At 39.8% G+C, this 121,896-nt stretch overlaps 1 protein-coding gene across 5 annotated transcripts; it reads left to right on the forward strand.

Annotated features, from left to right (window-relative positions):
* The first annotated feature begins 42,293 nt into the window (after positions 1 to 42,293).
* On the forward strand, positions 42,294 to 121,682 carry SPRY1 (sprouty RTK signaling antagonist 1). Of its 5 annotated transcripts, XM_046656163.1 has the most exons (4): positions 43,787 to 44,001; positions 46,440 to 46,512; positions 46,620 to 47,643; positions 121,523 to 121,682. In XM_046656163.1, the coding sequence occupies exons 1-3, from the start codon at positions 43,920 to 43,922 to the stop codon at positions 47,632 to 47,634; spliced, it is 1,170 nt and encodes a 389-aa protein (XP_046512119.1). In that variant the 5' UTR covers positions 43,787 to 43,919; the 3' UTR covers positions 47,635 to 47,643; positions 121,523 to 121,682. The 5 variants fall into 5 exon arrangements, with proteins under 5 accessions (XP_046512121.1, XP_046512119.1, XP_046512118.1 ...); XM_046656162.1 differs by lacking the exon at positions 121,523 to 121,682 and having other exon boundaries at positions 46,620 to 48,852; XM_046656165.1 differs by lacking the exons at positions 43,787 to 44,001; positions 46,440 to 46,512; positions 121,523 to 121,682 and adding an exon at positions 42,294 to 42,437 and having other exon boundaries at positions 46,620 to 48,852.
* The last annotated feature ends 214 nt before the right edge of the window (positions 121,683 to 121,896 follow it).

Here is a 121,896-nt window from a genome sequence, read left to right on the forward strand (position 1 = left end):
TGCAAGGTCCCCACCTATATAAACAATTTGACTAAAAAATGTACTACAGAATTCATGGTACCATGTGAGGTACAGTGATTTATCAAGAAGATTTACAATAATGGTTAGAGAAGAAGTACTTAAGTGTATGTTTATTGTCCAATCGGTGCACCTGGAGAATCTTAGTACTGTCCAGACACCATCTCTTTTTCTAGGTCCAGGAAATATCTCTTCCTATTCTTTATTGTCAAATGCCTTGTTTCTGGCTAGTTTCACATCTCCCACCATAAGAAAAGAGCAGTGTTACTGTTACTCACAAATTTCCGTGTCTTTTCTGAACCATGAAGCAATGTAACTCTTCTTGCCTGTTCCTAACTCCATTTATTTAATTCTGACTACATCGTTACTTGAGATGCTGCGTCATCCATCATGCCATCCATGAATGCTGGCTTCCAATGATGCTCTCCAAGTTATTGTGTGTTGCTGATAATGTCCACAAATGCAAGTCTTACCCAAAGTATGCAGGAAATTTTAGCATTCATACAGAGCAACACATCTTCCAACTATGCTTTCCTTGAACTCTTTACGGCCATATTCACTGCATTCGTAGAATGTGGACTCCTTCAGTTTGACTGCATCCCTGCCTTGCACACATGCCCACGGGGAGGATAGGTGAAGTGCCTGTGACAAAGAGAAGAATGGTCCCATTCTCAAGACGATGTCTGTGTCTTATCTGGCATACCTTAAGATGGACCCAGAAGAGCATTAATGTCACCACATCAATAAGAGGCAAGAGAGGACATTAATCAGAAAGACCAGTTGGCTTTGTTCTGCAAGGGTGATGAAGCCCCTGAATGAGATGAGTGTTGCTGCCTCTGGAAGAGTGCCCAACACGTGGAGGTGGTGTGGGGATTGCCCTAGCTAACAGAAGAGCACAGGGCAAAGGATGCCTGCCACACCCCTATCGCCTTCGGGGGCTGTAGATCAAAGCAGTACCACAGTTAGAATATGGATGGATGAGAGCCAATGCACAGGCTCACACATACGGCTCAAGTCCAAGGGTCAGTGATGGACCCTCAGAAGCCCAGAGTCCTGAACTTTTCACGTGTCTGACATAAGGGAAGTACATCCAAAATCAGTGTGTCAATACCATTCTTCTGGACCATTCTTGCACAGTTCCATAATAAAATACCATGCCAGCCATGGGGCCCCAGAATGATGCCACTGATGTGATCCCAGAGCTCCTCGAGGCATCTGCTCAACCTCAAGAGCAAGATAGAGGATCGGAGAGTGACTGTAGGGAAGAATGGGACACATGAGGGTCCTGGTCTGAGCTTGGATCTCCCTTCCTGAATGGCTCTGCAGGCCCTGGCTGGTCCCAGGCACCATCGGGAGACTTAGCAGTTTTCAAGGAAGGCACTTCAAAGTGCAGGGCTGAGGCTTGGGGCCCGGCTCTCCTGGGGCTGATGTTGATCAGATTACAAAGGCAGAGTTCAGTCTTCCTGCTCCCAGGGGCTTCCCCTGCACTGCCTATTTCCTAAAAGATCTCCTATGACACCAAGAAGGAAAAAAATGGTGTGCTGTAGTTTTTTTAGTGAGGAAGTATGATACGGTAGAAATTGTCTATGTCCTAAGGTCGGTGTTGGCTATTTGTTAGATGTATGTCTTCATGTATGTTATGAAACCACCATATGACTCCCTTTCCTTTCCACGGCCCCTTCTTTTGTTCCTCTTTATTCTTTTGGACAGACCCTTGACTTTGAGTCCCTGATTCTGGCCTGCCGCAAACACTAACCTATGTGTTATATTTGCCTTCAGGTAGGATGAACACAATATTCTTCCTATTTTTCTAGCCAAAATGTATCATCAGATCTATCAGTCGATTATAAGGCACACTCACTTACATAACCCAGGTAACTATCAAGAAATGAATGATGAATGAAGGCACCCTGGGCACAGCCTTGAATAGCCCTGAGCCTGTGGCAGACAGGTGAGAAGAAGGAGCCCAGAGGGGCAGAGTTTTCAAGTGAAGTGTGGGAGGCAGCCTCTAAGATGGCCAAGAATCCCAGCGCCGGGCGTTCACACCCTTGTTGATTCCCCTCCCCTTGCGCGTGGGCTGGCTTCTAGCACAGTGAATACAGAAAAGGAGATGGGAGGTCGCTTCTGTGATTAGACTATGTGAGATGGTGACTTTCATCCTTCTGGTAGACTCTCTCCCTTTTTGGCTTCGATGAATCAAACAGCCATGTGGGAGAGGCCCATGTGGTGAGGAATTGAGGGCAGTCAACAGTCCACGAAAAACTGAATCCTACCAACAACCGTGTAATCTTGGAAATGGGTCCTTCCCTAGGGAAGTCCTCTGAGGAGATCCCAGCCCTGGCCAACATTTTGACTACAGCCATGTGAGGGACCCTTAAGCAGAAGATCCAGCTATGCAAGTCTGTGAGAAACTGTGAGAAAAAAATGTGTGTCGTTTCAAGGTGCTAATTTTCTGATAATTTGTTATGCAGCAGTAGACAACTAATACATAAAGTAAAAAAAAAATTCTAAGAATTGGTTAAATGTAAAATTTGAAGACAGACCCCTACTCAAGAAGATTAAATCTTTGTTATCTTTAAAACGGTATAGGTTAATTCTGTTAACACTCAACACTGTTATAAATACATTTACAAAGTTACTCCAGAAGGTCATTTAAAAAATATTTCTAAGCTCCAGGAATAATGATTTCATGATCAAATATATCAGCACATCTAACAAGAACCCATTGTCTACCTTCTAAATGAATTCCCCTGCTCAACTCTCCTATTTCTGTCAGAGAAAATATTATTTTGAATTCATGTTAGAGACTACTCATCTGTTGATTTTACAGTTGAAATGAACTGGAATTCCCAAGAGGTTGAGTGACACACCTAAAGCCACACAACTCATTAAGGCAAGGACAGTACACAACTAATTCCAGCTCTTTCCATCATGTCTTCTCCTTCATCTCTCGCAGCCATGAAACATTGCCAGTTCTTCTGTGATCACTTGGTCCCTCTATCTCTGTTCCCACCACCTTTGTCCCAGTCAGGCTCTCCCACTTCACGCTTCCTTCCTGCACTAGTCTTCCAGTTGGTCCTCTGCGTTCCTTCCAATCCATTCTGCCTGCCACTTTCAGACTAATCTTCCTACAGCCTCACTTTCATCCTGGCTCTCCCTTGCTCAAGAGTCACTAAAGGCAACCTATCACTTTCTAAATCAAATCCAAACCCCTCTGCCTAAATTTTCAAATCCCCCTGAACCCCAGCCCCAGCTTACAGACACAACTGTCTTTACTCCTTCCTCCTCCCAGCACACATCCTCAGCGCCATGGCTCACGGCTCCCCTGTCCCTACTGTGATGTTCTTCTCCCCTCTTGGTGCTTTTTAAAAAGAAAAAAGTAGGTTAGTCTCTTCTCTCTCCTAATGCCTTTCCTTGTTCTTTTCTCATTCCTTAAAGAACAATTTCGAAGAACATCTTTAGCTTCATTTTTTCCCCTCAGCACTTCTCATTATCCAATGTACCATTGATTTCACCTCTGTGTCCAGTTTACTGTCTGTCTGCCTGTAGAATGCGAGCTCCATGACAGCAGCGACTTTTTACTATTGGGTTCACTGCTATGGTCCCAGGGTCCAGAACAACATCTGCACAGGCTAAGCACTCAATACATGTTTGAATTAACGAATGAAATTCCACTGCTCTGTGAAGTTCTCCTTTACACTGCTATTTTTTTCTGTGAATACCTAAGCATTTGGTCTGTGCAGCATCTAGTCAGGATTTAATTGTTTCATGTGTACTATTTTGTTTCTCTGAGTTGTAGGCTTATTTGCGTATGTTTGTTTACATATGTCCAGTCCAACCTCCTTTCTTCCCTAATTGTTCTAGAAATATACCTGCCAATCCATTCCTGCTAACTCCGCAGAGGTGGACACGAGATCCAGGCAACAATGGGTATAAGACCCATGCGAGGGAAGTTGGAGGCCTTCCACTACTTCACTCTTCAGGTCCTGGTAGCTTTTCCTTTAGGCAGCCCTGGTGGTCTAGTGGTTAAGATTCAGCGCCCTCACCTCCACAGCCTGGGTTTGGTTCCAGTCAGGGAACCACACCACCGGTCTATCGTTGTCATACTGTGGCAACTTCCTGTTGCTGTGATGCCGAAAGCTATGCTTCTGATGTCTCAAATACCAGCGGGGTCACCCATGTGGACACATTTGAGTGGAACTTCCAGACTAAGGCAGACCAGGAAGAAGCACCTGCCACCTACTTCTGAAAAAATTCGCCACAAAAACCCTATGAATAGCGGTGGAGCATTGTCTGATATAGCACTGGGAGGTGAGAGGATGGGGCAAAAAGACCAGGCAGGTTCTGTCTGCTGTAAACAGGGGCGCTAGGAGTCAGAATTGACTCGATGGTGCTAACGACAACAAGCTTTTCCCTTAATTCCTCAGGCTACCCTTCCAATAAATTGCCTTTTTTACTTAAGTTGGTTTGAGTTAGGTTTGTCGTGTGCAACTTGAAGTCCTTATCTTGTATTTTTTAAAATGTTTTTAAACTCATAGGCCAATACATACATTTGGTTGTATATAGACTTCTATATTCTAAGTTACAGGTAATTCAATATAACGTATTTCCCCCTTGTTATGCAAATAGTGGGTTAACAATGAAAACATGTATCTAATGCGTGATTGTGTGGTGCAGCACAATCTGTATGGAAAACATCAGATGATAGCAATGGCAAAAATGATGGAGGAAAAAATAAATGCAAAAGGCTACCTTTAAGTATACTGTAGACTGTGCTTCTCAAGGTTCCATTTTCCAGATGGAAGAATTTGAACTCAAAGAAAGCAATTATGAGGTCTGGTTTTGTAGGTGCTTGTTACAGCTTTCTGAGTTCTGTCATGGTGATAGACCTGGGTGAATTTTGGCTCAGCTTTTTATTAGCTTGGCTAAGTTATTTACCACCAATATTCTCATTTTTATCATCCTTATAAATTAAGATGACAGCTACTTATTTCTCGGGGTCATTTGCGGATTTTTTTTCGAGGTAATATATATAACTGATTTAACCTAGTTTCCCTAGGAAACTGAACTTGAGGCAAAAGCTTCTGTGCTAACACTTTTCTGGGGGATGCAACCCCAGGGAAGCATGGTGAGGGTCAAAGGGCAGACAGGCCGGGAGGGAAGGAGACGAACCTGCCAGGGTGCATGATCAGGGGCCACAGCTTTGCACCAAGCGCAGCTGATTCCTTATTCTTACGGTTCTTCTTCCAGATAGTCTACAGCTCTCAGCACAGTCTGTTTGGGTAGAGGAAGGGAGTAGAAATTATATCCTGGTTCCCACTCCCATTGGTTACAGTTTGCCCACGGAGTGTCTGCTCCCTGCACTTCCAGGATGCATGACCCATTCTGTCTGGCCCTTCACACAGGAGACCTCATAGTGTGAGCCACACAGTGTCATCAGTACCCCCACTTGCCTGTTGGCATTCTGCAGCCTCATGAGGCAGCTCTTGGGAGCCGTTCCAAGAGCATGGGCATCAAGAGGTCTCACAGAATCTCACACCTCAGTGGCAACAAGAAGTCCCAGAGGCAGAAACAGAGAAGTTCATGCAATGTGCTGCCCAGCCAGTCAAGCAGGTAGAGCACCATGACCACATGATCCCGCCAGAAAGGCAGCAAGAAGCCTCCCTCCTACCAGGGTCAAAACGTTTCCTCTGCAAACTATGAGAACATGGCTGGTGCCAGACCCTCCTGGTTACGAGCAGAGAGCCATGGCTAAGTACCTCAGAGGAGCCTGCTAAGGTGGACGTGTGACTAAGCCTAGCATGGCAGCCTGTACTGGAGTGCGCCCCATAATGCTAGTTTCCATCCTTCCTTAGGAGGCTCAGACATACGCTGAACATCTGGAGCTCTGACATTATTCAAATGAAATTCTGTTAAGAACAAACAATGCAAGATGACCTAAGTTGCCTGCAGTGGGCATTAGTTTTAATACTGTGAAGATCAGTGAAACAACATTAGCAAAGTACTCTTGAGCTCATAGGATAAAAAGACCTCAGCATGTAAATATCAGTGTTATCATTACTCTCCTTATTTTTCCTAGTCAGTGGTAGGTGAGCCATCCCTTTGGGTGATATGCATATTGTTGACAACACATTTACCAAAGTCCCCTTTTCTAAACACCACCAATGGTGTTTAAGATTTTGTGCCTATCTGGGCAAAAAATGTCTCAGTTTCTTAGACATTTGGCTCTTTGGCATGAGTCTCTGAGGCATAAATGCCTTTCTGATTTCTATAAGGACCTGGGGCTTTTTAACGTCTTTTTTCCTATTGAAATCTCTGCCAGAGTTGGCCGCTTTTCAAGAATGGATGCCAGGAAAGTGTGGAAGTGGGAGGCTAGTTAGACTCTGGCTATTAAAACACCTAGAATTTCAAGACCACCTTGCAGACCTGATAAAGGAACAAGGCAGCAACGGTATCTCTAAGTCAGGTGACTCCACAAGATAAGCTACGTGACCCCACAAGACGTCTTGAACATGAAGCTGGCAATTCCTCATGTAGACATTTACTCTCCCAAAAGTCCACACAAGATTTCCCAAATCTGGCCAAGTGGGAACAGTCACTAGCTTTCTCCTTAACTTGGGATCATTTGTAGTAGTTCTAAAGACTGCCTCAATGTGTGGCTCTCCTTAGACTAAGAGAAAAAAATAGTACTTAAAAGTTCCAACTGTCTGAACATTTTCTGCTTAAAAAAAGAATGAATTAGACAGGAAGATAATGATCCAGGACTGGTGGAAAACAAACAGCAAACACGTGTTATCTTAATCATCCTGATCAAAGTCAGTAAATTGTATGAATCTAAAATGGAATTATCTAGAAAGGGAAAATAAAGGGTATTCAGAAGACAAAGCTGAAGGTTTTGTTTTTTTCAAATTGTCGACTTGTATAACTTCAAACAACCACATTGATCAGAATCAATCAGAACATAGATATAAGAACATTTAGGTATCTTGAGATCTACTTATTTCACCAAACTAGGTTTTAGTTAATGAATGTATCTCTTTATGAAAACCTCTGTCAACTTTTTGCAATCCGATCCTATTCTGAATGATCAGGGTCATAACCCATCATACCTATAATAAGCCATATCACTAAAATCCATTGACAGCTAACTGTGTAGCAAGCATTCTGCTGGATGATCTAGCACACAAGATGTGTAAGTTGTCCTTGCATTAATGGGGTTCTCAGTCTAGTTAAATAAGTGGGTATTATGTGAAAACTCCATGTTTCATGAAGCCATAGATTGCTATCTTGGCACAGGGAAGGAATTCTTCTATATAAGGTGATCTGGGGCATCTCCTCTTAGAGACAAGTCATGGTGGCCAAAACGGAATAGTGGCAGAAAGTCACTGAAAACTATAGGAAACTCTCACATAGGATTATTATTTTTGTTAGTATATATCTATATATATTGCCCTCCACAAGAATATAAGTAGCTTACCATGTTGCATAAAATATCAAAAGCACATACATTTAGAGTGAAAGGAGAAAAATAAGATAGACCCAAAGTTAGAACCAGGAATTAAGTGAAAGCAAAAAAGCATATTTAATGATGCTATAGATGGGTGACAAATTTGACCTTAAGCTTTTTATCAGTTATTATGCAAAAGGGAAATCGAGGCAGTTGTGCAATCCACAGTGTGCATGAGCTAAAAACATACCAAGTGCTTAGGAGAACTGATTCAAGAACTGTTCTTGAGAGGAAGAGCAAAGAGGAGCTTCTTCCACGGCCGCTGAGAAAGAAGGCAGCCAGCGAGGTAATGAGCATCGCCCTCCAGAAGACGTTATTCGAGTAGACACAAAGTGAGCTCTACAGCCTGTGTTCTTATAGTGCCCTCTCTTAGTATATGTCAAGGTTATCCCACAAACCTTCAGGAAGCAGTTAGTCCTGCAGGTCTTTGGGTGTCAAGGGCGAGGACAGAGTGGAGAGGTCAGGGCCTCATCCGACGTACATGCACAAGCACTCTGCACACCTGGCTTAGCCTGGCCCGACTTTTAAATAATTTCTAGAGCCATGTTACTCAACATGTGGTCCTCAGACTAGCAGCATTGCGTTACCTGGGACCCTGTTGGAAATGCTGAATCTCAGGTCCCACCCCAAGCCTATTGAATTAGAATCTGCATTTAACAAGGTTCCCAGGTGATTCATTGGCACAATAATGTTTGAAAATCACTGCTCTATTGGATGGAATGCATATGCTCTCAGAATATTGTTTTTCTTAAGCTTTCGATAAATAAAATTTTGATTCGTTCACAATTGCACCTTGTATCTAGTTCACTACCTGGTTTATATCAGGTACTCTCTAAATGTAGGTTGAATTGCTAATTATTTGACCAATATAGTTGTCTTTTGGAAAAGTTTTAAGGCAAATGTAATTAAATACACTTTGTCTTGGTGGTTAAAAATCAATTAGAATCAACGTGGTCCCTACCTCCTAACCCAGGACTATTTGCAAAGATGTCCTTCTTGTCTTCTACCTCAGGATGTCCCCTTTTTGTAACCTGTGTGCTCCTACATGTAAAAGAGGATCAGATGTGTCCCAGGTGCCATCAGTGTATTAGAACACAGCTGACAAAAATCCAGAGTGGGGATGGACCCCAAACTCTCCTTGAGCGCCACTCCCCTCATCCCCACATCCATGGAATTCCTCAACTCTTGACTTAACCCACATTACTTAATAAAATCGAGTGTCTATTTTGAATATGCCCAAGGATGAAATGACCTTTCCTCTCCAAGCCTGTTAAATTCCGGAACTTGGGAGGGACAGAGAGAACCAAAACTCCCAGAGCTCTCCTCCACCCCTCTCCCACCGTGTTCGTGGCTCCGTGGGTGTTCCTCTCTGGGCATCCCTCACACAGCCCCTGAAGCACCAGCTCACTCGTCCATTGTTCCTGTTCACTTGTCCAATGTGAGCTGGAGCGATATTGACTAAGTAACTGACGGACAAATGTGTCTTCACCTTACTCCATAAAACACACCCATCGCATTTTAAATTTCCATAAAGTTAGTTAGAAACTATCTCTCTATTTTATTTTAAATTATACATATAAGGGTTTTTTTAATGTCAATGGACAGGAGACAAGGAGAGGTGGGCTAGAGACTCGATGGCTATTTATCATAAAGAAATTTATCATTACGGATTACACGGGTGAAGCCAGATATTACATTTTCACCATGACCAATGTCTTCACCTTAATAATTACAAGCCAGTTTTTATTTAATATAAATGTTTTGATTATAGCTGAAACTCAGTATAAAATTTAAGCATTTAAACAGAAACTTTCCAACTATCATAAAGGTTATTGTCATAATCTTAAAAGCTAGACTTATGTCTTACTCATCTTTGTATTCCTACACCTCGTACAGTGTTTAGAATATAGTACACCTTCAATTAGCATTGATAGCGTGAGTGGATGAATGAGTAGTCTCCCTCGGTGAAGGGGCTGGGCTAGAAGTCATGCCATCTCCTTATGGACGCTGAGCTCCACAGCCTCTAGCTCCCACCAAAAAGTGTGGTGAAGGGAAATCAAAGAGGCTCAAGAAACCAAGTTATTATAAACCATTTGTAGTGTAACTCGTGTGAGCCTCATCAAACTCCTGATAATCAGAAATCATCAAAAGGTAAATGAAATCTTAGCAAGATACAGTGATTTATGCATTCACAGTCCTGACTATAAGAGATTCTGAAATTGATCTTATATGGCTGCAAAGTGTACACTTGATAACTGCAGTTAGTTGGCGCATGTGTGACTTAGGAATTCTGACTTCTCTCTGCACTTGCTTTTGGAAGAGTTGGGTGCAGGCCTCCAGGACACACAGACCTAAAGGAGGATTTAGAACATGGACTCCACAGGACTGAGAGGTACAAAGCGTCTGATAACTTGGTGTTGCCCACCTTTGTAGCACAACATAAAATTAACTTGGAGAATAACCAGGGTACATGGACAGTTTCTGGAAAATTAAGGGGCATTTTTTGCAAATACGCCACTGAGGGCCATAGTGGAAGGGTTCCAGGGCTGGGATGGATTTTGCGCCTTCTGAGTGTGGGGTTAGGGACAGAGGCAGACAGCTGACAAGAGGACAGTTTCTTTGCATGGAAATCCTGAGGGATGTGATTCTCCAAGGTGGGGAAACCAGAAGGCACAAAAATGGAGAGTTGCAAAAAGCAGAGAAGATGGACTCGAAAAGAGGCCCTGTTTTGTCAGCATCTTGTAAAGAAAACAGCTTTGGTAAATGTTAGGGAAAGAGGTGGGGGAGCTTTTGTTAAGGGGTATACTCTCCACCCAGCCACATAGCTCAGGAAGAACTCCCCAGGCTTCCTACAAAACGCCAAACCAAGGAAGGCATCTGGAAGCAGCAAAAGTGGACCAAAATGCTGTAAGAGCTGAGGGTGAACCTCGAGGCCACAGAGAAACACAGCAGAAGACTGGGACAGAGCCTGCCTCACCCCGGCAGACAGTCCAGTCTACTTGGGTGCAGCAGCTCCTCCACCTCAGGGCTGAAAGTTCACGAAGCGCCTGTTTGAACTAAGAATTTCCCCCAGCCCGCGAGAGCATTTGGAGCACAAAGCAACTTTGCTGTTATTTGTCTGATGCACAAAATCAAAGATAGTGAGTTTTCTTCTCTTTTAATAAAACCACCCTTTGCCCCATTATAAATATTATGCTTGCAAGTGGGGACTTAGTGCCAGGTACTTACTGTGATCTTCAGGGAGATAATATCACAGGTTGCTCACCAAGGGCTGGAGCCAACAAATTGCCCCATTCTCTTAATAAGACCTGGACCCACAGAGGCATTTTTGTGCAATATTCTTAGTAATGGGATCAATGTCTTTGAAATTGCTAGCATGACTGCATATACTGATCTAACCCCATCTCTTTCTCTGTGTGTCTAGGTCACCCACAGGTGGCCTATGGGTCAAACTGTCATGTTTGGCCTGCACGGTATTTTGAAAAATGCAATGAATCTTCAACATTGAAAAATCAAGGACTTCATGTTGAGAACCTTGATTTACATTTTTTTCTGCAAAACTTGGAAGAGATGCCCATCCTGGGCCCAGATTCCCACATGGTGGCCTTCGGCTGGAGCTGAGTGGCAGCAGCCTCCTTTGGAAGGGGCATGTCCATTTCAATTCATCACAAGCCCCATTACTGCAGATTAGGTAACTGACCTTGAGGCCTAGTGGGGCTGCCATTTATCAGGATGTTTTCTCAGAGTAGAAAAAGTTCTTGGTACTCATACCTCTATGAAAAGAGAGGAAGTGAAAGTAGACTGGGAGGGCCATGTATTTCTTACACCAGGCGCCCTTCATCCATGTACACAACTTGCCTGGGCCCTGCAGCCTAAGATGTCCTCATGACATTTTCCCCGTTCAATATTTTTATTGTTAGTACCAGCCTTCTCTAGTTTCTTGTTCTTGCACCTGCCTCCTCCACTCTGGAAGAATGCGTAATTATTAGAAAAATGTATTTTGCTTATCAACTAACATATTCTGTGGTTCCTGCACATCAAAAGTCCTGCCTGAATGGGACAGATTATTTTCTCCAGTTGGTAAATCTGAAATATGAGAGTAGGAAGCATATTTGAATTATAAAAGTTTGGCACCTTCAGGTTAGCTCAGTGAAAAGTGAGTTGGCAAAAGTAGAGTCCCCAGGGTGTGGTGTGGGAGCAGGAATGGGGGACTGCAGCACCCAATTGTCTCGTTTGCCATAATCTGTGGCATAATATTCATATTCATGATTTGCTAGTCACAATTTTCAATGTTTTCATGTCTTAGGGATCTTTTTTATTGCTTGAGTTTATTATGGCAAAGAAATTAAAACCAAGAAAGAAACCTGGATCCATCTATGGCTTTACCAGGCTCCAAAGTTTATCTTTGAGGATGAACTGGTGATAAAAATGTCACCTTTCTTTCCATTCAACCTTAAAAATTTTTTTTTCTCTGAATACCTGTCTATTTGTGATCGCAGTAGGAGAAAGGTAGTGGCTGGAAATTAGGCACAGGATAAATATTTGTTAATTGAATGAATGAGTGAACATCAGAGGTAATATCTGGGAAGATTGACTCAAAGCCTGGAGCATATTGGCAGTCAAGGCTGAGTGGCAGAGGATGGTGTTATGAAAGGCACACAGGTGTTATGATAGCCCAGGGGGAACTATGCAAATCCGGTGGCATCAGTTACCAACCAAAGCCAGAAGAGGAGGGGACTGAGAGGACAGAAAAGAAACGGGAGAAAGAGGTCCAAGTGACAGACTTTGTGCTGGTGACCATTTTTCCTGGATATTTTGCAGAATTGCAATCACAGAGCAATAGCGGTAGTGTTCCATCACAAACATCCCAACTGTTGAAACAAGAAAGATAGGAAGAGGAAGTAATTATCAGTCCTACTCACTTAAAAAGAGAAGGCCTGACAAGATTCTGCAAACACAAAACTATAAAAATTTTCAAACATCTAATCCCACTAGTCAAGTTACAGTCTGTGGGCGTTTCAAATTCTGCTGGTAGCCTGCCACGACAAAGAAGTGCTGCTCAAGAAGGTGTGGAGAGTGCTGTGTGAACACAGCTGCCTACATCAGCATTTGCTCCTTTGCCTCCTGGGAATCATCCAAAGACAATAAGGAGAATGAAAAAAATGCACACATCAGTTTTGGTGAAGTTAGGAGACAGGTATATCCTCTAGATTCCAAAATATGTAAAAGGCTACCAAATGCAGCTGAGTTAGTTGGAGGAAGAGGGGAAAATGCAGAGTGAGGCCTTCTTGGGTAAGAAGACTCAGGGTGGAAGGTCTGGGTGAAAGCCAGCACGAATACACTCACTGGGGGTGAGAGGCACGTCTCAAGGGTAAAAGCTTTCCCCTGCGTGATAGATTGTATTATTTGTTCAAAATATTTTCTGACCTTCCCTACCAGTCTCTTTCCTACCACCCTGGACCTTCTGGTCCCTTCCTAAACAGGCCTGTCCCTGCTAAGGATTGAACTATCCCACCCCGCTGGCATCAGGCTTGGCTATGAGACTTGTTTTGGCTAATGAAATGTGAGTGGAGCGACAGGTACCACTTTTGAGCAGAAGCTTTAAAGAGCCACCGTATGTGGTTCTGCCACCTCCCTTCTCCCTCTGACACAGACCAGCAATGTGCCACTTAGGGGTACGTGGACGAAGAGGCTGCGTTGCAGAACCACAGTCAACCTGCAGGTCAACAGGCTGTAGAATGAGTGAGAAAAAAAGCTTTGTTGTAAGTCGCTAAGATTTTGGGGTCGTTTGTTACCACAACATAACTTAGCCTAAGCTAACTGATACAAACATTTTCAGCAGGAAGTGCAGCAATTGTGATGAGCTGGGCTTGTAGCAGAAGCCTCCTTGGATCTGGGTTGGTTCAGAGCAGAAGAGATGGGTCTACTCAAAGAGTCACACAAAGGGCTGTATGTGCGGAGGAAGTCTGTCTCTGCAGCAGCAACCTGAAAACTATGGGGAAATACACTAATTTTATCATTGCTCATAGCAAGGCACTAGCAGCTATTATATAAAGAAATAGAGGACTAAGGTTAGTAAATAAGGCTATAATTATGAAGAGCAAAATAGAACAAAAACAAAAACCTTCCTCAATATTAGAACAACATGTGAGAAAACAAAGAAGAGTCTACATCATGGAAGGCTTTTCAAAACTCTATGAAAATGACAAACACCATGTCATATAGGATGAAGTGTGACTATACCCATAAATCGGCTAAAATCACAAACAAAAGAAAAAGACTTTCAGATTTGATCACTGTGTTGGCAGACTCTGAGGTGGCCCCCATGATTTCTGCCTCCTGGTGTTCACACCTTTTGTGTAGTGCCACCACTTGAGTGTGGGAGGGAGAGGGGACCTGTGGCTTGCTTCTAACCAACAGAATCTGGCAAAAGTGACAGAATGTAACTCGCATGATTATGTTATGTTATATAAGACTCCATCTTGCTAGCCAACTCCCCCTAGAGATCTTGCCTACTGGCTTGATGAATTAAGCAACCATGTTGGAAAGCCCATGTGGCAAGGACCACAGGTGGCCTCTAAGAACTGCAGGCAGCCTCTAGGAACTGTGGTTGGCCTCTGGGAGCTGAGGGTGGCCTCCAGGCTCCAGCCAGCAAGAAGCTGGAACCTTCAGTCCTATAATAAGAAGGACATGAATTCTGTCAACAACCTAAGTGAGGTTGGAAGACTGTTCTTCCCCAGTCAAGCCTCCAGCTTCGCTAACAACTTGACTACAGCCTTGTGAGTCCCTAAGCATGGGACCCAGCTGATGCATGCTTGGACTCGTGACCCATGTAAGTGGTCAAATAATAAATGTATATTATCTTAACCTGTAATTTGCTACACAGCAATAAAAAAACTTACATAGTCACAATGCAAAATTCAACTTAACTCTGTATACACGAGATGTATGTAAAAGAAAACTACCCAAAAACGTTGAAAATAAAGGACGAGGAAACGTATGTTTGGCAAATGCAAGTGAAAGATAAGCAGATTGCAATCATCAGACAAGGTGGAATTCAGGACAAAAACATTATTTCAGGCAGAGGAAAATTTTAAAGAGTACAATTTAAAGATTTTATTTTTCCTTTTTCTCCTCAAAGCCCCCCTGTACATAGTTGTGTATTTTTAGTTGTGGGTCATTCTAGTTGTGGCATGTGGGACGCTGCCTCAGCATGGCTTGATGAGTAGTGACATGTCCGCGCCCAGGATTCGAACTGGCGAAACCCTGGGCCGCCGAAGCGGAGTGGGTGAACTTAACCACTCAGCAACAGGGCCGGCCCCCTAAAGAGTACAATTTAAAATAAAGCCATAGAAGTAATGATTTCTGTACACCAAACAACGTAGTGGCAACATTCGTAAAGCAGAAATAATAAAAAAGCACGGGAAAACTGATGGAGAAATACTAGTAGTAGATTTGTTTTTTTTTCAGTTCATAAGAGTTCAAAAAATATGAAAATATATAGAAGATAAATAATATTATTGATAAGTAAATAGTTCTATACTATACAGCAAGTTTTCTCTCCTAGTAATAGAGAACATATCTTCATTTTAAGCATCCCTAAACTGGTACCTTACATTAGTTGTCACAAAAAACCTCAACAAATTCCCAAAAGTTAAAATAGTATTGACAATATTTTGATTACAATGAAAACAATCCAGAAGTTAATAACAATAAAAGCCCCTACTCCCTGGAAATGAAAGCAGAAAACAAACCAACCAATAAAATCTGCAACTCTTGGCTCAAAGGGGAAATACAAACTGAAATATACAGGGAAAATATATAGAAAACCTACGTATCAGAACATATGGGTTCCAGCTAAAGCAATTTTTAGAGGGAAATTTCATAGCCTTATGTGCTTACCTCAATAGACAAAGAGTGAAAACAAATTGAGCATCTTAAGAACAACATAATATACTGAGAGATGCAAAAGGAAGGAGCATAAATATAAAAGTGGAAATTAATAAACTGGAAAACAGAAAAACAGGAGCAAATATAAATACATTCAAAACAAGTCTTTGAAAATACAATAAAACAGATGAATTGATAACTGAACAATTAATTCACAGGAAAGGAAATATACATAGTCTTTAATGGACTCTGAAAAGATGCTCAACCCTCCTACTACTATAAGAGAAATGTAAAATAAAACTACACATAGGCACCATTTTTTACTCATCTGATTGGCAAACATTCAAGCACTTGATGACACACTGTGTTGGTGAGGCCTTGAGGAAATAAACACCCTTTAACAAGTCTAACGGGTGTGAAAAATTGTACCACCTCTATGTAGGGGAATTTGGAAATATCTAGCAAAACAATTCCATAAGTCTGGCCAACCCACTTCCAGATTTTATCCTGCAGTTACATTCAGACACGGATGAACAAGTTTATTCATAGAGGCATTGCTTGTCATAGCAAAATATTAGGAAAAAACCTAAATGCCCATGGTTTGGTAAACTATAATCATCTATGTAACAGAATGCTATGCAGCTGCAAACAAGAGGGAGGATGTTATTTATATACTGATATGAAAAGAGATCCAAACTATAATGTGAAGTGAAAATGGCAAGGTAAAGACAGTGTGTAGCATATTTTACCATTTATATAAAAATGGTGGACTAAATGGACAAATACATATATTCATAATTCTTGTGTGAGCATTAAAAAATTCTGAAAAGGATACCCAAGAACCTAATAGCTGTGGTTAGTTGTTTGGGAGGGTTAGAAACTAGGTAGATGGGGAATATACACATTTTTACACTTTTTTGGTTTGAATCATGTGAAAATATTATCTAGTCAAAAAATTTTAAATAATTTAATATAAACTGTAAAGTTTTACAATTTGATATGTGATGCTAGATTGAAGTACAGATTAATAATATTTTTTATGGCAAAGGAAATCTCCATAGCAAATCATTTTGTAATTTATTTCTTCCATGATAAGAGTCTCTATGACTCAGAGGTACTATTTCTTAGTCATAATTTAAATAACTGGAAGTTTAACTATAGCGATGGACCCCTTGATGGAATGTGAGGATTAAAAATTATCTTAAGATAATTTTGAATAAACAAACATTATGTGAAATCCATTATGTATACCTATATTCATATATATTTTAATAAATTGATATCCACCCCCACAGTTTGTTTATAAACAAATAGATAAAACAGGTGCTCAGCACCAGGGTCTGCAGTAGATCAACTAAATCAATAGGATGAGTCTCAAATTAAACAGGAGTGGAGTGTGGGTACCGTCGAGTGAGTTGTGTTTTTAGCCTTTGTGGCTAGAAAGTGGTGAATGGGAGGCTTCCATAAAGCAGCTGTCCTCCGGAGCAGGCCAGGCCCCACAGCGTGAGACGGTGGAGGAGGACCATCTTTAAAATACGCTTGGCTCTCATTTCAGCGAGTGGGTTAGAGACCACTTGCATCCAAGTTCTAGAAGGCGCGTATAGAAATGCAGATTTCTGTGTCTCACCCATCATTAGGATCTCCGGGAGTGGCATCTGTGAATCTTTAACATTCTGATCATCTCTGACCTATGGAAGCTGGAGAAAATGAATTTAATACTAACCTTTTTGGGAAGGATAATAGTGACTCTCAGTTAAAAGTGACTGAGAGCTCAGATTATGCCAGGCCTTGTCACACGCATGGAGCTCCTGTATTTTTCTAAAGGAGCTTTAGATAAATAAGCACACTTTTTTTAATATTGAAACTTGCATTTAAAAGGAGGCAAGGACCAACTAAATGTAAGTGCTTGCATGTTTTTGAGCAACAGAAACAAAAATATACATGAAACCTTAGGTAATTTAGTTTAAGTTTAGTTAAGCATATGTTTTAAATGTCTTAACTTTTGGCAAAAGCAAGATGCAAATTCCAAAAATAATGAGTGTTTGTAAATGTGACATTATTAAATACTGCTTTAAATAAACTCACTGAAGAATGAAGACCTGTGAAAGATAGTTGATTAAGGTTAGAAAATGAGAATATGAAAGCACCCTTTGTCTTTGCATCCAATGAGCAAAAGGAACTGGAAACTATTAACAAATCTCTTTTTTGCCCCTCTTGGATACAATGAACTATTCCATTCCAATGAGCAAAGGTTTATTTCATCCATCACTCTATCGGTCACACAAGACTCCTATCCCATATTTAAGAAGCAGAAAGGGAGCCCTTCTGTTTAAGTCTAAAGAAAAGACATAGCATATATATATCAATAATTTAGTCTTCTAATTTCCACAAATAATGCCCGAAAGTATTAATGAGTTAGTGAACATCGAAAAATTACTAGGTAATTATGTCTCATGGATTAGCAGGGCAGTATACGTTAACGTATTCTATGTATTATGATTTCTGATGTAACTTTTTGTTTCCTGCCTAAAATTTGGGAATTTTGGGTTGGAAGACGGGAAAGACCACAGCACTGGCAGTTAGGAACTTGAGGTCTCATCACAGCTCTGGTACTGATTAGCTGAATGATTTGGGGAAAGCTTTTTGGTTTTTTGCTGAGGAGAGAAAAGAGAACTTACTAAACACCTGTAATATTTCAGGCAACTCACAGATATATCTCATTTTAATTCTGAGAACAACACAGTGACGTAATTCCTCTTTCAATTTTATCAACCAAGCCACCAAGGCTCAGAGAGATGCGTCATTGCCAAGGTTACTCATGTAGTGGATGCCGGAACTGGTTTCCAATCCTGCTCTGATCTATCTGACCCTAAAGATATCCCATGTGGACTCCCAGGGATTGTGTATTCTTACCTGTAAGAATCAGGAGGTCAATGAACTCTGACATCCCTTCAAACTGATTCTGAATACAGACTCTCCTCCCCTTTTCTCTCAGCATCATTCCCTTCTCAAGTGGCTGCGTGTATCAAGAGCTTGTTCCTTTTTATTGCCAAGTAGTATTCCATGCTGAATATGTACCACAAGTTGTTTAACCATTCACTTTTGAAGTACATCTGACTTGTTTCCAGTTAAAGCTTCACTGAACATTCTTGCACAGATTTTGGTGTGAACATGTCTTCATTTCTCTGGGATAAATGCCCAAGATGGCAATTCCTGGGTCGTGTGGTAGTTGCATGTTTAGTTTTATAAGAAACTGCCAAACGGTTTGCCAGAGTGGTTGTATCATTTCACATTCTCACTGGCAACATATGAGTGATCCAGTTGGCTTGTGTCCTTGTCAGCTTTCGGTGTTGTCACTGTGTTTTATCTTAGCTATTTTGATAAGTGTGTAGTGATAATCTCACTGTGGTTTTAATTTGCAAATCCCTGATAGTTAACGACCCTCAACAGTTTTTCACGTGTTTATTTGCCATCTGTATATCCTCTTTAGTGAAATGACTGCTTGTGTTTTTTGCCCATTTTCTAATTGGATTGTTTGGTTTTTTGCTGTTGATATTTGAGAGTCCTTTATGCACTCTAGATACTAGTCTTTGTCAGAGATGTGGTTTGCAACTACCTTCTCCCAGTCTGTAGCTTGTCTTTTATCCTCTTATCAGAAACTTGGGACAAAATAAGTTTTAAATTTTGAGGAGATGGCAATCTATCAATTTCTCCTTTTATGAATCATGCTTTTGGTATTAAGTCCAAGAACTCGTTCCCCAGCCATAGATCCCAAAGATTTTCTCCTATGTTTTTTCCTATAAGCTTTATAGTTTTATGTTTTACATTTTAAGTCCATGATCCATATTGAGCTAATTTTTGTATAAGGTGTGAGGTTTTGGTTGAGGTTTATTTTTTGCCTCTGAATGACCAATTGCTTCAGCATCATTTGTTTAAAAGGTTATTTTTCCTACATTGGATTGCTTTTGCACCTTTTCAAGTTGGACGTATTTATAGGGGTCTGCTTCTGGCATCTCTATTCTTTTCTATTGACCTAGCCGTCCATCTCTCCACCAGCATCACACTGTCTTGATTACTATCACTTTATGGTAGACCTTAACATCAGCCAGAGTTATTCCTCCCTCTTTGATATTCTTTTTCAAGATTGTTTAATCTTGATATAAATTTTAGGACCTGTGCCTTTTCATATATTTTTTAGAATAAATTTGTTTATATCTACAAAACACCTCATTGGGAATTTGTTAGGAATTGTATTAAACCTATAGATCAATTTGGAGAGAATTTTCATCTTTACTATGTTGAGTCTTTCAATCTATGAACATGGTATGTCTCTTCATTTACTTAGATCTTACATGACATCTTTCATCAGTATTATGTAATTTTCAACAGACAGATTTTACATATATTTTAACTTTATACCTAACTCTTTCATTTTCTTTGCAGTAATCCTAAATGGTATTGTGCTTTTAATTTTGCTTTGCACATCTTATTACTAGTATACAAAAGTACAACTGATTTTGTGTGTCCATCTCATGTCTTGTTCTGCAACCCTACTAAACTCATTTATTAGTTCTAGGAGTTTATTTGTAGATCCTTTGGGATTTTCTATGTAGGTAATCATGTTATCTCAAATAGGGACAGTTTCTTCTCTTCCTTTTCAATCTGTATGCTTTTTATTTCTTTTTCTTGCTTTTTGTAGTAGCTAGAACTTTCAGTATGATGTTGAATAAGAGTAGCGAGTGGACATCCTTGCTTGTTCCCAGTTGTGAAGGAAAAGGTCAGTTTCCACCACTAAGGATGGTGTTAATTGTAGGTTTTTTGTGAATGTTCTTTACTAAATTGAGTTAGTTCTTCTCATTCCTAACTTGCTGAGTTTTATCATGAATGGGTGTTGGGTTTTGTCAAATGATTTTTCTGCGTCAATTGATGTGATGATGTGTTTTTCTTCTTTAACCTGGATTATATCGATTGATTTTCAAATGTTAAATCAGTCTTGCAAATGTGGAACAAATCCCACTTGGTCATGGTGTATAAATCTTTTTATACATTGCTGGATTGAATTTGCTAATCTTTTTAGAGGATTTCTGCACAAGAGTTTATGAGAGATATTGGTCAGCAGTTTTCTTTCTTGTCCTATTTTAGTTTTAGTCTGAGAGTAATATTAGCCTCATAAAATGAGTTGGAAAGTATTCTCTCTTTCTATTTTCTGGAAGAGATAGTATAAAATTCGTGTTAATTCTTCTTTAAATGTTGCATAGAATTCTCCAGTGGGGACATCTGAACATGGAGATTTTTTCTCTGGAGCTTTTCATTATAAATTCAGTTTTTTAATGGTATAAGATAATTCAGGTTATTTATTCAACTTGGTTGAATTTTATTAGTTTCCCTTTTCGAGACACTGAACTGTTTCTTCTAAGTTGTCTAGATTATAAACATGAAGTTGTTCACAGTATTCCCTTATTTTTTTTAATGGCTGTAGGACCTATAATGATATCTTCTGTTTAATTTCTAATATTGGTGATTTATACCTTTCCTTTTTATCTTCATTTTCTGAATACCTCGTTTAATTTTAATTCTATCATCTGTAGAACAAGATGATTGTATCACTTTCCAATTGCTGCTATAGCAAATCAACACACATTTAGTGGCTTAAAACAACACAAATATATTATTTTACAGTTCTGGAGGCCAGAAGTCCAAAATAGATCTCACTGGATTAAAATCAAGGTGTCGGCAGGACTGTGTTCATTTCTGGAGGCTCCGAGGAGAATCTGTTTTCTTGCCTTTTCCAGCTTTTAGAATCTTCCCACATTCCTTGGCTCACGGCTCTTTCTGTGTTCAAAGCCAGCAATGGCTGGTTGAGTGTTTCCCACATTGCATCACTCTGACCTCCTCTGCTGCTTCCCTGTTCCACATTTAAGGATGCTTGTGGTCAGACTGGGCTCATCCTGATAATCCAGAAAATATCCCTATTTAAGATCAACTGATTAACAGGCTTGATTCCATCTGCAAGCCTAATTCCCCCTTGCCACCTAACATAGCGTATTCACAGGTTCCAGGAATCAGGACGTGGACATCTTTGGGGGGACATTTATCTGCCTACCACCATGATGTATGTAAGAGTGTTTTGCAAATTTTATTGCACTCATTTAATATTTATTAAGCATCAACTATATGCCAGATCCTGTACAACATGCTAACCTCAGCTAAATTTTCTCTCCTGCAAATAAGCATTTGGCTCCACCCCATGAGCTTTTTCGTTCTTGACAATAAATCTCACACTTCCTTTCATAAGCAGCACTGAGCCATTACAGTCCTACAAATCCATCAGGCTTTTCCAAACTTGCATGACTTGGAACATGTTTGTTTTTCCTAGATTGTCACTTCTCCTCCTTCTGCTTAATCAGGAAAGGCTGCCTCTCCCTCCCTCTTTCCTCCTCCAGCTCCCTAGCCCAATGACTCTGGCTGCAGATGCCCCTATCACCTTCAGTACCCTTCAGACTCTGCTAACTTAACATTTCCCCACTGTGCTGTAATCCTTGCAGTTTATTGTCTAACATCTCCACTAGACCTATAAGGCATATGAAAGCCAGGACTGAGTGTTTATTTGCTTTATATCCCCAGCGCCTAGCACAAGGCCTGGAACAAAGTGGGCGCTGTAATAACGCAATAATTTTTTTGCTGAATGTATGAACAATCTCTAAATCCTAAAATTTTGTATTCCACCTTTTCTGTTCTTTTCTTTGTTGTCTCCCTTAAGGATTCTCTGCATATAGTCAACTATCTGCTCTGTGCCTGAAGCTCAAATATCTAGGTTCACACCTTACTGCTCCCCTGAGTTTTGGGTGTCTGCTGGATGGACCTCCACCCTCATGGATTTCGCCATATAATTTCAAACTCACCATGTTCAAAATATAATTTATTATTTTCCTGCCAAGTAAGCTCTGTTTAAAATTTAGTTGAATGCCACTTCTACCTCCTGTTAGCTCAAACCTTTCATGTTGCCTTTCTCTCTCTCTCAAATCACATGTCCAAGCTGTTGCCAAGCCTCCTGGACCACCCCTCTCCACGTCCCTCTGCTTTTGGTCTTCTGGAGGATCAGGCTTCACCACCTCACACGTGGCTGTTCCAACAGCCTCCTAATAGTCTGCTCTGGTCGTTCCCCCCTTTAATCCAGCCTTCACTACCTACATCCTTCCTAAATCACAACAACACACCACTATCTTGCTAATAAAACATCCGATGCCTCCCTATTGACTTTTGCCACATTGGCCTAGGCTCTTCAAAAAGTATAACCCTCCTTAGTCTACTTTGCTACTGTATTTATATGCTCCTGCCCTCCACCTAGACAGGACTACTGTGATAGGCAGAATCCTGCCCCTCACCCTGCCCCCCTGCAGATGTCCGTGTGCTAATCCCTGGAACCCATACATAGGTTACCTTATGTGGCAAAAAGGATTTTGCAGATGTGATTCAATTAAGGAATTTGAGGAGATTATCCTGGATTATCCAAATGAGCCCAATGGGACCACAAGGGTCCTTATAAGAGGGAGGTGAAAGGGTCAGAGACGGAGAAGGAGATGTTACGATGGAAACAGAAGTTGGGGTGGTGTTGGGCCATGAATCAAGGAATGCAGGCAGCCTCTAGAAGCTGGAAAAGGCAACGAATGCAGAGTGGCCAGAGGAATGCAGCCCTGCTGACCCATTTCAGGCTTCCGACCTCCTGAACTGTAAGATAATAAATCTGTGTTGTTTTTAGCCACTGAGTTTGTGGTAAACTGTTACAGCAGCAATGGGAAAGAAATACAACTACTTATCTGCTTTCCTCATTCAGCGATATTGTTCAGGTTATTTAGTTTGTATGCTCCTTCTCATTTCCCCAAACTGGTGAGTCTGTCCACCTCAAGGTTCATGTCAAATGCCACCGCTTCTTCCCTGAAGCCTTCTTGGAACCTTATCTGGGGACGCATCATTCAGGGACACACCCTCGTTTACCCCACCAACTACAATAACCTCCAGTTAGTCACCTCCATCCCAGCCTTCATACTACTGCCTAAGATGTGGCTCTAAGCTGCTCATCTACCCGGAGTCAGGCCAATCTTGAAGTTCATGGCACAGTCTTCAAGACAACCAAGTTTACCTGAAACTTCCAACACCAGTCACAAGTTCAGGGACCCCACAGCACCCTCACTTCAGACCTGCTGGCTACAAATCCAGGGGTCCCCATAGCCTCCCTCAGGTTCAATGATTTGCTAGAATGATTCACAGAACTCATGAAAGTGCTACACTTACGATTATAGTTTTACAGCAAAAGGATACAAATCAGAATTAGACAGAGAAAGAGATGCATAGGGTGGATTCTCGGACTAGGAAGATTCCACATGTGAAGCTTCCATCTCCTCAGGGACTCCTCACCCTCCTGGCGTCAATGTGCGGCAATACATACACGGAGTATTGCCAACCCAGGAAGCTTACCTGAGCTTTGGTGTTCAGAGCTTTTATTGATGGGCTTCATTAAGTAGGTGTGATTGATTGAATCATTGCCCCTGTCTGCAGTGGAGCTCAATTCCTAGCCTCCCTCCCTTCTCCGAGGTTGGGCTGATGCCACATGGCTCAAAATCCAACTCTCTCAACACATAATTGGTCTTTCTGGCATGGCCCACCCTCTGCCCTAAGATTGGGTGTGGCTGGCTCTATCCTTTGTCATTTAGTTAGCATAAACTATCAAGTGTCCACTATGAGCCACCTCATTAGCATAAACTATCAGACACAGGTGTGGTCAGAGGCGCTCACCATGAATAATAAAGACACTCCTATCACTTAGGAAATTGCAAGAATTTAGAGGTTACCTCCCAGGAACTGGCAAGGAAGGTCTGCCAGACTCTTTATTACACATCCCCTGATTAGAATCCTTCATTGGCTCCCTTACTTTGCAAATGAAACGCATACTACTTAATAGGATATTCCAGGACCTTCATGAGAAGCAGCCTGATAAATGGCCATAAAAACACTTCTTTGTAAAGAATGGAGGAGCTAATGCTCACTACCTGGCACACAGTAAACACTCGGTAAATTCCCTTTAAATTAATTATTGACTGACTGATGAGAAGACAGAAGGAAAAATATAAAACAAAAAAAAAAGATAAATGGTTTAGTCTAGAAAGCTATTTACCAGGGTACTGAGAAAATATGGATTTTGCAGATGACGTATTGGGGAGAGAAAAATAAAAATAAAATTTATAAACTAAAAAAGGAAGAAGAACTTTCCAAGAAAAGGGAGGAAAAATAATAAAACTTAAGTGTCTTTTCCATGGCTCTTAGAAATTGAATGTTTAATTAATAGTTTTTCATTCTGGCTTCTGGGTTTAGCTTAGACTCTAAACATTTTGTCTCCTCATCTCTAGACCAACACCAGTCAGTCTTTCTTTTTTTGTCTTTTTATGAAGTTACTATATTTAAATAGTGTGAAGTAATAACACCATAAAATATTAAAATAGAAACTGATTCTTGGAATAGACGTTATGCAGTGTATACAACAGAGACAGGAATTGGAAATGTGCTTTCATGAATACAATGCTACTTCGACATTCTAGGCCCCGTACTGAGACCTAAGGCTAATGCACGTAATGCACATCAAAAGACTTTCAGACGATACTGTCTTTGCAAAAGAATTTTTGATGCAATTTGCATTTCTTTTTCCTAGTATTTCAAACACAAACAGGAAAGTGTCAGCTTGTTAGTTCCACTGCAATCTTACAGTTATATTGTCTGAGTCTATACCTTTGTGTAGAATAAAAAGATACAACCATGGAATACATGGGCAGTAAGAGAAGATATATGCGTGCTTACGTGACTTTGATTTAGAGAAAACCAAGTCAGGAAGAACAGTTTCAGAATTTTCTTTTTTGGAAATAACCTAAGATACTTGACAAAAGGAAATTATATGGCATAGATGTTATAACACGAAGAACACAGTCTATTATTTTCTCCTGTCTTACTCAGAGTTAAGATATTTCTATTTTAAAGTAAATATTTCTAATGTATAATTAATAGTTTAAAGAAAATATTTTTCTGTATAGTTAATAGATTTAAAATATTTTAACGAAGAATTTAAGAAATTCACTTATCACTCGGACCTAGCTAGGATAACTACAAATACACCATGCACAGATTTGGCAAAATGACCTCTTGCTGTCTTAATCCCGGGAGAAGAGGCGAGATACGGAACCAGCCTTGTTGGTAGATGAAAATGGAGTTGGGACAGACTCCTTCTATGTGTCATACCAGTTTCCCCCCATCAGAGCCCCATACATCTCCTTCCAAAACATGTAAACCTGATGTCAAAATAATATAATATGAACTGATCTGTGCAAACGATTGCAACTACTTTATAATTAAACATCTAGGGAATTATTTTTGTGAAATAGATATCTCTGTACATACCAGGGATTTAATTACATCCTGGATTAAAAGAAATTTTGACCCAAGATTGAAAACAGATGGTCAATCACCTCATGTCCCAAGGGTTGCTTTGTAAGCAAGTGACACTGGATTCTGTGCCTTCAAGTACATTTTCCCCCACCTCATTGTTTTTGCCAAATACTCATTAAAGAAGAAACACAAAGGACTCCACTGTTAGATTTCTCCTGGGTTTCTTGAATGTTAGAAATCAACGGGATTAGTGACGTTTGATTGGAAAATTGTCTTCAGCATTTACCCTCGTGATTTGTGTCTAATCTGGAAGGAAACAGCTGACTTATTTAATCACCATGTTACGTCTTGTTCTTTCTACTTGTGAAAATTCAAAATCTGGAATTTAGACTGTAGTTAGTTTCGTTTTCTACCTTGATGTTTTTAACTTTATGTAAATGAGCAAAGAATGTGAGATGGAGGAAATGGTAGCTATTCTTCTCCCTGTTTTGTTGATGAGACAATGAGCTCCCTCCCCCCAAGACACAAAACTATGTTTGAATAGAGAAATGTACAAACAATTCTTGTGAACAGTTTGTTGAGTTGATTGTTATAGAAAACAGAAGCAATTTAAATTCCCCCCCCTCAGTCAAAGAATCAAGTTTTTCTAATCTAATGTAAGAGGGAGATCTTTTGGTTAATAGCACAATTTACATGGATTAAACCGCAGGCATCACAGGGTGCTGGGGATATAATGGTGAACACAAGAGACACATCGTGGAGCCTCACAGTCTAGAAGAAAAGACAGATTTTAAAAGAATTATTCAAAATAAATAATTACAATTGTGCAAAGAAATACAATGTGTTGGAGCTTTATATAACTGAGCGAGAAATAATATGCGAAGCTACTGACGTCAGAAAACCTTGGCACGTGCGAGGAACTGAGAGCGTTCCAATGTGGCTGCAGCGTAGAAGACCCGGATGTGGTTGAAGACAGAGGCAGCGGACAGGTCACAGAGTGACATGAGGCCGTATAAGTTGGGGATCGGGCCTGGGGACAATGGGAAGCAACCGAAGAGTTTTTAGGTAAAAAAAGTGATCAGATATCTGTTTTAGGAAGATCACACCGGCAGCAGTATGGAAGCTAGGCGGGTAAGAGTTGATATGACTTGTCCCGGGGCAGCCCTGGTGCCGCTGGAGGGAAGTAGGCGGCTGAAGGAAGGTACGGGAAGCAGAACTGCCAGAACTTGGTGATTCATTGGATGTGATGGGGGAGGAAAAGGCTTTGATTCGAGCAAGTGGATGGATGGAACTGCCTTCTACAGAGATAGGAAGTGCTAGTCGAGGAGTAAATTTGAGTGTGAGAGAGAAGAGAGGATATGGTGTGTTCTCTTTTGGAGTTAGAGTTCTAGGTGCCTGTAAGACATCCAAGTGGAATAAGCCTATATGGGTCCAGGGCTGCAAAGGGAGGTCCAGACTGGAGATGCTTGGCTGTCATTTGGATAAATATGATAAAGAAGCCGCAGGAGTGGATGAGGTCACTTAGGGAGAAAGTGTGGAGTGAGAAAAGCAGACAGCCCAAGAACAGGACGACCATAAATCCCAGTGTGCCCGGCGTAGTGCCAGTTATCACCCATTGCCCCAGTATAATTATTAATTGCATCCCTTTCCCTCTTGAAAGTGACCCAGTTTGGAAAATAAATATATAGTCATCCTACTTAAGGAAGAACAAGAGGAATGCCAACATTTAAGGCTTGAGTGCAAAGCCACAAAAGGAGCCCAAAGGGAAGTAAAAGAGGAGAAAGTGATGCTGCTGAAGCCAAGGGAAGACAACGTCTCAAAAATTTTTGCACGTGGAATTGCACAGGCTTTGCTCTTGGGTTCCACCGTAATGATGAAATAGTATGACAGCCAAAATAGCTCAGTTAGGATAGTAGAGTGGAACAAAGGTTAGTTCAGGAATTCAGGCAGAGCTGGGGGCAGTGCTGATCAGTTCTGGAGCAAGATAAGTGCCATTGGTACTGAAAGAAGTAACGCAGAGCTTAGACACTAAAAAACAAATAATTTTCTTGTCTTGGCAAATATATTGGGGAGACTGTTAGGAATGTTAACATCAGCTAACTGGAATAGTACTTAACTAGTTCTAGTGCCTCGCTCACGCCATGCCATTTCTTGTCTGCTTAACTTTGTTTTGATTTCCCCCCCGTCTGAAAATATCTTTCCCTCCATCTTCTTCTTTACTCTCAAGATAAGGTTCTGGTGTCCCCTTCTCCGGGGACCTTCCTTCTCTAGGCACTCTGAAACTAGGTTCCCTCCTCTGGCCTACCTCTGGCCCCACAGCTCTAGGAAGGCTTCTGTCATTTTACAGTGAAACGCGTCTTTTCTTCACCAGACTGTGAATCCTCCTTCTTAGACTTTAGATTCCTTAAAATCAGGGAGAGTGGCTTATTCTTATTTATCTTTGTAGCTTTTGCCACTACACAGGGTTTTGTATGTAGTAGAAACTTAATAAATGTTGAATTGAACTAAGTAAAAATGTAGGAGTGAATTCAGAATCATTTTCTTTTTATTGAGGTAAGATTTATATAAAGTGAAATGCATGGATTGTTAATGTTCAGTTATTGAGAAATGTAATTCAATGTAACCACTGTCCTAATAAATAGACCCTTTCTATCATCCCAGAAGGTTTCTTCATGCCCCTTTCCACTTAACCCCTAACCCCTATCATAGGCAATCACTATTCTGATTTCTGTTCTTAAACATTAGTTTTTGCCTATTCTAGAACTTCATAAAAATGGAACCATAAGGTATGTGCTCTTTTGTGTCTGGTTTATTTCATTCTGCATTATGTTTGTGAAATGGATCCATTTTGATGTGTGTATCAATAGTCCATCCCATTTTATTGTTGTGTAGCAGTTCACTGTGTGAATATGCACAATTTGTTTATACATTCTCCTGTTGATGGACATTTGGGTGGTTTCCCGTCTGGGGCTATTATGAATAAAGTTGTTATGAATTATCATGAATAAATCTTTTTGTGGACATATGTTTTCGTTCTTCTTAGGAAAATACCTAGAAGTAGATTTTTTGGGTCATAGGATATATATGTGTGTATATGTGTATATATATGTATATAGTGTGTATGTGTGTGCACAACTGTGTAAGAAACTGCCAAGCTGTTTTACAAAGTGGTTGTATCACTTTTACATTTCTCCTGGCCAGACATGAGCGTTCTAGCTGCGTCACTTCATTACCACCATTTGTACTCTTAATCTTATAAGTTTAGCCATTCTAGTAGGTGAGAAATGGTATCTCTTTATAGTTTTATCTCCATTTTCCTAGTGAGTTAATGATGTCGAGCAGCTTTTTTGTGAGCTTATTGGGCATTCATATATATTCTTTTGCCTGTTTAAAAATGTGGTTATTTGTCTTTTTGTTATAGGATTATAGTTCTTCATATGTTCTGAATATAAGTCCTTTATCAGATATATACATTTCAAATATTTTCTCCCAGTCTGTGTCTTGCCTTTTTATTTTCTTCGTAGGATCTTTTGATGAGAAGTCCTTAACTTTGGGATGAAGCCCAATCTACTTTTTTATGTATAGTACTTTTTGTGTCCTCTCTACAAAACCATTGCTTTCCTCAAGATCATAAAGACACTCTGTTTTATTCTAGAAGCTGTATCGTGTTAGTTTTTATATTTAGGTCTATGATCCATCTTGATAAAATCGGAGTTGGGGACATTTTTAACAATTTAGCAAGTGGAGTGGAGTCATACTCCACTTGGTTGACCTTAGGAAAAAAGATAGGCTAGCCTCTTGTAAAGAGACTTTGGTCATCATTTTGAGTATTGTGTGGGCCTTATAGTGATAAAATATGATTTATCTACTTTGAAAGAACATTAATATGCCCGGCCAGAAGAGCAACAGACTGGAAGCTCAAGCACTGTGTTTTTCCTGAACATTTATATTAGTAAGACTCACTGAATTCACCTTGATTTTTATGTCTCAGTTTTTAAGTAAAACGCGATGGTATAATCAGCTTACTTCATCGCATTGGAATGAGCATATTAAATGACCATAAAGCCTCTCTGAAATATCAAATTATTAGTCTGCAACAGGTAACAATGATAATAAGTTGCGAACTGTGTAACAGTTGCTTATTAAGTTACAGACTCTGTCCGTAAATGAAAAAAAGAGTTTTGTGCTGGATATCTCCAATGTAGATGAAACTAATATCTTTTAAACCAGCACAACTGCACAAACTTTCTATGGTTTTGCCACATAATGAACAGTTTCACCCCAGAGTCTCCTCTAACGAATAAGGATTGCGGCAGTGATGTATGCTCACGATCTCTACTGTCACAGGGAACTGAGAGGGAGCCCGCTTGGTGATGTTTGCACAGGGCCTTAGGAAAATACACCCATCAAATGGCACATTGTCGTTGAGTGCAGGGCCACTCATTAATAAAACTCCTACCCCAGGATCAAATTCCCTGTATAGTGTAAAAAAAAACTCATTAATCTCATTAATTCAGAACCACTTTGGAACTTGTAATCATTCAGACCTGGCATATGCGATTCTTATTCAGTTCAAAGTTCACAGTTGAAGATAGAAAGTGGGACTCAGAATGACTGTATTAAGTAATTATGGGACAGTAAGTGCTGTGAGTTTAATTTTACTCTTTTTGGATCTTTAGTTTTTAATACGTAGTGTACAAGGCATAAGTCTACATTTAGTTTTAAATATAAATTACTCTCCAGAGTTTTACCAGTTAGACACCCCTCTCCGTCTTCCTGCATTTCTTTTGCCCTCTCCCTTCCCTCCCTCACTTCCTTCACCCCCAGACTCAAAGCCCAGGGTGCTTGTGACCACACAGACTCACCTGTGCCCAGAGGGGAAGGAAATTACCGTGGCTCGGAGCCTACTACACACTGTATTAATGGAGTTTTCTGTATAAAATTAAAGGTAAAACTGGAATAAGATGCAAATGCATGTTCAAAAGGAGAACCACACACTCATTAAAAAACATCTGCTGACATTTGCTTTTTCCTCATTTTCAGTAAACATTTTACTTGGTATACAGTCTTTATTATTGAACATAAATCCCTTAGAGGCAGGAAATGCTTCTGGCTTGACAAATCATATAATATAAAACATTTCAAGGCCAAAACAGTGGTTCTGAATGCTTAATGATTTTGCTTTGGTGAGAATGTCGGCAATTAAAGATGAGAGAGGAAAGGTCTGTATTACAAGGGGTGCTGAATATTTCATTTCTTTTGTCACATCTTCATAAAGACACCACTTGTGGCATGGTGCAAGAGTGTACTTTTAGTCAGAAAACACACCTATTTAGGATGCACTTTAGTGCCACATGGAAAAAATTTTAAAGTGGCTCATAACGATCATGTTTGTGTACATTTCATGCATTCCTGGTTATAGTTGTTAAATGGAGAGAGGGCAAACAAATTATTTACCAGAGGGAAGAAATCACTCCAGGAGTTGCGTCCCATACTCAGGTAAATTTCGCTTATTTCTCATTTAGGTTTCATATCATCTATCCAGGAACTATATTTCCTGTATCTGATTGTCAAGCTCTCCTGTTTTTCACACTCAACCTTTGTGCGTGTGTGTGTGTGTGTGGAGGATGGGAGGTTAAAAGGGAAAGAACTTCTTTCTTTTTACTTCCACATGTCTTTTGATTGAAACCTCATGATTGTTTCCTGTGTTAGGTCTCACAAGAATAGTACTGAACTCAAAGGTAAATCTGGGATCTTAAGAACAGAACTTCACCCACTAACCTGCACTTGCATGTGGTGGGCCCGGAACGGGAATAAGGTGTCTTCAGAAGCATGAGTTGTACTTGGGATCTGCCTCACGAGTATATTGCATATGAAATTTCCTGAAAATTCCCTGTGATGGGCAGGGTGGAAGGAAGAGGGATGGAGGAAAACCCAGCAGAGCCAAAGCCCCAGATGCACGGTCGTCGATGTGAGAAATTTCCTGTTCCTGATGACATCCTTGGTTCCACTGCATGTGGCTTAGCAAGCAGGGTTGGGGGGTGGCACCCAGCAAGACAGTGAAAATCAGTCTCATGAAATCTTGATATCAGAGTTGAGACCTAGGACCAAGGAAATTTGTGCTTTTTCTTCTTAAAATTTGGAACTGGAATATTTAAGTAAATTGTAATATATTCTTTCAGTGGAATATCAGCATTTATTTCAACGATGTTTTCAGAGGTTTTTAAAAAACTAATAGAGTCAAGAGCTGCTGTCCTAGAGTCATACGAATCTGTTTTCAAATCTTAGCATTGTCACTTGCAAATTGTGTAGCTTGGGTACATTATTTAATCTCTCAGAACATCAGTATCTTCCTCTATAATCGTAATACTTAACTAATATGATTTTTGTATGGATTAAAAGAGATGATGCTTATAAAATTCTTAGCAGAGGGACTGCACACAATAAACATCTATCTCTATAAAATCTATAAGGTATTATAGATTATCATTATTTTGTAACATTTATATGGCAGGAAACAAACATATCCGTTATTGTCTTATTATGTAAACACATCAGAAAACACGCACAGAAAAAAAAAGACATCTATCATTCACTCTGTGTTTTCCCAGTTCCTCTTTGTGCATAACTAATTGTACTTCGTTTTCTGACCTCAGAGATTTGTGAGGTTGTCTGCTGTGTGTGTATAAGAAATCCCTCGTCACTTAAACCTGCCCGGCAGTCCAGTCCTGAGGAAGACTGGGCATCGCTCATTGCTTAGTCTCCGCGCTGGATGGTCGCAGTGGCTTCCCAGGCCTGAGAGCAGTGACCAGCTCTGCCCCTCCGTCCTCCTTCCTACTGCCAGGATGATCGTCTCCTGTTACTCTGGGCGTGGCTTTGAGTTCTAGAAATGGATTTAAAGCTGGGCCGTGTGGGGCTGCCTTTGGAGAGTCCCCTCCCCCCACCCTATCCTTGCTTCTTTGGTGCAGTGTCACTTGATCTCTTAGATATTTTAGAGTTTCATATAGCGTTTTTTTTTTTTTCTGCAAAAAATGGGTTACTGCTAAAATGAGTTTGAGAACCACTTTTCGACAGGAGAGGATATAATGTCTTTAATGGCATAGAGTCCTTGTGTGTTCTGATCCGCGCTTTCCTCCCCAGCCTTCTCTTTCTCTCCTCCCCTTCCTTACCCTCTGCTTCGACAGCTGTGACTTCCTTAAGATATTCCCCAGACACGCCATCATTGTGCTGCCCTTTGTACCTTTGCACACATATTTAGCTCTTCGAGAATGTCCTCCCTCTGTCTCCCCACATGGCCCCAATTTCGTGTGCCATCCAACAAATCTAAGCCCAGTGTGCTCTTCTGTGTGCAAGATTCCCAATTCTACCAGGTGGACTTCTATGCTTATATTTATCAGGATTATTGGTTGTAAAGAGCAGGAACTGAGTCAGGCCATCCCGAGCAAAGATGGTAAAAAGGGAGATAGGAATCTCATGGGAATCCATGAAAAGAAACTATGGCATGGCCGAGTTACCCCAAGAACCAAGGAGCTTTGGGGACATCAACAGTAGGTTGGTGGCAGATCTTCAGTGAAAAGCCCTGTTATCACAGCAATTCAGCTATCCTTTTCTGTCTACTTTTCCTTCTAACAACTAACTTCCTCACTCTCTACTCTGTGTACCTGGGTTCAAATCCTGTTTCACCACTTGCCAGTGATACAATCTTGGACAAATTACTAAACCTCTTTGAACATCACATATATGAAAGTTAGATAAGGAAAGCATAAGATTGTTGTAAGGATGAAATATTAACCACTAATGCTAACCATGTGTTTCATCAATTCCAAGATGCACATTTTTTTTTTCTTTTTGCTGAGGAAGATTTGCCCTGAGATAACCTCTCTTGCCAGTCTTCCTCTTTTTTTTTGGCTTGAGGAGGATTCACCCTGAGCCAACACCTGTGCCAATCTCCCTCTTATTTTGTGTGTGGGTGACCACCACAACATGGCTGCTGAGGAGTGGTATAGGTCCACCCCCAGGACTGAACCTGGGCTGCTGAAACAGAAGACGATGAACTTAACCACTAGGCCACGGGGCCAGCCCCAAGATGCACACTTTCATCCACATTTTAGTACCTCTGAACTTGGGTTGCATCTTACAATTACTGTCTGCCAGACAGGAGTTAAGCCGTGAGGGAGTTATTGCCTGCTCCTGTACAAACATGGTTATTCCCAGATGCGTGATTGGACAACAGCAACATCTCCATGTTTGACTTGGGAAACTCTTCAGGGACTGATTGATGTAGGACTTTGAGTCCCAGCTGTTGTCTGAAAACCTTCTATTGGCACTTCTTGATAAGATAAAAAAATGCTCCAGTATCAAAACTTGCAGCAGAGTGTTAGTGGCTTGGAAGAAATACTGAAAACAGCGGTGGAGCACTCTTAGAACTGCTGCATCTTTTGAGAACTGCAGCCCAGGACTCTTGATGGCCAGAGAATTCTGTTGTATGGAAAAACACTAGCATTGCTGACTGAGTCCAACAGTGATTCAGAAGAATTCAACTCTATGGAGAAGTTTTAGGAACCCTAATTAATTTACTTTGCTTATATTTTCCTTTTCATGTGTGCACAAGAATGATATATGATAAAATCTATGTATAAATCATCTTAAAATCCTTTTCAAGAAGTATAAAGCTCTAAGTGGTAAGAAAGCATTGGGTTACAGATTAATTAGCAGCATTTTTTTCTTTCATAGTAGTCCATAAAATAAAAGTGTATTGTACAATAATGACATCTTAGACTTGATGAAATGTGGTATTTTCGTTATTATTACCTAATATTTATTTGCTCATAAATTTTATTCACTCATGGTCCCTCATTGCCTTTTCCTTCATGACTTTGCAGCTGTATTTCATAAAATAATCACCTTATTCTCTCCATAATTACCAGACTGGCCCAGCTCATTCTTTTTTCTTTTTTTTTTTTGAGGAACATTAGCCCTGAGCTAACATCTGCTGCCAACCTTCCTCTTTTTGCTGAGGAAGACTGGCCCTGAGCTAACAGCCGTGCCCATCTTCCTGTACTTTATATGTGGGACACCTGCCACAGCATGGCTTGCCAAGTGGTGCCATGTCCACACCCAGGATCCGAACCAGGGAACCCCAGGCTGCCGAAGCAGAATGTGCGAACTTAATCGCTGCACGACTAGGCCGGCCCCATCTTTTTTCTTTTTTTCAACCAGGACATCTTTTAGGCCACAGCTGTGTTTAGGTCCTGAGCCCCTAATGTAATCCCACTGTGGGAGTTGGGGGAGAGTTATGTGGTAGAGAACATGACTGCCAGGACTTCCCCAGGAATTTCTTGTCATCTTTGTCTCCCCAGTACTTAGCACAGGGCCAAGTGTAGTACTAATACATATTTGTTGAATGAATGTATGAACCAAAGTGATCTTGCAAGAGAGGGAAGTCCATGTCTCATTTATCACACACAGTTTGACAATGAATTGTAAAGTTTAATAATGTTTTAAAAAAATCATAGTAGCATCTCTAAGTTACTTGCTATTATAAATATTTGGTCTCAATTTTCTTCAAATGTAGTATTTGAGATCTTTCATGGATTAGGTTTTTCTAATTGTCCTGACTTGGGGGAATTTTTCAGTAATCATTTCTATGCCCTAATTGATTAATTCTTTTTTTCTTTTCTTAAGATTGGCACCTGAGCTAACAACTGTTGCCAATCTTTTTTTTTTTTTTTCTGCTTTATCTTCCCAACCCCCCGTACATAGTTGTATATCCTAGTTGCAGGTCCTTCTAGTTGTGGGATGTGGGACGCCGCCTCAACGTGGGCTGACAAGCGGTGCCATGTCCGCGCCCAGGATCCAAATCCTGGGCTGCCGCAGTGGAGCGCGTGAACTTAACCACTCGGCCACGGAGCCAGCCCCTGATTAATTCTTTAATGGAGTATACATAGTGTTTGATATCTCTGTGATATAACAGCATAATATAATCACATTCTATTCGTTGGGTTGGCCAGATATAGTTATAAATATCAGTCATCTCTTATGAACACTTTTCTCCATGAAATTTTTTTTTTCTCCTCCTATTTCTTTCAAAATTGAGTGGAAGAAAATGGAAGAGAAGAGTGATCCCTCTCTATCTTCTCTGATGACTTATGGATTCCTCCCCTTCACTCTGAAGGTCCTTAACATTGGGCAGATTCTGTAAACTTTATGTGCTCACATCTCCTTATATGACTGGTTTATTCCCAAAGTAAGTGTCTTTAGTATGACTGACCAGATTAGGTACATTTTACCATTCTTTAAGGTTTTGTTATAGCCCTGTGGGCAACACTTCATTCTCTCGTTATCACATCATTTAACAAAAGGCATGCAATGAATGTTCATTATGTTAGATCTGGCCCTTTCCCTCTTTTTCCACTGCCACTCTGATCCGAGGTCTCCCTACCACTCACTGGACGGCCATACTCCTCTGTAACGCCGTTCTCTGATACCAGCCTCTCCCTTGCTGAAAGCCACATGGTCAGAGGAACCTTCTAGGAAGAGCCTCTTTGATCAGGTAACTTCTTTGCTCTAACATTTCATTTTCCTTGGGATCAAGCCCAAATCCTCGTGTTGGCATTAAAGTCCCTCAGTAATTTGTCCTTACCTTACTTATCCAATTGTGACAGCTACGATTTTACAGAAGACGCCTTCCCTTCCAGTCACGCCAGTCTTGTAGCCAAGCTGTGACCATGCCGTGCCTGTTGCCTCCTCCCTCCTTCTGTGTTTCCTGGTGCCAGGCCCCAGGGTAGGTTGTGTTTTTCTTCTCCTCACCCATGAATCTGGTTTATTCTAGAATGAGATTCAAGTTCTTCCTCCTAAAATAATTAACGCCTTATATTTTATAGCCATACTTGCTTTAAGCTATGTGTCAACAAAAATAATTACTTCCTTTCACTGTTAAATCTGCCCACAGCAGTCAGGGATCTTTTAGCATTTTTGAACAGTTTTGTTATTTTTATATTGACACCTTGTTTTTCTTCCCAGACTTTTATTCAGCTTGAGCACTCATCTTACTCAATGCACATGGCTCCTACTGATGTATGGGTTAACAAAATCCAAATCCATCTTCAGAAGGGAAGTATTTTTCTAATATTGATTTATTTATAACATATACTCTACACCACATACAATATTGATATACAAGGTTGATATTGTTCAAAAGAATATGTTGTTTAGGCCTAGATGATATTTACAATTGAGGATTTTAAAGAAAGATTTCTCCAACTATGGCGTTCTTGGAATAAGTGTATACCTTTCCCAAGTAACTGCTTTGAGAGGGAAGACTCCTTTTTGGATATATTAGTTCTAATGTGTCGTTAAAATAAAATATCACTACCTTATTATCTTCTCCACTGATATTGTAACTTCAGATGGGCACGGTGTTTTTATGTCTTTTAGATTCCTCAAAAAGCTATCCAATGTATATAATGCATTTTTGTTGAAAACAAACACCCTAAATCCTATTGCAAAACTGAAACTTAAGAAAAAAAAAAGAATGTAAAACACTGATCAAGATGAATACCCCAGTTCCTAGGATCAAGCGCAGTTTTCAAGTTTCGATTGAAATTTGAAATGACTTATTTTCAACAATAGGTGGCGCTTCACAGGTTTTTGCTGTTAGTTGAAATGCATTGGCTGTATGAAATCTCTCTCTGCTATCAATTTTAAAAATTAATAGAAACGTTAACATTCATCTAGCACTTTGGTAACTGACAGAAACTGTATGTACTACTATATCTTCCACATTTATTATAAAAATTAACATTTTAAAGATTATCCAAAAGAACCTGTCAATATACTTTTTGAAAATATATAGAAGGATCACCTGTGTTTTACTTTTCTACTTATCTTCAACTTTTTAAATATTATTTACTGTTTTAAAACGTTATGTGCTTTATTTACTCTTAATGATCACAAAGAGTTTATGAATTTTATAGAAGGGCTTTTTAATATGGCAACGACCTTTACTTTAACCAGAAGTAAAATGTAAATGAATAAAAATTCCAGATAAATCTTAAGGTCATCAGGGCTCATTAAGTTCCTTAACCTGAAATTATTAGCGGATAACTGCTCCAAATTCCCAGTTAAAACATACACACACACACACACACACACAGAGCAATACAATTACTTAAACCTAAGAGTTCAACCTTAGAAAAACAAAAGTAAAACTGTATTAACTTGAAACACTTACAAGACAAATAAATTCATTATTTGGGGATGAAGCACCTAGAAAGAGGGGACCTGAGACATTTCCTCATCATACAGTATGTCTGAGGCAATGATAACTTGTGAGAATTTATATAGAGCTTTAATGCTTACAAAATACTGCATACAGATTCCGTCCACAGTAGCACTATGATTAGGGAAGGCGAATTATTGTTATTAACTTGAGGTTTTCGATGAGAAAGCAAGCTAAGAACGATTAGGTGAGGGTCATCAAGCAAGAAAGTAGCAAAGCTGAGACTTGAATTTCATATCATCTGACCCTACGACAGGTACTCTTTTCTCAATACCATGCCATTTTCATACTTGTAATATTGGACAGGGGGAGATTATGGGCGAATATGGTATATTAACTAAAGTTATAGACCATTATATAGAAGAATGACATAGTCAAAACTCACATTTTCAATATATGTGTCCTACCAATTATTATGGGCCGTGTGAAATGTTTTTTGGAAATGGAATTATTTAAAATTCTCCATGAGAATTGCAAATCAAAGAAGACTCTAAATATAAATTCTTTTTCTAAAAAGCCTCTTGTAAGTTTTTTGTGTTTTCTTGTTTCAATATTAGGCGTTCTTAAAGAAGGCATGCCTTCAGTCATTTCATCAAATAAATATTCTATTTTTATTTTCCCAAATAAAGGATAAACGATAGCCTTTGGAATAGGTTATTTCAATAGGAAATATAGATTAAAGTGGGCAAGCCCCAGGAGAGGTTTTAAATTGTTTTTGTCTTAATGAAAACATGATTTTGTTTTCTTACTGGTTTATCTTTGGGGGCAGTTACAGGTTTAAATTAAGCTAGGTTCTTAGTGCTTATCTCTTAAGATGAAGATAGCAGTAGACAGTTAAGGAAATGAGAGATTAATAACTTTTGCTGGCCAGAATCAAAGATGATACCAGGTGATCATTATAAGGGCCATTCCACTCGTGGTTTCAGGAATCAAATCAGCAGCAGAGATGGCTACTCTTGTTTTCTGGTGAAAATGAAGAAGAAGTGAAGGCTCTAAAGGAAACATTTAATATTACGGAACAGGAAAGAGGACAGGATGTATTCTTCAGTGGCTAGATAAGAAATGAAGACTGTTTTGTAGTCGGGGAAAGATGTTTCCTTCGACAACCTTACCATGTGGATTTCATTAGTCCAATCTTTGATATACAGTAGTGATGCAGTTTGTCTGAACTCGTCACTTTGATGCTCTGTAAAAGAATATGACACTTCAGGAATGAAGGGCACCAATTCAGAGCCCTTCCATGTACATTTCTTTCACTTCTTACAACTTGTAGAGAAACAGAATCACTTGTGACAAAGTGCACAAATGGTTAGTTGTGGAATTACAGAGCTGACAGCAACTACAAATCATTCAGTCTGATTTACCAAATGTATTGTTTGATTTGCCCACTTCCAGAATTTGAAACCAATACAGAACACCAGTATTTCAAATAGGGCAGAAGGATGAGAATTATGCCTATGAAAATGAAGAGAATGTTTATGGAAAATTTGCAGAATAGGTTGGTCTATTTTTGTCAACTACAAAGATTGTTTACAAAAGGAAACTGAAAATAAAATGGCCTATCCTTGCCAGCTTTTCTTGGGAAGTATAGTAATATAATGACTGTTGCCCTAAAAGGAAAGTAGGGACTTCGTTTCCATTCCTGATTCTGCATTAATTTATTAGATGCTTATAGGCTAACTCACCAACTTCTGTGATTATTTTGTTTGTTTCTCAAGAAGATAAAAGATTATATTTATTGTCATGACTTCACAGAAACATTGGCAGAATCAATAAGGTATTATTTTTTCAAGAGCTTGGAACACATTATGGTTCTGCTATTTTGGCAAATAAAGTAGATAAATGAATAAGTTAAGCCTCTCAGTACTACACTTGTGGAAAAAAATCACTAGCAGTTGTGAGGAGTTACCAGATTTTTTTCATTTGAGTTTATCTTTTTTTCAAAAATCAAATCAGCAGAAGAGATGGCAAACCTTGTTTTCACATGAAAATGAAGAACAGTCAGGGCTCACTTTCCATTCCACTATATTCTTTTAGACATATCTTAATATAGTAAACTGAAAATTATTGTAAGATTTTCCCATGGATATTTACATTGTTTTTCCTTTTCAGGAAAATTTCAAACTCCAGCTATCCATTTCTAGCCAAGGCACACTGTAATTAAACTTACTAAGTAAAGAACAATGTCTATTTTAAGCTAAAAATTTAGAATTTGTACAAAGTCTTACAGTTGCAGGCAATCAAAAGGAGAGGGAAGTTTTATGAAGTCTGTCTAGATCCAGGGTGGCAAGGCTATAACTATATTTATTTGTAATGTAACATTTAGAGGAAAACGTACTGATGTATTTTAGTCCTAAATGGTGTTAAAGGGTCATTGGTCAACTTGGTGCAGCATAATATTTGATTTCTAAATAGAACATGACCCATGATGATGGTGTTATAGGTAAAATTTCACGGGTTTTATTTATTGTTGTAATTTAAAAATAATCTCATGCAAATTATAATTTAATATATCTGTGATTGAAATAGTTTGATGTTTATTTGTGATAGAAATCTTTCAAATATATTTTTGTAAGATTTACGGGAGTGGAATGTTCAGTGCTCCCTCTCCTGGTTTTATCACATTGGTGATCTGACCTCTCATCCCCAAATTGTGATAGCTGAGAAGACAATTTTGAAGAACCAAATAAGAGACTCTGATGTGATCTTCCGTTTCTGATTTGACTATTCCAAATCCATTAATAATGGTCAAAAAACCGATCCATCATTGGCTAAAGTTCATTACATCCCCAAATATAAAGAGATCTATGGAAAAACCAGAAAATATGTACCATAAAGTTGAGTATATGGTTTTAAACAGCCTGTTTTAATACAATTTATAATATTGAGTGATATGTAGCTTCCTGTCTTCATTCCTGTTCTATGTTATTTTCTAGGGATGCTTTCTTCTTGTTGTGATGGTCTTAATGCCCTAGGCTCCTCAGATCTAATTCCAAATACGACTTAAAATTTCTAAAGTGCTCAACCATTTGAAAGCCTAGTATAGAAAAAAAGTTTCAACAGAATCACTTGCACATGTAAAGAAGGAGATTAAAAATAATTACTTTGAACTGAAAATTTCCATACTCAAATTTATATTTGACTTAGATTCTGGAGTTTTGTTTGCTTTATTGTGCAAAAGACTATAAGCTACTTCTGCTAGTACCCGGAAAAAATGTTTCCTTTCCATTTACCATGTTTTTGGGTTTTAGGTATCTTTTAAAAGTCTCTGTGGAAACTTAAAGTTCGCATAGAATTATCCTCATTGCAGGATGAAGTACAAGATTTTGATAATAAACGTCTAAAATCCCATAGTTTGCAAGGACACAAAAAGCCAGCTTCCTACTGATTAAAATGCTTTTCTTTTTCAGCGATGCATTATATATCACTTAAGAATTACGAGACTTCTTGGTAAATTATTTCCATTTTAATTAATTGCCTTTTAGATGATTTAAAAAATAAACTGGTTGGGTGCTTTTTTGCAAAATTATACAAATACATTACAAAATTGCAGGAACTTGGGATTTTTTTCATTTTATTTTGGGGAAATTATATCACAAACCTAGATAGAGCAATTATTTAAATATCTACAGCAGGAAATTTCACCTTTACGACACGATGTTACACGACATTTGCAATAAAGGTGCCACCTTTTGAACTTTCAGATTTCGCATTTTCTGAACTTGCTTTAAATAGGAACTGTAATGTTCTGTCATCATGTTTTTTACATGAATATGCATTTCCTCTCTAGCTGATCATGTGATAGCTTGGCATACCACTTTTTAAAAATCTTCTTTTATTCTTTAAAATTATTTTCTAATTCAACTTTAAGAGCTGAGTCCACCAGCTCTTGTACTGAAATGGATAACTAAAGATTGATAGCTCAACTTAAAGCTATTCTTCAGCTGCATTTGCAGGGTTTCTAGAGCAATCTCAAATTTTTGGAGGATGTTTATTACAAAGAGTGTACACGGCAACATTTCCAAGTTGGTACACATAAACGAAAGAGGAAACGACTGTTGGGGAAATCCTGTTCCAGGTTTTCAGGCAGTCCATGTGATTGACACATGATATCACTGGAGGCGTGTCCCTGAGTGGAGGTGGAGGTGGAGGCTAGGAGCAGAAATTCTGCGGAGACAGAGTGGGATCGCTCTGTAAGGCACGCAGTGGTTTGCAGAGTGATAGCAGCAGACAGAGCTCCCTGCCTTGGATAAGGAACAGCTACAGTCGCTGTAAATGTGCCTGAAAAGCAATTTCCAATCTTTGCGTTAGGTAAGAACCGTTTCCTTCCTTTCCTTCCATAGACATTTTAGGAAAGATTAGGTGAGAAATGTTGGCTTGTGCAAGGAACTGAACATTCCTTTGAACTCGCTTTAGAACTAAGATTACTGGTTGCATTTCAAATTACCAGGAGCATTCCCACTGCTAAAACGAATGCTTTTAAAGTAAATGCTACCGCTAAAAGAAAAAGCAGGTTCCTTTCCTTTTTTTTTTTTTTCACTTTTCCGAACAGTAACAAGTTTAAAATCTGAAACGGTCGGATGTGTGAAAAACAGGGTGGTTTATGCCGAAGAGGGGCTCGGTGTGTGGACCAAATGAATGTTTGTTTAGGCATTGTTGGCGACCGAGTCCCGAGCGAAGCAATTGTTTAAAACCTGAATTTCCCGTCTCTGTGTATTGATTTCCAATGTGCAGAGGCGTTGCTTGAACGTTGTTTGAACTCCTAGGCATTCCAAGGGGGCAAAAGCACTTCGGCAAAAACGTGCAAGACTGCATGTTACTTTGGTTCGCTGCTGACACGCCGACTGTGCGCTGGCCTGTCAATCACGGGGAGCAGCAACAGCCAGCACATGGCAGCGGGCTGCGGGCAGCGGGCGAGCTGGCGAGTGGCCCGCCCTGCTCCCCTCTTCGCCGGCGCGAGCGAGCGCGCTACGCGTCCAAGCGCCCGGAGAGAAAGGGAAATGAACGTGTTTTTCTCTCTAACCGTCTGTAGCAGCCACTTCGGCCGTGGACCCGGAGGGTCGGAGCCCTGGGAGCGCGCGCTGCCCAGGAGGGGCTGACCGCCAGGACCAGAGTTCCCGGGGACGCCGCGCCCCCAACCGGCCCAGCGTGCGGGATCGGGAAGGTGCCTCGACCTGCGCGGGGGCCCAGCGACGACGCCCCGCCTCTGCCTCTGAGACGCACCCCCAAACCTCGCTCCTTTCACCACCACCCCTAAAACAGCGGGTCAAAAATCCCACCCCCCACCCCGGGGGAGCGGCGGCCTCGGCCTCGCAGGCGTGAGCTCCCGGCCCGCCGGGGCCTGCGCCGCTCCGGGACCCGCCCCCGGACACGGGTTCGAGCCCCGGCCCGGGCGCCGCGAGTCTCGAACGGCCGCGCCGTGGATTTTTCGCGGGGCAGGCGGCCGCCCTCCGTCCTTGCCCGCGACGAGCGAGCGGCCCCCGGGACGCCTCCCGTCCGAGCCCAGCGCGCCCGCCGGCGGCCGTCAGCACTCCTCTCGCCGCCGCGCCCCGCTCGCTTTCCCGAGAGGCTCGGAGGGCCCTCCCGAGGGGGCTTCTGTGTCCTGGTCCTCGGACGGGCTGCGGGAGGAAGGCCCGGCGGTGGAGCAGCCCGAGCCGCGCGGCCCCCGCGAGCCGTGAGCGGGCTGCGGAGCAGCGGCCGCCGCCGCCGGAAGGGGGCCGTGCCGAGCGCCCCTGCCCGCGGGCCGACTCGCCGCAGCTCGGCGATGCCTCCTCGTCCTCCCCGCCGCGGTTGATGCGGCTCGTGCACGCCGCCGCCCGCACCGGCACCTGGGCCGGGTGGCACGGCTCGGCCCCGCGCCCCCGCTTCGGCCTAGGTGAGTGTCGGGGCCGCCCGGGCCCGCCGGGGGGGGGCGGCAGGTGCGGGGAGGGGAGGGAGGGGGCGACCCCCTCGGCCCGGGGCGCTCGGGGCTGGGGCCGCGGCGAGGCAGGGTCCTCAGCTGCCCGGAGCGGGGGATCCGGGGCGCAGGTTGTCCTCCCGGAGGACCCCTCCACGCGAAAGGTAGACCAGGGAGGTTTGGGGGTGTTTCCGGGAGGGTCCCGAGGAGCTTGTCGGCTGGTGCCAAAAGCGGGCTCTTAGTGGAGGAGTCTCCCGCGGCCGGGGGCTGGGAGGGGCCTTGTGCGCGCGCGTGTGCACGTGTGTGTGTGTGCGGGGCGCCCCAGGACGAGTGGGCGCCCCAGCGGCTGCAGCGCTCTCCCCGTTGGAGAGCGGCGGCCCGGCCAGCGGCGAGGCACTGCCGCTTTAACGGGGAAGTCCGCCCTCCTGAGGTCATGGTAACCTCAGCCTCCTCCCCTCCGCCCGCCCGCCCGCGAGAGGCAGAGCGGGCGAGCTTGTTTTCATTCATAACTTTTTCCTTTTCCTTCCTCTCCGTCACTCTTTATTCCCCGCCGCTCCCCGCGCGGCTCGCAGAGGGCGCAGCGCCGCCGTCGGAGCGGGCGATGTGGCGGCGCGGCTCGGCGCCCCGGCCCGGCCCGCCGCCCCCCGCGCTCCAGGGACCGGCCTCTTTAGAGTAGAGACAGATAGTTACTCATCACCTTCCCTGCCCGGGGCTTCCTTTGGCGCCTGCGTTAGCTCCGAGGGCTCTTCACGGTTGTAGGAAACCTTGGTGGGATACTCACAAATGTTCTGGAAGTCCTCGTTGGTCCTTAGGATGTGATGGGATTGTCCGAAAAGGTATTGGATTCGTGTTTTCTGGGGGAAGAGAGTTTGTCGAGAGCGGGTGAGCGTGTCTGGGGAGAGCTCGAGGACTGTCACTGCGTGAAAAGGGGCTTTGCTTCGGATCAGAGGTGGCTCATTTTCTTTGCTTTTTCTTTTGATCTGGTCATCGAGTTTACCAGCCAGCATGCACTTTGTTACAGCTCTCATTTCCAACTCCGATTAAAGTTGTGCCTGCTGTTTTTGCTACACCCTGCGAATCCTTCTCCACGGTTTTTTCTTTCGGGTGGAATCTTTAGGACTTACAGATCCTCTTTGCGGGGGGTGGCGCGGGGGTGATACTGTGCAGAGTAACGATGGAATATTTTTAACAGTCCTTAGGACTCCAGGGCTAAACCCAGCAGGTTATGAATGTGTTTCCCCTCATCCTGTGCAGAGAAGGTAGAATACAGTAGAAATTTGGGAGATCTGAGTTGGGAGAATGAGGGAGGGGAACTCCAAGAAGTTGACATATAAGACACTAGGGACTTTCAGTGTAGTTAATAGAGGAAACGGTCTTCTTTCTGCTTTATTCCTTAAGCTGGCGTTTTTTAGCTCAAGGTGGTAGTGGAGGATTGGCGTTTTTTTCTTTTCATTCTTGAACTGGATCTAATCTTTGGAAGGAATTTGTGTGAAAAATATTCCAGTTTACCATTGACTGAAAACGGGAACTTGTTTGGTATTTTGTTTTACGAAGAATACATTATGTTAGAAATAATTTACTGTTGGTATGGAAAGACAAATGCTTCTTTTTATCAGGATATTACTGTACTTATTTTATTACAAGAAGCACATTGATTCAGAGTTGGCAGTACTTTTGAAAATCAAGATGTGTCATGTAAATGCAGATTTTTAAATTCGAGGAAATAGAGATAATTGAAATGGCCAGAATTTCCCCCCACTGATTTAAAGGCCAACACTTATTTGTCCGTGAATGTCATCTCGTTATGTGATTGAACCCTTATTTAAACTTTAAAAAACCCTTTCATGATTTCCAATGTGAATACTCTCACATTCACAGAACTGTGCATTGAGTTTTGTTCTTGTGCTTTACTGGCTATTAGATACCAGGAACGGTTGTATTTGTCTGTATTCATTTCTGCATCTTGTAGATTGATAATGAGCTATCTTTAAAATCCTAGTTTCTACTGAAAATGACCGGTTTTGAGATTCCACTTTACTTTGGAATATCGTGGAATTTTTTTTTTAATGCATGAAGTATACCGTGACTTATTTCCTCATCATTAATCTAATTCTTATAACAGCAAACAGATAACACAAAGGCAACAGCACCAAAACCATTCTTAACTTTTTAAAAGTGGATCTTTTCCTTTATGGACAACACCGATGAACTGATACTGAGCTCTCTTTAGATGAGAGCTATTCCAGTACTCATGCTCAATGTGCCCTACCAGGGCATACTCCATTTTAATTGTTCGTTAGATTCACAAACAGGAAAGAATTACTTCTTGATTCTGCTTTTTAGAAGTTGAAAAAACTCCTAATTTTTATGGCATGGGGTCTCTTGCTTACATTCTTCTTCTGTGATGTGGTCCTCAGCCTCTCTTGGAATTGGACTCTGGCCAGGAGCCCGGCATCATTGTAATCCGCTGATGAAGGAGATCATTACCAGGTGGTTTAGGCAATTTGTGACTTGACAGGATTTTTCCCCCAAAAACGTGCTTCCTGTCATTTATTTTGTCTCTCTTTCTGTTTTTTTCATCTTTGATTTCCTTTTAGGATTTCAGATGCATGCCAGGTTTCCACTGATTGCCAGAATTCGAGATCACTACACATGGATCCCCCAAATCAACATGGCAGTGGCAGTTCATTAGCTGTGATCCAGCAGCCTGCTTTGGATAGCCGGCAGAGGTTAGACTATGAGAGAGAGATTCAGCCTGCTGCTATTTTGTCCTTAGACCAGATCAAGGCCATCAGAGGCAGCAATGAATACACAGAAGGGCCGTCAGTGGTGAAAAGACCCGCTCCTCGAACAGCACCACGGCAAGAAAAGCATGAAAGGACTCATGAAATCATACCAATTAATGTGAATAATAACTATGAGCATAGACCTACAAGCCACCTGGGACATGCAGGACTGTCGAGTAATGCCAGAGGCCCCATTTTGAGCAGATCCACCAGCACTGGAAGTGCCGCCAGTTCTGGGAGCAACAGCAGTGCCTCTTCTGAGCAGGGGCTGTTAGGAAGGTCACCACCAACCAGACCAGTCCCCAGTCACAGGTCTGAAAGGGCAATCCGGACCCAGCCCAAGCAACTGATTGTGGATGACTTGAAGGGTTCTTTGAAAGAGGACCTGACCCAGCACAAGTTCATTTGTGAACAGTGTGGGAAGTGCAAGTGTGGAGAATGCACAGCTCCCAGGACCCTGCCATCCTGTTTGGCCTGTAACCGGCAGTGCCTTTGCTCTGCTGAGAGCATGGTGGAATATGGAACCTGCATGTGCCTGGTCAAGGGCATCTTCTACCACTGCTCCAATGACGATGAAGGGGATTCTTACTCGGATAATCCTTGCTCCTGTTCACAGTCACACTGCTGCTCTAGGTACCTATGTATGGGAGCCATGTCTCTCTTTTTACCTTGCTTACTCTGTTATCCTCCTGCCAAGGGATGCCTGAAGCTGTGCAGGGGGTGTTACGACTGGATCCATCGCCCAGGGTGCAGATGTAAGAACTCCAACACTGTCTATTGTAAGCTGGAGAGCTGCCCCTCCCGGGGTCAGGGTAAACCATCATGATTTTTGGAGGTGGGTTGGACCTCCTGAACTTCTAGCTTTCAAGCTGTGGCTGTTAACAAAGATTCTATTAGATACTGATTTTATTTTCTTTACAATTTTCCCCTGTTTCCTGCCTTCTCTTCCCTGTTCCCAAGGTTTGACTCAATGGATTTTGCTCTTCTCTAATGGATGATCTTCAGTAATAGCGGACTGTGAAACTGCACCTGGCTCCCACTTATGACAAGAGCCTCTGCCATCCACTCGAGAGGGTATTGAGTGAGAGCCAGTGGGCTTTTGTGTAACCTTTTTGTTCTGCAAGCAACTTTCCAAAGTTGTACACATGAACACACCCACACACACACACCCAGACCACAGTGATTTAGAGCTGTGTTTGATTGGGAGCTCTGGGAGCAGGGAAATTGGGTTTAAAAGAAGCCACCGTTTAATTGCTTAAATAAGCTGTGTATTAAGTCTGTCTCCAACTAGGGCTATCTTCATAGCATTGGACCCTTAAGTAGCATGGGGGGATATATTTTTGTTATAACATAAAAACTTTCCTTTAACCACTGCCCTCTCCTTTTACCCCTCAAAACTCTCTCTCCTCTGTTTTGGCATTATCTTATTCTAGAGATGCCAGGTATTTTTGTTTTTCTATGTAATTTTAGGTTTGCTTTACATTGTAAATCTTCACATTGGAGATATATTGGTTGTATCTTGCTCATCCTTATTCTAGCTTTCATATTTGTGAAGGATTCAACTACCTTCCTTCCACACCCCACGCTTTTCACCAAATTTCTCTTGTCAGTGAGGGCACTTGGCTAACTGAAGTTGATATTTATAGCTGATCAATCTATAGGTGTCACAGAACTATGCTGCCTCAAGTGATCTTGGCTCCTTAATGGTCCTTTTGGTCCCTTGGTTAGTTAACAGCTGAGTAGTTCTAATCTTTTCTGTGTTTTCATTGCCTTAACCACAAATTGTGGTGCTTTTTGTATGTTTTATGTATAAATCACAAAGTTGAATTCTGACTATTTTTAAGACAAAAGTCTGTTAAACTTTTTTATTGTAAAGAATATTTATTATGCGAATCTCTATTATTTTATGATATTTATTGCAAAAGACTGTTGAAATGTACTCATGTCTGAATATAACAAAATATCAATACGTAACGGAAAATAAGGTGACACAAAGAAAGTACATATGTTAACTATAATGCAGAAAATATATTAATTAATGAAACTGTCTCTTGATTTCTTCATTTATTAGCCTGTATCATATGGTGATTTTTGTCATTTGATTTGACTCTTTCTTCATGCACATGCATTTTACTTCTTTCCTTTAACATACCGAATCTAGACACAGGTGGGCTCAAATTTTGAACTAGATATTTCCTGGAAAATGTATTAATAAAAATTTTGTAATTCAAATTCTGTTTCAGCAAATGCCCAAGTGAATCACTTTAGGGAGTGGAAATCTTTTGTAACTAATATTAGCAATCACTCCCTACTTTGGATATTTTGTAAGCAATAGGTTTTGTGTCTATCATAGTTTCTTGGAATGGGATGTATCTGTAAATTTTTAAAAATGTTTATCTTAACTCTCTTGGGTGAATCAGAAATTAGTCTTCATCAGCAAAACTTGAAGAACTTAGTTCTCTAGGCTTGCTAGGAGTCTCTGGCACTGTCACTTTCATAAAACCTTCTAGAAGTTAGAGTGCACCAAGGGAAGAGTTCACATCATCAAAACGTTTACAAACATTTCTGTCCCTACCTTTCCATTTCCTTTAATAAGTCTTTAATGTGGCCTGATCAAATTACATTTCTCTATGTCCTTTGGAATAAGAAATCTGAGGGCCTGAAACTTTATACTGTAGAAAGAGTAAATTATGTCTTAGTCTGCTGAGACTGCTACATAGCTGGAATCCTTGGGTCTGATAAAATTTTGTTCATGTGAACGCTCAGACTCGGTGTCACTAACTCCCTCTGCCTAAGCGATGTGTCAGACCTGAATAATTCTCTGCATTTGAGAATAATATGTTGACAATTTGGACCCAGGATTTAGGCTATCAGAACTCTTAGCCAGCTGTTTTGTTTGGGTCTTTTGCTCTTAGGTGATTTGGCTACAAGTTTTGGGAGTATTTGTTCTTTGTGAATAGAGTTTGATTTTCTTTTAATCAGACAAGGCATAAGTGATAGAAACTTGTTTTAATGCTGTCCCATCGAGCCACTAAACCTATTAGTTGGTGCTGTGACATTTGATATAATCAAATATTTTCTCTATGCCCTGAAAGCAGAAGTGTTTTTTAAAATGAATATTTGCGTTCTGGAGACTACTTCGCAATCTATAGTATTTCAAAATGTGAACTTATTTCCTCTCTATGCAAGTTATGTTTTGACTAGTCCCGTAACATTGGGTATTTTGTTGAGATTTGGCTCCTTAATGAAGTGTATAAACAGACTCCCTTAAAATACTAGTTTTTTTCTGTTATTCAGACCCTTGGTATCATTAGGAGTTGGTATAAGAGCTGTCTGAAGCTATAATAACCAGACTAAGAAGCTGCAGCTTTTATTGAAAGAAATTTATAACTTTTGTGCGAATGAGGTATGCTGTGGAGTTTTAACTTCTGGCTATGTGCAGAATGCGTTAAAATGACAATATAAAGCTGGTGGCCTGCTGCTCTGGGGCTCTATGTATTCTGGTGGAATGGCAGGCCAATATTTGGAAATAACAATAGGTTAGAGGTTCAGACTTCTAACAGCCTTGTCAGGTGGCAAAGCATAAACTCTGATTCAAAACTTCCTCCTTTGTGATGGTTTAAACCTAGAAGGAAGGAATATTAGGGTGTGTCCTCAGAAGTGCTTATGAATCCTGGGCTTTTGAATAATACTGATCGTCACTTTTAAGTGCTGAGGCTTTGAAAGCATTAACAAAACTGAAATTTCTTACAATGCCACTGCCATTTATTTGCTACTGCTAAGTGAAAAATGACATACCAAATAGATGGGCTAACCTCCTTTCCTTTTTATTCCACAATTTTGTCGCTCTTCCTCTACAGCTACAGCTTGACAGAATGACTATTTTTGTTAAATAGTTCCTTTCCAGCATATTATTTGACTGCCAATTTTTTCGTTTGAGAGAAGTTTTAGATAATGTAATTGGGAATAAAAACCAATACAAGATTTCTGTAATTGAGTAGTTTCCTGTCAACAGAGCTTATAAAATGTAACCTAGCAGAAAAATGAAATGTGAAAAAGTAGATATGCTTCTATTTGTGAAGGCCTAAGGTGAATCCTTAAATTATAGTCTGTTATAATTATGATATGGTATTCAAAATCCAAACCATAGAACATTCCCGTTATTACTAAGAAAAATAAAATTAAAAAACAGGGGTCTTTAAGGCGAAAGGAACTGAGCTGAAAACTAGTCATGTTTTTGCCCTAAAATTTAGACTGGAACCACACTCGGAGGGTTCGTTTCCAGAAGATTGATTTAATTTTTGAAATTGTCTCCTTTTCCTAAATCTGCATTTTTTAAAAATAGTGTGATGTATTTCATGGCAGTTTTTATGTATAGCTCTTTAGCAAAAAAGTACACTGCCTTTTGGAAACATTTGAAATATTGTTGAAACAAGGAGAATAAAGGTATCTAGACAGTTCTCATCTTAAACTCTATCCTACCTCCTACTATATATATATATATATGAATATATATATATAATTTAATTGCAAGAGAGAGTTTGGTGTCTTTAAACATCTTAAAAACAAACTTTAAATCCTCCTTTTGGTCAGTTGCCAGTTGAAGACTGTTTTTTCCATTATTTCGCTGATTAGATAGAATCCAAATAGCCATGTACTTAATTGACATGTTGTTAACTCTTCTAATATTCTCTCAGACTATTACCAGGCCATTTTGCTCCATTTATTGAATACCTACTATGTACATTATTCTGTATGCAGAATGCTAGAGCCAGATCTCAGAGTATATCTTGCTTAACGTTTTTCAACCATATATGAAAAAAACAAGGTCACTAGTTAGGTTAAAAACTCAGAAGTCTGTGTCATAGCTCAGACCTATTATATCAGAAGGATCTCCAGGGGAGGAGCTTGGTATTCTGTATTTTTAAAAGGCTTCTTGGGCGATGTTATCAGGCAATTTTGGAACTGCTTTTTTAGCTCGATGTCTTCATTTTGAGCATGTAGAAACAAAGACATAGTTTGAGAAGGGGAAGTGTCCGAGAGAGCTAGAGTAGAGCCAGGACTCTTCGCTCCCACAGGATTTTCCGGCAGCGAGCCCAGTAGCTTTATGCTGCACATTTGCCTTTCCATTCCATTCTCTTCACCAGAAAGTTTTTCCTTTATAATTAATACATTTGACCATAATTTAGGAAATGGACTGTTTTTCGGCATACATTATTTGCACTTGGCTATCAGGAATAAGTTGCAAATGACTTCATTGCCATGATTATTTTTCATATGCTAATATTAAAGTTAACTTCATTTGAAAACTGAGCATGTGTGCTTCCTCTGGTCAGGTTTCTGTGTTAATAATAGAGCAAATTGATTGAATCAATTTGTAAAAGGTAATAGTAACTTGGCATCTAGATTTAAGAACTTGTGTGATGGTCCTTCTTAACATTATTCTGGTTGCATTAGAAGTACAGTGATTAAAAAGCAGATTTAAATATTCTATTTTGAACTATTAAACAAGATTGGTGTTATCTGTCAGATAGTTGAATCATGTTAGATGTGGTAATAATTGTAATTGCAAAAACCATCAGAGAACCTAGAACTGTTCTGAACTAGGTAATTTGAGAATTTATACTAGAAGCTTCCATCATTAACCAGTAGTCTGAGAGCATGTTTTGATAAAATAATCATAGAATCATAATTTTGGTGCTAGAAAGAAACTTAAGAGGTCACTCATCCATCTTCTTTAATTTAGAGATGAGAAAGCCAGGTTCAGAGAGTGAGTTACCGGAAGTCATGATCCATTTGCCAAAATAAACTTTATAAAAAACAACTCGCTGTATATGTACATGTAGTAAATGGTTGGAAGGAAGAGAGGTTGGTTGTGGGGGGAGGATGGTTTGAAAGAAAGTTTTAGGTTAGGAGCAAATTTGTTAAAGTACAGCGGACTAATGGTAGTCCCGGGTGGAGAAATAAGTGCCAGAAGAAGGGAGTCAAACAAAACTAGCTGAATAAACTTGATGTAAGAAAACAAGGTTTGTGTTTGAGAACACTGAGTTCAGTTTGGCTAGCAGTGGTTCTCAATGTTAGCTGTACATTAAGATCACCTGAGAGTAAACAACAACAACAAACTAGCCTGTGTGTAGACCCCGCCCAGGCCAGTAAGATCAGAAACTCTAGGGGTGGGGCTTTGGCTTTGGTTTGTCTTAAAAGCACCCCAGATGATTCTAAGGCACAAGCACAGTCAGGAGCCTTTGAGTTGGACTGTAGGTATGTGTAGGGGAACTGTGGGAGGTTAAAATGGCAGATAGTAAGGTACAGAGGAGGCCAATTTGGGAAAAGAAAGCCGGAGGTATTAAGGTTTGGAACTAGCTTGGAGGTTAGTAGGAATGGAGAGAAGGGGGTGATGTGAGAAATACTGCAAATGGGCAATCTATAGGACTTTGCAGTTTTCGTATGTGGGTTTGAGATGGAAAGAACTAAAAATGGTACTGAGGTTTTGGACCAACGTGAACAGGCAAATGGTAGTTCTGTTAAAAGAAATGGGTGGAATTAGTTTAGGAGGTATGTGGGATGGGAAGAGTTAGGAGTTCTACGGGGAAAATATCTTGAAGTGCAGGTGAGTGGCAGGCAGGTCATTGAGAAAAAAGTGTAGAGTTTAAGAGAGGTAAGTGAAGCCCTGTCGTCCACGTGGAGGTGACAGGGAATCTGTAGCATAGATGCCTAAGGGCAAGAATGGGATTACAAGCAGGCTAAGGACAAAACCGTGAACACATGTACCTGCATTTAGAGGGCCGAGGGAGGATACAGAGCAAATAGATAAGAGAGGTGGTCAAAGAAGCATAGGCACCAAGAGATTGGTCTGGTTTCGAAGCTAGAGGAGACATTCAAGATGGAAATCAGTAATTAAATGTCAAAAGCTGTGGAGACTCCCGACTAAATTTGGTGGGTGGTATTTAGGTTAAAGTGTGGTAATAAAAACCAGATTGCATGGGATTAGGAAATGGGTGGGTGGGGAGTACATGAAGGTAACAGCTTTAAACTATGTATTCTAGAAACTTTGAGATGATAGGAAAGTAACTAGAGGCAGGCAACAGCTGAGGAGGATTTTTATGATAACAGAAACGTGACCACTTTTGTGGGAAGAGAGCAAGGGCAGTTAAGAAAGAGAGATGGGGCAGAGGAAAAGCTACAGGAACACGATTCCAGAGGAGGGAAGAGGGAGATAGTAGAGAGAGCGCTAAATGGGGCATGTAGACCTTGGCAAGAAGGGTTCTTCTCCCAGAATAAAGAATAAAAGAGGAGAAGGAAGAAAAAGATATAATGGAATTTTAAGAAGGAGAAGAGAGAAGTTGTACAAATGCGCCCTGATTTTGGTAAGCAGAGGGTGGCATTCTGTTGATGGATCGCTGTTGATGGTTTAGGAACTGAACCTGGTTCTGGAGTGCAGAAGTCTGGAATGGCTAGATATGGGGATGCTAACCTGTAGTCGAGAGCTGATGACGTGAAGAGCAGTGCAGGGAGCTCAGCTCACGTTGAACGGGGAATTTTTTTTGTGGACCATTCAACAATTTTCAGATTTTATCTAGACATTCCTTGCAGCAGGCCAGAAGGACAGTGAAGGCAGAGAATAAGCGTTACCTGGGACCAATAACAAATGGTGAATTTCAGAAAGGTCAGACGTTTTAGGGCAGTAGTCTGAGTATTTGTTGAAATGACAGGCCAGAAGAATTGGATCAAGGTTCCAGTGAGGGTGAAATGCAGGTTTGCGGAGTGTACAGAAATAGGAAAGGGAGACAGCTAGAAGACAGGAGAATTTTCAAGTCCTGATCTTAGAAGCCGGGCCATTTTTAAATGCTGAAGAAATCTGGGGTTTCTCTGTGTGGAGGGGTAGCTGAGGTAGAGAGGAGATTTTTGGAGCTAAGGATGAAGAGAAGGAGAAAAGTAGAGGCCAATGTGTTTGAAGAGTTGTTAATTTAGATAGTAAAGTGCCAGAGGGAGAGGTGGAGAGGAAAATTTAGAGGCTGGTGTTTATATTTGGAAAGGATGTTTTTAGACACTTTAACTTGTTTTTAAGCTAATGGATTATAAATTAAGTAATTAAGATCTGGTAGAAATGTAAGATTTCTTAATAAGGAATGAACTAGTGGAGGAGAATTTATTTCGAATGGGATGTGCTCCATTTATAGCACAAAATGGTCTGTTAACAAAATCTGTTATTGAATAAAGAAAGTATCTTCATGAAAATTGATTGACCAGTCAATTCAATCAAAATAATACACAGTGCCAGAGACCTTTCTGCTTGTCACATTCCCTTCTTTAAGCTTTTGTGCACATGAGGCTCTTCAGAAAGCAAAAGGATTGGGTCCAAGATCTTAGTGCTGTCTGTTTCACAGAGTTTGCATGTTGCCGATTTGCAGTAGAAGCTATGAGTAAATTTGATTCCTTAACAGAAGTACATTTTATTCTTCTGGGCCACCCAGAATCTGCCTTCTACTCCAAATGTAGAGAGGTCTATCTTTATAAAGAGAGCTTCTGGTGTCGGAGTTATTTACAGAGTCTGTGGAGTTCTAACTGGTTACTTTGTGGTTTACAAATCTGCTCTTGGAATTACTTATAATTTCCTCTTTGCATCTGCCTTTGGTCATTTTTGGCTTTTGCGCTGTAGTACCAGAAACACAATTCAGTTAGGGAAGATAACAGAAAATGAAGATGAAACCAAAATTTATCAGTTTAACTTCTTGCTCTCTGATACCTAGAACAGTGCTTGTTCCACCAGAGTAGGACCTCAATAAATATTTCTTGTTGATTGCCTTGCTAGATTTATTCTTACATGATTCAGAGTAAGGAAAGATACTGAGGTTAGTGACCAAACTGAACTTTTGTTTTTGCAGGGTTTTTGATACTGTTTCTAAAGTCAACAATACTGGAAATTTTGAGAGAAAATAAGAATTGCTTGGCTCTGTCAACCATTTAATCATGTATTCAATGACAATATCTTAGGTGCTAAGGATGCCAGTCTTTGACTAGTAATTCAAAAGTTTTTAGCACTGTGATTGGTGCTATTATGTGAGTTGGTAACTGGGGGCTGTGGAAACACTCTGGTAGGAGGCAACCACATCTGTCTTTGCAAGTCAGGGAAGGCTCCACAGAGAAGACATGAAAGATGAGTAGTAGTTTATCAGGTAGACAAGGGAGAAAAAAGCATTTCAGACAAGCACAAAGGCATATTAGTGGGAAGGATCATGGCATGATGGGAAAATTGCAAGTAATTTAGTATGTTTGGAATGTAAGGGGCCTGTGGGAAGGATAGGAGCCAGTGATGGAAAGTGTGAATGTCATGAAAAAAAGTTGGAGCTCTATCCTGTGGGTGATAGTCGAAAACAGAGCAGATTATAAACAGGAGAGTGACGTGACCAGAGCTTCAGAAACACTCTTCAGGCAGCACTGGAGGGTAGACGAGTGGAAGAAGTAGACCAGCTAGATAGTTAATACGGTGGCCAAAGTGGTTAGTGTACGTTGGGCAATGGAGACTGAGAGAAAGGGATGGGTGTGAGATGGTTGGTTGGCAAGATGAGGGGGGAGGAATCTAGGTGTCCCAGTGCTGGATCAGCTCATCTTTGGTGATACAAGGCAAAGAGAACATTTGTATAAATCAAGTGTATAAGGAGACCAAAATTTTCCACACTGAACATTCTACTAATTGTGCAGATTTAGACTCTTTTTTCCCCCTAGACCACATATCTCCCAGAACAGTTAATGAGTAATGAAGTGGACCGAAGGCAGGAAGCAAGAAGGCAGAGGAGAGAATCAAAGCCTTTGAAAATCAAACAGAAACTAAATTATTAATTCTTTCTTCCACCCCAGTTCCCCAGACAGAGTTCATTGTATATCACTCAGAAAAGTGAATTATGTATCTGAACTGATACATACCAAATTCCAGCACTAGGAAATTCAGCAAGCCAACCATTTTCTCCTGATTGGCTCAAAACAATCTCCCTACTCTTCCTATGTACCCTGTTCCCCACCCCCACCCCCTGGCCCAGGCATGACATTTCAAATCAGTGGAGTATCTAAAACACGTTTGCGACTTCAGTATCATGGTTTTCCTTATTCTCTGTATTTTTCTCTGTCTGTCTGTTTGTCAAAGTGAGAAATGGTAGTGATGATGGAGAAAGGAAAGAGGGTGGGTGGGGAATGTGTATATTAGGTGACTGAGAACGAGGATTATAGAATAGTTTGAAGCCACTCAAAATCAAACTGAGAAGGACCTTAGACAATGCTTGGTTCCTTTCCTTCATTTTAAAGTAAAGAAAGTTGAACCCCAGAGAGATGAAATGATTTGCTGAAGGATAAACAGCTAATAGGAAAGAGAACCAGCTGAAGGAGAAAAAGATAAGAAAACTCCTTGTAAAAGGCCTGGACTATTCCATTATGGAGACCTTGTCTATACGTGAAGACTGAGAGGAGTTTAATTTACATTTCCTAGTTAGAGTTCATCATAATAATAGGCGGACGCAGTAAAATCCAGATTCTTGCAGAAGCCATACAAAATGAAGGACAAAAGGATTTGGGGATTGGAATTGGTCGTTTTTTTTCTTGTGGTTTGAAATGCTTGTAAATGATAGTATTGGAGTTACAATTTTTATCCATTTTATAGGTGGTATGTGGCACATGTAGAGACTTGGAAATACTTTTTTGAGAAGTGATTGTTATAAAGCAGAATTACTTGAATTTAAGGGAAGCTAGCATTGCTTGATTTCAAAAGTTTAGTAAAAGAAAATGTCATGTGAAAGTCCACATTTCTCCGAGTCCTATGTAGATAATGGGACTTTTTTTTTCTCCTCAGCCCTGAAATAGGTACTATGTAGTCCCTTAATTTCTCAGGTAAAAATTTTAATGGGGGGGGGGGGGAGTTTCTTAATCCTTAGGGGAAATATGCTTTGTATGGATTGTAAAATCTTGCAAATTTTGGAAAGAAGAAAAGCAGGCAGTATTCTTGAAAAAAAAAAAGGTCTGCTTGAACTTACCTTTCTTGAAAAAAACAAAACCCAACATTCTTTCATAAAGCATTTTTTTCAAAAGTATTTGCCCTTGAGCATTTTTTCCTACTTACCCATGCTTATCTTTCAAAACAAACATTTATTCCTTTCTACTATAGAGTGTGAGGAAGTCCCTTTGAGGTTATGCCCTACAAACGTATCTAGGCAGTAACTGTCACCTCCTTCCTATGGCACAACAAATGACTAACCCAGCCGCAGCCTGCACGGAGCAGAGGGCGGTGATTTCACGATGGGGGCCATTCAAATGTTACCTATGGGACAGTTTCTCAAGGGGAAAAAACACAGGACTGTATTTTTGTGTGCAAATAAAATTTTGGGTCCTTTTGACCCAATGGAAAATGTGTGTCTGCTGGTGGCTGCCTAGCTGGAATATGATGATTTACACTTGGAAACATTTGTGTCATTTATCATATGATGTTACTGGCCTACAGCATGACTGCATAACAAATAACTATATTAAAAATTAATCTTTTCCAGTTGATCAGACCGTATGTCTTTTTGAAGCCTCAAGTTTTCTCTCTCCCTCTTGCCCTGTCTTCTTTTCCTGCAGTCACTCTTTACATGAACTATGGGATTAAGTTAAAACTCAGCACTAGGTATGCATGGCTGTGCTTTCAGACTCCCAGCCTGCCCTTTCACCCTTCTCTCCTGCTTTTCTGCTACATAAATCTTCTATCCAGTGGGATTGGTTCACTCTCTGTTCCCTGAAATATACCTTCAAATCCTGACCTCGGGGACTGCCTTTCCTTTTTAATCCTATTCTTTTATGGCTAGGTTTAAATCCACCTTCTCTGATTGGATCAGGCCAAAATAATCTTTCCTAGAAATTCCTCAGTAAGAGCATTGTGTAAACTGCTCATTAATTTTAATGTTTACCCTTTAATGTTGTAGAGGAGGCAAAACTTTACCCTCTTCAGGTCTCCAGCTGGGCCTGAGAATTAAATGGGCATAAAACAGATTAACAGGAGAAGAGCATGCAGATTTTTACAGGTGCCTGGGAGCCCCTCTAGGAAAGTGAACACCCAAAGAAGTGGCTAGGCCTGTGTTTATATACTAGGTTGAACAAAGAGAGACAACTGTGGAAAAGAAGGTAAAATATATGGAGAGACTAAAGGAAGTTAGGAGTTACTTTAACAAGGTTGGTTTGTACAGATTTCTCTTGGCCTCCACTAGCCATCTCTGGTATTAAGAATTTTCCTTTCCTTCTGGTACTAGGAGAGCATCTTTCACATAAGAGTTTTATCTCCTGCTTTCAGGAAGAAGAAGAGAGATCAGAGTGCCCTTCTTTCACCTGCTGTTTTTTTACGCCTTTACCCCCAAATAATCTTTATGCTGAAGTGGAATATTTTGGGGTGACATTTAATGCCACTCTTCAAAGTTTATGTCTTGTCTCTCCTTTTATATTGTACTTCTTTGAGATTGAGATTATGTTGTAGACTTACCTGTACCCAAAGGTGCTTTGCCCATAGTAGGCACCGATAAATATTTATTGATTTTTTTCCTGCATTTTACAGTTGAGTCGTAAAAACCCATATTTGGCTCTTGTTTTTTCCTCACCAGGATGGCATTTACTATATTAATAAAATACATATTCTGGTATGATCTGTAACCTGCTTTAAATCATTTTAGTCTTGTCTATACTAGTCAATAGAGTTCCAAAAAAATTATGTAATTATTTGCTGTAGACAATTCTGGTAATGTCATTGATCATGTTAAAGTTTCCAGAAGAGAATAGTTTTAAGAATCGGGGCAGTGAAATTTTGGCACAAGAAGAGACAGGCATTATAGGTCATTTAATGGTCTTACCTTTCATTCACCATAGTAATGGATCCTCTCTATAACATCCCAAATAGGCCTGACATGGAAGTGCCTGGAATTATCTACCACTTCATTTTACTAATCAGTTCTTAGTTATTCATAATGCAAACCCCTTGGTCTTTTCCATTAAGAGTCAAAAGTATCCTTAAGAGCAACTAATATTGAGTTGACTTGAGAATCTTGGAGAATGCCACAGCCCTTCTCAGCTTCTTAGGTGCTAATGCTCTTTCTCCTGGATACCAAACTATTGTTTACTCTTCTTGCTGAACTTGGCATAGGTGTGAAACTCTTCAAAATGTCCTTTTTTTCAAATGTACAATGGCCATAAATGCTTTTGAATGTTCTTTGGATAGATCTATGATAATATTATGTAATATAAGTTGTCATTCAAATCAAAGCATTATTGTTAGTAAATACAGTAATATCTCAACTTGTATATTGCCCAAAACATGATTGTAAGTACCTAGGTTTATACAATTTTGGTATTTCAACAAACTTGTGAGTTCAGGAGAGGCCAAATTTTTAGTCTAATTTTATAGATAAGGAAGTTTGACCCAGTGAGAAAATACGATTTTCCCATTTATTAATAAAGTTGAGACTAGAATCTAACTTCCCTGACTCTGTCAGTTCATTCTGCTGTCTTTTCGATGCTCACTACGTAAGAACAAGTGGGTATGTCCCACCAGCGGATGAGGCGTCAGTGTTTTGCCCATGACTTTTGCTACGATGGAGGATCCAATTGAAAAAATCATCTCTATTTTCATACTTGAATTTTATAGGAAGTTTCATTTTAAATCGTGCTGTTCTGTGTCAAAGATAATCTAGCCAATTTCTTAATTGCATTCCATTCCTAGGGTTTAGAAACAACGTTGTTGCATTTAGGCTAAATACACAAAAGCAAATTTAAATTACCTTGGATTTTTAGGATTTTAGTACACGAGTTTATCATAACTCAGCTTTCTGTAGGAACAGTTGCCCTCTTACTATATCGTCCCCTCCAAGCCCGTCCCTGCTCAAATTATTAAGTGGAAGGATTCTAATTATATAGTCTCATTTTGAGGAAAATTGGGAAGACTAGGTAGAAATCTAAATGATGCATGTTACTCTCAGAGCTAGGAAACTAGAGCCAGGTCTCATGGCACTCTAATTAAAACTTTTATTTCTGCAGATTTATTCTGCGGTCCTTACTGAACAGATCTGCCTTGGGTTTCTACTGGTGAGTTTTTCAGCAGGAATGCGGGCTTTGTTTCCTTGAATAGTTGAGTGCAGATTAGTGGTATGCCAATTTCCTGTGGCCTTTCAGAGCTGCAATTTGAGCCCTGTTTGCTCCTGGCCCTTGCACAATTGAAAACAATGGGTGACTTCTTTTAGAGGTTTCACTTCAGGGCTCTTAGAAACAGGGGAAGTGGCTAAAGCCCTACTTTACAGGTAATTAACAATAGATAATGTTTGCTTTGCATTTTTTAGAGCCGATAAAAGGTAGAAGAACATATTCAGCTCCTGATTTAGACACTGTGCAGTGGTTTTACGGATACAATAGCTGTCTTAGCATTAGCAAGGTGGTGTTGAATATCTGGGTCACATATATGACTGAGCACAAAACTTTTAAAAAGTAGGAGAAAAAAGAATATTGTTAAAACACTGAAGAGTAACCAAGAAATGCTGGAGAAACTGTCACTTTAAGGTGCATTTACTTTATCTATGTCTGTTTTACGGGGTGGATAATTTTCGTAACTTGTTGATAGTTACTCAAGACAATTTTTTATGTTCTAGAAATTCAATGCTAGAATCCACCTGTGGGTTAAAATAATGCCAGCTTAAGAAATTTTTGTTTGACATCACATGTAGTCATTAGCCACAAATATCCTTATGAAATGGTCTTAGATACCTAATGCGTAGAAAACAGTGCATTCTTGCCCTCTTAGTGTATAGTGATGGGGTTTTTATTTCAATACTCTACTCTGAATAAATAATATTTTTTAGACAACCCTTCTCCCTGAAACATATTATGTCCACTTCATGACGAAGTGGGTTTGTAGCTGTGCTGACAGACTAATTGATGTATTCAATCTTCAACAGCTATAAAGGACCTACCTTGCCCCACATACTGGCCAAAGACCAAGCAGAGAAAGATGGTGGAGGCTTTGTCCTCAAGGAGATTATGGCAGTCTCTCTCCCAGCACTGTAGCCAGAAGAGGTGGAGGGTTCTTTTCTGAAAAAAAGTAATCTCAATTTTAGTACTTAAACTTCACATCTACCCTTGTAATGTGTAGTCCGCTCTCTCGATAAAAAAATCTAAAGACTAGGTCATGTCTGAGATCCCCTGGTAACTTATTTTTAGAGTGAACATAACTCTAAACCAAAAGTTAGCAGCTTTTTGTTCCAAGCCACTTCTAACTAGCAACATGAAAATGTCACCTTACTCATCTGCTCTTAAGAGATGATGAATCTAGAGCAGTTGCTTTAGTAGAGAATTTATATATCATTTAAAACCAGAGCAGCTCTTTCTAAGTGTGTTTAGACACCCTCGAGAACAGCGTTTTAAGTACAGAGGTGTACAAAGGTGAAAGAGCCCTACATCAATTAATTCGTCAGCCCAGACTTGCTGAACGGCCAGAACGTGTTGCGCGCCGTGCCAGCTGTGTGGGTTTAAGGAACAAGCATAAGCCCTTGATCTCCACTAAGAGCTGGATCAGGAGGCTGACCTGGCCACCGGAAGTAAGAAAGCGCTTAAATCCTCTTTTCTGCTGATAAAAGTAACGTGTTTATTGTAACATTGTTTTTGAAAATTTAGGAAAGTATAAGGAAGAAAATAAAAATCACACATCTCTCTGCTACCCATTTTTTAGTCAGAGGGATACTTTCTTTACCTAGCTCCTGGTTTCTTTACCTTCTAAAATAAAAATTTAGAAGTAGAAACCCTGCTCTGCTTTTATTCTCCCTCTATTACCTTCTATTACTCACCGAATCTTTTAGAAAAGAGATATGGGTTCCAAAATATGGTCCAGACCAGATTGATCATGCAGAAAACAGTCACTCTCAAAAGAACCAGAATTTGTATTTTATTTCATTTACTTCCCTCCTTTCTGTCTTCTTAATAAAATGGAGCTCTTTTCAGAAAGTTGAGAAGGAGAAGACCTCAGCTTGTCCTAATCAGCTTTCCAGGACTTACCCTGCTGAACACATTTATGGGAGGAAAATTCAGACACTTGATCAGCAAATGAGAACTAAGAAAATTGGGATCGCCAGTGAAAGCATGAAGGCTCAGTGGCAAGAATATATGATTTTTATTGACACTGTAATTATTTGATATTGGCAATAATTACAGCAAAATAATCTTGTAAAGAAAAGACATTAAAAAAATGTCAACCTGGCTTTTGCTGTGAGAGCCAGGTGGTTATTCCTTCTATCCACGCCCCCTCCCCTACTTTTTTATGTTAACCACATTAATAGTGCTCATAATTTCCCTTAAGAAACTTTGTCTCTGAAAACTAATGCTCATCATTTTCCCCACGGTGACTGGCTTGGAATCACATAACCGACTTTATTATCACTGTCATTAAAATCAGTGTATATTTCATTCCAGTTGTACAGGAAGTGATTACTTAAAGTATCCATTTAAAATATGACTTAATGTTTAGATAGCGAACTTGTATGTTTATCATGCCAAAGCCTTAGAGAAATATTTTGTTTTTCTTAAGTGCTCTCCATGGCTGCTCAGTTGCATGCAGTCGTGATAGCTACGTGTCCATCCACAGCTACCGATATTGAAATAGTGCTGTTACAATGATATGATTAGAATGCTCAAATTCTGTTTTTCTTTTGTTCCACGGATTAAAGGAACTGTTTGAGTTGTAAGCAAAGTTACTTCTTCAGTGTCCATCAGTCTTATGCTAGGACGCTGACATCTTTCATCTTTTCCGATGAAAGAACTCATTTGCTAAAACAACCGATGCACTTAGGAACAAGTGACGACCCTATTTTGATTTTATTTAATTAACCTTTTACAATGACTCCTAGATAGGTAAGTGTTCTGCCAAAAATTAAGGTATTTGAAAGCAGCAATGAGCTCACTTAATTTCTCTGTTTTAAACAGAGTGCTTTTGATGGTTTGCTAGACACGACATCACAGTTTCCTGTTTCATATTTGAGTTAAGCAGGGTTGGAGAAAACCATTTGCCCTAAGTTTTGAAACTCTAGGGACAAAAAGACCCTGACCAGAAGTTTCAGAAGCACAGTAGCTTTTTCAAGTTGTAAAAGAGAATTAAAACCACAATACTGATGAACCAAATAAATAGACAACCTTCCTGCACCCCCTCAAAAGAGGGATGAAGTAGGAGATTGAAAGGTGGAAATGATTATTTAAGCCTTTTCCTTTTAAGGGCTCACAGGTTTTTAAATTTCCTACCTCCTAATCACAACTAGCCAGGCACTCTGTATGTTGGCAAAATTGTTTTGTGTTCTCAACTGAGAAAGGGAAATTTAAGGTAGAGTTGAGCTTTTAGGCTCAGTAAATCACTTGGAGTTAGAATTTACTGCTGATGGTGGCTGCAGGACTGAGATGTTTAATCGTGTGGTAAATAAGGAAGAAATATTGAAATCTCTTCTGCAATCCTTGGGGAATAAAAGACATTTGGCATTATGTGTCCTTCTTGTGCATGCTTCCTTATTTTATTACTTTTAAAAAAGGCAACAAAATAACAAGTTGCTCCACAGAAAACAAGACACTTCTGAAAACCTTGTAAACCACTGATTACTTAAAATTCCTACAGAGGATGTTATAATATGTGACAAGTTAAAGTTATAAAGTATGATAATTTTTAAAGATGTAATATAATAATTTTTTTCCTTTTTTTCTTTTTGGTGGGGAAGATTGGCCCTGAGCTACCATTTGTGCCAATCTTCCTCTATTTTGTATGTGGGATGCCACCACAGCTTGGCCTGATGAGCGGTTTGTAGGTTGGTGCCTGGGATCCAAACCCGTGAACCCTGGGCCACCAAAGCAGAGCATGTGAACTTAACCACTGTGCCACTGGGCCAACCCCTAATAATTTTAAATAATTGAGCAGTTCAACAAAAATGTTTTGTAAGCCCTACCTCTACACACCATAATAAGGAATTAGAATGCACTGAATTCTCTTAGAGAAGCAAACAGAAATACTGAGCCTCTGGAGAAACAAATGATTATTTCCTGAGGTAGGGGTGAGAGAGCAAACAGGGGCCAGGAGAGAGGCAATGAGAGAGGTTCTGAGGTTGAGGTGGTGAACAAGACAGACACATTGCTTCCAGTTTGGTCTCTTCATTTTTCCTCTTGATTACAGGAGCAAAAAGATTTTTTTTGAAGCCTTCATAATTTCAGTACTAGTACCCTCTTAGTTATCTATTCCAGATATTGGCACCCCTAAGAGATGAAAGTTCTCTTTCTCTTCTAAGGAGATTTGTTTTTTTCTGTGAAGTTCAAAAAGGTTAGCCATTTCCCCCCTTTTCCATACGGGAACCCAGGTCACAAGGTAGTGGAGCTGTCAGCTGAGGTCCCCATCATTTTGGTTCTTATTACCAAATATGGCATTTGAACTCTTTGCTTATTTTGTGATTTACTCTTTCTCAACAAAAGGCTACTAGCATTGCTCCTGTAATCTCCATTTCCTGAATTTTTAGTTCGGAAGCTGTATATTTATTCGTATGTGTATTAATACTCATTTCCGGATAGTTTACTTATGGTTTGTTTTTCTCACTCTATTGTAAGTTCCTCCCAAGGATAGAGCTCTCTTTTTATGCCCTTTTATTGTATTTATAACTCAAATTTATTGAGTGCTTGGTATGCCCTGGGGTAGCTAGGTATTGTTCTAAGAACTTTATATGAATTATTTTATTTGATCTTCTCAAAAATTGTAGGAGGTGGGTACCGTTATTATCCCCTTTTATAGATGAGGAAACCAAGCCACAGGGAGGTGAAGTAACTAGTCCAGGTTCCCCCAGCTAAAACTGGGGCAATATCAGGATTTGAACTCTGGTTATCTGACTCCAAAGCCTGTGCATAATATGTGAGTTTAGTTAAGATCGACTTTGATTGTTTTAGCCACAGATTTCTAGGAGAGGCACCCTCGATGCCTTTACTTGGAAATAGAAACCAAGTGCCACAGACTGAATGTTTGTGTTCCCCCAAAATTCATATGTTGAGGCCTAATCCTCAATGTGATAATAATTGGAAGTAGGGCCTTTGGGAAGTGATTAGGTCATGAAGGTGGAGTCCTCATGAATGAGATTAGAGCCCTTGTAATAGAGTCTTCAGAGAGATCCCTTGCCATCTACCCTATATGAAGACACAATGAGAAGATAGCCAGCTATGAACTAGGAAGTGGGTCCTCACCAGACACTGAATCTGCTGGTGCCATGATCTTGGACTTCTCAGCCTCCAGAACTGTGAGAAATCAATTTCTGTTGTTTATAAGCCATGCAGTCTGTGGTATTTTGTTATACCAGCCTAAATAGACTAAGACACCAAGAAACCAAGATCAACTCTTAAGGAAGAAGAGGAGAATTGTATATTTATTTAAGAATGGATTAACTTTTTTTTTAACTATTTTTTTTTTCTTTTTCTCAACCTTAAAACAATATAGATGTGTTTTGTACTTTGTCCTGTACCTCCTTGGTTTGAGGGTGAAGATGGGTGAGAGGGAAGGTATGATTTTGAAAGTCTTTTTCTTTAGCACAAGTAAATAATATACTAACTTCATTGACACAAAACCATACTATAGTTAATAAGATTGTAAAATTGAGTTGAGAATTAGATCCATCCTTGATGAGAGATGGGGGAATAGGGAGGCCAGTGCCTGGTCTTTCTAGCCTAGCAATGGCCACGAAAGGGCTTATTCTGACTCATAATTTGAATTTGTAGTGTACTCTATTGTATGGTCCTTCTGTGGGTCAGTTGCCTTTGTTTTATTCATTGCTAACCCAACTCCAGGCAGGTACCTAAGATCACGCTAATGGTTGACCAGTCAGTAAATAGCAAATTCATTCTTTCATATGTTGAACACTATACAAGGGAACTGTGGAAAATCAGCAATTAGATGACAAACTTTATGTGAGTAGGGATCTTCCTCATTCACTTTTGAATCTCTAACACCTAGAACTGTGCTGGCATTTAGCATTGCTGGCCCTCAAAGTATTATCGACTAAATGAACAGACACTGCTGTAAAGGAGCCTTCAATCTAATTGAGTGAGATAAGACCAATATACAGAAAACAGCCAATAAATGCTATGGTATAACATCAATGAAGTGTTGTTTTAAAACAAAGCTCCCCAGGTAATTCTTGTGATGAGCCAGGTTTAGATTCCCTGGTCTAGTTCAGAGGTTCTCAAGTGTATCTTCTAGTGGAACCTTTTTTGTTCAAATGTTACCTAAAAGTCAGTACATAAAAGAGATTAATATGTAGCCACTCCACTGGAAGAGAGAGGGGTGGTGGGGAGGCTTTCTTCCTCCCCATCTCCTCAGCCTTTCCTTTCCTCTTCTCCCAGAACCCACTAGAATAGTTTTTAAACCATGGATTTAATGACCAGATAAACAGTCATTCATGGAGAGCCTTCAAGGGACCTATAATCTCTTGAAATGATGTGCGAAATTGTGTGTGTGTGTGTGTGTGTGTTCTGATTTGGGAGCCACTCTTTCAGGTATGGCACTTCCCTCATCACTTCAGTTGGAATTGAGTCATTCAGCTCAACAAATTTATAAAGTTTTTGCTACAGTTCTGGTGATAGAGCACTGAACAGGATGGCTATCGTCCTTTCCCTCGCACAGCTGACGCTCTAACGAGAGACAATTGTAAGTAGGCAATGCTAGTATACGTGCCATTGTGCAGTGGAAGTAGTGTGGGATGTGGGCATGCTAAACAGCGAACAGCAGCTTTTTTCTGTGATTCTTGGCTTTCCTGTCATAGCATATGGAAAAATAAATTTATATATTGTCATAGTCCATTTGGGCTGGCATAACAAAACACCACGGACTGGGTGGCTTATAAACAACAGAAATTTATTTCTCATAGTTCTGGAGGCTGGGGAATCCAAGATCAAGGTGCTGGTAGATTTAATGTCTGACGAAGACCTTCTTCCTGGTTCCTAGAAGGGCTGTCTTCTCACTGTGTCCTCACTTCACGTGGGGGGAGGGGTGAGGGATCTCTTTGAAGTCTCTTTTATAAGGGCACTAATCCCATTCATGAGGACTCCATCCTCATGACCTAATCACCTCCCAAAGGCCTTTCCTCTGATTATCATCACATTGGAGATTAAGCTTCGACATATGACTTTTGGGGGCACCCAAACATTCGGTCCGTTGCAGTAAGTGTATATTTAACTTTGTGAGGAACTGTCAGACTTTTCCCAAGTTCTGTATCATTTTTGCATTCCCACCAGCAATAAATGAGAATTTCTATTGCTCCACGTCCTCGCCAACATTTGGTATTCTGCTAATTGTACTATTTCTTGATTTCTAACATGCTGCAGGATTTATTCTCTCACGTGCTATCTTTCCTATTCCTTCAGAGGGTTTCCATAGGGAAGGTAGACACTTGTGCAGTCTCCATCTTGAACTAATTTTCCATATGGGGTTTAACCTAATCTTTCTCACCTATTTTGTGAAAACTTATTTTTCCAGAGGCCTCCGATCACTCCTCTATCAGAATATAAATTGCTTTAATTAATTTTTTTTCTCATTTATGTGAGACGATAATACAAGAGAGTTTTTATGGAAGTTTGTCATATTTGTGAAGAATTTCAGGAAGACCTTACCCAGTTTTGTCCTTTGTTCGGCAGATCTAACAGCATAATTGTTTTCTGACATCCGTATGTGATTGATAGGTTTTAAATATTATCTTAACATATGTTGCTGATATTTTGTAACTGCATCCTCTGGACTTTTACACAACATGTGTAAAACATTTGCACAACATAGTGCAACATATTATTCCAATGCACTATTTTTGTACCGTAATAAAAGAACTAAATATTTTTGCTTCTGATTTCGTTGACCTTTCCTTTCACAAACTCCCTTTCCAGAAACTACAGTTTCTTTCTACAACGTAAAAAGCTCAGCTTTTCCTTAGGCGTTAATCTTATCAGTGAGGGGCCTTGAAGTCACATCCTAGCACATGTGCAGACTCAGAAGGGGCGTCTGTCCTTTTCCTGCTGGATGCCCTGCTGCTTCCTCTGATTAACCTTTAAACTGTGCTGTCCAGTCGTGTACCACCTCTGATAGAGATCCAGTGCAGAAAACAGTGGGCTCACAGCAGCGACTCATTTCCTAGCAGCTGTTACTAGCTAAGGTGATGGTTCACTTTAAAAACTAGCACCTGGTGTGAAAGTTAATTTACATATAAGGCTCAAAATGATCCATTTTCTCTGTTGGAAGCTTTTGTCTGCCACCTTTAAATAGGCTCTTCTATTTTTATAGTTGTATTTCCAGATTCATTGCCAGGTATTCACTTTCCTGGGTATTGTGAGTGAAAAGTTAAGGGGCAATTAGGATTCTCTCTTTTGATGGCAACTTTTTAAACATTTTCTAGATATTTTTTTCACAGAAGTTAGTAGCTGCCATCTGATTTTTAAAAATCTAGTTTAATCTTATGAAGATACTTGTAGTTTCAGGGATGTACTTTAATTTGTTTAAACACTATTTTTTTCAAGAAAAGGTGTTTTTGAGCCAGCTGAAAAGCATATTAAGAGAATTATTACTAAAAAAGAAATAAGATAGCCTGAAAAACAAAAAAAGTCAGAGGATGGTCGGAAATATAAACAGTTAATAAATTTGCTATGTTTGAGCTTCTAATGTGATCTAAAATTTCTGCCAGACTAGAAGAAAAAATGAAAATATAGTAGTATGAGGTTCTTGGCATTTTTGGGAATTATGGGACGTTCTCATGGAAGACAGTTTTTGCCCCTGGCACTGAATACTAAAAGACACTTCTCACACAGAGCTTACGTACGTATTGGGAATGGACAGTATCCTCAAAAAAGGTAGAGATAGTTCACAGAGTTATTTCTTGCAGCAAACCTCAATAAAAGACAGAGATATAAAACTAAAGCATATTTCTATGAAGAGGATCACTTTTTTCCAAGGCAATTTACAAGGAGCTAAACTTTGTGGCTCAAGTGTCATAATCTTCTGGTGGTCTAAGTTTTCCATAACTCTGTCAACTTAAGGTATGTGTTATGGACTGAATTGCATTTCCCCAAAATTCGTATTTGAAGCCCTAAACCCCAATATGACTGTATTTGGAGACAAGGCCTATACGGAGGCAGTAAAGGTTAAGTGAAGTCATAAGGGTAGGCCTTAAATCCAGCAGGGCCGGGGTCCTTCTAGGAAGAGGAAGAGACACGAGAGAGCTCTCTCTCTCCCTCTCAGCCAGCACAGGGGAAAGGCCACGTGGGGACAGAGTGAGAAGTGGCCATCTACAAACCAGGAAGAGAGGCCTCCTTGGAAACCAACTGTGCCAGCACCTTGATCCAGGACTTCTCACCTCCAAAACTAGGAATATAAATTTCTGTTGTTCAAGTCACCCCCTCTGTGGCATTTCGTTATGGCAGGCCTAGGCAACTAATACTCTATGGCTTCTAGACAGAAGATAATCCTGCAAACATTACGATAAGGACTCCTTGGCCTGCAGGTACTTCAGTGACTTACCTGCGTGCAGAGGTGGGCAATGGCTTTATATCGAACACCCCTTAGGCAGCTCTGCAATCTTCATACAAGGTTGTAGCCCTACCAATGCGCCTGACTTCCAGAGTGAAGGGGTTGCCTTCAGCTGGCAGTGTAATGTTTACCGCAGGTTAGTTCTCACCTTCCAACTAGTTGATAAGCTCCTCACCAGTGGCTTTGGACCTTATGGAACTAATCTCCACCTCGACTAAACCTTCTTCTTCACTATTTAGTGGGAGAAAGATTGTCGAGCAGCGTGTTTTCTGTATTGCTGAAGTACTAGGATGGTGAATAATGTATTTTTTCTCCCGTGTGTTCATCATTGTAAGTACTTACAGAGAGGAGAGAGATGAAGGCAAGAAAAAGAAGTCTGTGGGCAAGAAGTTGTGGCTTCAGTTTTCCCAATTCTCCTCTAATCTTGTGAATAATAGATTCAAGGAAATAAGAATCATGTACAATAAATCTCTCATACAAAGTTTTTTTAATCTTATAATTTTCTGTGGCCTTTACTGTTTTACATTGCAAATGTTGGCAGTGGGGTAAATTTTCCCAAGTTTACCAAAAATAGAAGAATTTGAGTCCAAATAGATACAAAGCTGAAACTTGAGTTGTGTTAAATCTAGCAAAATTTAGACACATTCAAAAATGCCGAGGGAAAAACATTCATGAAGTGGAGCTGTTTTGACACGTTATTAACTTTATGAAGTTTGTGAATGTCAGATATGCTCTTTCCATATAATTTCTATTTTAAATGTGCAGGTTATAAGTATTTGGTCTGATGGGTAAAGATGGAAGATTTAAAGGTGAAAGATTATACCCAAATCTCATGGTGGCCAAAGGCACTTTGATCAGCTCTCTCTCTCTCTCTCACTTGTTTGTGTTTTTATCTGCAAAATTCTTGTTCCTCACTGTGAGAGGTTTGGGTTTAAGTATTTGTGCCGTAGTAAATTATCTGAAAACTTCAGCATTGAAAGTAGTGTCAACTGAATATACAGAAAACACAGCAAAAGTCCTTCAAACTCTCTGTATGAGAAGCCAGTCATTAGGGAGACAGACCCAGAGAAGGAAAAGAAAAGGAGCTTAGGTAAACCCCTAAAACGAAGTACCAGGCCTTCACTGATTGCTGAGATGTTTTGCACATTATAGCGAAACACCGTTTTTTTTAGGCTGTTGTAAGGTATTCGGCTGCCCCGTGTTGACGTGGCTTAGTGTGATTTAACAGGTTTGTCAATGCCTCACGAGGTGGATTCAAGCAGATAAAACGTAAACCAGAAAATAACGATATGCTTGCCTTCTCTTATGGAATGAGAGGAACAGGACTGGGCCGTGCCAAAACCAGGCCTCTTTTTCTAGACTCATTTTAAGTGGTGAAGTGGCGTGATGCAATGTGAATGTCTGGACAAGTATCCCCTTTGTTGTTCTCAAGGGGGTTATGTCCTGGATTTGTTCCTTTGCAAACTCTTTGCAGTTTACATAGCTGGAGAGACTTAATGCCTTGGCAGGGGCATGGGTTTTATTTGTGGCTTTACCCTCCTAGAATGGCAGGCAGTTAGAAGATGTAGGAACAGCATTCTTTTTGCCTCTGATTAATCTTGACGTTTTATCACTGATTTCTTTTTTTCTTTTTTGGCACCTGAGCTAACATCTGTTGCCAATCTTTCTTTTATTTTTTATTCTTCTCCCCAAAGCCCCCCAGTACATAGTTGCATATTCTAGTTGTGAGTGCCTCTGGTTGTGCTGTGTGGGACGCTGCCTCAGCATGGCCTGAGGAGCGGTGCCATGTACACGCCCAGGATCCGAAGCGGCGAAACCCTGGGCTGCCCAAGCGGAGCGTGTGAACTTAACCACTCAGCCACAGGGCTGACCCCCACTGATTTCTTTTTTTAATCACATGAGAAAATAATGTGTTGTATGCCCACTAGGCTTTCTGAAAGGAAACGAGGAAGAGAGCTCTCCTGCATTTCTCCTGTGCCCCCTGACCTTCCCATCAGCACATAGTTCCTCTTTTAAGAATGTACAATCACTGACTTGATGAAATTCTTGACGTATTTGAGCATTTGCAAGTGAAAATACTAGGCCATGTAGTTTATGCTTATGAGTGAGGGATAATAACACCACAATCTTTCTGAAGATTTTGAGACAAGTAGCGAGAGCACACACGTTCTCCAGGCTCCTTCTGGGTCATTTCCCCCTAGACACGTTGTTGCCACGACTATCTGTACTTTGAGCAACAGCAGAATTAAAGTCACCTTGAAGAAAAATTATGGAAATCATTAAGTATCAGTAACGATTACTGTATTGACTATGAGAGATTTCTCTATTTTAGTAGCTACTTTGTCAGTCACTTTAATGATCTTAGAGTCAGGATTGTCTTAAATTGGTTGATATTCCTCAGAAAATCTAGTGGAGACATTGAATAACTGATGGATCCTGGGCCAAAAAAGTTTGCTCTGCAAATATTCTAACATTTTCTTCTGAATTCCTATTATATATCCAAACCTCACAGTTTAAATTTTGATATTCTCTCTATAGTTAATTTTCATAAAATGTGTTTCACTCACTAGGTTAGAAACTTTCAATGCCTCAGCCATCTTTGATTACACCATAAGGTTTGATAACTCTTAACTCAATATTCGGAAGTAACTAAATTTCAGGCAGAGATTGGCTTCCAACTCTCCGAAACATTTTGTGATCCTGAAGAACGCATCTTTGAACATCTATAATAATTTTTCGGATCAAAGCCAATCCACTTTTTTTCCTATAAAATACACCTTGAAAGTCTTATTTTCCTCACACTCACTAAGTTTCTGGATGTTCAATACTCAGCAGTTAGTAGCAGGATAAAGGCTGATAGGAAGATAGAGATTTTTTGAAGGAGAAAAATGAGAATAGTAGGAAGTAACAACCGTTGATCTAAAGATGTCCTCTGGGCCTTGGGGTGAAGGATTTGAGCAGTTCTAAGCACAAAATCATTCCCGAAAGTATTGGTGTATTACAACAAAGTATGATATTTTATTTTCATAATAAATGATCGTGAATTTACAAAAAGAAAATTTGTTTTTATATTGTCATAAAAAGAATATATTTTAGATAAAATTCAAAATAAAAATGTTAATACTTGAAGGAGTAAATTTCAGTTATTCAGAAAATTATCCTACATGTAGTAACTTATCTCAGGCAGTGTTAATAAATGAGTGATTTAATCGCTTAATTCAAAATAACATTATATGCATATTGTTAGATAAAATGATCTTTTCTCTGCTCAGATATCGAAGGTGGCTTTTATCTTTCCTTTTTGAGGAAGATTAGCCCCGAGCCAACATCTGCCACCAATCCTCCTCTTTTTGCTGAGGAAGACCAGCCCTGAGCCAACATCTGTGCCCATCCTCCTCCATTCTATATGTGGGATGCCTGCCACAGCATGGCTTGACAAGTGGTGCATAGGTCCACACCCGGGATCTGAACTGGCAAACCCTGGGCCACCGAAGCAGAACCGCACACTCAACCGCTGCACCACTGCCTGCCCGGCTTTTGTTTATCTTGTGTATAAAATCTGACTTACCATTTCCTGAATCGGCTATAATAGTCACCCAATAAGATGCCTACTTGGTTCACATCTACTCTCCCAGTACCTATCTCCATCCTCTCTTTAACTTGTGCTTTTTTTTTTTAAAGATTGGCTTCTGAGCTAACATCTGTTGCCAATCTTTTCTTCTTCTTCTCCCCTCCCCCCTTCTTCTTCTTCCCCACTCCCAAGCCCCCCAATATGTAGTTGTATATTCTAGTTGTGGGTTCTTCTGGTTGTGCTATTTGGGACGTCTTCTCAGCATGATGAGCAGTGCTAATTTGGCACCCAGGATCCCAGCCATGAAACCCAAGCGGAACAGGCTAACTTAACCACTCAGCCACTGGCTGGCCCCCTAACTTGTGCTTTTATTGGGGATTTTATCACTTTCCTGGCTTAGCCACAGTGATTGGCCCAGGGCATGGGCATGTGACCAAGGATAGTGCAATCAGAGTATTTTCCCAGGATGTTTTCAAACAGGACCAAAGGAAGAGCTCTTTTTCTGTCCAGTTGTGAAGGTACAAGAATATGTGCCTGGAATTTCATTAGTCATATGCTCTAGCAGTCAGGGCTGCCATGCAGAAATGACAGATCAGAGTAAAAGAACCTGATAGCGCTGGCTAGCAACTTAGTTCCAGTTCTTCCCAGGGCCAGCCTCCAGCCTTGACCCTCTCGTAGTTTGCTTCAATCAGCCAATAAATTCCCTAAGCTACTTCATTTCAAGGAATAGTCCTAGTTAATTCATATTCTAAGTGTTAGGCACCTTACATTATTTCTTGTATTGATTAACCTGGATTATGGGTGTCATTATCCGTATCGTGTAATTGAGGAATTTGGGCCTCAAAGAGTGAGTACCTTGCCTGTGGTCACATGGCTGTTAAATGGCAGAGATGGTTGTTAAAGGCGGCCTATTGACTTTGAAGCTCATCTTTTAAAATTTATTTTAGTGCATTTTTTAAATTGTGGTAAAATACACATAACATAAAATTTACCATTATAGCAATTTTTAAGTGTACAGTCCAGTGGCTTTAAGTACAGATAGATTGTTGTGCAATCATCACCACTATCCCATTTCCAGAAACTTTTCATCATTTCAAACTGGAACTCTATACCCGTTAAATAATAACACCCCAGTACCCTCTTCCCCAGCCCCTAGCAACCATTCTTCTACTTTCCGTCTATGAATTTGACTACTCCAGCTATCTAATACAAGTGGAATCATACAGCATATGTCCTTTTGTGTCTGGCTTATTTCACTTAGCATAATGTCTTCAAAGTTCATCCATGTTGTAGCATGTGTCAGAATTTCCTTCCCTTTTAAAACTGAATAATGTTCTGTTGTATGTATATACCACATTTTGTTTATCCATTTATCTGTCGATGGATGTTTGGGTTGTTTTCTACCTTTTGGCTATTGTGAATAACCCTGCTACAAACATGGATGTACAATGTTCTATTTGAGTCCTTGCTTTCAGTTTCTTTGGGTATATACCCAGAAGTGGAAGAGCTGGATCATATGGTAATTCTATGTTTAATTTTTTGAGGACCCACCATACTTTTTGCTATATTGGCTGCACTATTTTACATTCCCTCCAACAGTACACAAGGGTTCCAATTCTCCACATCCTCACTAACATTTGTTATTTTCTGTTAAAAATTTTTTTTTGTGTAATATCTATCTTAATGGTTGTGTTGTGGTTTTGATTTGCATTTGAGGCTCATGATTTTTAAACTACCACAGTTTTGCGTGCCCTCCTCTCCTGCAGGCCCTCGCTTCTTGAACTGTCCTCATCTATTGTATCTCTTAGTTCACAGCATCAAATCCAGTTGACCAGACTCAGATTTTGTGATTCCACTTTTAAACTTCCTGGCTAGAAAAGACCAATGTCTTCTTTACTCTGCCAAAGCATATATCTATTCTTCTTTAAGATTCTGTTTGAAATTTATCTTACCACGAAAGTCTTCCCTAAAGGAACCCAACCAAATGCAGAGCTCATTTTCTTCCAGTGTGCCTTAAGCATTAAGGAACAATTGGTATTGGGCTTGTCTATATATTTGTTTGCATGTTTTCCAAGTGGCTTTATCCCACCCACTTTTAGATTATAAGCTCCTTGAGGAAATGGATCCTGGGTACCTTTCTGTGGCAATCCACTTATACCTACTGTTCAGTGATCAATGTGCAGTGGGCATTTCATAGAAGTTGTTGACTAGGGGCTGGCCTGGTATCGCAGCAGTTAAGTTTGCACGTTCCGCTTCTCAGCGGCCCGGGGTTTGCAAGTTCGGATCCTGGGCGTGGACATGGCACTGCTTGGCAAAAGCCATGCTGTGGTAGGCGTCTCACGTATAAAGTACAGGAAGATGGGCATGGATCTTAGCTCAGGGCCAGTCTTCCTCAGCAAAAAAGAGGAGGATTGGCAGCAGTTAGCTCAGGGCTAATCTTCCTCAAAAACAAAAAAAGTTGTTGACCATGCCCACCATTACTTAAGTATTATTACTTATTTACACACAATATAGCATTTAAAATTTTCCTATAGTATTCTTCTTGAGAGGAAATTTTAAATATATCTTTTGTGTTATAATTTTTTATAATGTGGTTTCAATATTTTTCTCTTATAATATTTTTCTTGGGCTTATGAGGATGTTAAAAAGCAAGCTCCAATTTTCTTATCTACATTTCTGTTTCCCACTTACATGAAATTTCCTCTGTGGAACAGTTTCTGAATGTGCTCTATTGGGACAAAGGTTTAGTTGTCCTAGGAGAAGTAGACATTCAATTGCTCTATTTCCTTTCTAGCAGTACTGCTGGAGTGGTTGGCAGACATTTATTCCAAATCCCCGTTTTTGAACACAGCCATTTTTGAAAGATGTTCATCTTTAGAAACATGAATATCATACTGTGGCCCACCCTGAACTGTCTCAGATCAGCTGGTTTGTTAGCCATGCTGCACCCCTCAAAAAAAAAAAAAAAAAGATCTGAAAATGATTAGGCTTCCTGTCCTGTGGAGTTTGAATTACTGTAATTAGGATCTCGAGTTTGCTGCTGCACAGCCGGCAGCGGTGCCTTGGCCTGGGCACTTTCTATTTCAGTTGGTAATTACTCAGTGGTAAAAAAAAAAAAAAAAAAAATCACAGATGAGGGAACCGAGGGCATCATTTACTTGGTACTGACCCTTTGGTGGGGGGTGGGAGGGTAGGGGGGCGGGGTGGGGATAAGGTACACTATCTGTAATTCTAGCTTTCCCCAGACCAGGGCATCTAGGCTGCACATGATAGGGTCCTTGACTTTCTCACATCCCTTTCAAGGTGCTTCAGGAAGAACAAGTGAGAAGACTATAGAAGGGAGAGAATTGGGGAAGTAGGGGAGGGGTGAAGCAGAGGAACGACAGAGGAAGAAATTAGTACAACTGTATCATTAAAAAAGGATTTCACAGTCTTTTAAGAATTATGTGTGTCTCTGTGTATGTTTTAACTTAAGGTTAACTTCAAATAATTAAGCACCAGTTGCTCAGTCATCTACTTAGTACTTATCAGGAGAGGTTATTAACTGATCTCATGAGTAGAAAAGCAATGCATCCTCTAGTTAGCATTTGCTAAGATATCTCCTTCTATTGGGAAAAAAAGATCTCTTTCCCACTTCCCTCCTTCTCTCTCTCTCTGGTTTTTCTACGCCTGGGAAAGCTGGCTTTATATTATTAAAAAGTTTGAATCGCGCAGCCCAGAGTCACTGGCCCCTTTAAAGGGGGCTTTCTCTCTTGTCTTAAGAACAGACCTCGCTTGGAGCCAGATGGTTCCCGTCTGCTGCCTTGAGTCAATGCACTTCCTCCCACAGACGGAGCCCCTTTGCCCTCCTTCCTCCCCAGCTCCTCCCCACCTTCTACCCCCACCTCTGGGCCTCTCTGTTTTGTCGCAAGAAATAATCTTTTATTGCCCAGTTGTTCGGAAGTGACCTTTTGCCCTTGATTAGATAGCACCAGGCTCTATCACCGGATTGCTTTTGAGCTGGCAGTTGCTTTTTTGTGTCGGCTGATCCGGTGTCAGGGAGAACAATGCAAGGCTTTGCAAAATTTTAGTATAGCTCAGTCCTCATGTGGAATAAGTGGGGATGGGGAGATGGGGGTTATAGGAAGCGGCCCAGTGGATCCTGGTTGCAAAAATATCTTTTCTTCGGTAAACTGAAAAACAAATGGTATATTTTAAAATTCATTTGTGCATATTTAGCTCACTTCAGTTTAATAACCATGCATTTCAGAGGAATAGGAGATTACTTCAGGATTTCAGGATATAGTATTTAAGTATATTAATATACTAATAAACTGACTCGAGTGTATAGTCTTACATTCAAATACTGATCAAACGGACTATTGAATTTCTCAGAGGGCAATTTTCTGGAAGGTCCCAATTATTCTAAGTAACAAGTGTAATAAACCGTATAATAGGAATGTGCTTAATCACTGAAAGCTAACTCTATTTTTATTTTAAAAATTAGGGAAAATGTCCATGCTTTACCTACTTCCTGGATTAAATGAAGGAATTTGTGATTTTGTATCTTTCATAATAGTTCTCAAATTCTTTTAATTTCAAGTTCCCTGGGATATCTGCAGAACTAGCAGAGCTGGTGAGTTTGAAATCTTTGTTTTAAAACTTTCAATTTCACTCTAGAGGTGAATATTCTGCTATACAGGTATAGAAAAATTTGGGGATCCTTTTTGAAGTTTTTACATATTATTGACATCTAAAACTTGAAATTTGAAATTTCCTGGCTCACACCCTGAGGGGGAGAAATGTCTTCTCTTCCCCAACTCCTCCCTTCCTACCACTCATACAACCCTAAATTTTTATTGTCGGTGATTCTTAATGCTACTGGCCATACTGTTTCTTAACTCTTTGCCTGCCAGTTGTGGTGGCTTAAGATGAATGCCACCTTCTGCTTTTTCAGGTGGTCTGGTCTGTTTCTTGTTTCAGAGGTTTGTAGTGGTGGCCATACCTGAGAAGTCATTTCGACTGTTTTCCAGTGTCACATATGGGGACTGTCTTTGCTACACAGAGTGGAAATATGTACAGCTGCCTTCACCACAAAGGAAGTTAAAGATGTAAAGTGCAGAGTGAGGAAGTATTGCCAGTTCCATTTTATAGACAAAGCGGCAGGAACTCACAGTCATGCAAATGTTCTGGAAGGACCCAGACCAATTCTATGATTCCTAATTGCCTTGTTTCCATGCTGTAAGAATGGGTGTTTTCATAGATACTGTGCATATGGATGTCACAAAGAAAAATGATGGGTGTGTTCCACCTTTTTCATTTTTTGTTATTGTGCTTTCCTGGTTAAATATATTTCTCTCAAAAAAATCAACATGAAACATGCAAAAATTTACCAATGAGTAATTTTGAGAATATGTGTGTATACATATGTGTGTATATATGTATCTGTGTTTTTAAAAGAGCAATGGATATTGTTGATCAATTTTATTAGCAGGCAGGATAAACAGTTTACCAGATAACTTGCTATTTGCTGGGTTTCCTGGTTGAGCCTAGGAAAGTGGGAAATGACCAAGGGAAGATGGATGTTGAGACATCACTGGGTGAAATGAAAACGTGCCATTCATGTGTTTATAGACTTCTTTTGGTTTCAATCATCTGCCTGTTAGCTGAGGCAGACCTCTGTATGTCTCTAGAGGTGGGATGGTAAGTTTGAGTGGTAGCATTTGAGTTTTTAAAAAGGACCAAGAAATAGGTCTGAGTTTTTCCACTGTTTTTTCTTTTTTCTTTTTTTCCCAAAGAAGGGGGTCTTCAGCTCTGGTATTGTTGTGAGAATTGGTCAGTCTCCACGGATGATGAGAGAATATTGGAAAGTTTCTTTGGGTGGGTAGCAAGGGAAATGCTTGTGGCTTACAGACAATGGCAGACTGGGTCATAGTAGTGCTTATTGCATTTTATTTTCTTTCAACTCCTCCTGTCTGAAGTAAGGATACTTCTCTTTTTATTTCATGGGATGTCGTGGAAACTAATAGTTTCATAAGTAGAATATTAAATTCTTTTTGAGAGTAATTTGGTTTATGTATGAACTTGAAAAAGAGTAGAAAGACTAGGATTCTGGAGACCAAAATTCTTCTGTTGATCATCTTTAGAAAGACTAAAAGCTTTCCCCTAATTTACACTATTATTAAAGTAGTGAGCAAGACGTATATGATGTTCCTGACAACCTGCATCACAGCAACAAAAAGACACAAATAAACAAGCAAACAAAAACTATGTAGTCATAGTGTTCAAGTCAACAAACATTTGTTAATTATCTCAATATTAGCATATTTGTATAACAATACTATGAAAAGTTTAAATATATTTTAAAGCTGTAAACTATATTCTCTTGTTGCCATGCCCAGAAAGCTGATTTTCTGCCTGTTTAACATAACAGTGTCTAATTTTGACTTTTATAGAGAATGACACGTAAATACAAAGATAAAATTATACTTTCATCGGAAAAAGTAATGTACTAACCAGTTATTGATGAGGTTAACCTTAAGGAGGGCAAGGAGGCTTAGTTATAAAGACCATAGAGCTGATTTGCTGATTATCATGTATATAATCACAAAAAGTCATTAAAGTAAGCCAAAGTAGATTCTTTTGATTAAGAAGAAAATTTAAATCCATTCCTAAAAATAGATTGAGAGTAAAAGGATGAATTAAAAATAAAGTCATGGTAAAATATTTATGGAAATGGCTGCCTTCAGCCAATTAACTGGATATTAGTTTTGTCATGAAATAAACAAAATGTTTGTTGAATTATTATAATTGCCCATATTTACTAATATTTAATTTCACCCATGCCACTCTACGACTTGACTTTTATTGCCTTCACTTAACTGGGTCTCTGAAGATCTTGGAAATCCTTTTGCTGGTGCAATTCCAGATCTCTCTGTCTTCACCCTTTTGACCTTGGTTTTAGGAATACTGGGATCTCTGCCGCTTTGTGTAACTCAGCCCACACATTCACAGGGGTCTCTCTTCAGTATTGTACTTTCTATCAGCCATTAATGCTAATGACTTCCAAAGCCCCAATCTTTGTCTTCTTTCTTCTTCCTCTGCTATCCCTCCTTTGTGGTATTCAGAAATAAAGTTCATTACCATCCTAATTTAAATGACTCCAAACTTTCCTTCACTGCCTTGCCCTTCCAAGTGTCTCACTCTGCAGGGTAGCACTGCTCAGATACTCTATTGATGACCAAAACAAAACATATTTAAAATGAAACTTATACTTCTCACGAGAACCTATTCTTACCACCATAATTGTTTACTGGGTGACTTTGCAAAGGGTGTTAAATAACTTGCTGGGTGGAGGTGAAAACAACAACAACAACAACACAAACTTATAGGCTCATAGATGAAGTAGTGTCAAAAGATTGCAGAGGACTTTGTAGGTGATAAAACCCAGAGATAGTGAGGGAGCTGTAGCTCCTGTGTGGAGCTTGTTTCAAGCGATGTCCTCTCATCTAATGGGAAGAACACAAGGTGGGAGTGGAGGGTGACAGACTTCCTTTGTTGGAGCATTGACCATGTAAACTCTCTGAACCTCAGTTTTTACTTTGTCAGAGGGCTTTACTCCCAAACTTTTGTGGCTAACATGAAATAAAATACATGAAAATGCCATGAAGTACTAAGCAATATAAATAGAAGGTAATTATAGTATAATGATCATGTTGGGGATCTGCGGTTGCTACAGTGGCAATGAGAACACTCATACCATGGTTGTAGTTAAGTGTTTATTTGCCTGTTCACTTGTTTATTGCCTTTCTCCCCCACTAAAGTGTAAACTCCATTAGGGCAGGGACCATTTTGCTTTATTAACCTCTGTAATCCTCTTATGTAGTATAGTTTCTGGCTCTGGGAGGCACTTAACAAATATTTGTTGGATGGATGAATGGCATATGATTTAACAGCACTGAGAACATTAACGTTGTGAAGCCTAAAAGGATATCAGAAAATCCAAGCACCAAAGCTTATGAACATTAATATTTGTAGAAATTCTCAAAGCTTCACTCCAACTCAAAGTTTATTTCAGAGACAGTTTTTAACAAAGCTGGCTATCAAGTTTCCCAAGTTATATAAAATTAGAAGGTGACAATCAGGAGTTGCTAAGGAGGAATTTGAAGGACATACTCTGTTATCAACAAGAAGTGACCGCCAACGACTTGAGAGTGAGCTAAGAAGCAGAAAAACTGCTATAGGAACCCAAACCATGGGGCAGTCTGGGACCACTCACTATATATCCAACAGAATGTTGTGTTCATGAAAGCTTCGTGAGCCATACACCATCACACAGGTGCCTGGTGTTATGTCAGGGGAAAGTGGCCTATCTGTTCCAGTGCATGGTGATGGCTGCTCGTAAGGATACCCCTGAGCCATCAGGAAAATTGAATTATGTTTACTTTCCTTAACAAGGGAGAGAAGTATGTAGGTTACTTTAGATTTAGGAAGATTTCTCTCAAAAATGGCCAAAGTAAATAAACTTGAAATGCCTTATTTCTGATAGTACTACATAAACGAGATATTCTTTTATTCACTAAACCAATGTTCTTATCTAGATATATCCAAATCAAGCAAGTTCTAAAAGTTAGGAACTTACATTTTCTATCTATTAAAACATCCTTAAGGCCAGCAGATATACATGCAGAATAAATTAGAACTACTGTATTAAAAGAATTGGTGATTTTACTAAGTCAAGCTGGTCAGCAACTTAATTGGTCTAAATTAGTGAGGCTTTATTTTTGCCACACATTATATTCCCTTGGTATGTGAGTTATGCTTTAATAATAAGTTAGGCATTTAAGATGTTAAATATACTCTGGTGTGCTAGGTAGCTAGATTTACGTAGTCATAGGGAAAATGGAGTTTTATTTTTGTTTCTTTAGTCTGATATTCACAAGTGGTAAATTTTGAGAGCTTAAAGTCAATTTTAAATTTCATTGATTTCAAAAAAATTCTTATTGACCATCCACAAAAACCAGGTGACCCTAGAGACAGATGACGAGGAATACAGTATTCTCTCTCTCAGATTTTGATATTCTCAAATGGAATAAAACCTTGTCTTAATCCATGAACTTTAAACTCTAATGACGTTTGGGGAAGAAAATGACAGTCATTACTATTAGTAAGAATGAGCAAAGAATTTTAAAAGATTTAAAATCTTCAGCGTAATATAAATGAGTTTGAATTGTAAAATATGTCACATTAACTGTTAAACATATTAGAGAAATAACGTTGATCTTGAAGAAAATATTTCAATTTCATTGATTTTTTTTCTGATTATTTTGGATTGTAATGACTTTTTTTCAAAAAAGGAAGGAAAAACCCTCAAGTTTATAATTACTAAACTCTCTAAAGTTAAAATGATTTATTAAGGAATCCATGTATAGTTAGGTGGAAAAAATTCAGATGAAAGTAGTTACAGAAGTGATATTTTCATCAAAACAATTCCTATTATACATTTACTTGTAAACTCAATTTTCACCTTTCTTTGTTTTAAATCTTCAAAGTAGGTAAATTCTAAGTGAAACCTTTGAAGAGCTTTAAGGTAAGTAATTCTAAATCTTTCCATGGGTTAGGTTTTTGATGTCCTGGGTTACTCAAATCCATAAGTCAACCCAAGAACAAAATAAAACCTTCCAGAATGGAACAAACTGTGTCTGATTAAATGATAGTTTCCTAAAGTGAAAAAAAGTTTCACTACATCAGATAGTAGGCGATATCCACTGCTCACGATCAGATAGAGGAACCCACACATGTGCCATTCCGGGAGAGCTGCCAATAGCGCTGTCATCACTGGTCGCTAGGAAAAGGCATGATTAAAAGATTTGCTTGTGGTGTTGCTCATCATTAGTAATTTGCATATCCAGTAAGTAGACATACACGAAAGCAACTCTCACATTGATGTTTTTGCCCTCCTCCGTTCTCTCTGAGCCTCTTAACCTCTCTTTGGATCTCCTCAAAGATGTGCTGGTCTGTTGGAGCTGGCATTTAGTCTTTGTAGGTATTTTTGGCTGCTTGATTTAAGCATACTTACCCTGAGCTCATTTACTCCTCCTGACCATTTAAGCTAAAACAAACAAACACCTAACTCGAGCTTCTATCACAGTCTTCAGTTGTCTCCAGCTAAAATTTATAACGTAGTACTTTATGTGTCATAAAGTGTTTTTCAGTCATAACGTAGGTGGAGTGGAAAAGATGACCACAATGAAAAGGTCACTCAACTGATAGTGGCCAACATTGCCCTCATAGAAGTTAGCAGAAGAGAGGAAGATTTTATGAATAAAATGAGAGGAAAGACCCACAAAAAGGAAAATGGCTGTGTTAAACAATGAGAATGAAGAAATTATCGTGACTTTAGAATGGCAAAAATACATGACTTTTTTTTTCAAAGACATCTGAATGAAAATGAAAGAGAAAAATGAGTTGTTGAAGAAAAGAGGGAAAAAGTTAAATGAACACAGGCTGAAGAGGGAATCCAGTTTAGACACGGCTTTGAGGATGAGGAATGAGCTAATGAAACATTCATCGTGACATGTAAAATGCTGTGTGACGCAGCAGGCAACTGCTGGTAGTCACAAAAGAGAAATTATGATACATCTCTCAGGTTCTGAAGGTTTTTGCCGGAGCCCGTTAGCTCTGTGCCAGGCTCCCTTGTGAGAGGGAATAGGCAAACCTACTTAGAATCATTTTTTTCCTGTGAGAAATTGGCCCTGTGGGACAAGGAATTCCTGCTCCCCCCAGGCACCCTGGAGATTTCCCGGGAAGCCTTGCCCGGCACCCTTATGTTTCTATTTCCAGTCATGTTTTGACACAAAACGTAATGGGGAGACTTCTGAGTCCACCTAAAAATCACTGTTCCTATGGGGACATCCGAACGGGGTTAAATAAGTCTAATAAAAGTAGGTTCAGTAGCTTGGTTTTCTTACTCAGCAAAATAATGCAACCATTCTGAGGAGAAGTTTTCTATACTTTAACTTCTGCTGTTTTAACTTCAAGAAACTCAAAGTCCTTTCCAGAGCACCATAGCCCATCCTTTGAAAACACTGTACCTTTATAATGCACACAAGTTAAAGATAGGTGACAAAGGTGGAAAGCATGATCTTAGAATTGGACAAGTATAGGTTCAAGGCTGGTCTCTGCCGCTTTTAGAGGGCAATATCTACTTCTAATAGCACCCATAGACCTGGACACCCAGACCTTATCCCGGCACACTGCCCTGCCCCACCTTCGAGGACCCTCCTCTGCCCTGTCTCTGACCTCATGTTTCCACGTGTCTGGGAATCTCTGGGTCCAAGGGGACATGGCCACTTCCCCAGGGCCTATGCCGCCCCGTATTCTGGGTACCCTGGACCTCAGAATTCTGGACCTGCAAACAGCAGGGCCTACTTTCAGGCAAATACAAGGCTCTTTCTCAGGTCTGTCTTCAGAGGGTAGACAATGGTGCCATAATGCTGCCATGAAGGGAAGAGGTGAGCAGAGAGGGGCGGTGGAGATAGATAGAGTTGGGACGTGGGGGGTGCAGTGTCCACACACATGTGTGAGATGCCTATGGCATGGGACAGAGCTGGGTGTGGGAAAGAAAGACCCCTCCATTTGTACTCTGCACCCCACCTGCAGATGTTGGATGTGGGCCCGTCCATCTCATAAAGTTATGATGATGTTCAAATGAGCTAATATATGCAAAGTGCTCAGCACAGAGATTGGTAGACTATGAGCATTCAGTATGTTTTTGTTCTGGGATGGTTTCTGTTTTAAATTAAACCTGACTTAGCCTCTTCTAAATTCCCATGAAAACATGTATCCAGAGAGCCAAAATAAAATGAAATGAAACCTCTATAGCAACACTGAGAGATAAGACTAATAGCCATCCTATTTTCAGAATCTGGGGGGAATTTACAAACACCACAACACCTATGGAGCAGAATAAAGAATCAAAATGGGTGTTCTGAGTCATTTTACATTGATAAAAAGCACAACCCACACTATGGAAAAAGAAGTAATAAACCTGCATAAACTGAATTATATAGGTATTATAATAGGAATCAAAATCAGTGTATAAAGTAAAAAACACTAGAAATACATAGAACAGTGGACACAAATACAATTATTGTGGAAGGTAATACACTTTTTTTCAGCTTTTGACAAATCAAGTAGGTAATATATAAACATAGACAATTTGAATAGGAAAGTTGAATTTACAGCTAATTATTGGACTTTGTATAATTTAAACAGAGACTATACTTCTTTTTAAATGTATGTAAGATATTTTCAGAAGTTGATTACATTGTGCCATAAAGAAAATCTCAAATTCTTCCCAAGTAAAAAGTGAATGGGCCATATTGTCTGATCTTAATGCCATAAAACTAAAAACTAATAACAAAAGATTAAACAAAATGATTAACTGTCCTGGAAATTTAATGCCACATTTTTGTGAAATTGAGACACCTTTGATTGTTAGACACATTTCAACCTGAGAGTTTTAAAATTTGCAAAAAAAGTGTGTTTTACAATTAATCAAATGCTTTACCTTTTAGATCAAAGAGAAAATGGAAGATTTACTAAAAACATGAATATGACTATGGTATATGACCAAAGCTATACCATGAGGCATATTCATATTCTTAAAATGCTTTTGTTACAAAGAAGAAAGAAAATAAAGGAACTAAATATTTTATTCAAGAATAGTTTCATTTTGTGGTGGAACCACCATTCTCTTTCCTCAGAGACTGTTATGAAATCTAGCCACCATGTCAGACTTTCTCTCTCTTAATCTTAGGAGCCCTGCTGTCTCTCCTTGAAATTGGATTTCTGTTGTTTAACTTTTCTTCCTTCTAGTCTTTTCCTTCAGGCATGTTTTACATGGTAAGCCTCAATTACATAAAAGATTTAGATTTTTTTAAATGAGGCATCTAGGCCTGATAAAAATCGATGGTGTGGTTAGATACCATCATGGAGTAAATGTTGCTTAACATTATGTGCTGACTTACCTGAATTTTAGTCCTAACTCCATACAAACCCTAAATGACAAAGAATGTTCACCCCAAACCAAAAGTCAAGGTAAAATTTAATGATAGAACACTAGAGGAAAAATCAAGAATAAGACAAGGATGCTTCTATAACTCATTATTTATTATTACTCTGTCTGAAGTAGAAATGGGAAGTATAACTTGCAGAAAAGGAGGAGGCCAAGTTATTGTTATGTAAGATCATGTATATCTAGAAAAATATAAGGGAATCAACTTTGAAACGATATAGGAAATTTCCATAAAATGGCCAGTAATGGATCAATAATGAATAATTTGCAAGATAAAAGTCTCCAAACCAATAGTTTTCCTATTTGGCAGCAAAAAACAAACAAACATACCTAAAAAAGGATATAATGGGGAGGGGGAGATTTAATCAATAATAGTAATAAAAAATCTTTACTAGAACATTAGGAATATGTAAAAATTTACTTTGCTTCTGGATGGAAAGACTGAATATGATAAAGGTGACAGTTATTGCCAAATTAACTTATAGATCTAATGCATTCCTAATCATAAGACCAACACAGTTTCCTTTAGGAACTTGAACAAATTATTCTAAAGTGTATCTAGAAGACTAAACGTGAAAATGTCCATGACTTATTTTTTTGAAAAGAGTGATTATCATTAAGAAAAGTGACAAAAATGAAATAGCATGGGACCAAAACAAGAATAGACAAACAAGCCAGAAGTAGAATAAAAAGCTCTGGAAAAGTTCCTTATAATTATAATGACAGTTCATGATTTAGAAGTAAAGTCGCGGGTAAACGGACAAGATGTCTGGGAGACCAGACCAAGAATTTGGAGAAAAAATAAAGTTATAGTTTCACCTTTTACTATACAGTATAATAAATATTTATTAATTAATTGATTAAAACTACAAAAATCCTAGAGGAAAATGTATGTATTTAACTAGTTTTGAGATGAGGATGGACTTTCTAAGCGTAAAACAACATATAGGAAATGCAGTGGAATAAATTGTAAAAGAAAATTTGTTTAAAAAGCATAAGTAAAATGATGGAATGGAAAAAATTTCTGTGGAAAGCATTACCATCACAGGTTAGTTAAAAACATAAAAAAAATTTTCAATGAGAAATCAATGAGAAAACCATATATTATAAATCAATGAGAAAGCCATGACTATTCTACCAACAAAGAATTTAAACCTCACTAATAATCAAAAAATACAGATTAAAATGATAATACTATGTTCTAAAAATATAAATGTATATAATATCTTTATATTATATATACCTAAATATGTATAAAATATCTAACATTTGATATTAGCAAGATAAATACATTGCTTATAGCAGTATACATAAATAATCCTTTTGGAAAGCAATTATGCTTTATGTAGCAAGATACTACAAATGTTTATATGTTTTAACTCGGTAATTTCTTCTCTAAAAATGGATCCCAAGGAAATAACTAGAGATGGACTGGAAAGCGCAAGGGTTAGATGAACAGTATAATTCCCTTTTAATAGAAATACTTAATATTTACTTATACATGTACACATATGCGTAGTAAAAGCCCTGAAACAGCGGTTATTTATGGATGTTAAGATTTTAATGTTTGTATATTTCAAGTTTTACATCATCAGCGTGTGTTGCTTTTGTAATTAGGAAAACAGTTGAACATTATATTTAAAAGTTAAAAATTTTCTCTTCCGTTTCTTGTAATCCCAGAGCTATGAATAAGTGTTTTGATCTCTTTTTCTTTGGTCTCTCACCTTATCTCCCAAGACACATTTTACATTTTCCTATGAAGTCCTATAGCTCTTTAGTAAAGAAAAATAAATTATATTCTTGTAATTATGAATTTTTACTTTAACTGCTTTATATAAGATGATCGTCAATTCACATTTCAGTTTAATATTGCATCTTCAACTAAAAACTTATCTGATCCCAGTGGTAACAGCCACGTAAATACTTAGGTGAGATTATTTTGGCAAACATCCAAAGGTAAAATTAGATGTTGCTATTAGAATATTTTTAAAGGCAATTTACACAAATTCTTTCTCTTGACTGGTAAATCCCGGCAATTACAGCAAAGAAGAAGCTTTCCAAAATTCAGCCTAATCTAACGTGTTTCTCACGTTCTTCATAGTCTTCATTACAGTTAATATCCGTAGATTCTGAATATCATATGTGGTTTAAAAAATAATCTTGATTGTAACTGTGACCTTAGAACTGATCTTTAATAAAAATATTTTCCTCTACGACAGGTTCTTGGATTTCATTAAGGATAAAGGGGCAATTTAGATGATTACACTTAACTTGTGAGACGTGAACGTGGTGAGGCATGTTCCAGGCTAACTTCAGTCAAACTTCGTGGGTGCCGCTTCACTTCTTGAAGCTCTCAGCTTGAGATATGGGGTCCCTAGATCCCATAGGAGCTAACTTAGGTATTCATGAGAGTCTTTGAATTTATTTTTATAATTTCAAACAACTTAATGGAATCATACGTTTTTCCCATGGGAGGGTTGCTTTCTCTCTTTCTTTCTTTTTTTTCTGCTTTTGCTTTTGGTTGAAACTCAATTTTTTAACCCGAGTAGTCCTATACCAGTTAGATACTGCAGCGCTCTATATAACTTTGACTAATAAAAGACTGCAAATGACACAATTTCAGTTTGATAGACAATTTCAAAACCTGTGGGCACTGGTTTAGAGTAGAGTTTGGACCTACTGACTTACCCCTTCCCCTGTCTCACCATACCATGTCAACACTTCTTCACTTAAAGGGTGTTAGTTTCTCTGTGGTAGACTTAACTTATACATTTTTCATAGTCAAATGTTTAAGAACCTTAACAAACAATTTGAGTATAGATAAACCTCTCTTTATATATATCTAATATGTTAAAACCTGAATCTACACAGCAGATACATTTTTCTTGGACTGCCTTGGGTGACTGCATGCATGTACGCCCCTAGAATTTGCTTATCTTTCAAGAATTTTTTTATATTCGGAATAAACCTATGTTGGTCTGGCTTACTCTGGGGACATTGTTAGTGGGCGTGCATGTCTCAGTTGTACCAATGAAGGCATACATTTTAGGAGTTGGAAAGTTCATGAGTTCTCTGAATCATGCAATGAGTTCAATGGGCAATTTCCTTATTTGTGGTAATCTTTGGAAAAAAATGTGGAAATCTTCAATAGGTCTTGGTGGATCTTGAAGCAGCTTGAGACAGATTTTTCTCCTCTAGCTGCCTCCAAATTTTACTTTAAGTAAAAGAGAAAAAAATTATCAAGTGTGCTTTTAGACTCATGTTTGCTGTTATTTTTGGGCCCTGTTTCCAATAGCTGCTTTTTTATTATTTATTTAGGGAATTATTTAGAGAAATCATTCATTGAAATATATCATTTTTCTCTTGAATTTATCTAAAATTGTGTGTGTGTGTGTGTATGCATGTGTGTGTGAAAAATGTTCCTAGGATCAGCTCTATTTGCATTGGTATTTCCAGTGGAAATGTCAAGTGTGACCTTTTTCTTGTTTGGGTGTCTAATCCTATTTTAAAGCCCTGTCACGCCCCTGCTGAGGGTCAGTGCCCTCGTGAATAGAACTTCTGCACCTGCTCCCCCTTTCTTCTGTTCTTCTTCCCCTCTGCGTGGAACTGGAGGATGTTCCGGATGGCAAACAAAACAGTACTATGCTTCAATGACTGCAGGGGCAGAAAATAATTCCAGACTTGGGAATTTGGGAAAGTTTTGAAACCATGAGAAAATAAACACAAAAATAAGCAAACCTGAATCAGGGCTAACATACCCTTGAACTTTTCAACCGATAACAAAGAGGCTCGGATGAAAGATTAGCTCTTGCATATATAGGATGCTAAAATCAGTGTCATTGACATTTCACCTGTAGGGAAAAAAAATTATTAACATGGAAGAACTGTGGGAAATACAACCGGGGAAGTCCACATTACCATAGTGACTGGATTTGGTTGGCCTGTTTCCCAAAGTAGAATTTTCAATAATTATGCTTAGTGGAGTTGAATTAAGCAGTAAGTGAATGTAGATGATTTGAATAGTAAAAGGATTGTATCTTCAGGCTTATTATTTTTTAAAGATAATGTTCTGTAAAATTCAGCTCTGTTTGCCAGGGCTTGGGTTGGATCATAATTTCCCATCACAGGAATTAGTAGGGAATTAACAAAGAAGTTCTTGTTGAATTCTTAACCAAATTTAAATATATAATTTGTCATTATACTATATATATTTTAAAGCTAACCATGTGGGAAAAAATTGAATTCACACTGAAACTCTGCTAAAACATAAAGTTCAGTATCAATAGTTTTACCTGGCATTACCTTCACTGCAAAATCCCTAAGTGAGCCATACTAATGTTCTCACTATTTTTCCTAAAATCATGCTAATTTCTACTTTTTCTTGTGAAATAAAGCCTTACTAGTGTTCTCCAAGTTTGTAATATGAATGCGTTTTATCTTTCCCTTGTACCATGCTCCCAAATCCAGATTAGGATGCAGCTCTTGGTAACTCTCTCTCTACTCTTCCTTCCTCACCTTATATCTTGACCCGGGGATAGTTTAGTAACCAATTTCCTCGCCTGCAGACTCCATCTCCACCCAGTCCACCCGGCAAACCACCCCAGGAATAATCTTCCTGAGATAACGTGACACTCTTCCTTAGATACCTCCACACCCCAGAGTAAATAAAAAAATGTGATCGATTTCACAAGGAGGAACCAAACTAGTTAGGAGGTAAGTGATAGAGATGGCGAGTCCTAGGGTTCAGAATGCTTCAGGGATCACTGGAAGTGGGAATAATCCTAGAACTGGGAGGAGCTGGGGCTTTAAACAAGCCTTGAAGAACTGGGGAGTATTTGGCAGGAAGAGAAGTGGCTAGAAGGGAGCATGTGTCTTCAGTGACCAAAGACACAAAAGTGTTTTGGAGTGTGGCTGGTATAGCCATTTGACTGGCAAGGAGGGCTGTAGAAGATGAATCTGAAAAGTAGGTTAGGCCCTGATTATCAGCTGATAGATATTTGTCCTTTAGGTTTCGGGAAGCCATGGAAGATGTTTGAGCAGAGTAGTGATATTATCATCTAGGAAGACTCATTTACTGGAAATGTACAGGACAGACTGGGCGGGGTGCAATGTTTGAGGCAGAGAAGCTGGTTAGTGGGCAGAGGCTGTAATCTAGATGTGTGTAAAGGCCTCGATTAGGTGAAGGAAATGAGAAGAGAAGAGTGGAGACAGATATCAGAGACACAGGAAAGGAAGTACTTATGGGATTTAGAAATTAAATAGGTATGAGGGAGCAGATTAAAAAGTGACTCTAAGATTTTGAGTTTGAGGACTAGGAGAAACAGAGCAGCTGGGAGAAGAATCTGGGGTTTTGTGTGTGTGTAATAAGCTTTTACATGTGATGTTTGAAATGACTGCAATTCATTTCATTGACAATGTCATGTAGGTAGTTTGGGACGCAGGATTTGGGTTCCAGAGAGAGTCCTGGCTAGAAATGCACATTTGGGAAGCATGTTAATTGAGTGCTAGTTGAAGCCTTGGAAATGAATATCACTCAACAATGACTAGATTTTGGAAAGTGCTCATATTTCTGAGATGGGGAAGAAAAGCAGAAAGCAAGGAAAGAGATTAGAGGCAGGTGGGACCCAGTGAGCATTGTCTTATAAAGGAAAAAGAGGAGACATTGGCAGAAAGGAGGATGGCACAAGCAAACACAGAAAAAAACCTGCGGAGAGTTTCACTGCAAAGAAAATGAAGGCTTAGAAGAGGGCACTGCATTTGTCAACTGGAAGACCCTAGTGGGCTTTTGAAACCGTAGGGCCAGAAGCCACTGCGAATGATTTAGGAGAGAATGTGTTGTGTGAAAGCAGAGGCAGGAACTTTGATGATAAATGGAAAGAGAAAAAAGGGGGTGGACAGAGCCCCCAGCTCATGTGAAGGACATTAGATGGGACAGTCATGTTGCTGTTGGAAGTCAGAGAATGCAAGGCCAGGAGAAGTGAAGGACTGAAGGGTCAGAGAAAGCAGCATGGGGTTGAGAAAGCAGGTATGAATGAATGACTTTCCTGCATTTGAGCAACTGAATGAATGTGATGTATGAGGTGACTAGTGAAGTTTGTCCCGGCACATGTGTGTCTTCTATGAGTGAGGTACAGAGTAGACACTTTGCATACACTTCCTTTTAAACTCCACAACAACACTATAAAGTCATTATTATTCCCATTTTGCTGATAAGGAAATTGAGGCTTAAACTGTAATACACTTACTTGCAAGCTCATATTAAAACCCAAGTCTCTTGATTGCAAAAACCTATATTGCCTTCCATATGCCGCGTTATTGGAGCAGTTGTAGGAAGTGTGTAAAGGATTCAGGAGATGAAGAAAGACATTGAGCAGCAGCAAGGGTCTAGGAAGGGTGAGTAAACTTGAGCTCGCTTAAAGTCAAGGCAGTAAATTCCATGACTGAGAAAAATGGAGGAAGCAAAAAGCTGTGGCAATCCTGACTTTGTAGCTGGCATGGCAGAGGAAGTTTAAGGGACGAGGAGATGACCAAGGAGAGTGTGGAATGGGCTTTCATTAATCATTGCAGGTCGTTACATCTAGTCTCTTTAACAAGACTAGGAGAGTCTGCAACGTTTCCTCATTGTGCCTTGCAAAGTATGAAGGGCTGATTCAACACTCAATAACTGCTGTGAACTGATGGACATAAAACAATAGGAAAACTGAGATGAAAACGGAGAGGTGTACTAACTAAATCCTGCATTCTTTTGGAGTTGTGTACTTTGCTTATTAAGATGCTATTAAGCCAAACAGTGATGGATAAATAATAATCCTAAAGTTCTTCACGAAGGTAAATCTGGCTGACTAGACATGCCTGGATCAGATTCACTGCAAGCCAATAGCCAATCTTTGGTGAAACAAGACTGGAAACTATGTTCCCTTATATCGTGTTGCTCTAGGAAAGAAGACAATAATGAGTATTTTTGAGTACTTATTTGTACTTATTTGTTCAAGGCAGTGTCTGAGTATTTCACATGCACTAGTTCATTAATCCTTGTCATGACCCGAGAGGTAAGTGTTATGATTCCCATTGTACAGACAAGGAAACTTGGGCCAAAAAAAGTTAAGTATCCAAGACTGCATTGCAAATTAATGGCAAATTTAGAATTTAAACTTGATGGTCAGCTCCTAAGTGCACATTGCTAACTACTTTGCCATTCTCTGAATTCTGACATTTTCTATTTTATGGTACAAGCAGCTTCTTTGTGTTTGATGAGAAATATGAGTAACCTTTAACAAATCTGAAGTGCATCCTTCCTTGGCGGTTGGATACATTCCCTTTTATCTAGCACCTGTTCTATCAATTGTGTTCGGAAGGAAATCCGCTTTCTTACTCATCTGTGTGACATTTGTATCTCAGTGGTTCTTTGGCAAAAAATGTTTAAAACCTAAAGAAACCTACTATGACAAAGGATGCCATCATATGTCTTTCCTTAAATAACAGCAGGCTGAGTCTGCGAGTTGTCAGATTTCTCCTTCCTTTCAGTTTTGACCAGTTTCCACTCATTTGGCTTTAGAAATGGTATTTGAGAAATCTTTAAAACAGGCATTTAATCTGATGACCATTATAAACTTTCTTTCTTTCCCTCTTTCGTTCTTTCTCTCTCTCTTTCTTTTTCTCTCTCTCTCTATTTCCATCTTTCTGTTTTCATTTGTTTGTCCAGCTTTATCAAGAGGTAAGTGACATACAACATTGTGTACATTTAAGATGTACACTGTGATAATTTGATACATGTATATATTACAAAATGATTCCCACAGTAAGGTTAGATAACACATCCTTCTCTTCACATAATTGCAATTTTTGTGTGTGGTGAGAATATTTAAGATCTACTCTCTTAGCAACTTTCAAGTACATAATACATTTTGTTAATTATAGTCACCATGCTGAATATTAGATCCCAGAACTTATTCCATTTGTAACTGGAAGTTTGTATCCTTTGACCAAAAAGTAATTCTTTATTAAAAGAAGAATGAAGCCTGCCGTGTTTATCTAGGAATTCAATTGTGAGGATCATACAGTTGGATTATCTTTACATTTATATGCCAAAAGACAGAAGACATGCTGGAGGAGTTCTGAAGGAGAACTTCTATCATACGTTTATTTTCTTACAACAATAGGTAGAGACCAAGAAATTGCTCTTGTGGCTTCTTTTCATCTTAACTGTATGATTCAGAGATGACTAAGAGAAAATTAGATTCAATTTTGGACATTAATGTGAAGTTTGCATTTTTGTCATTGTAGTCTGTCAAAGTTTATTTTTGTGGACTGGACTGTAGGAGGCATAATATTAATAAAAATTTATGTTAAAGAATAATTCTCTAGAGCTTTTTAAAGGTATAGTCTAAATTCTTATCAAATGCTCTTAAATATCTCATCCTGTGTTAAAAATTCGGTTCCTTCTAATTTAAGGAAACTGTGATTTCAACTGTTCACACTTCCTTGCAGAACGACTAAGACGTATAACAAACTTACTTCCAATTGATATTTGCTTGTTGAGTTTGCAAAGCAGAGCATTATCTGACATAAAGATTTAGTCAACTCTGATCTACTAAAGAATTTATAGTACACAGAAAATTAAATCTTGTTGGCCAGATCCCTGTCCAACAGAAAAGTATCTTTTATTTTTAAGACCTTTTAAAATTTCTTGTTTGTTTGTTTTGTATTGCTAAGTTTGTAGCCTTCTAGAAGAATAGTATAAGACAGATCCTCTTAACAATACAAACACCCTCATACCCAATATGCCCACATGCACAAGTGTGCTGCTCTGCTTCCAATAGGTCCATGTGCACAAGCATAATTCTCTCATTCTATGTCATTAACATATATATTTTTCATTTCTATTTGCCCATGTACTTGCAATCTTAAATTATGATCAATAAATAACATCTACATATAAAGTTTTATAATGAGCATTGTCAAGTTTAACATGTATTAAAAAATTTTTCTTTTTGCTAAGGAAGATTAGCCCTGAGCTAATATCTGTGCCAGTCTTTCTCTATTTTGTATGTGGTTCGCCACCACAGTATGGCTTGAGGAGTGGTGTAGGTCTGTGCCTGGGATCTGAACATGCAAACCCAGGTTGCCGAAGCGGAGCATCCAGAACTTTAACCACTCGGCCATGGAGCCTGCCCCTAAATTTTTTTTTTTTGAGGAAGATTAGCCCTGAGCTAACATCTGCCGCCAATCCTCCTCTTTTTGCTGAGGAAGACTGGCCCTGAGGTAATATCCATGCCCATCTTCCTCTATTTTATATGTGGGATGCCTGCGACAGCATGGCTTGCCAAGCAGTGCATAGGTCTGCACCCGGGATCCAAATCGGCAAACCCTGGGCTGCCAAGTGGAATGTGCGAACTTAACTGCTGCGCCACCGGGCCTAAAATTTTTTTTATAAAATTTCTAAAACACAAATGTTTGACAAATAGTGCTAAGTAGTAGATAGATAAAATAAACATTGAGTTGCCTGACAAGCGGGATTCCCCCACCCCAAGTTTCTGAATTTTATACTAGACTGATTTTAAACATATGTGATTATAAGATTATCAGATTTCCAAAAATGAATCTTCTATAAAAATCACACAGGGCCCCTCAGCTGTGTTTTCTTCCATTATTTATAGACAAATTGAAAGCAAATGTTCTTTAAGAAAAAGTACAATGAACTGAAACCAGCTGTCAAGATGCACTTTTTCTCTGGAATTCATCTGTAGTACAGACGTGTGGTAAACCAGAGCCTAACTCTCGTGAACTCAGGCCATATTGAACGGTACTTTTCGTGTCAATTCAGAGAGAGAAGTGTTAATGTCTGTTGTAACAAGACCTAAATGCCTCATTAATTCAGTGAAGGTTATGATTAAATAAGCAAGTGACATGGGCCAAATGCAAATAGTGTCATTTTGAAGCTCTTAATTGCAAATATGTTTTAAAAAGAAGACACTTTTTGAAAACTCATTTGAAGTGATTTAGCGGCTGTTGTAGGGATGGTTCTGGATGTCTCCCTCCTCCAGCTATTGTTGACTCATTGCATACCTACGGCTGTTGAATGCTTGACCATGAAACAAGGTCACAGGAGAGGTAACGAACAGAAAAGCTCAGAAAATACATGCAGAAAGTGTTGGGTGACTTTCTTGTTGTAAACCTAAAAATTTCTTATATGTAATAAAAACATTTCACTTAATTTAGAAAAAGCATATTAAGTTAACAGGAGCTTATTTTTTACATTGAACGTTGAGTCTTTTTTTATTTATTTATTTTTTATTTTTTAAATTTTTTAAAATTTTTTCCTTTTTCTCCCCAAAGCCCCCCGGTACATAGTTGTATATTCTTCGTTGTGGGTCCTTCTAGTTGTGGTATGTAGGACGCTGCCTCAGCGTGGTTTGATGAGCAGTGCCATGTCCGCGCCCAAGATTCCGAACCAACGAAACACTGGGCCGCCTGCAGCGGAGCGTGCGAACTTAACCACTCGGCCACAGGGCCAGCCTCTGAACATTGAGTCTTTTAAGACACTATGAATTTTTTTTTTTTTTTAGATAGAAACCATCATCCTTTCTGGATGTGATACCTTGAGAAGAACATAGCATCACTTATATACTATTCCTGCCAGGAATCCATAATCTGAGTTTAATCATGAGGAAACAGCAGACAACTCTAAATGAGGAACATCCTACTGAAAAAGTGAGAGAAAGAATTATTCAAAGATATCAATGTCATGAAAGACAAAGAAAGGCTAAGGAAATTTTCAAGGTTAAAGGACATTAGAAGAACGTGACAATTAAATGCAATACCTTAGACTGGATTCAGTTCTGAAGGAAAAAATGTTATAAAAGACCTTATTGGAGCAAGTGACAAATTTGGAATACAGATCGTAGGTTAGCTAGAAGTATTGCATTGACGTTAAATTTAAGGAAATTGATAACTGCACTGTGGTTATGTAAGAGTCTATCTTATTCTTAGGAAATACACACTGAGGAATCTAGGGTAAAGGGCCACGATGTATGCAACTTAGTCTCAAATGGTTCAGGATGATAAAGAAAATGGGGCAAAACGGTAACAATAGGAAAATCTGGGTAAAGGGCATATGGGTGCTCTTTGTACTATTGCAGCTTGTCTGTAAGTCTGAATTTGTTTCCAAATAAAAGTTAAAAATTAAAAAATCACATTACTCGAAAAAGAATGATTTCTGGGGAACATGAACTCTTGAGATAAATGCTGAAACCACTATGTATTATCAAACATTCGTTGAACGAATCCATGACTGAAGGAAAGAATACAATTGGCATCGTTGAATTACTTTAGATTTTGGTTCAAATCCCATGGTAACTGACATGAAAAAACAAGCAGAGTCCATTGACTCAGTCTTTTAGTGACCAAAGAGCTTACTGTACTGTACAACTCATTTTGTTGTGCTGTAAGTTTCAAAGGATCTTTCTTTTGTAGTTTCGCTCAGCTGGTCATCAAGTTTGAAGGAGTCTCGTAGTCCTCAAATTTCTCTCCGGAAGATGTGTATAGATTCTTCTGTGTATGGTCATATCTTCTTTACAATTTTATCCAAAAGTGTTTGCCTATGACATATTTTATGAGAGTAAACTTTAAGTATGTTTTAATTTCATTGGATTTGCCACCTGAGAAGCCCAAAGTCCTTCACATAACTCTCTGGTCCTGGGCAATATAGTGACAGCGCATCCCCTTTACAAGGTACAGGGAGTAAAGGGCCACTCCACCAGCTTCCTGCTTTATTTTTGTTTCACCAATTGCTGCATGCTCAGCTGTCTCCTCCCACTACTTTCCTATTTTTTTCTTGTTTGTGGTAAAATCACTTTAAAGATTCAAATACACTTACAAATATATTTTATGCATTCTGTAAAATCAGCCAGTAATGAATGATGAAAGGGCTGCGGAGTGGGACAACATTGTTGAGTTCGACTGTGTGCTTTAATTTCTTTATGAGATTGGATGGGCAGACCATATGACATGGTCTCTTCTAAAACTTGCTACACAAAATGTGGTCTACAGATTAGCAGCGTCAGCATCACCTGGGACCTTTTCGGAAATTCAGAGTCTCAGGCCCCAGCCTAGATGTGTTAAATACAAATCTGCAATTTGACAAGAGCCCCAGGTCTTCCGTATGCACATAAAGGTGGAGGAACACTGATAAAACTTCAAAGATACTCTAAAACAGATGTTCCTGAAGAATCTAGAGAATCCAGTGACCTACACTGCTTTCAGCTGTCTCACTACTAGGACCACTTTGACGAGAATAAAAATAATGGTCGTTGTAGCTCCTTCGTAAAGCCTCCCTTTCTGATTGTTTACTATCTCTTTTTTTTTTCCTTTCTAATACTCCCCAGTTTTTTAGTTCTTTTCTTTTTCCTCATGAATTATTTTTATTGCTCATCCTAACCTTGATGGTGTTTTTCCTAGATACAATCATCTTGAATGTTTTTGTATTACCTGCCTACATGATGACTCAATGTTATTTCTTTTCCACTGTGGTCAGAAAACATAAGCTGTAAGATTTAAACCCTTTGAAATTCATTGAACTATATATTGTGGCTCAGCATATAGTCTAGTCGGGTGAACATTCTACGTGCTCTGGAAAACAAATGTGTATTCAGCAGTTGTTGAGGATACTGTTCAGTAAATGTTAATTAGGTTAATTTGATGGATTGTGTTATTTAGGTAATCTATATCTATCACGTTTTTTTTAAAAATACTTGTTCTATCAAGTACACTGAAAGAAAGTATTAAAATCTCTCACTATGTGGATTGGTCTAATTTCTCCCTTTGAGTCTGTCAGTTTTTGCTTCATGAATTTGATGTTGTTATTAAATACATATATATTTAGGATCATTATGTCTTTTTGACAAACTTCTTTTATTATTATATAATGTCCTGTATTTCTTATAATATTCTTTTTCTTGAAGTCTACTGTGTCTGATATTAATACAGCCACTCTAGCTTTTTTACACTCACTATTTGCATGGCATGTTTTTCATCTCCTTTTATGTGCAAGTTATCTATTTATATTAAAATGTGTCTTTTGTAGATAGCATATAGTTGGATTTTACATTTTTATCTGGCCTGACAATATTTGCTTTTAAACTGGGGTGTGTGTCTAGTCCATATACATTTACTATCATTATTGACATGATTATAAAGACTCTGGATTCTGTTATCTTCCTGTAAAGAATGTTAATTTTTCTATTAGCAGGCAGTTCAGTTTTGGCCAATTGCCTTGAACTTGTATCTTTGGCAAGCTTAAGGTATAAGCTCCTCTAATTTGGTGAAACTTAAATCTCTAAGCTCTGTCTTCCCTACAAATCTTGTATGGGCGAGATTTTTGGTTTGTTAAAGCAGGTTTATGGTAGGTCTTACTAAGACATGGACTTCCAGTGTCTCAGATGAATTCCCAGGGTGTGAATGGGATGTTAATTAGATCTCTCCACTCTGGCAGGGCTGGAGCTTTAACATCTCCCACCGGTTTTCAACGTCTAGGGTCTCTGTTCTGTTCTCAACTCTTTAGCAGCTGCTATCTGGTAAACCTCGAGTGGTCTCATCCCGTGTGTGTGCAACACAATCTTTCACCATGTCTTCATGTAGAGACGCCCACACAGACTCCCAGGGCCCTTTTTCTGCTTAGCTCCCTCCTCTCTGGTTGCCTTGCCTGAGAATTCCAGCCATTCTAGCTGTCCTGAATTCTGATCGCTGCCTGTTCAGTTTAGCTAAAGTACCATGCTCTCCTTGGACTCCTTTTCTCTTCATCTTGGTCAAGAAAATCCCCAGGCAGAGAACTGGGTGATACCAGGACTTGCATTGTGAGTTTTTATTCCCTTAAGGATTACTGCCTTGCAGTGCCTGTTAATGATTTCCTGAAAACATTTATTTTGTTGAATTTTATAATTGTTTCGGAGGGAGAGAAGACTATTTTGGTTCCAGTGACTCCGTCATGGCTGGAAGCTCCTATGATTTTTATATTGAGGAGCAGAGAGAGAGGCTCCTTACCTTGATGCTTCCTTAAGGATGAGTGACCAAAAAATGGCAGAACTTTGTTCGTTAAAGCTCATGTTGGTGTCTAGAGTTTCATAATAATAATATAATACTAATAATACTTTCCTATTATCAAACATTGGTACTCCATTTAGGATTTGAACTTTTCAAAATCAGTTTTTTAATGTGTTGTTCTAATATAAGGAAGGTTCTATCTAGGTTATGATTGCTGGTGTCCTCATTAATTGTCTTAGAAATATTATTTAATAAAGTAAAAGTAATTAAATATTTTTGATTAAACATGAGTGTTTTGATTTACTGATACCAAGGAAAAATACACCACTTTTATGAACTCTGACAGAGTATTGCTAGAGGATAAAGAGAATGGTTTGTAATTTGCATGTGTGTTTCTTTGGGATGCTGTCAGTGGCTCTACAAAGGCTAAGCTCATTCTTTTATGACTAAAAGCATGCTGTAATTGAATATATATATATATAGCATAATGTTTGCAGTTGGGTAAGATACAGGACTTTTGATGCCTAAGTACCCTAAAAACCTCTCAACAAATTATTTTCCCATTGTTTCAGGGAAAACTTGCAGCTTCACTGTGAAAATGGGTCTGTTTAGGAAGCCAGCTCTTCCTTCCTCCCCTCCCAGGATTTTCCTGTTTCTGAGGAGAACTGACAAACCTGGTACAAGTAACTCGTATGGACCTAGTATGAGGAGTTTTTTAATCTTAGTAAGTTATTGCCTGCCTTTGGTTTCTGACAACTAGGTTTGAATTAGGACTGTTGCCCATTGCTTACAAGTCTGCAGAGACAGATGGATAGAGGGGATTCTTTAGAAGATGGCTTTCTTTTTTGGGTGTGAGGAAGATTGTCCCTGAGCTATCATCTGTGCCAATCTTCCTCTATTCTGTGTGTGGGACACTGCCACAGCATGGCTCGATGATCGGTGTGTAGGTCTGCACCTGGGATCTGAGCCCGTGAGCTCATTCTTTTATGGGATGGGTCCTTCAAAGAGAAGGTATCTGTACCGGGTACAGGCCCTGTAGCCTGTACCTTAAGAAGAATTAGGAACCTGCAGCAAAAAGAAATTCGTATATTTGTCATGAACCCCTTTTGCTTCTTACTCCTTCACATTATGTCCTGCCTTTGCTGCAACATTGAAGACCTTAAGGGGATTCCATAAAGAAGACTTTATGAGGCTGCTGAAGCAGAGTGTGTGAACTTAACCACTATGCCACAAGGCCTGCCCCCCAGAAGAATGGCTTTTATAGGAGCGTTTCCCGGGCAAACCAGGTGTCGTGAATGGACTTATTAAAAAAGTCTTTTGCCTCACTGGTAATCAAAGATATGCATATTAAAATAACAACGGGATACTATTTCCCTGCTAAACATAAGTGCAAGGAGGTTTTAAATGCTAATCTCAGAGCAACTGACGGTGAAGGAAAGTTTGCTCTGGTTGGAGTATAATTTGGTACTTATTTTCTGGAGGGCAATAGATGAAGAGTTTCAAAAGTGTTTATGTTCAAGGATGTTCGGCACACGGTTGTTAATAGTAAAGAAAAATCCGAAACAACCAAATAATGAGGAAATATTATAGTTGCAGAGAGTATTAAATAACATGGGAAAATGTTTTTGATACAATATTGAGCAAAAAAAAGGTAAGATCTAAAAACTGTATATTTAGAATTAGAATTTGATAAAAATTCAAAGTAACATTTTAGAATTTTCTGTCATATGCAGATATTCAAGTGCAATGCAAGTTTATATATATGGATATTTTAATCATAGAATTTTAAAAGGGTCTGTTTGTTTATTTAGCAAGGAATACTCCAAAATATCTGGGACAAATAATCCATTTGAAGATCTCCAGGGATGGAAATTCCACAGCTATTTGTAGCATTTTTCAACTCTGACGGTCAAAAATTTTTTTTCTTAAGTTTAACTGAAATCTCCCTCATTTAATTTAAATCCGCATCCTCTTGTTCTGGACTTCAAAATTGTGAGAACATTTTTCAACATTCTCCTCCTTAAAGGAAAATGTAAAGACACTAATAAAACCACATTGGCCATCTCTTTTATCAGATTCAATATCTTTATTGTAATCTTTTTCTCACTATTTAGCATTTTAACCATTTTTTCAATGTTCCTTTCTCCCTTGAATTTGCTTCGATGCTGTAAATTTGTTGGGAGCCTGTACCTTAAGAAGGGTTAGGAACCTGTAGCAAAAAGAATTTCATATATTTGTTGTGAACCCCTTTTCCTTTTTACTCCTTCACATTTATGTCGTGCCTTTGCTGGGACATTGAAGACTTTAAGGGGATCCCAGGAATCATTGCAGTCACAACAAAGGGGTTTCTCTTAAATTTCTGGTTGATCTTGGATAATTTAACTGCCAGAGGGTGGAAGGGATGGATTCATACACGCTGAAACATGCCAGTGGCAGCGCTGTGCAAGGCGCCTTACATGTATGACGTCCGACAGTTCTACAAAACCCCTGCTGGGGAATGGTCACTGTCCTCATATTAAGAAAAGGACCTGGAGACAAACAGGTTAGGTGATTGCCAGGGGCAAACAGCGTGTCTGCATCAGACTGGATTCGACCCCAGGTCTGTCTGAGCTCTTGCTGCTACACAAGGCAGTTTTGTTTTGTTCTTTTAAAGAATGAAAGCTTGATTGGTTCTTTCTTAGCTTGATCTGGCATATTAGAATGAGCATGCTTAGTATATCATTAAAGCTTTCAATTAGGCAGAATTTATTTTTTGTTGACTTGGTTTACAGTGAGTAAAACCATTAGGGCAATGACGGTTTCTGCTTTATTTCGCTGTATTCCTGTCCTGGTGGTTACATAGAACTCTGAGGTTCACATAGTTAGCGACAGCCGCCCTCTGTGGCAAATGGCAAACTACTGACCAACTAGAAGGATTTGAAATGTGACTTTGAGAACAGCCTGGCTGTGGATCCATCAGGAGGGTCTGGGTGAAGTTCAAGGTCAGGGATGTCACAGGTATCAGAGCTACAGCATCCTCCTAACTGTGCAGAAGGGGGGTGTGGGGTGGGGATGGCAGTGAACAGTGGGGCCCCTCCTGAGCCACAGGACTTCTTCCTTCTCTATCTTTAATAGCTAAGGATGACACTAAAACTACAGAAGAGGTACTTTAAAAATTATTTTATGAAACTTGTTATTATGAAGTAATTAGGCATATAGAAAAACACAGATAATAATACAATATTTGCTTGCATTCTAGCATTCTGCTTAAGAAATAAAGCATTACAAATATGATTGAAACTCTTTCTGTATCCACCCCAATCCTATCCCCATCTTCCCTCTTTCCCCAGGGGTAATATGTGTTTGAGATTTATACGTGTTAATAATTACAGCTTTAATTCATTACTTTCACTGATGTGTAGTATTCCACTATATGAATATACTGTCATTTATTTACCTACTTTCAAATTGATGGACATTCAGGAGACAGGGGTGAGCTTGGTGGGGAATGTGTGATTAGATCTGAGTTATTTTCCAGTCTTATTTTTGTTTTGAGAAATGGGTTCAACAGATGCTTATTACATTATTAAAAATAAGTAAATAACTAAAAATAAGCTGAACGTTTATAGCCCAATGATGATAATGTGTCCTGATTAATCCAATTGACGCATACCAGCCTACTAATAAAAACGGCAATTGTACTAGTGTGTTAAGGCTACCATATAAAGGGCCGTGGGCTGAGGGGCTTAAGCAACAGAAATTTATTTCTTCACAGCTGTAGGGCTAGAAATCCAAGAGGAAGGTGTTGGCAGGTTTGGCTCTTCTGGGGCGTCTCTCCTTGGCTTGTAGGTGGCTGTCTTCTTCTCCCTTTGTCCTCCCATGGTCTCCCCTCTTTGTGTGTTTGGTTCCTCATCATCTTATAAGGACACCAGTCATAGGATTAGGGCCCACACTAATGACCTCATTTTAACTGAATTACCTCTTTAAAGACCCCATCTCCAAATACAGGCACATTCTGAGGTATTGGGGGTTAGGACTTGTGAATATGTGAATTTGGGGGGCACGCAATTCAACCCCTAACAATTATTACAGACAATGCTTCAAAGACATTCCTGTAAAGGTCTCCTTGTACAAAGAAGTTCAGGTTTTCCTGGGGACCCCACTTAAATGTGGAATGGCCAGGTCATGTGACAGAGTACTATTCAATGAATGATTATGATAATGTTTGCACAGTGATAGTTTGAAAAAATAGCAATAACAGTAGCTAGTATTTTTCAAGTAAAAGCTCTATATTATACAAAATTATGTTTAATGTTTACAACATCTATTTGAGGTAGGTATTATCATTTTTTTTCCATTTTACTCATCAGGAAACTGAGGCTTGAGGAAATTAAGTAATCTTTCTAAGGGCCCAGAGGAGCCAGTGATAAAGCGGGAACTCTAACCCACGTCTGTTTGATTGCAAAGCTTGCACTTTTATAAACTGTAGCAGCCTCTGTCATAGCTTCATCTGGAGAAGACACACACACACACACACACACTGCCTACACACTGCCTACACACTGCCTACACACTGCCTACACACTGCCTACCTTCATGAAGTGCTGCCCTGGAGCACAGTCAGCCACTAGTTCAAAAATCCCTTCATCGAGCTGCATAGATGTGGCTGGGAAATGAATGACAACAGTAGACGAGAACAGCCCAGGAAAAGAAAGGAGGTACCGATTCCCTGAAAAACAACTCCCAGAAAGGCACATCTGTGTTGATTTATAAAAATAGAAAAGTGTAGAAACCCTGTGCTGTGAAGTCTTTGCTTTAGGAGCAGAGGCACGACATCCTGTGACGCCAAGAAGTGGTGGTGGAAGTCCCTGCAAACAATGGCCACAGATGCCAGCCGAGGAGAGAACGCTGCTCAGGGGAAGAACTGTGTGTCACCCCCCAGCTGTGGGATGTGCACAGGAAGGAAGTCCAGGACCAGCTACAGCACCGGCCTCTGCGGGTTGCTGTGAGCGTTGAGCGACTTCACAAATGCAAGGCTCTTTGAGTGGCACCTGGCACACAGCGAGCGCTCAGTACAGGTGGCTTATTATCATTGTTATTATTCACGTGGCCCATTTCCCCCAGACACACAAGACAGAAACAGTAGCCTCTTTGAAGGAGGAGCTAAAAATTAGATTAATAAACCCTGCATTAACATCCGTTGGTGGAGCTGTCTGCTCCATTAACCTGATTAACCCAACCTTTGTGTAACACTTATGCAAATAGATCCTGGACAACACTTGGGAGGGAAATGTGGTGTTCTTTTTGACTTTTATAACATGAAAAATCAGAATATGTTTGTCTTATGATACTAAAACCAGCCAGAAAGGGAAACTTGGATTTCACGTGAAGTGTAAGCCATAGTAATTTTCAGAAAAGGAAGGTCCAGTTCTTAGGACGGGGATACTAAATATACAAGGTCAAGTGATTTGAAAAGAGTTTTACTGCTTTTCTCTCTCACTCCTGCCATCTCTGTAGCCCAACTGGAATTTCTTCCCTTGGAAAGTCCTAAAGGATCCTAGAATTGGAGGTAGGAATGGTCAGGTCATTGAAGCCATCTTTCTGCTGACGGGGAGAGATTCCTATGGTACTCATCTATAATGCTTTCCTAGGGTGGCTTTGAACAATGTGGCTTTCATCAGATGAGCGGTTGTGGAGATGGAGGCCTCTCTTCACGTCCAGAACAGGTATGGCCCAGAGAGGCGCGAGGAAGAAACTCTCAGAGGCACACATCCCGGCCCCGGGCCTGACCTGCTGGCGGAGGAACTCAGGAGGGCCAAAGTGTAGCCAGGACTCCGCTTTGATGTGCTTCGCTTTCAGCCCAACTGCTGTGTGGCTGTGTGGCCGTGTGGCTGTGTGTGTGCCGGGGGCAGTGCGAGGCTAATGAACACCAGGGAGAGTTTTGCAACGCTGCCTATCAGCTGAGCGCTGCACAAACATTTTCACCGCCGGCTCTTTCCCCGAGGCTTCTGACAGTTTGTGCAACTTGTGTAAGACATTCCGGAAAGAGAGGAGCATTTGTTCAACTTATATAACTTCTTTTTGTATCTTAAGACTAAAGCAGTCCTTCCGGGCTCATGTCCTGTTGAACGCAGTCCAACTGAAACTTCTTTCCTTTCCATACTAGAAACCTGACTACCTGTTTGAATTCCGCCTGATAGCATAGCTTGCTGTTTGCCCTCGGTCCTTCTCTGGCCCTCCCATACACCCAGCTTTCATAATGACATTCCTTCTTCCTCTTGTGATTCTATTTAATTATTTAAAAAAGATGTGATAGCTTGTGATTGAACAATTTCTACAGTGTTCTTAAATTGTATGTGTGCACATAAAATGTGTATACTTTTAAAGCATAAGGGATACTGTGTGATTCTGGAATTGCATGGTAGGAGTTCAGCTCCTGGAGTTTGGGGGGATATGATGATGTGTGCAAAGCTGGGGACACTGCTGTTCAGGAATATGGGGAATTTGCATTCACTCGCTTCCTGCCCCTGGAAAAGGAGTTTAATAAAGCATGTGCAACTTCTTATAGTTGTTATAGCTTTAGTTTCTTGCCATTTTCTTTTTGACAAAAAGTGCTGATAGGTTATGCTTGGCGGGTAAGGGGGTGCCTTGCATAGGCTCCATTTTGTTTAGGGGTTTGCACTTTACAGCGTGCCTTCCCATAGATATTCCCATATTGCCTTTTACAGGGTTACTAGATTCACATGACAGATGACAGCCCTGTGGCCATAGGGCTCAGGGAGGTGAAGGGCCTTGGCTCAAGTCACACAGCTAGTAAGTGGCATAGCCAGGCTCCTTTGCCTAAAAGTGTTTATTGCTCAGTCAGTGCTAGTTTCTGCTAGTGTGCTTGTTACCACGTGCCAGTCATTGTTCTGAGTGCTTCATGTGCCTTATTTCAGTCAATACTCATGACTACTGTAAGAGTTGGCATTAATACGACAGAAAAGGAATCTGAGACTCAAGTCACCCACAGAGTCTTCCCATTTGGAATCAGGTCACTCAATGCACTTCTGATGCTCTTTAAACCACAGCACACTCGAGAACATCAACCTGTCTCTCACTAAATGTTAGCTCCCTTCCTGCATTACCTGTTGGGGCTGGGTGCGCCTTGCTTTAGGATAGTGAGGAAGGAAGAATGTGAACCATGTGGCAGGGCACATCCGTGGTGGAGATTTGGCTGTCACAGGGATGCTCAGTGAGAGTCACTGAACTGTGTATGTACATGGAAACCAAGCACGGTAGACATTGGTGCCACCTGGGATGAGAGGTGGGGAAGACATGAGCCCACTGTCATCAGTACAGCAGCTCCCAGCGGAAGACACCAGTGTGAACTCCACACAGGCAATCTCTCAGCACCACACTGCTCTGTGTTTTTAACGCCCTGGTGTTCTCAACACCCTGACTCCAGAAGCCTGTTCCATAAGTCCCCGGAGGGAAGGGCCACTCGGCTCTCAACTTGGGGTAATCTTTCTTTTTAAAAAATTGTTGCTACTGCTGCACTCTTGGCATGATCTGTGAGCAATCTTAGTGGATTTGGCAGACACTGGGACCAACTTGCATTGGGAAATGCCAGAAGTGGAAAATTTGAGTAAAAATCTTCAGGGAAATACAATAAAATGTTCCTGAGAGTTAAAATTAATTACTTGAATATGTGTGGCTTGTACTTTTAGGTTTAAAGTTAAGTTTCAAGATGTGGCCCCTTATAAGATTCATGAAGCTGGATATAAAAAAAAATTGCCATTATTTCTGAAACTTTCTATTTCAAATGATATTGGGTTTTAAACATTATTTCAAAGGAAGAAACATGATATATCAGGCAGAGCTACTCCTGGCTCTTACATGTCTCAGCTTTTCCACCTATAAATGGGAATAAAAACATATCTGAGAGGAGGTATGGATTCATTTTAAGTTATTGGAGATGCACAATGAAACTATCATCATGAAATTAAAATGCTTTATTATCAAGCAGAATCAACTTGATATCTGAAGGAATAGTTGACTGAAAATCAGTTGCCTTACGTGAAAAGGGAAAGTCTCTTCTTTATGTGGACTGGTCTCCTTTGGTACAGAAGGGAAGCTAATCTGAAGATCCTGAGATGGAATGTCCCAGCGCTAACACTGTTCACGTGAGAGTGGTGGTATGTAGGAGCAGGGTGAACTCACGCTCCCTAACTGAGTGGACAGGTCAGGGTTTGGTCAGGAAAATAGAAACCACCCTTTGTGTTCTACATATAATTAGTTTCATTCAGAGTTAGGAACTTACACAACTTTTGGAAGAGCTGGGTCAGAGGAGGACGCACCAGTGCAGAGGTCATAAAGCTGCCCCCAAAGGCCAGAGGAGTCGACCCGTGAAACCCACAGCCCAAAACACTTGGAGTGGTTTTCAGAAGCTTGTCTGCAGGCAGCTGCACTTCTTGAGGATTTCCAAGAAGCTCTCGCTAACTGTCTCGGTCTGCAGGGCCATGTGGGTGGTTGTCACAGACTTGCCTGTGCCTCTGTGTGCAAATGCCTCCCGAGAATCAGAGACCTGGCTTCACCTTCCACATCCATCCCCAGTCCTCTCCAGTAACTCTGCGAGAAGATTCCGGGGCAGGCCTCAGGCTTAGAAGGGGTGGGTGGTGATGCTGACTTGGCAGTAGCCCATTCCGTGCAGAAGGCCTACTTCTCCAAACTCTTGGAGGAAAATAGGTTTTGATAGAATCACAGAACGAAAGTAGACTGTGGCCTGAGCTCATTTCTTCTTTCCTTCATTCATTTAACAAAGTGTGCTTTGAATAGCCAGGTTACGTGATGTGTGCTGAGAAAACTGTCGTATAGAGAGAGACCCATCCCTGCTTATGCTAGTCGAGGAGACCAGTAACATACAAGTAACCCCCACAAAAAAATACTATGGACACAGGCACTGTAGGGGGTGGCATTGTAGACGGAGTGGCGCCTCTCTGGGAGCACTTCCACACAGTGCTTTATTAGACTGCTCTGGATACATTTCTTACCTTCTCTGTGCGGTTTAAGCTCTTGGAGGACAGGCAAGGGAGCCAACTTATACTTTTATTCCTTACAAGTCTTGTATAGGAGAGTAGGCACCAAGTAAATATTAGCTGGACAAATGTGGGCCCCAGTTCAGAATTCCATAGAGTCAGGTGGTTCCAGGTGAATCAGATGGATGAAATGTTTTATTTTTATTTTTATTTTTTTTGAGGAAGATTATCCCTGAGCTAACATCTGTGCCCATCTTCCTCTATTTTATATGTGGAACACCTGCCAGCATGGCTTGATGAGCAGTGTGTAGGTAGGTCCGTACCTGGGATCTGAACTGGCAAAACCCAAGCCACCAGAGCACGGGAACTTAAGCACTATGGCCCTGGGCTGGCCCCTGAAACATTTTCGCTTTGCATGTGATTCACATACTTATGTAGAGAATACTACATGGTAGGGACTGGTCATATATTCCTCTGATTCTTTTGTTGAATACCTGGGATCTGAGCCTTGACACTGGTTCTCAGAGTTCTGACAAACAATTCTCCTTGAAGGAGTGGGTTCCAGTCTAACTGCCTAAAGCGGGCAGGGTCAAAGGCAACAGAAACTTTCAGAAGATAAAACACGTCAATTAATATGTTAGACTAGTAGTCCATTACACCTGGCTTCCTTCCGATCTCTACTTAAAAGTGTTCTTCTCAGAGAGGTTTGCACTGAGCAGCCTGATGATTTCCAAAAAAATGAAAGTGCAAAATTCAAGTTCATCGCAAATTCAGGAGAATAAACATTTTAGTTTTCATTATTCAGATTAAACATCTATATCGATTGCAGTAATTGATGTTAGTGGAGTAATTGTTTGCCTCTCAGGAGAATGACGGTGGGGTGAAACTTACAAATAGCACAAATGTAGGTTTGTTCAAGGTTACCCTTCCGGGGTGATGTCGAAAGGCCACATTTTCCTGAAAAGCAAGTCATATAAGGAATTATGCCAATCATTTCTTCTTACCTGTTGTTGGTAAATGTAAAGGAGATTTACAGTCTCTTACTCTTCTTTTGTGTCTCATCAAAATTGAAATAATCAGAAGGAGAAATATGCCAAGTTAAGTTTCTCATCTTTTTGGGTAGCTCTCCACAGAAGCATATCCCAAATCATCTCTACCTCTAGTGTTTGAGTCTCCCTGGCAAGAAACAGCCCTGGTACCTGGGATCGGCTGGGAAGATGAGGTGGCAAGCTTTGCTGCTGTCTGTAAACACATCGTTACGTACGGCTAGTTAGAAGGCAGTAATTCTAGAGACCTTGCTGTGGCTCACCATTTCCCTCCCTGGTTTCCAACCTCCCTCAAACTATTCATTGCACATTTTGCCTCCCTCCATGTTGCATCCAATGATAAACAGATGGATCCCAGCCACAGCATGAAGATGGGAAATTTGCGTACAATATGTTTCATATTCCTACCCCGCTGCTTCCTGCTTCCGTCTTCATAAAGTCTGCTAAATATTCAGACTTTTATCATCATAATCTATGAAGGAGTGTTCTTTTTTCCCTCCCTTCCCTCCTCTGTGGCTGTGAATTATTTCTCCAGTAGTGATTTACATAGTGTCCTTAAGGAAGAAAGTCTGTCACGGCAGCACGAAGAGAAAGATTCTCCGAGAGAGAGCCTCAAGAGCTCCCCGAGGACACCGCCAGGGTAGTGTTGTGGAGCATTAAACCATAGTTTTCTTTGATTTTTTGACTGTGAAAGAAACAAAGGACTTAGTCCCTCTTCCACATCCTTCTCTCCACTTCAGACCAAATTGCATTTAATTACCACTCAGTGTCATGTTAAGATGTGCTGATAATTTTTCTGAAAAAGATCGGTTTAGACACGAGAGCCGTGTTACTTGAGTCGGTCCTTGTATTACAGAGCTGCATGTCTCATTCAACCATGTTGAACCATTTAACCTATTAATTTGGCTTGGTTTAATTTGTCTCTACTAGGCATATGATGGGAGTAATACGGTAAAGAAACATTTCTGGGGAATTTTAATACCCAAAAATTATGGATTGCTCTGTTGGTTTTATTTTATTTGCTGTGACAACCAATTAATCAAAATATTTATTGGGTGCCACTCTAGGCAAAGCACAGTGCCATATGCTCTTGTGAAACCTACATCGTACCCTGAAATGGCAATGATCCCTTAGTAATCTGGTAGATTCTTTTTTTTTTTTGGTGAGGAGGATTGGCCCTGAGCTAGCATCTGTTGCCAATCTTCCTCTTTTTTTTTTTTTTGCTTGAGGAAGATTCTCCCTGAGCTCACATCCGTGCCAATCTCCCTCTATTTTGTATAAGGGATGCCACTGCAGCATGGCTTGATGAACGGTGTGTAGGTCCATGCTCTGGATCAAACCTGCAAACCCTGGGCCACTGAAGCAGAGTGTGTGAACTTAACCACTACACCATCAGGCCAGCCTCTAGTAGATTCGTTTCTCTGTAATGTTTGTAAAGACTCTCCCCTCTTTCCCCTTTAGAGCAGTGTCTAGCACATCGTAAGCAACTTTGATTGGAGAAGGCCATATAGGATGGAGAAATAATCTTGCTTTATGAAGATTAATATGAAAAGCTGAATTTCAAGTCAGAACGTTAGTGAATAAACATGGAATTGGCACAAAGGGAATTAGTTTCAAATCTAGGGCTTCAAATGTGGCAAAATACAAGAGCTGCTACCTGAAAGTCAGATGGTTGTCTATCAGATGGTCTCACAAGATGGCATTTACTTTCATGAATTCATAGTGATCTGAACTGGTAGGATCAGAAACTTGACTTTGTCACTGTGCTGACAATGGGTCCTTCTATAGGAGCTGACTCGTATTAGTCAAGCTCATAGAGACTGCTGTATAATCACAATGTCAGTTTATTAATTTGGATTAGGAAACAACTGGCAGAGAGATTCAGATTCAAATACCTTGTTTAGGATATTTTCATTTTTTCTCTTTATAAGTAGATATACTTTTGTTATGTGATACAGATAACATCCAATTAATTTAAGCCACTGTAGATAATTTTTTTTGTCCTTTACAACCAGATGTAGTCTTGATATTTCTTATTCTTTGACTCAAAAAATGTTTCTCTTGGGGCCAGCCCTGTGACATAGTGGTTAAGCTCGGTGTGCTCTGCTTCGGTGTCCTGGGTTCATGGGTTTGGATCCCAGGCACAGACATACACCTCTCATCAGCTATGCTGTGGTGGCGACCCACATATAAAGTAGGGAAAGACTGGCACAGATGTTAACTCAGGGCTAATCTTTGCCAGAAAAAGAAAAAAAAATGTTTCATTTGGAACTTTCCTCTTCCATATGAATTTTAGGATCAGTTTGATAAGTTAAACACATGTACATCAAGGAAAAAAAGAAAGAAAAGAAGAATCTATTCTGATTTTTATTTGAATTACATGGACTTTAGAGATTAGTCTGGGGAAAATGAATATATTTCTGATGTTGGGTATTCCCATCTGTGGACATTTTATATATAGAGAAAATTTGATATTTCTTTAACATATATATAGATATATTTATAAAATCAGGTCTTCATGTCTGCTAATGTAAAATTCAGTCATGCAGGTCTTGCTCATCTTTTGTGACATTTATTACAAAGTCTTTTAAATTGTGTTTAAAAAAATTGCATTTCTTTACTTTTATTGTTGATGTATAGAAATGATATTGATTTTGTTTAAAACAGATCCAGCAATTCCAACAGCCTTTTTTTTTCTTCCCCAGGGGAAGATTTGCCCTAAGCTAACATCTGTTGCCAGTCTTCCTCCTGTATTTTTTTTCTTTTTCCTCCTCCTCAAAGCCCCAGTACATAGTTGTGTATAGTTGTAAGTTCTTCTAGTTCTTCTATGTGAGCTGCTGCCACAGCACGGCTACTGACAGACGAGTGGTGTGGTTCTGTACCAGGAAACTGAACCTGGGCCTGTGGAAGCAGAGTGTGCCACACTTTAACCGCTAGGCCATCAGGGTTGGCTCTGAAATGATACTGATTTTTGCATGTTGTTACAAGTAACTTTGTCAACATATTAGTTCTGATAGTATATTCCATATTCATTTAACAGTGTATAACTTCTCTTAAATTTTCAATATAGATATTCATGTCATCTGCAAACCATGACAGTTTATTTTTTTCCTTTCTAGTTGTGGCAGAGACATTTATGACCCTCTGAATATTCATGTGTCCCCCACATTTCTAGCCCTTTGCAGCTAAAGCTATGTACTTGTGTCTAGGTTTTCAAATTTAGTTATTCCTATTTTTCTCTTAAGATTAAAAAATCTCCGCTGTATTTATAATGTCTCCTTTTAAGGTTTTCCTAATATCAGCAAAAGACTTACATGCCATTTTAAGTACCTACCTTAGCTTATCCTACATGTTTTGTTATAAATGACATTACTGTTATGTTTTTCAGTTCTAAATATTTTCTAATTTGCTTTGTGATTTCTTCTTAAGCCCATGATTTAAAAGTATTTCAGACATGAGTTTTAAAAATTGCCTTTTTAATTTTCTAATTTTAATTAAATTATGCTCAGGAAATAAGGGCTACCAGTTGTCAATTCTTTGTTATTATTTGAAATTTACTTTGTGGTTCCATATGAAATGAAATTTTCTAAATATTCAATTTTTGCTTGAGTAGATTTTGTTTTTTTTTTTTTTCTGCTGACGAAGATTTGCCCTGAGCTAACATCTGTTGCCAATCTTCCTCTTTTTGCTTGAGGAAGGTTTACCCTGAGCTAACATCTGTGCCAATCTTCCTCTATTTTGTTTGTGGGTCGCCAGCACAGCATGGCCACCAATGAGTGGTGTAGGTCTGCCCCTGGGAACTGAACCTGGGCCACCGAAGCAGAGCATGCTGAACTTAACCACTAGGCCACAGGGCCAGTGCCAGATTTTTATTTCTTGATTGGCAGATGCAGTGTACTAGGTAGGATCACAAGATTTTCTATTCTGTGTAGGTTTGTTTTTAACAGCTTTATTGAGGTATAATTTACATACCACAAAATTTACCCATTTTAAATTGTATAATGTAATTATTCTTAGTAAATTTACAAAGTTGTACAAACATCACTACAGTAGTTTTAGAACATTTCACCTTAAAAAGATCCTTCCAGCCCATTAGCTGTCATCCTTGTTCTATCCTTTCCAATTTGTGTGTGTTTGATCTGCCACTTTCAGAGAGGTGTGAATATGGGGTGGTTTTGTCAATTTCTCTTTGTAATACTATACATTTTTGCTTTACACAATTTGTGATTAAGTACATACAAGCTTAAGTACATACAATAATAATAAAATTATTATATCTTGTAGGTAAATTGTTTATTTGATCTTTCTGTAGTATCTATCTCAAAAAATTCTCTCTGTCTTAAAGTCTATTTTGTTTGCTATTAATCTAGCTACAACAACCTTCTTTGAGTTAATATTACTTGGTCTATCTTTTCCATCATGTTAATTTAAATGTTCACGTCTTTAAATTATAGGTATGTCTTTTATTTACCAGGCATTTTTCTTTCCTTTTCTTCCTTTCCTCCACCTACTTCCTTTCCTGCCTTTTTCACTTGACTACATTTTTTCCCCCAATTCTCCACCAATTCCAGTTTTGAAGTGATGCTTTATTTTTACAGACATACATACTTACATATATATGAATATTCATACCTGTGTGTGTATGTGTAAATGCATATATATGTACTTGTATGTGGATATGTATATAAAATCCTTGACAAGTCTACTTTTGCCTTAAAAGTTATCATCATGTAGCATTTTAGTTCCATCTTGATTTTTACTCTTATACTATATTTTTAAGATTTACACACATTTACCATTTCTTGGCATAAAACTATCTCTTGCATCTTATTTCTTCCTTCTGAGTTCACTCTTTTCTTCCAGAAGCACATATTTTAGATGTTTTTCAATGAGAGTCTGATAAATAGTAAAAGCTTTGCTTCTTTGTGTGTCTGGAAATGTCTATTTCATCCTTACTGTTGAATAAAAATTTGGTTGGGAATAGAATCTTGAATTATCTGGTATTTTCTCTCAGCATGTTGAAATTATATTCAACTGTTGGCTCATTTCTTCTGCTAAGAGGTCTGCTATAAGTGTATTTATCAGTTCCTATCTGGTTTTTAATCTTTGCTTGCTTTTATGATCTTCTCTTTACCTATATTAAATTTATATTTATCTACTCTGCTAAGGGCTTACCATGCTTTCTGAACCTGAGAATTCGTATCATTTATCCATTCCGGAAAAGCCTGAGCCAGTGGTCTTTAAATTTTACCTCGCCCTCTTCTCTTCAATAATTCTGGAAATACTATGATGGCCTTTCTCATTCCATATTCTATATCTCTGAAACTCTCATATTTTTATTTTTAAAAATTTTTTTTGAGAAAGATTAGCCCTGAGCTAACTGCTGCCAATCCTCCTCTTTTTTCTGAGGGAGACTAGCCCTGAGCTAACATCCATGCCCATCTTCCTCTACTTTCTATGTGGGACGCCTACCACAGCATGGAGTGCCAAGCGGTGCCGTGTCCTTACCTGGGATCCGAACCAGCGAACTCCAGGCCGCCGAAGTAGAATGTGCACACTTAACCGCTGTGCCACCGGGCCCACCCCAAATTCTCATATTTTTAAATCTCTTTCTCTCTGTGGTTGAATTCTGAGTGGTTTTCCATGGAGTTTTGTTCTTTTAATGTTTTTAATTATTTATTTTATGTCTTTAGTCAATTCAAATATATTTATTTAACAGTATTTTAGAGTTTTCCATTACTTTAATTTCATTGTTTATTTCTGTTGTTGTTGTATTTGCTGACTCCCGAATCTGGTAGATTTCTTACGTATTTTATAATCGTGAGTTGTGGGAGATGGTTTTCAGCAGGGCTCTGCTTGTGTGAATTTTGTGCATCTCGATTTGAAGGTGTGTTTCTACACAGAGTTTATAGTTGCCCTGCCAGAGCTTCCAGGGATTTAAGACACGGGCCCAATTTGTATGTTAATTTATAGTTTGGAGTTCTGAGATTATGTTGGTAGTGTATAAATCCCAGTTTCTAGCCATGTGTGATGCACACCAATGGTTCCTAATATCTGGGATAGACCTTGAGCCCAGGTTGAGCTAAACAGGTATCTACCAGTTAGTGGATCTTTCAGTCCACCTAGACTTTCCCAGCTTCTTTTATTATCCTCTTTTTTCTCCTACAGCCCAACCCCCACACTCACTGCTTCTGCCTGGAAGCAGAGACCTTGCTCATGTTGCCTGCCCGAGGCCAATGATGTGTCTGGACGGCCCACTGCAGTTCACCAGATGCTCAATCCCCATGTAGCTGGATCCTTCTTCTTATACCTCCAAACAGGATGATGCTGTTTAGCTCCAAAGTAGTAGCCTCCTTTCCACATTCTGGCCCGTGGCTCCCTTCTTCCATTCAATGCTCACAGCAACACCTAAAGTTAGTGTTTGATTGAATAAACGGGGACTGTAGCCTAGCCAAGCTGACAAATAAAACTGACCATCCCAAGTACATTCCATGGGAGATCCTGGAGGACATTACATTTATCAAAGCAGTTAGGTATACACTGGTGAGGGGGCACTACCATCACTGAGAAACTTAGTGATGTCTCTCTTCCCTGGGGGAGGCTCAATCATAGGAGATGGCTTTATAGAACTGGACTCTCTCAGAACAATGAGGATGACAGGATCTAAAATAATGGAGTCCAACTGGTGATGCTAAACAAATCAAAAGCAAGGTGGCTGCAAGTATGGTAGAATGGCAAGGCCAGGATGGCAACTGGAGGCCTTCACTCACAAAGAGCAATGAAGATGGTTTACAACAAGGCATTCCTGGGGGCAATATAGATGGGAAGCCAAAAAAATACACTTAATTTACAGAAAAGAAATGAAAAATGAATATTCACAAGGCTGAGGGGCTCCAATAAAAAATCACCATCCTTTTGCCAGTTCCCAGACCTGAGCCAGTCTTTTGACCTATAACCCATTGACTATAGGAGGATGGACCCTGCAACAAGGTGGCAAGTCTACCCATAATGATTCCTCCCAAGTCTTCCTCAGTGGGCCTACAGTCACTTACTTAGGAAACTATACTCTGAGGAAACGGAACACCCAATCCTTCCAAGGGTTATTTTATACAGGATCCAAGTTGATCTTGATATCCAGGGATTTTAATTGTCATCATGGCTCCCCTGTGACAGTGGGGACACATGAGGATCAGGTAATATATGGTGTGCTGGTTCAAATCTGACTCCCAGGGGGTCCAGTGGGTCTGTGGACCAAGTAATGGTCATTTTACTGGTCCCCAAATTTATAATTTGATTGGACATTCTTGGTAGTTGGTACAATCCCCACTTTGGCTTCTTGGCCTATGGGGTAAAAGCTATCGTAGTGGGGAAGGACAAGTGGAAGTTGAAACTATCACCTCCTCCACCTCAGCTACAATCGAGCATCCCGGGAAAAATGGCAGGAATTAGTTCCACCTTAAAACCTAAAGGATGCAGGGGAGTGGTCCTCATTATATCTCCATTCATTTCACCAGTCTGGCCCTTACATTAACTAGATGGATCCTGGAGGATAACAGTGGACGACCACAAACCAAACCACACAGTAGCCCAAACTGCAGTTGCTGTGTCAGATGTGATATCTTTGTTACAGATAATTAACACCGCCTCAAATACATGGTGTGTGGCCATCGATTTGGTAACTGTGTTCTTTTCCTTCCTTACCAGAAAGAAGAATCAGAAACCGTTCATATTTTGAATGGACAATAGTATAGCGTTGCCCCAAGGCTATGTTAACCTCTCACCCTCTGATAATACAACTCAAAGAGGCTTGGGTTATGTAGACATCCTTCAGAACATTTCACTAGTTCATTCTACTGATGACATCAGATCAGCAAGTGGCCAGTATGTTGCAAACCTTAATAAGAAAAGTCTCTTCAAGAGATGGAAGATAAACACTACAATGATTCAGGGCCTGGCTATCAGTGAAAATTTTAAGAGTCCAGTGATCTGAGGCATGCTGAAACAGCTTCTTAGTTGTACTAACTTCAAAGCAAAGGACAAATTATTGCATCTCACATCTCCCATCACAAAGAAAGAAGCACGATACCAGATAGCTCTGGTTGGGTTTGGAGGCATTATATTCCACACCTGGCAATGCTGCTCCTGTCTATATATTAGGTGACCCAAAATACTTCCATCCTTGAGTGGGATCGAGAGTAGAAAAGGGCTCTGCAGTAGGTCCTGTCTGCAGAATGAGTAGCCTTGCCATTTGGGCCATATGGTCCAGCAGACCGTATAATATTGGAGGAATCTATGCTGGGAAAATCTGCTGTGAGGGGTTGACAGCAAGCTCCAACAGAAGAATCACAATATAAATCCCTAGGGTTCACAGTATAAACCCTTAGGTCATGCCGTCAGCTCCAGAGGATTATACAGGTTTACAAAAATAGCTGCTGGCAGGCTACTGAGTCCTGGTAGATATGGAACATCTGACCATGGGTCATCAAGTGACCATAAGGCCAGAATTGTCCAGCACGAGCTAGGTTCCATAAGACTTATGAGCCAGGCAGGACCAGCAGCTATCCATTGTAGGATGGAGGTGGTACATCCAGGATCAGGCAGACACAGAGCTGATGGGCATGAGTAAGTTGGAAAAGCAGCTAGCCTAGAACCCCATGGCATTTACCACTGTTGTGCTAGAGTTCTTTTCTCAACTCACACCTGTGCACCTATGGATATGGAGGATCCATATGATCACTGAAGGAGGCTAGAACTCAAGCTTGGTTTACCACGGGTAGGCTTGGTATGTGGTACAAGTTGAAAATAGACTGAAGTTGCAATATGGCCAGTGGTCCACTGGAAGTGGCTCATACTGCCTGTGTACAAATCTCTTCCCAACTCTGCATTCAGAGACATCACATTGGGAGCTTGAAATGGCCACAATGGGAGTATTTTCCCTGCAGAAAGCAGCAAATGTTATAAATCAGGGCTCTTTTTTTCCCTGGAGAGTTGATTGTGAAACATTTACCAGCACACTGCTGGTCACAGCCCTGCTCAAGAGTGGCCTTGAAACAAGTGGTAAAAGGAAATTCTCCTAATGCCAGAGTTTTGGGTGATGTACCTAGGCACACACTTTATGTGGAAACAGAAGTGGCTCAGATAAGTATATACACGGACTCAAGGACAGTGAAAAATGGCTTGGCCAGCAGTCTGGAAGGAGGAAGATTGGAAGGTTGGGGACTAGGAGGTCCGCAGAAAGGCATATGGATGGACTTGTAGAAGGGGGTACTGAGTGTGAAGATCCTTGGATGCATGCTAATACCCACCCGAGAGCATCCACTGTGGAGGGAGACAAACCACCAAGCAGTCAGAATGACTCAGCCAGTTGATGTTAGCCAGCCTCAGACACGGGCCACTCCAGTGCTGGCACAGTGGGCCCATGAATGAAGTAGTCATGGTGGCCTGGATGGAGGCCATGTATGGGCCCAAAAGCTTGGGCTCCCACTCATTTTGGCTGATTAGCTACTGCCATTGAATGACCATGTGACCATGAAATCTCTTAATCCTATCACCACACTTCTGACAAGCTGCTGGCCTGATTGAGCAATGGCATGTCTGTTGAAGGCACATCTGAGGCACTATCTCATAGATGATAGCTGTGAAGACAGAGCGCCATTTTCTAGGGCATAGTATACCACCCAATGACTTTGTAGACAAAAAGAAGAGTCATCATCCTGACAGGGGTAATTGACCATGATCTTCAGCACAAGGTACCGCTCTGTTATACGATGCGGGCAGAGAGGCATGAGTTTGGCATCCAGGTAATCCACTGACCATTTCTATGGTAGATGAGTGAACACAGCAGCCATGGCCTGAGAAGGGTACTGTGACCAGGGAATCATATCCCTCAGGGATAAGGATGTTAGTCACCCAACCGGATACTTTATTTAAACCAGAAGAGCTAGCTGAACGTTAGAGAGATCTAGAATGTGTAGTAGGAGAGAGACATAATGAGACCACTTGCAGTGGTGGGGCCTTTAGTTTGCCCCTCTTACCTTTCTCTTATAACTGAGACCCAGGGAAAAAGGCCACCACCGTCCTGAAGGAGCTGCTCCCAGAACTTGCCTGAAGTCTGCGGCTCCAAGCAGTGCAATGGGTATACTTTAGTGGATGGCATGATGTTTCCCCCATATCCCTGTTCAGTACTGAAGGACTTATTGCTCCACTTGCGGCAAGTGCTGCCAGATGTGCTGTCCAGCCGCCAGCCCTGTCTGGGAATTGCCCTTGATCAAAGAGAGCCCTTGCCCTGATGGAAGATGCCTGGCCCCCTTGCTCAACTCAGGACAGTTCTGAAGAGCCATTCCAGTTTCAAAGCTTCCCCACAGAGTCAGCTGAGGCCTTAGATGATGCTGAATGGCAGCCCTACTTTACCTTCTGCCCAATCCTGCCTTCTTCTCTTCCTCCATAGATGTTGATCCTGAGAGCGCTTCCTAATGAACTTTCTGCATGCTGACCTCCATTTCAAAGTCTGCTTCCTGGGGAAACCTGAAACAGGAGTAGAGGCTAGCAGCTGCCCAGAAGAACCAGATCGGCCATTGTCCTTGCCAGATCTGATCTTTGGGCAGATGGCCACCTCTCACACTGCTCACTTGTACATCCAGATCTCAGGTTGGTGTGACTGCTTGGAGGAACAGTAGGTAAAAGGACTGATGGAAATTTAGTATTTAGCTTTCCAGCCTCTATAGTATAGGAAGTTAAGCTAGAAGAGGGTTTGAACAGGTGTAAGTTGGGTGAGGCAACTTACAATATCTGCTACAGTCTATCTCTATACTATTCAACGTT

The sequence above is a fragment of the Equus quagga genome, chromosome 3 (genome assembly GCF_021613505.1).
Source record: "Equus quagga isolate Etosha38 chromosome 3, UCLA_HA_Equagga_1.0, whole genome shotgun sequence".
NCBI classification, from domain to species: domain Eukaryota; kingdom Metazoa; phylum Chordata; class Mammalia; order Perissodactyla; family Equidae; genus Equus; species Equus quagga.

Coding starts and splice junctions, on each gene's coding strand:
- SPRY1 (XM_046656163.1), top strand. CDS start 43,920: ATGCGGCTCGTGCACGCCGCCGCCCGCACCGGCACCTGGGCCGGGTGG. Junction 44,002..46,439: donor GCGCCCCCGCTTCGGCCTAG/GTGAGTGTCGGG, acceptor TGTGGTCCTCAG/CCTCTCTTGGAATTGGACTC. Junction 46,513..46,619: donor ATGAAGGAGATCATTACCAG/GTGGTTTAGGCA, acceptor ATTTCCTTTTAG/GATTTCAGATGCATGCCAGG.